This window comes from Tachypleus tridentatus, chromosome 12 (genome assembly GCF_004210375.1).
Source record: "Tachypleus tridentatus isolate NWPU-2018 chromosome 12, ASM421037v1, whole genome shotgun sequence".
NCBI classification, from domain to species: domain Eukaryota; kingdom Metazoa; phylum Arthropoda; class Merostomata; order Xiphosura; family Limulidae; genus Tachypleus; species Tachypleus tridentatus.
The window spans coordinates 1,683,737-1,827,915 of record NC_134836.1 but is presented as its reverse complement, the minus strand read 5'-3'; the positions used below and the strand labels follow the sequence as shown (position 1 = coordinate 1,827,915).

At 33.6% G+C, this 144,179-nt stretch overlaps 2 protein-coding genes across 12 annotated transcripts in view; one reads left to right on the top strand and one right to left on the bottom strand.

The window, feature by feature from the left end:
• LOC143234788 (uncharacterized) overlaps positions 1 to 45,445 on the top strand; it is a 49,805-nt gene extending 4,360 nt beyond the window's left edge. For 2 of the 9 annotated variants that reach the window (XM_076472418.1, XM_076472415.1), the window contains exons 2-7: positions 23,250 to 23,346; positions 24,147 to 24,218; positions 29,953 to 30,200; positions 35,905 to 36,092; positions 37,916 to 38,144; positions 38,553 to 45,445. In XM_076472418.1, coding sequence (XP_076328533.1) covers positions 29,966 to 30,200; positions 35,905 to 36,092; positions 37,916 to 38,144; positions 38,553 to 39,694 — 1,794 coding nt within the window. In that variant the 5' untranslated portion in view covers positions 23,250 to 23,346; positions 24,147 to 24,218; positions 29,953 to 29,965 and the 3' untranslated portion in view covers positions 39,695 to 45,445. Of the gene's footprint in view, positions 1 to 6,155; positions 7,845 to 23,249; positions 23,347 to 24,146; positions 24,219 to 29,952; positions 30,201 to 35,904; positions 36,093 to 37,915; positions 38,145 to 38,552 lie in introns of those variants that run through there. The other 7 variants (XM_076472421.1, XM_076472416.1, XM_076472417.1 and 4 more) reach the window with 6 other exon arrangements.
• Positions 45,446 to 68,678: 23,233 nt separating this feature from the next.
• LOC143234787 (uncharacterized) lies at positions 68,679 to 139,741 on the bottom strand. 3 transcript variants are annotated; one of them, XM_076472411.1, is made up of 14 exons: positions 139,537 to 139,699; positions 123,442 to 123,635; positions 114,533 to 114,715; positions 112,536 to 112,712; positions 105,319 to 105,441; positions 91,383 to 91,511; positions 86,978 to 87,136; positions 84,976 to 85,158; positions 83,997 to 84,152; positions 80,576 to 80,749; positions 74,241 to 74,426; positions 73,281 to 73,451; positions 71,471 to 71,803; positions 68,679 to 68,917 (listed from the first exon to the last, which is right to left on the bottom strand). In XM_076472411.1, the coding sequence occupies exons 2-14, from the start codon at positions 123,620 to 123,622 to the stop codon at positions 68,751 to 68,753; spliced, it is 2,322 nt and encodes a 773-aa protein (XP_076328526.1). In that variant the 5' UTR covers positions 123,623 to 123,635; positions 139,537 to 139,699; the 3' UTR covers positions 68,679 to 68,750. The 3 variants fall into 3 exon arrangements, with proteins under 3 accessions (XP_076328526.1, XP_076328528.1, XP_076328527.1); XM_076472413.1 differs by lacking the exon at positions 114,533 to 114,715 and having other exon boundaries at positions 139,537 to 139,741; XM_076472412.1 differs by lacking the exon at positions 91,383 to 91,511.
• Positions 139,742 to 144,179: the final 4,438 nt, after the last annotated feature.

Below are 144,179 nucleotides of genomic sequence, written 5' to 3'. Positions count from 1 at the left end.
TACTATATCCTTGTCCTTGGTGGATCCTGCCTGCCACATGGTATGGAAGGCTCAAAAACAGGCCTGGGATACTTTCTGTTGATATCCCACACTTTCAAACTGCATCGCTTTCCACTGGGCCCGTGCAGATGCTAGGTGGGTAAGACATCAAAGACAGTAGGAATCTTGGATTAAGTTCACAACTGGCATATCTTCTACCACCAGTTCCAAGGTCATATGCAACAGGGTTTGAAAGGTCAGTGGGCACTACAATTCTGCCCCCCTCTCGATCTTACTCTCTGATGGCCAAGAAGTAGCTGATGTCTGGAGCATTGCCGATACTCTAGGTGAAAGCTTTTGCCAGGTATCCAGCACTTCTGCTTGTTCCTCCACCTTCATGGCTATTAAGACTCGGGCAGAGCGTTCACCTCTTTCCTTTCAAACTGACTATAATCGTCCCTTTACACTGGTGGAACTGAAACTGGCCCTTCATCGGTCTGGTAGCACATCTGTTGGACCAGATATGTACACTATGACATGCTATGGCATCTATCTTCTGCTTTTGATATTCTTCTCATTGTTTTTAACCAGATCTGGCAGGAGAATGTTTTTCCTAATGCCTGGCACCAGGCTATTATCTTACATTTCTCTAAGCCTGGGAAAGATCCCAAGATTCCTTCAAACTGCTGTCCAATTGCTTTGACGAGCTCTCTCTGTAAGACCTGTTTGGTTCCTTGTATCAAACAACCTCCTCTCGCCCACCAAGTGTGGGTTCCGATGACAGCACTCTACCATGGACCACCTAATTAGACTTGAAACATCAATCAGAGAAGCCTTTCTCAAACGACAACATATTGTATCAATATTCTTTGACATAACATGGAGGTATGGCATTTTGCGAAACCTCCATATATATTGGTTACGTGGCCATTTGTCCATTTTTATTAAAAAATTTTTAACGGACAGGAGATTCTAAGTTTGTGTGGGTTCGACACTTTCCCGTTCTTTCCTTCAGGAACTTGGGGTCCCTCAGGGCTGTGTTTTGAGTGTCACACTTTTCAGTATAAAGATTAATGCCATCACTGAACAACTCCCTCTCACTGTTGCAAACGGGCTCTATGTCAATGACTTTTACATCTCATGTCTGTCGTCGAACATGAGATATATTGAATAGCAACTACAAACTGCCCTCGATTGTGTACTGAAGTGGACCATGGCAAACGGCTTTAACTTCTTTCTCTCTAAAACCGTTTGAATGCACTTTTGCTGCCAATGGAGTATTCACCCTGATCCTGAACTCCGTATCGGTGAAGTTTCGCTGCCAGTGGTACCTGAGACCAAGTTCTTGGGGCTTATCTTTGACTGTAAGCTGACCTTTATACCACACTTAAAGCAGCTACGGGTCAAATGCACAAGAGCACTGAACATCCTACGTGTTCTCTCAACCACCAGTTGGGGAACGGACCGATGTTCTATGTTAAAGATATATCGTACTCTTATTTGATCGAAACTCGAGTATGGATCGCTGGTCTAATGCTCCGCCAGACCTTCACCCGTAAAGATGCTGGACCCCATTCATCATCACGGACTTTGACTTTGCACTGGGGCTTTCCGCACCTCCCCAGTTCAGAGCTTATATGTAGAATCTCGTGAATCTTTTTCACACCTTCAAAGTTTGTAACTGTCTTTACAATATGCTTCGAAGCTTTGTTCCTTACCAAAGCATCCCACCTGGGGATGTGTTTTTCTTCCTTGGTGAGCCATACTTTTTCAGAACAGACAATCTGCCATTGCTCCTTTTGGCCTTCGTGTCTGGGGGCAATTGGATGGATTGGGTCTGTCCTTGGATAACATTGCAGAATCTACTGGTCAGCTTATCCCATCATGGCTTCTTACAGTCCCCAAATGTGACTTTTTTTTAAGTCATCTGAGAAAGGCAGATACTCCTGATTGGAAGTACCGTCTTTTATTTACCGAACGTCTTTTGAACCATCTTTCCATTCCAATTTATACGGATGGTTCCAAATCAGGTGACTCTGTGGGCTCTGCCATGGTTTGTTGCTGTTTGGTGGTTGCTCGCAGAATACCCTCTACTGCTTCTGTGTTTACTGCTGAACTGTATGCCATTTCTCTTGCCCTGAATCATATTGAAGCTAAGCAGTACTCCAACTGCACTATTTATACTGACTTGCTTAGTTCTCTACTGGCCCTGGAATCGCTTCACATTGTTTCACACCCTGTTTTCTCTGATATTCAAAACTGACTAGCTCATTTCTCATTAAAGTCTACTTTTATCCAGTTTTTTTGGATACCAGGCCATGTTGGTATTTGCGGGAACGAGCTTGCAGACATGGCAGTTGAATCTAACTGCCCTGGCACTTTCACTGTTGTGCCTATTCCATACAGGACTATGGTCCTGTATTCAAGGATCGGCTTCGTCCCAGCTGGCAGTCGACTTGGAGTGAGCAACGCGAAAACAAGCTTTTCCAAATAAAACCCTATATTGGACTTTGGCCATCTAGCATCCGTAAGGTTCGGAAGGAGGAAGTTGTTCTAACTAGACTACGCATTGGTCACAGTTTTTTAACTCATCGTTTTCTTTTATCCAGAACTGATGCACCAATGTGTAGTTTGTGTAACACTCAAATCACTATCAGCCAAATTTTATTTTATTGCCATCGTTATGACTCTCAAAGACGGCAATATTTTAAACATGTTCTGTCCTGATGTTTGTCCATAACATTAGACAGTGTTATTGGTGATGGTGACACTGTCCACCTTGATGACGTTTTCAGTTTTTTAATGGCCATTAATCTTTTTAATGTCATTTAAGTGTTTTATATTTATTCATTACACCTGTTTAATTGTGGTTCTCTTTTAAGAGCCACTATCTCTGTAGTTCGAATTGAAATTGGAAAATGGCCATAACATTAAATAACTCAACACCAAGACTGAAAAGGCCAACTTCAGGTGACTAATGCTGCTGTTTGATCTGTCTGTTTGAACTACCCGTTAGTCATCCTGGCAAGTTATTATTACAATTTTGCTGCATGTCTTTTAAAACTTTTATTACTTTACATTTTGATACTGGCCATAATGACACATAACCCGGAACCAGGACTGGAAAGGCTAACTTCAGGTGACTGACGGTGGTTCTTGTACTTACCTGTTTGTCTTCCTGGCAGGTTATGATAATTACCATTATGCTACAAAAAGTCTTTTACAACTTCTATTACTGTAGTTTCTCTCTTAAAATTGTAGACTGGATGTTAACATTGGTTTTATGCCATTTATGTTTTTAATTGCTGTTTTGTTTTACCTTCATTTTCTTTGATGAATTTTATACATTTACTTTACTTTTACCTTTTTACTGGACATTTGGCAAATTATTATTACAGTTTTGCTACATCTTTTAAAACCTTTATTACTTTTCCTTTTGATAATGGCTGTAATGACACATCACCTTTAACCAGGACCGGAAAGGCCAACTTCAGGTGACTTACGTTGGTTATTGTACTTACCTGTTTGTCTTCCTGGCAGGTTATGATAATTACCATTATGCTAAAGAAAGTCTTTTACAACTTCTCTTATTCTGGTTTCTCTCTTAACATTGTAGACTAGATGTCAACATTGGTTTTATGCTTTTTATGTTTTTCAATGCTGTTTTGTTTTATCTACATTTCTTTTTATGAATTTTACTACATTTACTTTATTTTTACCTTTTTATCGGACGTTTGGCGCAGATAGCCTAGCTGCTTTGTGCCATAAAACTCAACCAACCATTGGCTTCCTCTTGTCCTCTTTTGCTATTTGGCAAAACTACACATTTAAAATCTGGTACAGTAAGCTACAAGAACTGGATGTCTTATAAAAAAAAAAAGAGTAATCCATTATTATTCACATACAATACCTCATACATTTAGAAGTGTTTCCAATTCCAGACTCAGCTGGGGGCTAGCCTTCTTTTCTTCTGCTTCAAGATATGAAAAGGTGTTTCTTCTCTTCCAGCATGCACAGTTCTGTCTCTCTTGGGAGTGTAGGTATCCTTGGAATCAATCCTTCATTCCTTTAGGTTGGGAACATGTGAAGGCCCTTTAGTGGTTGTTACAGGACCATTGGAACATTTGTACATGTGTTGGATTGTCTGGACAAATTGATTTCAGTAACTGAATTTCAGTTGGTGGTTGAACAGGAACAAACCAACTGTAGGTGTCCCTCTGTCACCTTCATAGCTATAGATGCATCTTTTCACAGATGCTTCTCTTCAGGGCTAGGATGCTTGTATAGCCAATAGGGAATTCAAGGAACTGTATATTGCAGAGGAAGCTTCTTTCTGAACCAACTCTTACAACTTTTAGCAGTTTAATGTGCTTTGATTAAGGGTCTAAAACTGTTGTTCCATTTGGATGATTTGACAGTAGTTATCCATTTTGTTTTAAGGAAAGGGGCACTCCATATGTTTTTTGTTTTCAGGCAGTGGATCTTCTTCTTTGGAAACACAAACATCAGATTGTTTTCTTTTCATGTTCCAGGGGTAATGAACATAGTGACCAACCAGTTATCTTGTCCTAAAAGGGTTCTTGCTATGGAATGAATATTTTGTCTTCAAGTGTTTCATTGGATATGCTTTTTTCTTGGCATTTCATAGATTGGGCTTTTGCCACACATTGTACTGCTCATATCCTATCATTTTGGCTTTAGGCATAGAGGCACTCAGTGAGGATTGGATGAGCCTTCATATCTGATTCATCTATTCAAGGTTCTGACACTGATTCTTTCCATGTTTAGTCTTATTGTTATGGTAGTACCATATAGGTATGATTAGTCCTGATTTCCACTCTCTCAGTACTTTTAGGAGTGTCTACCTCTTCCCCATCTTTCCTGGCTGTCTCTCTTGTGCCAGCTTCGATTAGGTGTTTTTCATTCAGCATTTAGTGTATTCAATTTCATACCTGGTGTTTATGCAGTTCATCGCCTAACATTGGGGATTGACATCTTAAATGGCTTTCTAATTAACAAATTTCATTAAATGTTCTTCTTTATCAAAGGAAATGGTTTATCATTTTCAGTAACATGTCTCTCAGTTTTTAACAAAGGTTTGCTACCTTCATCTTTTGCCCTGTATAAGACAGTTTTATCAGCTCCTTTTCATTTTTCAGTATAAAGTTTTGACTCTGTTTTTTTTTTTCATTATTTTTCAAATCATTTTGGGTTATTTGCCCTTGTTTCTCATTTCAGGTTCCTAATTAAGATACAAAGTGTTTGGAAAGTCACTGTGCAGTTTTGTAATCATATTTTATTCAGTCTATTTCAAGCCAGCAACTGATAGCAGTGTTTAGAAACAAAATAAGAAGGATCCAGGCCTGTATTGATGCCAACGGGGGTCACTTTCAACATTTTTTATAATTGTCATTCATATTTACCTCCTGTATTCTATATTGAAACATATCTGTTAATAAATATATAAGTGCACAGTGACTTTTTGAACACCCTGTATAATGGTGGTTCTTGCATTATCATGTTCACCTTTTGAACCTTCAGGGCAATATTCACTGTTTTATCTTTCACTTAAAGCATGTTTTTGTTTGTTATTGGCTAGCAGAGTCAAAGTTCAGTTGTGTTTGCACTCCATCTTCACAGGATACTGTACTATTCCAGCTAGGAGTTCTTGCATTCAGTCGAGGTCTTTCTACTTAAAATTGCACCAGCTGAGGAAAGGGAAAAGATTTTTACTCCCATTCGTCTTCACTCCATTCCCATTTATGCAGCCATTTGATCCAGATAATCTTTTATGCCACCCTGTTCAGGCTGTCTGATGTGATGTGGCATGCACAGAAGAATTTTGTTAACTTTGCTAAGTAGAAATCATCGTTTTGTTCTAATAACTTATTCTTGTCTTTCATTGAAAGAGCAGAGAATACTTTAGATCTCATCTCATACTGATGTCCCTGGCAGCTCAGTTGTATCACTTTCTGGAAGAAATTGTACAAGCTGGTACGTGGACCACACCTAATGCCTTTATATTGCACTGTTTACATGATTTAGACAGTCTCCTCCTCAGATGTGTTTGGAATAACCCTCGCAGATTTTCAACACACCCTAGCTTGATTGTAACACAGGTAACTTCATTTCTTTCCTATTCAGGGACCTTTTTATAATTCTAATTTGAATCCCACTCTGTGATGAGTGTTGCTTGGTTTGGTATGCTTTTCAAATCTTCATCAGCTACCAGTAAGCTAATAGCTAAATTCCAGGTACCAACGAGCTCTGTTAAGATGGGGTTTTTCATGAGACTGCCTTGGCACTTTCTGGATAGTGAATGATTGTTCCATATCAAATATTACATACAATACTGGGCTGCCATTGATGGACTATAATGAGTAAAGCATAAAGGGACTTTTCTCATCCTTGCTAACTCCTAGGTTTGTTTTTGAGAATAGGGAATGGAATTCACCTTTTGCACTGTCTCTAGAGCATCATTCCTCAGGACCCTCCCTCCTCAAAATGCAAGTTTCTCCCCTTTTTCTTTGTGGAGCAAGGAAGTCCTTACTACTCTCGGTTTTCAGTCACTAGATTGGTGGATAGAGGTTCATTCCTCCTGAGTGATGTTTTGTACTTTATTCCACTCAAGAAGAGGACAAAGCTGGTCACTCACAGGTTTAATAGGGAGCCAGTTCAGAGATGACACTTCACTATTTAGTTGTGTGAGCTTTGTTCTTTTTTTTTTTTTGTCATTCTCTTTCCATAATCATAGAAGAGGGTTCTTAACTCCTTGTATTTCTACATGTTTTGTGTCACTTCTGTGAGCCATTTTTTTCACTTTGTTTATTCTGTATCCTCCTCATAATTCTGGGGGCAATAGGTGTTGCCTTGCTTACTAGGTTAAGGAATTAGGATTTCTGTTTGTAATCCCAGACCAAATGATCTCTATTTATTCAGGTTGAGTGAGGTGTGAATTAGCTCCATAATTCTGAGTTTGGTTTGGTGCTTCTTTAGTGTGGAGGGGAAGATCTTCTGTTTGGATTTTACTTGCTTTCCCTTTGTAATTCCAGTGGCTTGAAACAAACATTCTGAATTTTTCAAGGTGGGTGTCCGGTCATATAATTCCTAAGTACAGTTTGTTGCATTTTGTGTCTCTTCAAGTTGGAGTGATGATTTGTCAACTTAGTGTTGCTTGCCTTATCTTCATAATTTTGGTGGCTCAACATACAACATCCTGTAACTTTCAGATTGTGTTTCTAGCATATCATATGTTTTATATAGTTATATTATGTTGTGGTTTTTGTGCCCTATCACTGCACCTTGAATCTAGTTTTGTGTCCACAGCTCTTTAATTCCAACAATAAGACATAGAACCTCATGTGTGGTTGAGGCCTGGACAAATCTTATGGTAATGAACAAAGTTGATTCTATTGCTGGTTGGCATTTGCTACCCATGTTTAGATTTTACTTTTATCTTGGCAAATAGCATACCTGTTCCAGAAATAGTGTGGACCTCCAGTAATGTTTTATTTTATCTCAATTTTGCACACATATTTTTCTGTGCAGATGCTTTCTGTTTGGATCTAGCTATCACCTGCTCTTCCACCTGATTAGTGTGGAATTCTTGCTTAGGTTGGAGTAAAAGTATCTGAAGCTTACATTTTCCTATACCAAAAATTTATTTCTGATAATATTTACCCCTTCTCACTCTAATATGATAGCTGGTGTTCAGATCTAATAATCTTGCCAGTCCAAGAAAGTGAATAAGAAAGAAAATAGGGAGCTGGCATATGGATTGAGTAAAGCAAACACATTAATGTAGGTGGAAAGAGTCAAAAGATAAAATCATTAGGAGCAATATATGGAGCAGTATAAAAACTGGAGTAAGTGAGTTAGAATTCATACCATTGCTTAGACAAGCAAAGATGAAAATCTTTTGTTGGGATAGTGGTAAAGTGGGAGGAGAAATAAATATTATCAAAAATTCATTTTTGGTATAAGAAAATGTAAAAATATTTCTTTAACTTTTTACGTCATTTGTTTTAAGCAATTGTGTACATTCTAAACCAGTGAAAGGTGCAAGTGTAAAATCTGAAAGGTGGAGGATATAAGGCCAAAGTGAAATATTTTTGTCTCTTTTTATGTTTGAGAACATACAAGATATTATCTCATGTCTTCTTTAATTGGGGAATCTGTTGAGATACTTGAAAAAAGTTTAAGAAGCTTAAATTGAAATCTGTATTGGACTATTTATAGAATTGTAAGAGGTATAGTGGTTTGGTTTAGAAAATCACAAAAGATCTTATCAAGTACAGTTGGTTGATAATGTCAAAACCGACAGTAATGACTTTCTAAATGTGTTGAAAATAAACTCTTATAATAGGGAGTAGGCCCTTAACTCTCTCACTACAAACTTACTTCTGTAGATCAACCTCATAACTATTTTGCGCTTATTATAGTTTTCATACTATAACTTTTAATATAGTATGCAATTTTCATGACATTTTTGCATATTACCAGTAAACATTTCAAGGCTTTCATGCACAAAATATCGGATGCTTAAATTAAGATTTTATAATTAAAGCTTTGCTCATGTATTCTTTTTTTTCAAATGTTGGCTATGCAATGTGAAAAGTAATTTTGATTTTAAGATTAAAAACATTTTTATGCATCAGAAAATTGTCAAATTTCATTTTTGAAATCTCTAACCTCCAACTAACTTTTTTCTCTTTTATGAAAAACTTCATATCTTATCTGTAAATTTCTCCATTTTATGTATGAATTTGGTTGATTTGACTACCCTCAACCATCATTAAATGTTAGTAAATAGATATAAATTACACTTTTTTTAAATTTTAGAATGACTGTGGATTGTAACAGGACACCACAAATGTTTATTCTAAATAGCTTAAATCTTGTAACATTATATCTGTTATATTTATTTTAGTGAGCTTTCAGGTGTGTTTTGACTAGCATTACAGAAGCTACAATCACATAGTTTAAGTGTGAATGATGTTACTGTATCCATTAGCATAAAATGAATATTTTACAAGTACAACTTTCTTAACTTTGTACTAGTGTTTTATAAAATAGTTACATTTTATATGTATACATATTACTGCTTACAAATAAATTCTTAAATTTCAGTTTTTAAGACACAGAACATTAAATTAAAAACAAATATATATAGAAAACAATGATCTATATCAGGAGTGGCCAAACTTGCATAACTTAAGAGCCACATGTGATAAACTTCACGTTTGAGAGACGCAAGTCATGAACAAATATTACACACACATTTGTATTGTTACATTCACATTTTATTACATAAATGTTATGTAAATATTAAGAAATACATGTACGTAATATTTATTCATGTATGTAGTTTTAAAAATTTTAATTTGTATTAATTTCAATAATACCAAAGTACTCATATATATACCAAATGTTTTTAAAATCCTGGATGATTATTGTTTTAACTATATTGAGCATATTTAATACAGTAACAAACTTCAAAAATAGCTAAGAAAAAATGCAAATTTGCATTTCATTAACATTAAATGAGACTGTCAGCAATAAAAATAAAAGGGGTAAAAACATATTTTTAATTATATTAATTTGTATTAGTAAATATCTGGTCTAAACATGAAGGAAAATTTCTAAAACATTAAAATTAGAGATATTTTAATTAGATACCACTTCAAAAATTTTTAGTCTTATCATAATATTTTTCTGACACAAACAGACATTGATACAATTATCAGGCTATTTACTGCTAGTAGAGGTTTTATGAGTTTCCAGCTGGGTTGTGAGTTGAAATTACGGCTAATACATTGCCAAAGCTGTAGGAACTAGTTTCGTCAGGTGTTGATTTGTAAGGATTGCACGATGCTTTGACTTCAAACTTCATTACAGAGTACTTTGTGCTGAAAACTGAGATGAGTTGCACACTGGTTTTCTTTGTTTTAGGTTATTTTATTTCTGGAACTTAATTCCAAACTCAATTGTAAAATGGGATTCATGGATCATGTTTAGACCCAGGTCCTCCTGTAGTTCTATTCCATTTCCACAGCAGATGATTCTGTAACTAGAGGTTCAAGAATTGGACAACCATCATTGATCATATCAACCATGAATGGATTTACAAGAAAAGGCTTCAGCTTCTGCAAGTCCTCAAACCTCTCTAGGAAATTGTTAAGCAGTCCTTACTGAAAGTTGAAAATTGTCTGAGCAAGATCAGAAACAACCTTATCCTTCCCCTGGAGTGCCAGGTTGAAAGTTTGTAGATGATTCATTATATCAGTAAGGAACATTAGATCTTGCATCCATTTTAATTTCTCAGTTTAGGATAGAATCTTTTCTTCAAGAAAAGTAATAATAGGCTTCAACAAATCCATAAACCTATTTAAGACATCATTGGGTTTATCTTCAATAAAAGTTTTTAAGCATATGAAATTGACAATTTTGAGAACAAATTTCATAACATCTTCATATTTGAAGTATTTGACTGGCAGGTGTTTACAATGAATAATGCAATGGACAGGGAGAAACTCTGAAAAGCTGGGATCACTTTTCATAAGTGCAATTAACCCTGCATTTTTCCCCACCATTGCAGATGCTCCATCTGTTGCAACACTGACAAGTTTATCCAGTGGAATATCAGCATTTGTTAAGGCTCTGTCAAGCACATTTTTAATGTCAACACCATGAGTTGTTTCTTTTAGTGCCAGTAATATTAACATCGCTTTTTTCTCCACAGTTACATCTGAGGAAATGTAACAAACAAATATTGCCAGTTGTGGGTTGTCTTGTATGTCTATAGATTCATCAAGGGCTAAGCTGAATGCAAGGGAATTCTTTAAATCATTTTGCATTTTGCCTGCAACATCAGCATCGATCTGGGAGATACTTCTCTCTGTCATGTGGTGTACTATTAGTTGCTGAAGTTTTGTATCATTTGGATCTAACACTGGAACAACTTCAGCTGTATTCTTCTTAACAAATTCACCATCAGAATATGGGCATTTAGCATGAGCAATAGTCCATGATATAACTAAACTAGCTTCAATTGTTGTATCAACTTCCTTACTGAAAGTTGTGAGCAGTGTCTGATGGCTATTTTGTGATGATTTAAACACAGTTAGCTTGATTTTCTGTAATTCTGATTTAGGTGGATAATGAGACAAAGTTTTTGTGATTTGTTTATTGGTGGTGTTTCAAGTTACTGGCTTTGTAATGACTGAGTAACACATCACAGATAAGACAAAGATTTACCTCCTTTAACAATGAGTGCAAAATTTTCCTCCCACTCTAGCTTAAAATTTCTGTTTTCACCTTCATACTTTTGCTTTTTACAATTTGATGGTCTCATCTTCCTTCACAAAATTTTCACAGACATTTCTAAAAATTCAAGTGAAAAAGAAGCAATAAGCTCCAACACATGCAACTCAACCAAACTCTACAGCACCCACTATCACACAAACACTCTGCTAATTTCACTGCCTGCATCACAGCCACATACATCACAGTCATGCCCACTAAAACTAATGTTGTCAGCACCAGTTTGTATGATTACTGATTCTCCAGCATAATTCTTCTGCAATCCTTGCTGATTCAAAATTTTTTTAATTGCTGACTCAAATCTGGAATTAAAATTAAGATTTAAATTTTGAAGTATATTTACTCACCATGAATATTAAACTTGCATTTTAATCCAGTGGTCTTTCAGTTTATACCCAGTAAATAATTATGAAGCTTAAATTTTTTATTTCCCTTTTTATATTAATTGTCATGAAAAAGGAGCTCAGCCAACATATTTCCATGAGCCGCACATTATATGTCAAAGAGCTGCAGTTTGGCCACCACTGATCTATGCTTGTAATTATTATAAAGTTCTTACTCATTTGTCATACCTTGCACGTAAAAGACGTAAAACAAAATAATTTTTTTTAGGTTTTATATATGCATTGTGAAACAACAAATAATTATAAATTACTGAATCAATAACACAAAATTCCACTGTAATATACTAGACTTATTAACTAGGCTGTATTTGGGTCTGTTAAAATTATATTTTTATTACTGAGGGGTGTTTTGTAGTAATTATTTATTAACTTTATATAAAAGTTGTTTGAAAATGTCATGAAGTAATATATTTATTTTCATCAAGCAAATTTTAGTATAGCAGTTGTGAAAAATTTTAGAAAGAAACCTAAGAAACTTATTTTAATATTTTTAGCTTGTTTAGTGTTTTGTACTGCTTTGCATGTGGGAAAATTTTCATGTACAACACTTTGGGATTAATAAAGTAACTTAAACCTAAATTATTATACTTGATGAAAAGGTTTCTACAGGTTTTTAATTTTAAGTCAGTTTTATTAATTTGTAATATTTATTTAGTGTGCTTCCTAAAGAAGTTTAAAAGTTCAAAGTCTGTAAACAGTGCACTTATTAGTGTTTTAGAATCTTTTACCTTATCCTGAAGAGTAACTATTTTTGCTAAGAACCTATTACTCTTACAGATTATATTTTCCATTTCTTGATTTTAAAGTGTATCCCTTGTTTTCTTCTGCTTAATTTTGTAATAGTCTTGATTGCTACCCTTACTTGATGATATATCAAGTGGTTTGATAAATTACTAACAAAACACAGTGTTTAGAAATATTTATAAAGAAAGTTTAAATATGATTGGATAGAGCAAGAATTATACTTTTCAAATCATAATAAAGTAAATATAGTGGTTTGAATAGTAGTTGTGGTTTTATATGAAACTTTGTAATCGAAGTTAAAAGTGTTTTATGTTAAATATGTTTGAAAGCTATAGAAATTTTCTTAAATAAGAAAACAAAATTTAATTGCAACAAGAGACTTACTGGGCCCATCTAGCTTGCCTTTACCATTTGAATAGCTATCAGGTCTTCCCTTATACTCCTTTTAAAGGTATTGCATTTACCAAATATGAAGACAAACCATCCCATTTGCCAAACACTTTTATTTGAATATTTCTCCTACCATTCTTATCACTAAGTACAAAAATAATGGTGCATTTATAGTCATTGTCTTTGGTCTTAAAGACCTCAGTAATATCTCTAATTTTCCTTCTAAGCTGTGGTTAGGTTTAGTGAATATGGTAGGTAATAGCAAAATAGTCTGAGTACTTGTATTATTATTTACTGAATATTATTTGTATATTTATTATAGTCAAATAACACATACAAAGACGTTGGCAGACTGGCTACATAGTGATTTACAAGTGCAGTTTTTATAACTGGAATAAAAATATTACACATGAATGATAGCAATACAAATTTTTTATTCGATTGTCAGTTTAATTTTCACAGGTCAGCGAGGAATTAGTGTATATTTAAAAAACAAAATGTCAACCGTATAATTCCCATCATTTGCAAAATAGGAAATGTTTTTGTTATTATTGAAAACATGTTAGAAATTTCTGACATTTTAAATTGCATATTTAGCCATCTCCTGTGAGAATAATGGATTAGTTCATTTTATTCAGCTATCTCATTAAAGTAATTAGATGAATTTAATGGAACAGTGAGATTTGCTGTTAATTGATTAGCAGATTCAACTAATTGCTTTTGTTCTACACCAGTACCTTTAAAAAAATATACAAAAATTTTCATCAGATTATTTTAAAAAAAGACATCTAAAATAGTAAAATCATAACATTATACATTTTCCAAGTAACCTGAACCTTTGATGATATGAGCTGTAGGAGGTAGTAACTTTGTAAAATGAAATCTGTAAATCAGGTTTACATGACAGATTTTAGTTTTGTTTCTCAATTCTCTCCTGAGAATATTGTTTTCATTTTTATAATCTGTAGTTATCCTAGAATGAAAAAGTCATAATTTATATTATGGGTTTCTCATAATCATGAATTGAATCTTTACTGTTTAAGGTGTTTTTTGTCTAAACATTCTCTTCAGTTTTTTTGAAATTTCTTGCAACCCTTATTATGAACACACACACACAAAATAGACATGGTTTGAGAGTTCCGGATTTTAATCACATTTTGTTTAAAATAAATGTTTTGTGAATTAAATTAATACAGTATTAAAGTAACTAAACAAGGAATTACCAATATTTTCAGTTCTCCAATACACATTAGAACTGAAAATTGGAAATTAGGTTTGTAATGTTACCCCCTACTTCTTTCATGGTACTTTCTAAAACAGTGTATAGTTGCACAGCCAGATTTAGGGAAAAATTTGGGAGATATATTAAAAAAAAAAAAGAGTTCTTGTTTTTCTTCCTCTTTTTACAACTCTACCATTAGAGAGCAATATACTTTATATTGTCTAAGTAAACATGTTTTATATAGAAGATGGAAGAGTTTAAAATCAGCCTACGTTTGGCTATATTAAATATTGCTACTAGGACTTGTAATTGATTTGCATAATCTCATTGTTAGTTTTATAAACTTTGTTTCAGCACCATTTGCTATTAATGGTGTCCTTGTTAGTGTTGTCAATAATTCAAACCTGAGCAATTCATTCAAACATTTCTGGGTTAACTCGCAAACTTTCATCATTTGCATGTGAAATATTTGGTTCACATAATTGGACTTGCAACATTAACCCCTTTCCAGAAGGGTCACAAGTCGAAGGCCATGTCATCATGTTTGTTGACTTGCATTCAAACTTTTATTGAACTACTATTTTGTGAATTTACCTTTGAAGTTTGGTTTCAATCTGTAGATTATAATTCACATTTTTCATATTTTACCTTATTTAGATTTTTAATATGTTAATTTGTAAATATCAAACACATCTAAACATTGATTTTTGTGTCATGGTATGTTTAATGCAGCATTGGTTCAAATTAGATGTTTGTGATGTAAAAATAGTCTTTAGTTTTGTATGAATTGGGAACTCAAATTACTGATACTGACATGCTAGAAAATAAAATTAAACCTTTTTTTTTTCTGTTTGCTGAGCTATCACTATATGTAGTGAATCAGTGGCCCCTACTCACCTCTTTCCATTTCTGAAAGCAGTCCCTTATGTATGCTTACTTCCATATATGATATGTGAATAATCAATCAGAAGCACAAAATGCCCTCTTAATGATTTTCAGCCATTTGAAATATAACTTTATCCCCTTTCTTTCATGACAAACTTTTGAACTGTTGAGTCCAGTATTTTCATAATTTCATTTTTTTAACATACAAATATAGGTTATTTAATAAACTTGATAAATTATAAAGGAATTTTATGGTGTCAATGAAGAAACTCATAATTTTTTTCATTACTGAAATTTATATATATAAATTTGTAAAGAGTAAAGATCAGTTTTATAATAATTGATACAATAACATCAGTGCATGTGCACAGCATCATTGTAACGTCTGTACTTTTATTCAGGCACTATTGAAAGGTCAGTATAATAAAAATAATAAATCTGTATAATTGTATAATGATGTGAGATTTTAAGCTATTTAGTCCAGACATTTATGCTTTCATTTTTATAATTTGTAGTCATCCAAGAATGAAAAAGGCATAATTTATATTCATTTCCTAATTTTATCCCCTCAGTGTGGATTCCTGTACATGGTGAGGGGACCTCTCAGAGAAAGTGCTGTTCTTTCAGTTTACCTTCACTGGGACCTAAACATCCACCTACGTGTTTGCTGTGTGTGGTGACTCGTAAAGGGGAGGAGAGGATCCTGGTATTTAAGGGGTCCACTCCTAACACACCACTTTGGCCTTGAATTCCTGTACACAGGCAGCCTTGGAGTGGGCATCCAGGTTCAATTGGTTGGTCCAATAAGACTAGAGTCAACCAAGAACTGGTGTTGGACATTCTCAACAGGTGTTGTGGACATGTCTGATGCTGGTGTTTGGGTATATTGCTCACGAAATATTGGCATTGCTGCAGTGTCCTTGTTTGGCACTGTTGTGCATCTCTCTGTAGGGCTTCATTGTGGGTGGGGTCAGTGGGCACTGAAATATAGCTTTTTTGTTATGGATACCCCTCTTTCTGACAAAATAAATCAAAATGAAAAAGTTGAAAGAAAAAAAAAGCAGATCATTGGAAAATGACCATGCATGGACAACTGTTGTACAGTCAATATTACAGCCAAATTATATACCTTGACTTCTGATTATCTATTCCTTATCTGAGAAATCCTTGGGACACGTTTCCATTTTTCATTCAAAAGGGATTAGAGGGAATTGCTGGCTCCCCGAAGTCAGTAAAGAAGTTGCACTCTGGAGACATTTTGGTGGAAACATCTTCACCACAACACAACAAACTCTTCATGAAATAAAAGGCCATTGGGGTTACTCCCCATACAACTTTGGATTCTTCCACAAGAATTATAGTTGAAAGTGATTTAAAGAACATTCCAGAGTTGGAAATCCTTGCTGCTTTCTCCAGCCATGGCATCACTGTGGTACACAAAATCTTCACTTGTAAAAAGAGAATTATGGACCCTACAAATGTTTTGATATTAACATTTACATCATCACATCCTCCTGCCACAGTCAAAGCATGTTATCTGCACTGAAAGGTCTGGCCTTACATTCCTAACCCTTTCAGATGTTTCCAGTGTCAGTGGTATGGTTGTTCAAAAACATCATGTTGTGGTTCTTTGACATGTGCTCATTGTGGTGGTAAAGACCATGACACTTATGAGTGCAACCTGGAACCACACTGTGTTAACTGTAGTGGCCCACACCCCTTTTACTCTATTTCTTGCCCTAAATGAGCAGAAGAGAAAGAGGTGCAATGTTTGAAGACTGTTAATAATATCACCTACCCAGAGGCTCTGACATTATTTTTCTTAACTCCATCTCGGACATATGCTGTTGCACTACATTCCACAACCACAGTGAGTGTGAAGACAGATCTTTCAATGCCTCCAACAGTTCTCCTCGGTGTGGATTCTTATATATGGTGAGGGGGACCTCCCAGGGAAGGTTCTGCTTTTTAGTTTACCTCCTTTGGGATCTAAACATCCACCCATATGTTTGCCATGTGTGGCGACCAGTGAAGTGGAGGAGAGGATACTGGTGGTTGAGGGGTCCAAACCTAATGCACCATTTTGGCCTTGAATTCCTCTAGATGGGTGGCCTTGGGTTGGCCCCTTGGGTCATTTGGCTGGTCCACTCAGGCTAGGGTCACCCAAGTACCAGTGTTGGATGTTCTCAACAGTTGTTGTGGACATTATGTCTGATGCTGGTGTTTGGGTATAGTGCTCATGAAACCCTAGCGTTGGTGCAATGTCCTTGTTTGACATTGTAGTACGTCCTCTCATAGGGCTTCATGGTGGGTGGGGTCAGTGGGTACTGAAATTTCTCTCTCTTTATTATAGATACTCCAATTAAAAATCTTAATAAAATAGTGAAAAAACAGTCAAAAGGTAAATGACTATGTCTTGAAGATTCTGAGCAGCAATCCTCACCATCTGTACCACCTCATTTTATTATATTGCACTCATTTTCATATAAACCTTTTGGATAAATGTCTCCCTTTTTCATTCAGAAGGGACTAGGGGGGACTTGCTAGCTCTCCAAAGTCAGTAAAGAAGCTTCAATCTGGTGTCATATTGGTGGAAACATCCACATCTCAACACAGTGAACTCTTCTTGCATTCAAAGGCAATTGGGGATGTACCTATTGAGGTTATACCTCATGCTACTTTGAATTCATCACAAGGAGTTATTGTTGAGAGGGATTTGAAGAACATCCCATAGTCGGAGATTCTTGCTGGTTTCTCCTCACAAGGAGTTTCTGCAGTGAGGCGTATCTCCACTTGCAAAGATGGAATTGTGGTGCCAACCAATGTCCTCATTCTCACATTTACGTCACTACATCTGCCTGCCACTATCACAGCAGGTTATCTTAACTGCAGAGTATGGCCATATATTGCAAACCCTCTCCGATGTTTCCAGTGTTAGTGGTTCAGTCACTCAAAGACGTCATGTTGTGGTTCCTTGACATGTGCTCGTTGCAGTGGCAAGGACCATGATGCCTATGAGTGTGAAACTGACACTCATTGCATCAATTGCAATGGCTTTCACTCATCCCACTTTCTTTCTTGCTCTAAATGGTTGAAAGGAAAGAGGTGCAGTGATTGAAAAACGATTCATAACATTACCTATCCTGAAGCTCAAAAAATTGCTGTTCACCACCTCATCTTGGACGTATGCTGCTGCACTTTGTCCCACAACTACTGTGTAAGTGCAGACAGATCTCTCTGTGCATTCTAAAGAAATTTTCTCCAGAGAAATGAAAAGTCTTTTGACCTACATGGTTACGAAATGGTGGAAGCTGGATCAAGCAAACTGGCCCTCTTTCACTGCTCTAACAGAACTTGATCCTGCCATCATCTGTAAGCCATCAATAGATGACTGTGTGGCAACAGTAACTGACTGTATTATACAAGCTGCTCAATGTATTCCTAAAACCTTAACATGTTTTCCACTATATCCTTTGTCTATGGGGGAATCCTGTCTGCCACGTGGCATGAATGGCTCAAAAACGAGCCTGGGATATTTTCTGTAGATATCCCACACTCTTGAACCTGATCACTTTCCAGCGGGCCCATGCACATGCTTGATGGGTAAAACATCAAAGCCAGAAGTTCACAACCAGCATATCTTCTACCACCAGTTCCAAAGTCATATGGGATAAGATTGGAAAGGTCAGTGGGCAATATAACTCTGTCCCCCTCTCAATCTTGCTCTCTAATGGTCAGGAAGTAGCTGATACCTGGAGCATTGCCAATACTCTAGGTGAAAGTTTTTTCTGGGTAACTAGCACTTCTGTTTCTTCTTCCACTTTTTTAGTCATCAAGACTCAGGCAAAGCAGTCACCTCTTTCCTTTTGAGATGATTGTCTCTATGACTATAATGATCCCTTTACACTGGTGGAACTCAAACTGGCCCTTCATTGGTCTGGCTGTCCATATGATTATTACAGTTACACTACAGAAAGTCCTTTACAACTTGAATTACTGGTTTTTCTCTTGACGTTGAGACTAAATGTAAACATTGGTTTTATGCTATTTATGTTTTTTTTTTAAACTTTGTTTTGTTTTACTTTAATTTTCTTTTAATTTTTTACTGGACGTTTGGCACAGATAGCCTAGCTGCTTTGTGCCATACAACACTAAACCAGTCAACTAACCAGCCTCCAATAGAGTTTGCAAAACATCTTATGATTCTTGTGCCCTGCATAATTAAAAAAGTTGATGCATCTGTGTCTACTTCCATCTCTGTCCTTACCACTCCTTCCAGTTACTGCCGAGTTTCACTTCTTTCAGGCTCAAGTGTTTCTTTGGGTTCAATCTCCTCTGCAGCCCTGAGATGTAAATTGACCATTCATTCATGCCCTCAGTCATTGGAATCCTTGTCCAGAGACAGAAAGCTGCCTACTCGACTCAGGGCAGGATCCACAGAGGTTGATCTTTATCCAATAAAGAAAAAAACATGTTTGCAAATGGAAGAGCTCCCTGCCACATTCTTCTCCACATCAATAACTATGGCCTTTCAGAGGTATCCTACATTTTGAGACTACATTGCATTTCAGCAGGCCAGGAGGAATCTGGGATTAAATACACCTCTAGCATTTTGTCTACCACCATTTCCAAATTCATATTGGACAAAATTCGAAAGGTTAGTGGCTAGTATACTTCTGCCCCCTTTCAATCTTGTTCTCTGATGGCCAGGAAGTTGCTGATAGCATTGCCAGTACTCTTGGCAAAAGCTTTTCTCATGCATCTAGCACTTCTGCTTCATCCTCCATCTTCCTAGCCATCTACATATGGGCAGGACGATCACCTCTTTCCCTTTGGGCTGATTGTCTCTATGACTGTAATCATCTCCTTTTACTGGTGTTGCGCCACCCCTCTTCTGCCTCTCTTACTATTCTTTTAGTTGTTTTTAACCGGATTTGGCAGGAGAATGTTTCTCCCTATGCTTGGTGCCATGCTATTGTACTCCCTTTTCCTAAACCTGGGAAGGATCCCAAGATTCCTTTGAACCACCATCCAGTTGCTTTAATAAGCTGTCTCTGTAAGATCTAAGAGAGGATGGTTAATGCACATCTTGTTGAGTTCCTTGAATCGAACAACCTCCTCTTACCCATTCAGTATAGGTTCTGAAGAAAATGCTCTACCATGGACCACCTGATTTGACTTGAAACATCAATCAGGGAAGCCTTTCACAAGTGACATCATGTTGTTTCTGTATTTTTGACCTTGAAAAAGTTTATGATAGAACTTGGAGATATGGTATCTTGCGAGACTTCCACTCATATGGGTTATGTGGCAATTTACCGATTTTTATTAAACATTTTCTAATGAACTGGTGATTCCAGATCCTTGTGGGTTTGACACTTCCACACAGGAAGTTGGAGACCCTTAGGGCTCTGTCTTGAGTGTCACACTTTTCATTATAAAGATTAAATCCATCAATGAGCAACTACCCCTTAGAGTTGCAAAGGGTCTCTTCTTCAATGACTTCCACATCTCGTGTCATTTGTCAAATATGATGTATATTGAGTGGCAGCCAATGACTGCCCTCAGTCATTTACTGAAGTGGACCACGGCAAATGGTTTCAACCTTTCTCTCTCTCTAAAACCATTTGCATGCACTTGTGCTACCAGTGGGTTATTCACCATAATCCTGATTGGTGAAGTTGTGCTTCCCATGGTCCTGATATAATGTTTTTGGGGCTTGTCTTTGACTGTAAGCATACCTTTATTTCACACATCAAGCAGCTACTTGTCAAGTGTACATGGGCACTAAACATCCTCTGTGTCCTCTCTCCCACCTCTTGAAGAGCGGATCAGTGTTCCATGTTACAAATCTATCGTGCCCTTATTTGATCAAAACTAGACTAGGGGTCTCTGGTATATGGCCTTGGAAATATTGGACCCTGTTCAACATCAGGAGCTACAGCTCTACACAGTCCAGAGTGTGTATACCTTCTATACCTTTGTCGTTTGCAACCATCTTTAATGTATGCTTCTAAACTTCGATCTTTTCCACAGCATACCACATGGGGTTGTGTTTTCTTTACTCGGTGGGCCACACTTTTTGATAATAGATGGTCTGCCACTGTTCCTTTTAGCCTTCATATCCAGGTGTAGTTGGATGAATTGGGTCTATCTTTGGATGACATAATATCCACAGATCAGCCCATCCTACCATGCTTAATTACTTTTCCTTTCTTTGAATCATCTAAAGACAACAGACACTCCTGATTGGAAGTTTATTTGTCAAACATTTTGCAAACCATCCTTCCATTCCCATTTATACAGATGGTTCCAACTCGGATGACTCTCTGGGCTCTGCCGTTGTTTCCTGTGATTTGGTTGTTGCACACAGAATCCCCTCTACAGTTTCTGTGTTTACTGCCAAATTGTATGCCATTTCTCTTGCTCTGGATCACATAGATGCTATGCAGTACACAAACTGTACTGTTTATACCGATTCACTTTGCTCTCTGTTAGAATCTTCATGTTATTTCTCACTCTACTCTTGCCGATCTTCAAAACTGACTCATCCATTTCTCTTTAACATCTATTTCTATTCAGTTCTTCCGGATAATGGGCAATGTTAGGATTTGCAGGAATGGGCTTGCTGACGCCACAGCTAAGTCTGTCTGTTCTGGTGTTATCACTGCTGTGCCTGGTCTTGTATTCAAGGCATGGCTCTGTGCCAGTTGGCAGTCTACTTGGAGTGAGCAATGTGAAAGCAAGCTTTTCCAATTAAAACTCACTATTGGACTTTGGCTGTCTTGCTTCCTTAAAGATCAGAAAGAGGAAGTTATCCTAACTAGACTACTCATTGGTCACAGTTTTTTAACTCATCATTTTCTTTTATCTGGGACTGATGTACCAGTGTGTTGTCTGTGTGACACTTGGGTGACAATAAGCCACGTTTTACTGTCTTGCCATTGTTACGACTCTCAACAGTGACACCATTTTAAACATGTTTTGTCCCAAGGTGTATCCATAACGTCTGACAGTATTATTGGCAATGGTGACACTGTCTACCTTACATGTTTTCAGTTTTTTAAAGGTCATTGACCTTTTTAACACTATTTAGTTTTTAATTTATAACTTAGACCTTTTTTTGATATGATTCCTTTTTGAAGTACAACTACTTTGATGTGAAATTAGAAAATGGCTGTAACATCAAATAAGTAGAAACCAGGATTTGAAAAGCAGACTTCAGGTGACTAATGCTGTTTGAACTACCTGTTAGTTAATAATTAAAATTTTTCTACAAGTCTTTTAAAACTTGTATTACTTTACTTTCTGAAAATGCCCATAACATCAAATAACTCGAAACCAGGACTGAAAAGGCTAACTTCAGGTGACTAACTCTGATTTTTTAACTTACCCAGTAGCCATACTGGCGAGTTATGATAATTAAAATTATGCTACAGAATGTCCTTTAAAACTGGTATTACTGTAGTTTCTCTCTTACTGCTATACACTAGATATAAAAATAAGATTGAATGCTTTTTAATTTTTAAATTCAAAAATAAAACTTTTTTGTTTTACTTTGATTCCTTTTTACGAATTTTACTTTACTTTTAACTTTTTGTTGGATGTTTGTCACAGATAGCATAGTTGCTTTGTGCCATGAAATGCCAAACCAACCAACAAACCTAATTTTATATGGTAGTTACAAAATTGGTTAAATCAACTGAATCCATACACAGATTCACTTATGGAAATAACATAAAATGAAAAGTTTTTTCTTAAGAAACATTTGATAAAAATATCTGGTTGTTGTAATGATTTTACAGGTGAAATTTGAAAATTTTCTGATGTATGAAAGTATTTTTTATTTTAAAATTACTTTGCATATTGCCTATGCAACATACAAAGATATAAATGGCATAAGAAAAACATTGCTTAACAAATCTTAGTATTTAATAAAAGAAAAATGTATTTTGCATATGAAAGCCTTATATTGTTTATTGATAATCTACCAGATTTCATGGACATATGCTCACAAATTTTTAAATGATATCATGAAAATTATAAAAGCATGAAAGGTTTATGAGTGTCCCAGCTGAATATGTTAAGCCCCTTTAGTGTTGATTTACTGGCATTATGATTTTGAAAATTGTTTATGAGCAGTTGTTCACTGAAGTTAATGATAAAAATTCTACAAACTACAGATGTTTTTATCAACATTCCTTGTAATTTGACAGTGATTAACATTGGTCTACTGGCTTCTAATGCTTTACTAGTTTTCAGCATTTAAACTGTGACTTTTAATATAAGGTAGTTATTTACAGTGGGATACTGGTGATTGTTAATCCAGGTGCTTATGGACTTGAGCCACAGATACACCAAGTTCGATCCAACTCGAGAAATCTTTTAACAACTGCTAAAGTGAGTTTTGATGTATGAGAATTACTTAAAAAGAAAATATGATTCAGAAGATTTATAATCTAAATAGGAAATATAAATGTTTAATATATTCTTTCTCTAGTGGGTAGGTTATTTTGTCATTTGTATTTATTGATCTAAAAGTTATGCAACTATATTTCTTAAATATTTAAACTTTTATCTCCCCAAGGTAAATTTTACTCATAAAATTGAGAATTACCATAGTTTGTCTTTCTTAAAAATCTTGTAGACTATAAAGAAAACTTTTAGAGGCCCTAAGTCAGCTTTGGCAGTTTCTCCGACTACAACTGTAACCTGATCATTTCTTACTTACTAGAACTTGTAATATTTTTGTCTCTCTCTCTATACTATAAAATTAAACTTTCACATCCTTCTCTTCAAAAGGAGCATTGATTTTTTTTTTTTTCTTAAGCTATCACCTGTGAATTTCTGAATAGAAAACTCAACTAATCTCCTTTAGCAATACCAAATGAACAGCTTCACCTAAATACCCTGTATATTTATGCCTAACTTCAGGGTTTGCAAATGCCAGGCACCTAGAAATTGCATTGTGGTGTCTGGTATTTTCAGAAGTAAATATTATTTTTAGTTCCCACATCTGTTTTTTATTTTGTAAATCCTCACTCAGCAGCCTCTTTCCTTTGATCAGTAATTAAGTTGTGTGCTTATCCATGTTACCTACTAAATGTATAATGGACACAATGAACAATGCTTTACTTTAGTGGTGTGTACATGCTTGTTATACATTTCTTTCTCATAACTTCTTTATTCTTCCAACCTAGGTTCAGTCTCTGGGACCAACCTCATAACCCTTTTGTGCTTGTTATAGTTTTCCTGCTCTAACTTTTAATACAGTAAGTGTATTTTCACAAAATGTGGCAGACTTTTAGTACAAATTACCAGCTTTTTGTATGCAAAAAATAAGATTTTTTAATAAAATATTTTTACTAATGATTTTTCTTTGAATATAGATAGTATTTTCTTCATCTAAAAGGACTCAGGTTTTATTTGTGTAATCTCCTAAATAAATTTCAAAGTTTTATATTTTATATTATTTTCTCTTAACCTGACCACACAAAAAAAATCAGTCTAAATTACTTTTTTTCTTTCAGGAATGACTTCATATTGTAATATGAACTACATTATTTCAATTATAAGTAGCTTAAAACCCATAACAGTATACATCTATTTATACTTAAACTGTATTGTTTTATTGCTTTTTTGAACTAGTTTAACAACCAATTTCACCATTATAAGTTGTAAATCATGTAAGGAATGTGCTGTTCATGTTTGACTATAGAATTATGATGTTGCCCATGGCATGCTTACATAAATACGTTGTGAAAATCTATTACTATTATTTATCTTGCTTCATCTAACTTTAACCTAAACAGTTTCTTATGTTTACTTTTTAATTTAATTTTATATTATTCTCAGTGAGACTTGAGCCTACTTTTTATTGTAATAGAAGTAGTACACAAAATAATTATTTAATTAGATAATGCAACAAAGAATGTATAAAAATAATAATAATATTTACAAATCAGACAATGTCCCATAACTATCACAACGTTTCTGGCTTTCTTCCAAGAAAGCAATAAGAACACCTACAAATTCATCCAAGCTACTTAATATATTTCTCAGGGTATCATGCTTGCATTTAAAGAAAAAAGTAACAATTTTCCTTGTAATAATTGGCTTTCTGTTGATTACAAATAATATAGTATTAAAGATATTAACAAATCATGAAAGATAGGATGTGACAGGTGAGAGTGGCAAGAGGGTCTGAATTTTTATTTGACAACTCTGTAACCAAACATGGTTGAAAGCTATGAAAATTTTGATTCAACTGAGTGCATAATTTACATTAAATCTCATACTTATTGGAGGGGTTGTGAATAAATTAAGAGAAGAGGAAATGCTTGGAAAAAATGTCACATTTCTCACAGTATGCAAAATTTGGGATTTTTTATAAACGTTTCCTTGTAAAATTAAGAACTTAAAACTTATATGCTATTAAAAATATTGATTATTAGCTATAATTTTATGTGATACTAATTGGCATAATCATTTTACAAAAGAAGGTGTTATACTTTGTATGACATAAATGTGCATGAAATTGTTATCAATGCTTGTTTATTTGTAAAATATAATTTATACTATTCAGTGGTGGAATATGATTTTTTTTTGGTAGCCATTAAAACATTAAACCCTGAAAGCTGAAAAATTCCTCTGTCTCCTGGATGCAAAGCAAATTTGTTGAGCTCTGCCTTACTTAGGTAAACAGAGTTAAGTCCTTAAAAATCAACTTGCCAAATTGTTACATAAGTACTACACACAAATCCAATTGAGAATTATCTTTGAATTAGCTTATCAAATTAAAACCTTTTATCTTTATAAAATACTTCATTCTGACTGTACTTCATTTGGGAATCATTTATTCCTTTATGTGGTTACAAAGCTACCTACATTGGTAAATTCAAACATCATTTCACTGTATGTATCCATGAAAACCATCCACACAAACATACAAACTACTAGACACAAAATCTCCTCAATTGACTAAAGTTTTAGCTACAAACCATACAAACATGGAATTGCTCATTAAATAAATTTTAATAAATAAACAAGATCTCCCCAGTTTGAAGAATAGCTCAATTTTTGTCGAGCATATTCTAATTAATTTTCCCCCCTTAGTTATATATATACAAATTCCTTTAATGTGGGTCTGTATTCTTTTCACGTTTCACTCACCTGCTTTTACACTCCCCCACTATACTTTTAGGTGTTTACTGTAATACATAAGCTTTTGTTTAAAATTCCAGTGGTTAATTGTAGTTTTACTTATTGTGTTTATTGTATTTGCTGAAGGTGGAAAGTGTCTATCATGAAACATTCAATAAATATGTTGTCACTTCTGTGGTAGTATTGTTCATCATTAGGCTGTGTTTCCCCCCCACATGAATCTGGTTGTATTTTTGTTTAAATATTTCTACCTTGTATATGTATTATGATTGTCTTTAGAAATCTAATGGTCAATTGAGGGTTAATAAAAAGAAAATTTTCAGATTTTTATATTTATAAAAATAACTTACCAGTGTATGGATGTCCTACAAAGATTGTCCCCTGCTGGGACAGCAGTAAGTCTACAGATTTATACCACTTAAATCAGGGGTTTGATTTTTCTTGGTGTACACAGCAGATACAATGTGGCTTTGCTGTAAGCAAAACACACAAAACACCCACAGAAAATTATAATTGGTGTGTTAAAGCAAAACCATAATACTGTTCATGATTATTTAACAACCTAATTTACATATACATAATATAAATTAGTAACATTATTTCTGTGTAGGGACATCTTATGTTGGCACTCTGTTAAAAATAGTATTTGATAATGGTAATGGACTTAGTCTTACTCAGTTAATTTACTTTTTTGCTCTATATGTGTTGCAGCCAAAGAATTTATGTTTTTTCTGATATCTCTCCTTTGCCCACAAAATAGATTTTCTTGATTTGTCCTACCCTCTTTTTGGTGCAAATTTTCAACACTTGCCACCAGCCATCAACCTTCCACTTATGCACAAATAGGAGCAGGACACAACTCCTGTTGTAACCAGTGTCCTATTTACATTTACACCTATTAATTGCTTCTTGACTGGCAGTAGTGCTGTACAGAAGTTTTCATTTTTGGTCAGGGATTTTTAGCATTTTTCTTTAAACCACAGATTTAGTTTTTCATTACTATTCATTTAAATTTTCTTATTTTGTAAGTATGAAAGGTTGCTTTTCCCACTTTCTTGCTTTTTTCATGGGCGTTTTAGGCTCGTGTATTGTGGATTCCAGTCTGTGGCATGTGGTGCCTGACCAGATATACTCTCTCTCCACACACATGTACGCACGCACGTTACTAAGCTGGAATATACTTAGAGCAGAAACCTGTACAAGCTAGAAATATCAAACATTTTGCAGCATTATATTACAATTTCTCTTATAAAATGGTGAACCTGCAAAACACAGATGGAAAACTATCTATAACACAACTCATCTATCAACAAATAGGTATAGAACCTGAGTAGGGTGGAAAAAATGTTTTTTGATTAAATATTAATTTCTTATTTAATTAATAATTTGATTAAATGTTAATAAATCCTCAGACACTTTGTTACAGTAAGTATTGGTTAAATATATTCTGTTCCTTTTCTACCATTATTATTCCAAAGGTTGCTATTTGAAAGAACAATTAACTGTACATTTGGTCACATTTGCTGATGGGAAAACTAGAGAAACCATGGGTAATAGGTAAAAGTGAAAATCTGTGCTGTTTCAAAAATTTAAGGAAGAATTAACTTCCTGTGGAATGGAAAGCAAATAATAACATGTGGATGACAAATGTTATTTTTGAGGAATTTTTGAACAAGTTAAACAAAAGAATGGAACAAGAGAATAGGAATATTTTACTTTTCCTAGATAATACAACTTGTCACCCAAAAGTTCAACTTTCATATGTTCATTTTTAGTCTTTCTACCTTCATGTACAACACCAGTTCTACAGGATAATGGAATTATACAGTGTTTAAAATTGAAATACAGAAAATTGATGCTTTGGCATGTTATTGTAAACATGGATGACTGCAAGAGAGCATATGAAATGACAATGAAAACTGACTTGACATGTTAGATGCAATTGCATTTTTAAGTCATTTAGTCAAATGTGTAAAAGATGAATGCATAATAAAGTGCTTTTGAAACTTTGGATTTATTCGTAATAATGGCGGAGATTGTGAAGTTTTTTTGTTGTGATAGTTCCAGTGAAATCCAAACTCTGATTGAGAAGATTGATGCAGATGACTCTGTGAATGCAGAAAGTTTTGTGAATGTTGACAAGAATGTTTTAACAGAAACTGATGAAATTGATTTAAAATCTATAATAGAATTGCAAGATGGTAACTGTGAGAGATTCACAAAATGAACAAAGTGGAAAAGATAGTGAGGAAATATAAATTCGTACTTAATCACAAGTGTTAAGTTATATTAATGCTATCAAATTGTATGTAAAAATGAAGGGAGAATATGAACTTCATGAAAAGGCCGTAGAATTGGCGTTCTTTTTTAACCACATGAGAAGGCCCATTTAAAAAAATAAACAGTTGAAATTGGACACTTTCTTCTAATACATTTAAGATTTTGTGTACTTACGTATATCTTGAATGTCTATTTTTGTTCTTATTCTAATAAATATAGCATAAAGAGTATAATAACTTAATTCACAAACATCTTACTTCTCTTGAGTCAGGCAAGTATAATATTCCACTCAAAAATTATATATAATTAAAAAAATGCATGTTCACTCTCTAAGCCGGAAAACTTGCTTAAGCTAGAAATTTTATTCGGTCCCATGCGATTCTACCTTAGATAGGTTTTACTGTATGTGTGTGTGCATTTTTTTTAATCCTCATAACTCATCCTGTGACCATGCTCCTTGTCATGTTGTAGCCATTCCTACCTTGGACCTGATGTATAATTCCAGATGCCACCAGGTATTGGTTATGTGTGTCTGTTCTATTGCCATTTGTGCCTAAAAAATTGTGTGGATGCATCAGAAGCAAAAGAGTAGAAATAAAGATATGGGTAAAGGTGTACCTATGTCTCTGACTGGCCATGGGGATGCTCTGAACATCTTTCAAGAAACAACATGATTCTTATTTTCATGGGGATGATTATGCTGTTAGCAGTTAATCAGCATTAACTCTGTTGCAAATAATTATACCAATGTTGGAAATTCAACAATTTCTATGGAGGCCTTTTTCATGTAATCTACTTCTAACAGGCAAGAAGAGCCCATGACTGCGTTATCAACCTTTATTGATCGACATATTTATGCTGTTAATTTCAAATTCTCTGTTACTGTGTATCTGGCTTATCTTTTCTTCTTTTTTTTTAATGCTCATAGGGTTGCTTAACAATGAAATATCCCTTCCATTTTCATCTTAATGATTAAAAACATTTCATTAATTATTTCATGTTTACTGAATGTTGAGGGAGTATCAAAAAAGATTGTATCTTATGACAATTCATATTCCTCAAATCTCACTCCAGTTACATTAACATACTCTCTCGCATAAATGAACTTTTTTGTTTACAAAAGTATTTCAAATACTTTGAAATGAGTTTCAGATTATATATCACCATGACTTCTGTTGGGTGATGTCTTTAGTGTCAAGGTCATGGTACAAAAGTATTTCAACTACTTTGAAATGAGTTTCAGATTATATTTCACCATGACTTCTGTTGGGTGATGTCTTTAGTGTCAAGGTCATAGTACTCTTTAAAGTTTGAAATTTTATTTTCTTCACATTGCTTTCTCTTCAGCATCAAGGCTTAAAAGCTGAAGATCAGCTATTTAAAAATAAATTTGGCTGTAAGATAAAATTACTTAAACATTCAGTTGTTTCATTGAGCATTATATATCATTCTAATTGTCAAATATTATAATAATTTCAGAATATAAATACATGATTGATTGCAAACCTGCCAATCTTTATTTTTTTAAATGTCATTTAAATTTTCATTTATTAATATTTGTAGGCATTGGAGAGAAATGAGACCAACTAATACAAATGCTTCTAGTAACGAAGCCATTCAGAATCAAGGAAATTTGAATTCAGTTCCAGTTGAACTGCAAACAAGATCTAGAGAATTAGGATTATGCTTTTCTCTACCATTTTTACCAAGATCATTTCTATCATCTGATCCTGTCTTGGGAGAGTCATACTGTGACTGTTACAAAGAGAAAGACCACAATGTAGAATGTACTTGTGGAGAAGATGATACAGGTAAGTTAATAGATATGTTGACTGAAGGATTTTTCACAAAATGAAAAATCGTGTATATTTCCTCTCACAAGTTAAAGCAGTGAAACAAGTCTGATGGCCAATCCCACTATTTATCTGTAAAAGAGTAGCCCAATAGTTGGTGGTGATGATTAGCTGCTTTCCTTCTAGTCTTGCACTGCTAATTTAGGGATGGCTAGAGCAGATAGCCCTTGAGTAGCTTTGCGCGAAATTCAAAACAAACCAAACCAGTTTATTCAACTTTAAAATGCTTCACAGAGAGTGATATTTCTGTGAAATTACTAAACATATATTAAAACTTAACTTGGTAGACATTTTATGTTATAAAAAATTTTTATAACTTTGACTTAATTATTATTTTTAAAATTTCAGGATTTCTTTTGAAACATTCTTTTTATGTGAACAAAACAGTACAACTTGGTTTTGGGAATCTTTTCCTAACTCAGTGATGTACTTTAATGAAACAGCTTTTCTGTTTTTGTCCAGAATTATTCATTTCACATTCAAGTAACTTGAATGTCTTTGATATTCATAAAAATATTGTATTTTTTGCCAATTTCAAAAGAAATGTATTTGGAAAAACAGGTACAAAAAATTAACATATCTGTTGTGAACCCAAAAGTCGAGTCTCAAATTATCTGAGTGCACCTTATTTGAACTGTTTCATCACTAAGCCTTATTTTATTTGTTTAAAGAATTCTAAGTAGTTAATAATCTGTGAAAATAAATATGGCACTTTAATATACATACGATATTACATTGAAGTTTAATATAATAGTAAGACTACCACATGTTGTGCACACAAAAAAAACAATTTGCTTGTAATTTCTCTGGAAAAGGTTTAAAGGACATTTATAACAAATCAGTTATATGGCATCACATCTTGTACAGTCTCCATTTTCATCTCATTACATTCTGTGCATACAGAGCTTCAGTGATATTTCTTAGGCATGGTTATTATAAGACAAACACTTAAAAATATTGTGTAACACACACCCTCAGATTATGGGTTAATTCTGTAAGTTGTTAAGCACAAAGCTTCATAATTGGCTGTGCTGTATCTGTATCGAAACCTGGATTTTAGCATTATAAGCTTTCAGATTTGCCACTGGGAGGCAAATACAGTTAAAAGAAATAAACTCATCTTCTATAATGGCTACTGTGTCCAAAAAAATGTGTAATACACTTTGGAATAATGTCTGGGGACCATAAGCAGATTGACAGAAAAAAAAGCTTAAGTACTCTTTTTACAATTCAAACATATACAGTTGTAAAACAAAATGTTCTTTTCAAAATTTATTGATCAACTTAATTCCTCAACCACTGTATTGTATATTAAATGCATTATTGTTGTATTTTTATTGCAAAAAGAGCTAAGCATGTTTATAGTTATTGTTATTAAATTAATGAATGTAATTATGCACCAAAATCACACAGATCAGTTATTCCTAAACTGGGGTTCACGAGATAGTGTCAAAAGGGTCTTAGTAAAAGAGGAAATGTACTCTTTAAACTTCTCTGAAATTGAAAAATTGAAGAAAGCAATGAGTAAAGGTGCTCAAACAAGGTTTCTAAAATCTGCAAGATAACGTTTGTGATCCCTGTTACGGGTGACTAGTACATGTATCTGAGCCAATAGGGTTTAAACTAAGATACAAACTGCAGATTCTAAATTGTAGTGTACACTTTATTGTGAAAGGTTGGATCCATACTGTAGTTAGGATATATCATCTCTTTGCAAGCTTTGCTTCACTATGAAGTTAAAACAATAGAACTTGAACAAGTAGAAGTGATATGGATACCTTGACCCACATCAAAAACTATCATTCTTAAGGTACCATTGGTTGTGTGAAAGTAGTTGTGTTGATATAACAGGAAAAACAATGAAAAAAATAAGTTATGCAAACAGACCTCTGAGAATGAAAATAAGCTCACTTTCATCCTGAATAATGGTCAAGCACCTGTAGGAATATTGTAATGAAAACTAAGATGTGCAGAATATTGGTATATGTTGTGCATTACTTGAATTATGGTTGATATCACATGATTTGTTAAATCTTTACATGAGAAAATATACAGTAAGTAAATTTAATGTATTAAATAATGACTGTATATGTACATACCAAATATCTAACCAGTCATAAGTTCAAATTTATTGAAGTATTAAACATGTTTTCAGCCATCAGTAACAACTGAGGCCTGCAAATGCAAAATGAGACATTGTATAGTCGATTGCATTAGTGCCCTTATGTTTTATCATAAACCAGCGATGCATTTCAATTTCACAGTATACCATTTACTTGAAAAACTGTACATTTGATTAAGAAAGCACATTTTTGTATTTAGATAGCCATATGAGCTTAGAACTAAGTAATTACAAATCTTTTGGATTCATCTTATTGCATTTTTCTCAAGTCTTCCTGCTGCAAAGTTGTGTTATTCTGATATCATATCTTACCTTCTTGACTTATACTGCCCTCCATATGCACACATTTTTACTCACCAGTAGCCTTGATACTCTCACCTGCCTTCATGAAGGAAGTTGACTATGTTTTATACAGTCTTCTCTTTCTCCTGATGATTGTCCTCTCATACCATTTTCAGATATGCCTAAATATGAGGATGAGGTTTTGGGCAGTTCATTTGGTTCTTCTGCCTGTGCCTCACTGTTATGATTTGTTTCGAGAGAGGTGCTTGGGCCTACTTTTCTCTTTTGTCAGTTTTATCATTCAGGCAATATGTTATAATTTTACCTTGTTTCCAATTTCCTCCATTTCCTCATCTGCCTTACTCAGTGATGGGCTTGCTGGTGGGTCAATATCTAGTTTTCCTTGTTGGCGAGCAGACATTGTTTCCCTCCTCCCTCATGGATCCTGTTTTTGTTTGTCTTGGAATTCTTCCAAGCCTTGAGACCTTTCTCTTATTTCCCTTATGAGATCGATTTGCCTACTTCATAACTTGACTTATTCTTCCCTTTTACTGGATGTTTATCATATTTTTCATGTCTTTTCACATAAAATCTGTTATCTTACCATGTCCCAGGCTGCTCATTTCCATCTTCTATTGGAAGTATGCCACTGGTACCAGTATATTGACCACTTCACATACCTTCATTGATAATTATCTTCACCAACTGGCTGTTTCATGTTCTACAGGTTATTGTTTTCCCTCACTATTTTGTGCTCCTGAATTTCTTTTTGAGTGAGAAAGTGATTCTCTTTTTCTTCTTATTTGCATGGGCCCTTTTTTTCCATATTAGGATTCAGTTTTGTGACAAGTGTTACCTGACCAGATATATTTATTCTTTCATCTACATTGCATGAGCTGTGTGTCTAATATGCAGACTGGACAGCACACTCCCAATGTTGACTAGTGATGCACCCCTGCTTTGCTGTCCACCTTTGTACTGCCCTCTGAATGTCACTTCTTGACAGGTATGGTGATTATTATGTTGGATGTGTGCAGAAGATGATGTGGATTTTTGGTATGAAGGCTTATCTTCCCTACAAATTCCTATATCCAAGGTGATAGATCGGGGACTTTCTTTCTACTGTGGGCTGGATGTCTTTATTACAGTTTGCCTGGTGTCTGTTGAGGTCGATCTTCCACTTATGTGATGATGTGCTTTAGACATTCTGCACCTGTGGTCCCTTAAGTTTATATATGTGACTGGGTATCCTCCTCCTACTAAAAAACTGGATGATGCATTCCCAGTGCTTCCTTGTGAAGGACTGAAGATGCATCCCCACTTTGCTGTCCTACTGTTCCCTGGGCTAATTTCCAAGAGTATATCATAAAGATTGTGTTGGATGTACTCACATAATGATGTGTGATAAGGGAAGAGGGTCCTGCTGTGATACTGTCCTTCTAATGACACATTTTCATGTGGACAAAAATTATATCTGGTTCAGAAGTAATGCAGTCTCCCATGGAAGTGTTGCTTTCAATTTATGCACACAACTCATGGTCTTTCTTTGGGAACTTAATGTAGGATTTTAATTATTTGTGAGAGAAAGTAAGATATCATATCAGAAGATAACATTTCCTTATGCTGAAAATGTATTTCTGATAGGTATTTACCTTCTCTTGCATTTCACACCTGACTTCCTTCCAGTGTAAGTTTTGTACATACTGTATGGAACAGAAGGCACTAGTGATGATAGGAATTGTATCCCACTCCCATTGGTGGACCCTTTGAGGTGCGTTCCTCTTTGTGGTGAGGGGACCTCCCAGACAAGGTTTTGTACTTTCAGTTAACCTTATCTTGGATCTGAACGTCCATCCACGCTTGCCTTGAATTCCTGTAGACAGGTAGCCCCTGAGGGTCAATAAGCTGATCCTGTTGGGGTAGGGTCAACTGAGTACCAGTGTTGGATGTTCTTAATGGGTTTGTGGACATTGTGTTTGTTGCTGATGTTTCGGTATAATGCTCACAAAACCCTGGTATTGCTGCAGTGTCCTTGTTCAGCATTGTAATGTATCCCCTGTCTCCATTGGACAGCCCATCCCACCATGACTTATTACCATCCCCACCTGTGACCTTTTGTTGATTCACCTGAAGAAGATGGCTACTTTCTCTAAGAAGTATCATCTTTTATTTGCCAAACATCTTTTGAAACATTCTTTTCTCATTTCTACAGATGGTTCAAAATCAGGTCACTCAGTGGGCTCTGCCATGTTTTGTTATGATTTAGTGGTTGTTCACAGGATCCTCTCTGCAGTTTCTATCTTCACTTTTGAGTTGTATGCTACTTTTCTTGCTCTGCATCATGTAGAAGCTATGCAGTACTCAAATTGTACTATTTATACAAATTCTCTTTGCTTTCTACTGGCTCTGGAATCACTTCACATTAGTTCTCACTCTGTTCTCATCGATATTCAAAACAGACTAGCCCATTTTTCTTTATCTTCCATTTCTATCCAGTACCTTTTAATTCAATAGGTTTATGTGTAATAACAATAACAGTTCTTATTTTAAAACATACCATTTCACACGAATAATTGTTTTTTTATAGTGTCCAGGTTTGTTCCAGTGCTAATTTCACAAACATACAATTTAGACCTGATAAGCTTAATGCCAGAGCAGTGTATAAATAAATGACCAAAAAAAGTATACAATTTTTGGAACTGAATACTTTAGCATATGGAGACAGTTTTTTAATATTTCTAACCACATTTTGTAGACTGAATTTTTGAAAGAGTTTCTGGATACATATCCTGTACTTTTTAACATTTCCATATAATTTTTAAAAATGTTTTTAAAAAATAATTTTCATAAATAGTATGCTTTGAAGGTTAATTAGTACTTTTAATTTGTAACTGTCAGGATAATTTTATTTTTACTTTATGTTGTGTTTTCCTTAACTTCTGTATTTTGCTTTGTTCATAACATACATTTTATGTTCTGTCATTTGGAGCAGTAGGATTATTTTTGAGAGGATGAAGTGTTTCATACAACTGTCGTATTCAGTTAAGATCAATGTTTTACACCTGAAGAAAAATGTTCAAAAGTATATGCTAAATTTTTTAATGAATATTATATATTTATGCTCATCTTAATTTTTAAGACAATGCACTTCATAATACTGGCTATATTTCTAACATTGAGTTGAGTTTCATATTTTGATAAGATTTGAAACTATTATATTTTGTGTATGTTATTCATAAAATGTGTTTGATATTGCAGATTTTGACTGGGTTTGGGACCATAATCAACGGTCAGTCAACACTAATCTTCAAAATGGGAACAGAGAAGTTAGGTTTCATAGTGAATACAGTTGTGGAACAGCAGCAGTTAGAGGGAATCAAGCAATGGCATCTAATCAGCACTACTGGGAGATCAAAATGACTTCTCCTGTGTATGGAACAGATATGGTTTGTTGAAATGATTAAATCTCTATATGAAAAGATATTTTAAAAAATTCTTTCAATTGACAAAGCTCGGCTATTTCAGAAGCCTCATTTGATTAGAAATCATTATGAAGAAAGAATGAACAAGACTAATTAACATGAAAATAACATAGTATATTGTTAACTGGTGACAGCTTGTTTTAAGAGGGCAAAACGTTTGCAATTAAAGGAAAAAGTGTTTAAAATATACAAATCTATGTATGTTTTTACATTTTAAAAAACTATGAAAACTGTTCATTATTATCACTCTTTGGCTCTTAAAGATGTAAGCTGTAAAACTACCATCTTAAGCAGATGTATTAAATGTGTAAAAAGTAACTTGTATATTAATCATGTAAATTTTATATTACAGAATAGCCAGAAGTTTTATTTAAATTATTGTTTAAAGTAGAATTAAGTAAAATTTTAAAATTACATGCTCTATGTGTGAAAATTGATATACTTATCCAATTTTTAAATAAAAAATCTGCAAATTTTTGTTGGAGAGTAAATAATATTTTGTAGTGAATTAGCTGCTATAGAAATGGCATGTCTTTACCAAATAAGTTTACATCAGTAAAACAACAAATATGTAAGGATGGAATACGTTATAAAACTCCAATGTTTTAACATATTAAACCAAAGTAAAGAATTTTCTTTAATGTACTTTTGTATCCAGGAAAATTAGTCAGGCTGAATTGTACTGTTGCAATGTAGGAAAGCAGTATATTAATATAAGGTTATTTGTCAGTATTTTAAAAGTATTGGAAAAGGATCTTATTTTTCCCAGTAGTTTTTTTTTTTAAATCAATACATTTGTATTGCTGCTTTTTGATAGAACGTTTAATACTTCATACACTAAAAAAGTGTACATGAAAAGTTCAGTGCTGTGAACAAAACCCTATGTAGAGAAGCAGCATTAATTCACAACAGCATTGTGCAAATATGAGTTACTGCTCATCAGCTGGCCTGTAAGTGAAATTGAGTGAGTTGCAGAAGACACAGAAGTAAATAAAAATAATTTTAAAAATGAGAATCCTAAAATGTTTTTGGTGAAACAAAACAAAAAATGCAAAGTGTATGGACACTGCTAAACCTTTCTGAAATATAACTTGAGCATTGTTTCCATAAAGTTGCTCTGGCTTCTGTAGTGGGCTGTGTGTTGAGAAAGTATGAAATAGACTTATAACTTTCACAAACAAAATCTTTGTTAAAAATATTTAATTAAAATGTATACATTTTTTGTGTACAAAAATGCAGTCTTTGCTAAAAAGTCTACCAATTGTTGTGAAGATACACAGACCAGCATCAAAAGCTGGTATAAATACTTAGTGTGCAAATATGTATACAAAGTTGTGTATTTTATACTGAACATCTGAACATGTCTGAAAAGGGTTAAGGCACAGAAAGTCAGTGTGAGTTTTTTTTTTTCTTATGGAAATAAATAAAACCATATAACAATGAAGTTTAATAAAGCATACTATAAAAACAACAATTTGAACCAAGTTTTGTGTATTGCATTATTAGAACAAAATAAATTAAAAATTAAGTGGTAATTAAGTCCAAGCAAATACCTCAAATAAACATGTCTCAAAATTATTTCATGTGAATACTGGCTAATTAAATTTTTCTGCACTCTTTCCTTCCAGAAATAAGTTGACTTTTTAAAATAAGAAAGAAAATTACAAATGCCTTTATTTCACAGTTTCTTGAGCCCGTGCCGTAGTAGTTTGTGGTTAAAATTGTAAGTACAGTTATTATTTAAAATAAGTTTCATCTGCTTATGACAGAATATTTTTTCAATTTAGATGGTGGGTGTAGGAACAGAAACTATTGACCTAGATCGGCATCACTACACTTTCTGCAGCTTGTTGGGTTCTGACTGTGATTCATGGGGACTGTCGTACACAGGTTTGTTCCACCATCAGGGAGAAGCTCAATGCTATGCACCCCGGTTTGGTCAAGGAAGCATTATTGGAGTTCATCTTGATATGTGGAATGGTACTTTGTCATTCTATAAAAATCGACAACCATTGGGTAAGATCACACTTGTCTTATTTTTAATACTACCAGGTGTTCATTAAAGGAAGCAGCAATCTAGTAAACTTAAATGTTTCACTTTAATAGTAAAAATTTATAGCAGATTATAGCCATTTCGAAAATGTGCATATTTGTTCCTGGATATGAAGTGTTCGTATACAAATAAAAAAAAATCACAACTTTTAGGCAAATTTACACTTGGTTTGTTTACCAGGATACATGAAGTCATTTGCTAAATTTCCTTCAGATAGTAAAACTTACTAAAAAGGTAGTATTAGAAGAATAGTTATATAAACATCATGTAATTAAATCTTGCAAATTGTGCTATTAATTTCTTTTTACTAAATTTTTATGATTGAAATTAGCTCTTTCGTATCTTCTAAAGTTGAACTTGTGTTTTTCCAGGTGTGGCTTGCAGTGGTTTGAAAGGTAAAACTTTATTTCCAATGGTTTCTTCCACAGCTGCACGAAGTGGGATGAAAGTTATTCGAACTCGCTCTTTTAACACTTCTCTCCAATACTTGTGCTGTGTAGCATTAAGAAAAATTGTCCCATCAGAGTTAGGAGTTTTAGATGTTTTGGCTTTGCCTCCAGGACTGAGTGGTTTTCTGGAAAACAATTTGGATTGGCTTTTGGGTGCTGCTACGACTTCCCAACTTTGCTGTAGTGCCAATGTTAACAGTAATAATAAAACATCTAGCTGTGATTCACATGATGAAAATGGTGAAAAACTGCTAAACAAGATTCAGCCTCGACTCTATCATGGCTGTTGTCATACTAAAGGTAGCACTGTGACAAATTCTCAAGAAACTTCATGTTGGACTTCAAAGTGTTATACTTCTTCAGCTGGAATGCGCAGTTATAATGCAAAGATATCCTCATCTTGTAATTGCTCTAAAAAAGCTGTGAAGAATAAATTGAAACCTGGCTTTTTTATTCCAAATAAGATTAATATTTCGAGCATTGCAGATAAAACTTTTCCTGAGAAATTAGAAATAAACAAGTGTCCTTCTGATAGTGAACATTCCCAACTATCCACTTTTGTTGAAAGCAAATCTAGCAAGCAAAACCAGGTAAAAAACTGCTCAGAACAGGAGGAGTATTATACTGATGATGAACTACCAGAAATTAAAACCTCTCCATTTACACAAGTTTCTCTGAAAAGAAGAAATGCAGTTTTTTGTAACCAAGAAAGTAACAAACTTAAAGTTCATTGTTGCATTAATCCTCTTCATTATGTAGCTGATCCAGGACCAAGTTCAAGTGGCTTGTCTTATAAAGAGAACTCATGTATTTCTGACCCTGGACCTGCAATACTTCCTTCAGTTCAAAATCCAGATATTTCTCCATTAATCCTTAAAGCAGTGGCATGTTCTTGTAACAGTACTTTTTCTCTGCCTTTTAAAAATTCCATTTCTGATTGTGAAACTTCTTTTCATTCAAAAAAACGAAAGTTTGAGGTACAAGAAGAAAAAACTGATGATAATTCTGAGATTTCAGACTTTGAATCTTCACCTACTACAAAAAAAGCTAAATTAATGGATTAAATTAAAATCTAATAAAATACAGTGAACTGAATGGGTAAAATATGTTCATTAATGCTGTAATTAAGTTTTGAAATTCCATTTTTGAAACTGTTTTATTCTGATGCCAATTGTCAAAGGTAGTTACAGAGGTAATTAGGATATTTCCTTGCATGAATGAAAAATAAAATTTCTTGATGTAAACATCTTACATAGATCAGAATTGAAGGATTTGTTATTATCTTTTACTGAATAAATTTGTATTATCAGATACTTCAGATTTAATTAGAAATATGTTCTAAAATATGTCAGCATTATGTTTATAAAATTTTGAAAAGTCAAAAACTACAAAAAATTGCCCAAATAGGAGATAAATGTATTAATGGTTTTTTTTTCATTGAAAAAATTGTTTTTCTTATCTCTACAGTAATTTTTATCATTTCATTGCATATCTGTTGCACATTTTCTGAGACTGTTGGGAATATGATAATTATATTTTCATTGATTACACAACTAATTACAGTTGCTGAATTTTATACTGGTAGGAAATCAGTAATTTTTCAGGAAAGATGCTTTCTGTGGCTAATCATTCTAGTTATATTTTTTAAAAGAATAAGTGCTGCTTTTATGTAAGCCTACTTATCCTGAATTTCTGAGATGCTGTTTTTGGTTTCTCTCTCCCCATTTTAAAGGTTGATCATAAAAATAAAGCACATTCACAGACTGTACAGTACAGTATCAAAATCAAACTTTGAAACTGGTTGACAATTGGTTGATGAAATCCAACAAATAAAGATAAAAATGTGGAAATTTTCTTAATATTTGAGTATTGTTAAGTTAAAAAGTATACATTTTTATGAATACTTAGATTAGAAATGCCTAAGTGGACCAGGTGATTCATCCTGTTTGCTGTACAATTTTATTTGAACCACCAACTGGCATATTGACTGTGTAAGCACTGGTAATGTTCAATCAAGATTTTTTTATTGTAGTATCATATGAAAAAATATTTTAAACTCAAGCAAAGTTTTACTGAAAGAGTAAATTTCACATTATTTAATGGTTTGTGTGAAATATATTAATAACTTGTGTGAAACAGTAAGAAATTTGGTTTTACTAGTTTTATGGTGATTGTGAATTCTATAATGCATATTTATTTATAAGTTTTGTTAATTTGCAAAAAATTCATAGGCTATAGATTTGATATTATAGTAGAAAGCCTCACTAGAGGCATAACCGCATACAAATAATCATGCAGCAGCTCTTCAACAACAGGATGCAACACTAATCATTTCATAACCAGTGCTCTCTTCACATTTGTACTTATTAATCACTTCTTGATTGGCAGTAGTAATGCTCAGATGTACTGATTTTTGTTTATAGACTTTTCATTTTACTACGTATTTAAATTTTGGTATTGGGACAATTTGTTTTTTTTTTCAAACTTTTCCTACTTCTTCAAGGGCTTTTCACTAGTATATTGTGGGTCTTACTCTATGGCATGTGGTGTACAATTTCAGCTGCCACCAGGTGTTGGTTGTGTCTCCCTTTATCTGTTATCCATGGCTAAACTCTCAGGTTTGGGTTATACACACTGTTGAGATGGGGTGTTCCATAGGACTGCTAGTAGCTCTCTTTAGTTTTTTTTGCTTAATAAATATTTTTGTCCAGGACAAGTACACTTTGAACTAACAAGAGTAAAGCAGACAGATTCCTGCTTCCATCTGATACACCATGGTGTTAAGATTCATCCCACCACTGACTTGACATACAATTTTAGGTATTTCCAAGTTTTAGTTGATTGACTCTGTTCATGGAATAGCTCTGCTTTTCAAAATAGGGTATTGCATTCAGCTATTTCATTGTGTCCTGTGATGCAGTCCTCCAGACTTTCTGACATATTTTTTTTCTTTTCTTCTAGTGGAGTATGGGAGTCTGTACCACTTACTAGTTTTTAGCCACTGTGGGTGGTGCACTATGGAGGCCTGTCCTCCTGAGTGGTGAATTATATCACTCAGATGAGAGAATGGCAGTGGTATTCTCTAGGTGTTAGTGGGCTATCAAACTTTCTATAGAAGACCTGATGTACAATTCCAGATGCTGTGAAGTTTTGATTTTAGCATAATGCTGTTTTTCTGTGTGTGTGCATATATCAGATTTTTTTTTCTTTTACTTTGGCACTCCTCCTTCCTACATCCTCTGGATGTGCATTCATGTTGGGTCTGGTTTTGATTGGAGGGGGCCTGGCCATGATTAGTGTCATGTATGGATGGCTTCCACTCTGGACCATGTATAAGTCCAGATATCACCAGGTGTTGGTTAAAGCACTCTTCTCTGTCACTAATATATACTATTTATCTGTTATTGCAGTTTGACACTCAGCTGAGACATTCCTTATCATTGCCCATATGTACATTCCTAGTGGGTCTGGTGTTAATTGGAGATAATCCAGCTAAGTAAGTCCTAATGTATGCTAGTCAGTATTCTGCTACCACAGAATGGATGACAAATGCCCACTACTGCCAGGTTTTGTACTGGAGTTGCACCCTGGGCTTTTAGTCTCTTTTCCTACTGTCTGCTAGATATTGGTTCTCTGCAGATCTGGTGTTAGTTGTAGCTGGTTGTATATATGTGTATTGCTATATAATCTCCTCCTGCTGTGGACTGAAAGTACCATGCTCTTTGCTGTCAGGTTTTGGACCAGAGATGTCATCCTGCTAGAACTTTCCACTTTTTTACCATCTGCAAGATGTCTGTTTCTGGTGGATCTGATGTTTGAAATGCACACAATCAGATCTGATGTCCCATTACAGATTCAGCCATATGTTGGATAATTTCGACCTACTCCTATGGTTTGTCATGCCCTAGTCTCTTAACATCCAGGAGTCCCATTCATTAGTCATTACATATTCTGGAATTCCTTCATGTTTTTCCATCTTTTATGTTCATGGCACAGTCATAAAAGTGCAAAGAGTACACCTGGATCAGATGTGGTGCAGTCTCCTGCTGAGTTATGATGTTTTCTCATTTTGGTTCCACACCTCATATTATTTCAGTATAGGATTTTAGTTACTTTGTGAGTGTAACTAGGAAGTTACATCTAGGAAGTTAGAGTTTTCTTACACTAAACATTTATTTTAGAAAGATACTTACCTCCCTCACATTTCTTACCCAGCCTTTCCACTGATGATATATGGTGTAGGTCTTCTCACAAATCTCAAAGTGACTAAAGAGTATAGGTGTAAAGAGGGCACTGGTTATGATAGGAGTTTTATTGCTTTCCTGTTGATGGGTAGCTACTACATGATAATATGCAGAAGTGGAAAATGGAAGGTTAATGGCATGCATTGAAAATTTGTGCCAATACAAGACAATGCTAGTTAAAAAAAAAAATTTTGTGAGAGGAGGTAAGTATCTGTCTGAAATACATTTTTAGTATAGAAAATGCTAACTTTCCAAGTGCAGTCCACAAAAACAAATTTATTGCCTGTCAAAGCTATTTAAACAGACTTTATGGTTCTCAACTGCCTCAAAGGAACCCAGTCATAATATAGACTTTCATGTATTAGTAAAGTCTTACAAGGAGAGTATTATGTAATGTGAAATTAGTGGTCAAATAACCAAAAAAAAATATTTTCTTTTTCTTAATGACATACCTGAAATGTTTTGCCTTCAATACAATTATTTAGATGTGCTTAAATTGTGTGATTTCATGAGAAATGATATTAGTAGTGTTAAAATTCCATTTAGTGTATAGTACCAAGTACTGTCTTTATCTGAGGTACTTTAGTGAGTTTTCTTTATTTTTTAACTGTTTTAATATCATAGGTCTGTTCATGAACACAGTAACATCACTTGTCTATTATTCAAACCTTTTAGTTTATATGAATAACTTGAATATTAATTAAGATATTTACTTTTTGTCTGTTCTTATTATGTGCTGTTTAACTGATACATTATATGCTTTCATAATTACTTAATTACTTTTCAGTATTAAAAAGATAAGTTTGTGGCATTTGTACTCCATCATTACTTAAATGAATTGTACGCTTATGCTTCTAAAGTAAACGACAAAACTTAGACATGTTCAAGTATGATGTTTATAAGTTCCTCACTAGTGTCACTATAATACTTATCATTGTAGATCTAATATGTAAAACATCAAGTAAATAACTCTTTGTCATGACAGACATAATATTACTTGTGTTTCTATATGCATGGCCAGACTGTGAATCTTAGGGTTCGTTTTTTATTGCAGCAAAATAGCACTCAGCCCTTTGAGCTGGTGGCCTGTATTTATGACAGTAACAGTCAAATTCCACTATTTGATTAACGTAGTCCAGGAATTGGCATGAGTACTAGTGACTGGCTTTCCTTTCTTATCATCAGCAAGTCAAATCTAGTGAAAATAGCTCTTGTGCAGCTTTGTACATGACACAAACCAAAGCTCTCCTAAATAAAAAGTGTTCTTATATCTTTCTGTTAGAGAAAAGAAATTCTCATTTCTCACTGTATGTCTGTTAATTTTAAAAGCAAATTAAAATAAAGTTTTATTAAAAATCTTTAGTGTAAAAAATGTATATACCTAAAAAAAACAACACAGTACTGGTTAGTTCTGGCCAATAAACAAGATATTAGTATTCAGTATAACAGAAACTGAAATGAAAATAAAAAATGTATCCATTCTCTCAGAGGGGGTCTTTTTTTTTTCCCTCCCAAAGAAAAGATAACAGCTTACACTTCTAAGACCATCATTCAATTTCTCTCTTCAGATTCATGTGATATCACATATAAAATACATGCTCTTATATCTAAAAGTGTTTCCTGCAATTTAAACTGTGTGCATTATAATAGTGACAATCAATCTCTTAGTTTGGTGGTATGGCAATGCTGGCTGCATTCCCTCTGGTTAGTAGAAAATTAGTAGCTTTGCTGTAAGTGTATTTTATTTTTGAGGAAATTAAGAATGAAGTACTCAGAATTATCTTTCATTTGTTAAGAAAAATTATTCTTAGCATGTAGCATTTGCCTCTATTAATTTAGAATTTTTTTTCATTTGTTCAGTTTCAGCTATTCTATTTTGAGTTTCTTGTGTCTTTGTATACTTAGATTAGTTAAATATGCTGTGTGTGTGTGTAACGTTTTGTTTGTTGCACTTTCTCTTTTAAGAATATATCTACGGTTATTTATGTGCTATGTATTAAATATGATTAGATTGCTTTAGAAACAATTGCATCTAATAGTATAAAAGAAAGTGTACTGAAAATTGTAATACCATTAATCAAGATTACCTATTATATCAGTACATTTTAACACTTCTATATTATCTAGAGTATTAGAGATGTGAAGTAGTTATATTTTCAGTTTATCATTATAAATAATCGTGACGTGGTAGTTTTCTAAACATGATGCTGAACAATAAAAATCTGTGTGTATATTTTTATGAACTTGAATACCACTTGTTACATTAAGGTCCTGATTTTGATGTCATATAGTCAGGCTAGAAGCAATACCACAAATGTGTAGGATAAATATAGTTGTAAAGTCTTGCATACTTCACTGTTAGTAACTTAAATCTTCATCTACAATTTTATTATAATTAATAGTGGTATGTTAGATGGATATATGCTTGCTAATTGTTAGTAAAAGTTCTTATAGTTTAAATAATGGTGAATTTTGATCAAATTTCAGAAAAGTGGCATTTCATACTTCAACAAAATGTATAGAAGCTGGTAACATAAAGTAGCTATAAATAAATAAATTCTTTTTAACATACTTCAATATCAATGTTCTGTTGAATATGTTCATGTTTTCATGCACAATATTTTAGGTGGATATCTTACACTGCATCTTCATATTATAATTATCTTTTAGCATATTTTAACAAAAAATATATTCACCTTAGATTGTCAAATTAAAATTTGTTTTTGTGTGTGTTAGAAATAATTGAATTTGAAATATTATTCTGTTAAAAGTATCCTTTTGACTTACTCCATTAATATCCATATATTTATCCAAGAAGCTCACTGTCATAAAACCTTCAAAGTTTAGTAGGTGTCAAAACACATGTTAAATAGAGCACGACTGGATGTGGCAACATGTACTGTAATGAAATGGTGAAGCTCCAAAATTTTAATATAATGTACTCAACTTCTGCATAGGTTCAATCTAGTTTTAAGGCTTACCTTTGACAGGCAGATATATCTTGTTTTTCCTTAGGGAAACCCATTAATGCCAAGTGTAAGGCCTAGTACAGTCAGTAGTTAACATACTGGACTGTGGACCTGAGATTCCATGGTCCCTAAAAAATGAAAAACATTGTTTTGTTTTGTTTTTAATTTTGCACAAAGTTACACGAGGGCTATCTGCACTAACCATTTGGCAGTGTAAGACTAGAAAGAAGGCAGCTTGTCATCGCCACCCACTACCAACATTTGGGCTACTCTTTCACCAAGAAATAGTGAGATCGACCGTCACATTATGATGCACTCACGTTTAAAGGGCAACCTTGTTTGGTGTGAGAGGGGATTGTAATAGTAATGTTCAAATTCCACCATTTAATTAGAGTAACTAGTAATTAAGAGTGAGATGTGTTGATTGACTAGCAACTTTCCTTGTAATCTGTCACTTCAAAATTATAAGGGAGTTTTTAAAGATACTGAGATAGCACTTGTGTAAATATATATGGTAATTATTACAAAAGTACATAATAATTATTGCATAAATAGGTGATAACTAATACATGATTACACAATAACTGTCATGTACTTTTGTAATAATATTCAACTGCAGCAATTTCAGAACTTAGGCATAAAGCAAAATAAAACTGTATAACTTTCTTAATACTTTCTATAATAAAGAAGCTAGTTTCAACACTTTATGCCTTTTCTGGTCCTTATAGTCTTCTGAGATGATAGTGCACACAGTGTATTTGATACCTAATTGTGAAATTCACTCAAGGACATATAGAGTGAAAAACAGTTTCATTTCAATTGACCCTCAGAGATGTTTTAGTTCAGTATATAAAAGGCTTTACTTTTTACAATCACTAACATAAACCCACAGTTTCAAACTTGTTTCTATTAGCTTTGATATCCTCAACTTCAACAGGATTTAACATACATTTTACACATAAAACCACTTCCCCATTTTTAGTACTCGTAGCTATATTAAACAGCCTGAAACCTTCTATCTCATAGAAACTCCAATCATCAAAATTGTAAACATTTAACTTTAAGTTTCAGTTGTTCCCTTTACATCAAAATCCACTTTTCTGTCTAGTACTCTTACATTGTCAATTGTATTTTTTACACTTCTAGCATAACAATAGATCATATCTTTAAAATAAAAGTGCCTTTGTTTCATGTTCATACACCACACTTTTCTCTAAATTATATTTTTAATCATTCTGACCCTCACCACTGTTTAAATGTAAATGTTCCCTTACCAGGTACTTCACTGTTTCTTCTTTAATCTGTCTTCAAAAATATTATCTTACCTGTTCTATGAGTTTATTGCCCAGGAAAAGGACTTTTCAATCAATTTTTCATAATATTCCACTGTTATGGGAAGAATGTACTAATTTAGAATAAGTATTGTTCTCTAGATATAAAACTAGATCCAATGTGATCATCTCAGGGCAGGGAGAGCAGTGGAAACTCAATTACATCACTTTCTGGACATCTAGAGTTCTTTCATGAGAGATCCTTCAGTATTCCATGTTTTGCTTAAAAGACTGATCATTCAATTTACACCACTCTGTCAGCCAGAGAAGGAGAAAGGCCCATCTCACCTTTATAACTGTTCCAGTGCTCATTGTTTGTTATGTCCTGTGAGGGCCCTTAAGTGTTATCTGGCTCATACTAACTCATTTTGAGGTACTAGGAACAGTTTGTCCATTCAATGGGATCCTTCAATTTCTCATGATTTAAATTCCATTACTCTCACAAGGTGGCTTTGATTTACATGCCCTACAGTAGATCATCTTTACAGGAAAGGTATCGTTTGTGTCGTATATCTCACCCCTTCGGTGTGGATTCCTGTGCGTGGTGAGGGGACCTCCCAGGGAAGGTTCTGTTCTTTCAGTTTACCTCCTCTGGGATCTGAACATCCCAGTGTTTGTTGTGCTCGGTAACCCGTGAAGAGGAGGAAAGGATCACTTTGGCCTTGAATTCTTATGGACGTGCAGCCTTGGGGTGTTGCCGACTGACCCAAGGGGGAACCCTAGTCCAAGCCCAAATGGACTAGGGTTAACCAAGTACCAGTGTTGTGGACATTGTATCTGATGCTCACAAAACCCTGTCATTGCTGCAGTATCCTCGTTTGACATTGTAGTGTGTCACCTCCTAGGGCTCCATGGTGGTTGGGGTCAGTGGGCACCGAAATATTCCTTTTTCTTATTATTTTCAATCACATCAACTCTATACATCCCAACATTAACTTCACATGTAAACAGGAAAAAAGCAATCACATATATTTCTTAACCTCAAATTTACAAGAACCAATACACCATTTAAAACATAAATCCACTGAAAAATCACCCATACTGGACTATACATTCCTTGGGATTCAGCACATGAAACAAAACAAAAACTCAATATACTAAGAAACCAAATAAACACTGCCATAAAACTATGCTCACCAGATAAAGTTAATGATGAATTAGACAAAATAAAACAATACTTCATCAACATCAATAAGTTTCCTTCAAAAACCATAGAAAACATTATATGTACACACCTAGATGAAAAGCAAAATCAACAAACAAAAGTAAATATACCCCATGATTTAAAAAAATCACAAAACCATATATGGCTGCATTCTATATATTCCCGACATTAGCAGAAAAATAACCAACATTTGGCAAAACCTAGCAACAAAATATGACATCCCAGTTAATTCAAAATTTATTCAAAAACCAGGTACAAAACTAAGGTCTATACTGTGTAAAAACTACACTGACAAACACCACACCAACATTATTTATAAAATACAATGTGAAAACTGACATGACTTCTATGTTGGAGAAACAAGTAGAAAAAATGGAAACCAGATTCAAAGAACACAAAAAGTCACCTTCACACGTTTTCCAACACTACAAATCAAATAATCATAAAAAACACCAAAGTACTAAATAAAGAAACAAATGTAAAATTAAAGAAGCCTTACCTATAAGACAACTCAAGCCCAAAATAAACCAATGCAAAGGAACACCTTTATACCTATAGTAATAAATATAATCAAACATCTAAGCATGCCCTCTACATTCCTACACTCAATTACCCAACCCCCTTCAAACATGTGGTCAGCTATCGGTCAGTTACCTCTTTCTCTCTTTGTGAACCTGACGATGACCGAAGAAAGTCGAAATGTTTGCTCCTCTAACTAAAAAAAAACTTCTCAACCCATACCAGCCATTTTTACATATATAATTGGGGATATACCTATTGAGGTTACACCTCATGCTACTTTGAATTCATCACGAAGAGTTATTGTTGAGAGGGATTTGAAGAACATCCCTGAGCCAGAGATTCTCGCTGGTTTCTCCACCCAAGGAGTTTCTGCAGTGAGGCATATCTCCATTTGTGAAGGTGGAATTACAATGCTGACCAGTGTCCTCATTCTGACATTTACATCACCATGTCCACCTACCACCAAGAAGGCAGGTTATCTTAATTGCAGGGTATGACCATACATTCCAAACCCTCTCCGATGTTTCCAGTGTCAGCGGATCTGTCTCTCAAAGACGTTATGACATGGTTCTTTGACATGTGCTTGTTGCAATGGCAAGGACCATGATGCCTATGAGTATGAAATAGACCCTCATTGCATCAACTGCAATGGCTCTCACCTGTCCTTCTTTCTTTCTTGCCTTAAATCGTTGGAATTAAAAGAGGTGCAACATTTGAAAATGATTCATAACATCACTTTCCCTGAGGCTGTCCACCCCATCATCTTGGAAGTATGCTGCAGCACTTCGATCCACTACTACAGTGGAAGTGCAAATGGATCTCTCTTGTCTCCAAAAAGAATCATTCTCAGAACAAATGAAAAGTCTTTTGACCTCCAGGGTTAAAAAAAGTTGATGAATCAACTTCAACACACCTCTGTCCCTTACATACATCCCAAAAAATCCCAAGATCCACTTCCTTTGGTTCTGGGTACAGACATTTCCTTGGATACACCTTCTCCCACACCAAGGTACAAAACAATCATTCGTTCACGTCCTCAGTCACTGGAATCCTCTTCCAACAGCAAAGACCAGCCCAATCAACCTAGGGCAGGATCCATGGAAGTCAACAGACCTCCCTTGAATAAAGACAGTAAAGAAAAAAGACTTGGTTGTAAACAGAAGGGTTCTCCACCCAATTTGCCTACATGTAAATAAAAATGGCTACCTTGATACAATGGAACTGATGAAGTTTACATTCTAATCTGGATGACATACAAACACTTATTGCTTCTTACCATCCTGTATGTCTTTCCTTACAGGAAACATCTCTGAAACCTGCCAATAGTCACCTTTCAGCAGATTTTTTTGTACAGAAATTATAGGCTGTGTGATGAACGAGTGCATGGAGGGGGTGGCACTGTTGGTTGATCAGCATGTGCCCACCCTGTCTTTGCCACTTGACACACCCTTGAAGGCTGTAGCCATCCTTGTTTCCTTGGGTTTTACCATCATTGTTTGTTCTGTCGACTGGAGAGACCTTGATCCTTGCATTGAACAATTGCCGTCTTCCTTTTTAATCCTGGGGGACTTTAATGGACATCATCCCCTCTGGGAAAGTGCTGATTTGATGGGAGAGATCACTCCATAGAGCTGTTTGCAACTCTCTGTACTATATGCTTTGAAACTTCGTTCCTTACCAAAGCATCCCACCTGGGGTTGTGTTTTCAATCCTCGGTGGGCCATACTTTTTCAGAACAGATAATCTGCCATTGCTCCTCTTGGCCTTCATATCCAGACACAGTTGGATGAATTGGGTCTGTCCTTGGATAACATTGCTGTATCCACTGGTCAGCCCATCCCACCATGGCTTCTTACAGTCCCCATGTGATGTATCTTTAAGTTATCTGAGAAAAGCAGACACTCCTGATTGGTAATACTATCTATTATTTGCTGATAACATCTTTTGAACCATCCTTCCACTCCTATTTATACAGAGGTTTCAAAATCAGGTAACTGTGTAGGCTCTGCCATAGTTTGTTGTGGTTGTGCACAGAATCCCCTCTATAGTTTGTGTTCACTGCTGAGCTATACACCATTTATCTTGCCCTGGATCACATAGAAGCTAAGCTGCACTATTTATACTGATTCGCTTAGTTCTCTACTGGCCCTGGAATCGCTTCACATTAGTTTTCATCTGTTCTTGCCAATATTCAAAACCAACTGGCCCAATTCTCTTTAACATCTACTTCTATCCGGTTTTTCTGGATACTAGGCCATGTTGGTATTTGTAGGAATGAGCTCGCCGACACTGCAGCTAAATCTCTCTGCTCTGGCACTATTACTGCTGTGCCTATTCCATACATGGACTATGGTCCTGTATTCAAGACTCAGCTCTGTTTCAGCTGGCAGTCGACTTGGAGTGAGCAACGTGAAAACAAGCTTTTCCAAATAAAATCCTATATTGGACTTTGGCTGTCTTGTTTTCATAAGGATCGGAAAGAGGAAGTTGTTCTAACTTGACTATGCATTGGTCCAAATTTTTTAATTAGTTGTTTTCTTTTACCTTGAACTGATGCACCAATGTGTTGTCTGTGTAACACTCAAGTCACAATAAGCCATGTTTTACTTTCTTGCCATTGTTATGACTCTCAATGACTGCACCATTTTAAACATGTTATGTCCCAAGGTTTATCCATAACGTTAGACAGTGTTATTGGTGATGGTGACACTGTCCACCTTGGAAATGTATTTAGTTTTTCAAAGGCCATTAATCTTTTTAATGCCATTTAAGTGTTTTAATTGATACATTAGACCTTTTTTAATGTGATTCCCTTTTAAAAATCAAAGTCCATCTAGATTGGTTTGAAATTAGAAAATGGCTGTAACGTTAAATAAGTCGAAACAAGGACTGGAATGGCCAACTTCAGGTGAGTAATGCTGCTGTTTGAACTACCTGTTAGTCATCCTGGCAAGTTATTATTAAAATTTTGCAACAAGTCTTTTTACAAGTTTTATTACTTTACTTTTTGAAAATGGCCATAATGTCAAATAACTCGGAACCAGAACTGGAAAGATCAACTTCAGATGACTGACGGTGGTTTTTGTACTTACCTGTTAATCTTCCTGGCAAGTTACGATAATTACAGTTATGCTACAGAAAGTCCTTTACAACTTGTATTACTGTAGTTTTTCTCTTAATGCTGCAGACTAGATGTAGACATTGGTTTTATGCTATTTATGTTTTTTTTTAACTTTGTTTTGTTTTACCTTAACTTCCTTTTATGAGTTTTTACTAAATTTACTTTAGTTTCAAGTTTTTACAGGATGTTTGGTGCAGATAGCCTAGCTGCTTTGTGCCATAAAACACCAAATCAACCAACCCACCATATCTCACCAGATTTATCATATCTTTATCTCATTAGCTGCCCAGTTGAATTGCCTTCTGAAAAATATTATGTGGGCTACTTCTGATACTTCCTGTCTCATTACTTACATGACCTGGTAATTTCATCTTCTGAGGGTTTTTGACTACCCATGTAACTAATTTGATCATATTTATTAGACTTTAGCAACAGATGAGTGTTTTTCTCAATCATATTCTCTTTTAATTTCAGGGTACCTTATTTTTCCTTGGATCCCACTCTGTGCTAAGTATTGTCCAGGCAGGTGCACTTCCTCTTCCCAAGCAACCACTTTCACTTTATTTACTACAAATTGCAACAGGCTCTGTCAAAATGGGGTGTTCTATAAGACCCATCTACATGCCTACTTGTTGGTATTACCTTATTATTGCCTGTCACTCATTGATAATTATGAGTAAAGTTAAAGGGAAACCTGCCCATCTTCAGATTGAATAAATTGGGATTGGTTTGCTTTTAAAAATGTATGAAACTTGGTTCACTTATTGCACAATTTCTAGACTACTGTTCTTCAGAACTCTCCAGTGCATTTTACCTCCCCATACGCTAGTAGTGGAGTTCAGGGATCCTTACTGTCCCTAGTTTTTAGTTGCTGGGTTGGCTGACAGAGGCAAGAGGCTTTTCCTCCAGAGTATGATCCTTCACTCTTGGGGAAGAGGGCAAAGTTGGGGACCTTCTTACTAGGGTTCCTGGATGTTTTTTCCAAATGTCAGAAGGAGTGACAACAACCTTTGCAAGAGTCTATTTGTAAATCTCATGGCCCCTCTTTTTGATCATTGTTGGTTTTATATATTGTTTATGGAAGGTGGTTCACTATCTCCTCATAATTCCAAACATGAAGTGTTCCCATCCCATAAAAAGTCATGGTAGGCAACAATACAAAATGTCTCATTTGAAATACTATAGTTCACAACATTGTCCCTTCCTGGACTGTGAGGTCTGCTGAACAATTCTAATGTATAAAACACAGTATACTTAACTCTGTAACTAAAGTAAAATTGGTTTTTATAATTAAAACAAACTACAACTTTAATAAAAATAAATGTTTCAGAGCTTGATTCTCTTTTATTTGCTATGTTTTATCTGAACTACCACTGTCATAAGAAGCTAGATATGTTATATTGAGAGAGAATATATCTTGACAGATACAGATACATTGTAACTTGCATAATTAGCTAACCTATTATGCTCCTAAATTTACAAAATATATTTCCAAAAATTAATTTTCATAATATCTGAACTGAACTCTATTTAAACTAATATTACAGTTTTTCATGATTCCCAAAATTTGTTTGTTCTTGTGACCCATCTGACTGACCAATTAAACATTATACCAAATGACAATGAACATTGCACACCATATGTTCACCCACAACTGATGTATTTACTTTATTGTCTATAACATTTTTATGTCTTAAATGTCTGACTTCTGTAAACTAAACCACAGTTATATAGAATGTTAGATACAAGTGTTCTTCATGAGAAGCAACAAAATTGGGTATTTGGACCCTCTCCACCATGGGGATTTGAACTCCATATTTTAGTATTACTGTTGATATACAAAAGGATCAGCCATAATATGCTCTTCCTCTAAGTATTGTACACAATCATGAAAATTGTAACTTATAACAAGGATAAAATATTACACTATAGATAATGTAATTTGTTTAAATACATTTGTATGGGAATACTCAGAGACAAGAAAAGGATATTCTCATGATACCCAAGTGGATATTCTGATACACTTTGATACCTATTATTGCAATTATTGTAAAACTATAGTAGTAAATTGTCCTATCCACAGTTTTTCATTTTATAATTCATGCTTATGGCACCAAGTTAGATGGCATTTTGTTCTTAACTATCACTTGCTATTTTGTCATTCAGGGAAGTTTTTTTAAATAAATGGTTAAGGGGATTCCCTACCTTCATTTTTGGAGATATTCTGGAAGTAATCTTGACAGAATTCTTAGGTTTTACAGCATGTTGATGTACTTCTGGTACAGTCTTCATTGAAGTTACAGTTGACTGTTGTACCATTGATGTAATTCCAAAAATGATAAAGTTTACCTTTATATTTTGATCAGCTATTTTTTGTATTATGCTTTGATTCATTTCAGATCAGCAGTGGCATATTTAGCTAGAGGATGCTCAGTCTCAGGGCCCATTAATAATTTTGTTCTGTGTAAAATTACATGAGATATAGAGCCTGCAATAAATTATTAGCCCCCTGGAGTCGCACAATCTTAAATCTGCCACTGCAAATTTGTTTTCATTACTTTTCATGCCTATATTTGTTGTTACTTAAAATCCAACCTCTAGTGGTGTAACTATCATATACTGCATGATGATTCACTGGTCATAGACTGTAAAGCTATGTGAAGCTTATCTAACTTCACATACATGTTTCTACAAATGAGTACCCAGTATGCACTCTTCCTTCATGATAATTACTCATGTTGTTACAAATTATAATTTATTTCAGATGAGTCTCTGATTTATTATGTTACATATGATTAGGTACTACTATACCAAATAACTGGAAATTTGAATTTGAGCTTAGTAGTTAATTAAATATTAATATGTAATAAATTTATGGTATTTGCCAACAAGATTGATACACACAATTTTCTTTTTAAACACCAATATATTTTAACACACAAACACAAAACTATACAATTTATAATAATGATTATTAGTAATAGTTATTACAGATGATAGTTTATATACAAACTTATAAACAATAATTAGTTATATCTAGACTGGAACTGAATCTTTTACCAATACAGAGAGCAAATTAATTTTTGTTGATATGCCTGTACACTCTTTCTGACTAAGCTTGAAGCACCCATAAGTTTCACAGGCAACAATATCTAATGTCCTCATTGAAATACTAATGTCCGAAGTTAATTCACTGAATTTAAAAAGTTTGTAATGTTCAAAATCAATAAAATTTCCTGCTCAGATATCTGTAGTTTTACAATTAATAAGTGATCACAATTATAGCCTCTGAAGCTTATGGTATACTGACTGTATCTGATGAATTATAGTCCTCTTCTGTTTCTCATGTAATCGCTTTTTATATGAATTGCATGAGACTCTTAGAACTTTCACCAAAGTTTGAACACACTAGCATTTTCATAAATCAACCAAATTTGTTTTATTTGTAGAATCTTCTACAAATTTAAATAACATGCATGACTTGCACAATACACAACCATCAATATAGGTCGCATGCAAAAAAACAAACTATACTGAGACAATTTTTGATGGTGAGAAACCCACTTGAAATAAAATGTATCTCAGAACGGCTGGTATGCAGTTCTCTGCTTATCAATAAGTGTTAATACCCATACCAGCTGTTCTGAGATATATTTTTACTGAGACAAGTGCAAGCACCAAAATCAATGTATAATGGTAAATCCATTACATGTGTGTAGAAGCTTCCTACAATGAGGGTGATGTCAGTCTTTCTTCTTCATAAGACATTACGGCCAGCTATGTTTAACATTAATCCATTATCTTTATACATCTCTAGAGGCAATATCCAACCATTCAGTATCAGATTGAGTCAAACAATTGTAGTTATATAACCACTGTCAATAAACCTCCCATCAAAATCATATTGACTAGTTTATTTAAGTAATGCATCCATTTACTTCTGTTGAGGCTTATGGGGTATTCTCATTTTGAATATACTTATCTCCTTAGTTTAATGTTAACAAATGTTTCATTACAATCTCAAATGTAATATTCATGTTTTCCACATATATAGCAGTTTTATTCTCTCATTCTTTTGTTCAAAGTAATGACATTTGTCTGCATGTCCAAGCGATGTGCTGTTTCTATTTGCAACTGAAATATTTGTTGTGTGGTTTACTTTTCCATCTCAGTAAAACTTTATCTAATAATTGTTTCAGCTGATATTTTTAATTTATTTGAACTGATAAGTACATAATTCTTGGGTTTGAACTTAAGTTTTTATATACAACTACAGATGATTGAAATTCAGTTGCAAACTGGAGAGCTTTTTTTAATAATAAACACTATTTTGCTTTAGTGTAATTTGTATGATCTCATCCACTACAGCATTTATGGACTGATCACAGACCAAATAATAAATATTTTCACATCTGAGTTCGAAAATCGGACAAGCCTTTTGACATGAGCTACAAGCCTGGTCAAGGTCTCTTCTTTCCCCTATATTCTGCTCCTGAACATTGCTTTGGGAACATTCTTCTAATGTTTCACTCAAACTTAGATGGAAGGTTGCTTAGAATTGTTAAAGCTATTCCTTTTAAATGAATAATTTATTGTTCACTATTTCTTCCATAAACTTTTAAAGTTGTTTTGAACCAAGCCTTATATCTTTCCATCATGGTCATATAAAACTTGATTAGGCAATGTAAAATTCTGTAATTGAAGTTGTTATATAGGTGGAGTACTGCAGGTAGGTTCTGCTATTATGGATAGTACAATAGTAGTGATAATACACATATATTAGATGCTTCTTTTGCACCAGTTTCCACAGTTTTCAGATTGAAATATTGTCAACTGTAGAGAGAGAAAGGCATCGCTGATTTGGTCTTTGTATTTACCAGTTCATTTGTCAAAAGGTTTATTGTATTACTGATGTTCTTTTCCACTTCCTTGAATTTGCTGTTATAATTTTTCTACACTTCATGTATACTTTATTGTATTGCTCAGTATTGTTGTTACAATTGTTCTGAACATTTCAAATAGCTTCTTCAGTAAAATTTACTGTTATCTCAATTTTTCTTTGAAAGCTTATTTCTTTTAATTTCTCTATTAAGTTCCTCTCACCTTCTTTTTCATCATATTTTACTATTTTCTCTGCTTATTCTAGAACAGTGGTTCCAAATCATTTTCCATTGAAAGACCAGTTAGTTCCAATTTTGCAACTTCACAGACAACTTTGAATAATATTGGCATGTAGAAGTACTTTTGAATTACATTATAAAATATTTCAATTGGTATATTCTAAAATATTTTAATAAATGTTTTGTAGAATGACTGGAATAGTCATGTGTACTGGCACCAGTCTATGGACTAGTCATAGGAGACCAGTTTTCTTAATCATCTTTTAATATTTTGTCTCTTTCTGCTTGTTATTTTTTGCATTTTTTCACCATTTACAGCAAATTTTCAATTTTATTTCAAGAATAGTTCCTATTGAATTTGGTTAATTTCACCAGAAAACCTCTTCTCTTTGTGCCAGTGCTGTAACTGTTTCTATTATAATAATAATTTATTATTATCATTCAGTAAAAATAATTCAAAAAAGAAAGTATTTATTTCTTCATCTGAAAGTTCTGTAAACTTTAAACTATAAACAGTTTCACAAAGAATTGATATCTTAATGATGAGCCTGATTTACAAATAAAACTAAACAATCAGTTATTAAGTTTCCTGTCATACCTACAGCACAGTGACCAGCAACATAGAAATAGACTAGTTACCTTATTGACCAGCATATTCTCTGGTGTTTTTGTATTATTGCAATATTTTTCCCCCAAGTCTTGTGCAAGTTAGAAAAATTATGTCAAAAATCCCTTTAACAAACAATATAAAACATTTGAATTAAAACATAGTTCATGGCATTTTAATTAATTCCAAGTACCATAGCTTAAAAATAAACAACATTGTTAATATATGTCATTATACATTTTATTGAGGGTATACTTCTATTTGGTGACAAGTAAAATCAAACATTAATCACAGAAAAAAATCATATTCAGCAATCATGCTATTTTTCTAGTATGCATCTAATTGATCACTGGTAATAATTTCCTTCATTAATTAGAACTCTTCCTGAGTTCTGTGAAACACAGAATTAATGTTGTTGAAAATAACATAATAAAATGTCAAATATCTCCCCTTTTTAAACACTGTGGACTCTATCACTTGGCATGAATTTGAATAATATCTACTGTTGGTTCTCTTCCCATCATTTTATTTAAAATGGGTGCAATTAGCACAGCCCACAAGTTGGTGATGGGTGTTGTTAAGTAGCTACCATCCCCTCTAGACTGTCTGTCACTTTAAAATTAGGAAAGTTAGTAAAAATAGTTTTGTGTAAAAATTTAACAACAGCAAGAATCTTCAGTCTGATCCTCAAGATTAACAGATCACCCAGTTCTCGTATTCTAAGAATTATAATCTTTTATTGTAAGTTTCCACTCCAGTTATCTTAAAAATTTCAGCTTATCAGTTTTATATTGACATATCAAATAAATCACATACGAAAATGATAAAATTTCCAGTATAGCCTTGCCAAAAACAATTTTAGCTGCCACCACAGAAAGTTTAGGGTGGTGCTATTCAGATAACACTGGATGCATCTACATCTGTTACTCAACTATTTTAATGTTATCAAATAGTTTCATACCAAAAAAATCAAGAGTCCAGTAGAGATTAGTAGTTTAACTTAAGTAGTTTTGCAAAAAATATTTGAAAATAAATTGTAACCCAGTTTGATACTTAACAGCAGAATCCCTTCCAGTTTTTTAATACCCTTCTACACTTTGTTTATTTTAGTCATCAACCTGATCATACCAATACCGTCATTAACACTGTGCCATTCTTTCACCCAGATGGACACTAACAAATAGCTAGTTTAGGTAGGCAAAGTTTAAAATTTACTAAAAAAGGTTTGAGTCCTTCCATACATTTACTTTTTATAGAAACATATATACTTCCAAAAATTCAATTAAAATATGGCATATAGGTTTCCAAGCAATACTAATTTTTTGTCAAATCATAATGTACTGCACCAGCAAATTTTACTAATTGATATAAAACTTTCGATCATTTTAGATTTACTTTCAGTTTCCATATCAACAGCTAAATATTTTAAGGTACACCAAGCAGCATCAGTGCTGTTACGTTATTGTAAATTATCGCTGTTTAATTTTGTCATTTCTAAAATTACATGCTGCATTCAGTACAAATTTCTTGACCTAGTAGGATGATGCAACACAGCAACTGACCCAGTAAACACACTGCTGGCCAAAATTTTAAGGACAATGAACATAAAGAAAAAATATGCATTTTGCTTTGTTAGGCTCAACCACTTGTTTGAGTAGAGCTTTGAAAGATGAAAATAAGAAAAGGGAAAATAAAAATAAAAACCTTTTTTAGCATTTAATAGGGAAAATGTGAACATATGAAATTAGCCTGAATACTAGCTGGTCAAAAGTTTAAGACCATATCAAAAAGAAATTCTAAATAGGGTAGGGTCTCAGTAGTGAGTTGCTTGGTCGTCATTGCAAATAACTGCAAACATTCTCTTTGGCATAGTTGATATAAGTGTTTGCAGAAGGCTGGCTGGAATGTTATTTGAAGTGGTGAAGATGGCTTCACAAAGATCATGCACTGTTTGGAATTGACGTCCATTTCTATAGACTTCCCTTGCCATCCACCCCCAAAACATTTTCAACAGGGTTCAGTTCAGGCAAACACACTGGATGGTCCAAAAGAATCATGTTATTTGCCATGAAAAAGTCCTTTGTTCTGTGGGCATTGTGGATTGCAGCATTGTCCTGCTGAAAGATCCAGTCATTTCCACACAAATGAGGGCCTTCAGTCAATAAGGATGCCCTTTTTAACATGCCAATGTAGCCAGCTGCTGTTTGACACCCCTGTATAACCTGAAGTTCCATTGTTCCATGGAAGGAGAAAGCACCCCAGATCATGATGGAACCTCCTCCACTGTGTCGTATAGAAAATGTCTCCAGTGGGATATCCTTATTGTGCCAGTAATGTTGGAAGCCATCTGGATCATCCAGGTTAAAGTGTTTCTCATCAAAGAACAAAACCTTCGTCCACTTTTCTACGTCCCATGTTTGGTGCTTCTGAGCAAAGTTTAACCGAACTGTTTCCCTTTTCTCATTTTCATCTTTCGAAGCTCTACTCAAATAAGTGGTTGAGTCTAACAAAGCAAAATGCATATTTTTTCTTTATGTTCATTGGCCTTAAGATTTTGGCCAGCATTGTATGTGTGTATGAATATAAGACCAAATATAATATTTTTAAGTAATACATTAATAAATTAACATAACAAAGCAGAGAAAGCAACAGTTACCGAGAGAGTATGGAGTAAAATGCTTATGAGATTTAAACGTTAATTTTCTAGTGATGTGGTTTTATATACTTCAAATGGAGCAGTTCCTAAAACATACATGGTAAAATGCAGACACTTAGTATTATTTAAGTCTTAAAGTTGTTAACAGGTCTGTCCCCCACCTTTCCACTTCCTCTGTATATGAAACAGACTATAAATCTAACATTTGTATACTTTTGCTGGATTTTGGAAGTTAGTCTTTATGTTTGTGTGGTGTTACTAAATTGTTTTTACAATCTCTAGATAGCAGTAGTTAAATAAAAAATGTGAAATTTAGTTTATTTCTATGTTATGATGGCAAAAGTAACTTTGTCATAATTTCTTGTTTACCTATTAGATTCTCATTTTGTCTACGTGTGTACGAGTATGAAGTATGACCTGGATAGATGATTATTACAAAAAAGACCACTTGTGTCATGATCATATTTATAATTTCACTTAAATTCATGTAGTCTGAAAGCATACCTGGTTTGGTATGTGTGGATAGCAAGATTAATGCTGGTGTCATTTCCTATGGACATCAGACTAACCATGCAGTAGATAAATAATACTTGATGTTAAAGTGGACATGTGAATAAATTTGTATAGGTCACTGGTTAGGCCACACTTGGAATATTACTGACTATGTAGATGTTGCTGTTTTACAAAAGGATTTAGATCACTTAGTTGGTTGGATAAAAAAATGGCAGATGAGTTTTAATTATGGTAATTACATGTGGGGTATCATGTAACTACCATAGAAGTAGCCTGTTTTGGTTGCTATTGGTAAGTCAGAGGTATTCTGATGCTGTTAGTATTATGCATGATGATATGTTATGTTGAGATGTGTGTGTTTGGTGTTGTGTACATTTATGAACATTAACTAATATAATATAATATTATATGAACTAGTATAATATAAATGAACTACACAGAGAACACAACTATAAAGCAATGTATAAATGAGGTAAGAATATATGAAGTAAACTGTGATTACCTATTTGTGAATCATTATTGAAGGATATGATGCAGCTAATATTTTCACTGATGCTGGTGAAAAATATTTTCAATTTTTGTAGTGTAATATTTGACAGGTAATGAATTTTTATTGAAGAAATAAGCTTATGCTACATCATGAGGAGAAATTCAGGATATTTTTATTTAGATTATTTGTAGAAAATGAAATCTGCACACAGTTGCTTGTGTCATTCCAGTGATAAATTTAGTGAACCGAGTAGTTAATTCAGTTGGGATTTAATTGTCTCCATCATGGAGATTGAAATATTCTAAAAGCATGCAGGTTCAACCAAACAGTTTATTAACATTTGTTTCAATACGAACTACTTTTAAAACATGATACTGTACTACTAAGCATGAATGTGGCACAAAGTATTTCTTTGAAATTGCCCCAACCTGTATCTCAATAATATACAACCAACAAATCTAACATGTAGAGCAGAGCACAAGTGTATACACATTTGATACATAACCAACCATATCTTAATTAAATGAATTAATCTTTTTAAAATGTTTTTTGTATTACTGGGATTTCTGATTGAACCTGAATTATTTATTTGTTAAAGGACTGTGTTGTCTGTCATATTTATATGTGGCATCACATGTTTCACAGGAGGGATTGAGATAATTTTTCAACTGTTTCATGACCAATGTGAACATGTTATTTGTTTCATTGGATTTTAAAGTTTAAGGTTAGGAATGAGTTGGGCAGCTTGAAGGGGGGGAAGTGGGTACTATCAAAACATTTGCTGTTTTGTCTTTTTATTAGTTTACTGAGGTGAACATGTCAGACTCACTTAGAATTTTCAAAATCATTTGTACATGCACATTTCTAACTGTGTTTTGACAATAAGACCTTGGTTAGGGAATGTGGCTAAATTCTTTTCACACCAGCTACCTGTTCATCTCTGTCTTTCTCCTTCAGACAAAGTTTAGTGTTTTTCCACTTCCAGATCAAATGATGCTTTTGGGATGTCTCCTACCTTATTTTTCTTTTGTAATTACCATTAGCACTATGGGTAGTGGATAAGCACTAATTGGGATTGTATTGTATAATCTTGTATATAATGCTTACTCTTTTAGTTTGGAGCCAGCTTTAACCAAATGTGCATGAGGTTGTTCCATTGGACTGACCTCATATTGAAGAATGAATAACTGTAATTCTGAATTTACTATTTGTACCTACATAAAAATGTTGCAAGCTTTAAGTAAATATATAAAACTTGTAAGTTTGTTTTATACAAATATTAGATGCTTTAAAGCATTTGTTCTTAGAATATGTCTGAATCAACATTGCCAGTCTGATTCAGATTCTGATACGTCAGAGTGCAAATTGATGTTCATGTTAAGGCTAAAAATACTTTTGTTCATTGTACATCTGCATAACCTCTAGGATTTCCAAAATGTATATCTATAGTGTTTGTTTTTTCTTCAGTATTCCTATATATTATATTTGATATTTATTATCCTTTACTAAGAATTGTCTGTGAATCAGCAATGTAGGGTTAATTGAATAGTTGATAACTTTTACATCACATATATAATGCTATTTTGAATAGCATTCTATTAAAAGATTATGGCATGCATTCTTTTATTCCTACCCATGCCCACAAGGTTAAGAACAATTAACAAGCACACAAATAAGCTACAAGCCTTAACCTAGTTAACAGATGTCTATTGATCCTGTGCATCCCTCACTTTCTTGTTAATAATAAAGTTTACTTTTAACTTAGACACAATTAAAAAAAAACAAAACAGAAGTGGTATCTTTCATCAGACTTAGAGAATTCAGTTAAGAGTTTCTCAAGTTATCACTTTGTTTGAGAATAACACATTAATTTTTACCATGAGAGATTGCCAAAAAATAAGATTAAGCTTAATTCACAACAGGGTGATCATGTTATTGTAGAATAGCTAAATACAGGTAATGTATCCTGAAATGTTAAACAAATTACTTGAACATAGCTGAATAAAGATATATTAATCATAAGTATTTTGAATAAGCTAAAGGTTAAATAATATCTTAATTTTTGTTTAGTGTTTAAGTTAATCTCTTCTCAAATTCAAATAGTTTTTCCAAAAACGTAAACTTCAAGTTTCATATAATGACGTACTGTATTGGCCATCTTGTAAATAAATTGTTTGGTAGAGTGTAAGCTTTGAAGATAAACTGATAAAAAAAAATCTCGAAAAAAAATTTATTTACCAATCTTATGACACTGGAACAGTTATCCCAGTAGAGATTTTGTGAGATGTCTACTTTAGGAACAAAGTATTTAAAAAATTGAGAAACTAACCCAATCTTCCATTTTGACTTAACTAAGAATTAACTAACTCAACATAAACAATATGAACCATATTGGAATAGGTCTGTCTGTTAATACAGTGCAAGATTGCTCATCTCTTTCTACTTACACCTGGGCTACAGTTTCTAAGAAAAAAAAACTACTCCTGCCAAAAGTTGAATTCAAAGATTTTTAATTAGGTTTGACTTTCTCTGGTATGGCATTATCAACTTCACTACTGGATTTTAAAGTATGCCTCCCCCCTTAGTCTACAAATTCCACAGTAACCAACAGTTTCAGTCTCCACTTTTTCAGACCCATTCTGGAATGTGCTTATAACAAACACAAAAAAATGCAACACTCAAAAATCTGTTTTATTATATTATTTTGCAAACCCACAAATTCAAATCTTCTTTATACCTAAAAAAAATTAATAGCTAACTCAAAAATACATACAAGCAACAACGTGAAGATAAAACCTTTTTCCTAGAATTAGATTGACAGTTAAGAAGTCAATATGGAAGCACCCGTTAATTAGTCATCTCAGTCTAGTCTGTTTGTACCTAAAAGATCATCTGATTACCTTTACTGCTAACAGTCAGATTCCTATTCAAAACAGCTTAGGATTCCATTATTTGAATATAAACCTGACATTTGGTTAAACATTTAAATTTCATGGTGTACATGCATTAACCATGCATTTAGTTTAAAAGAGAAGAATCACTTTATGTGCATTAAATAACAATGTAACACTAAAGAAGGAATAAAGAAAACCATGTACTTTTACCTGACCAAAGTTATCAAACTGTGAAATTCCTACATGTACTAATTGTTGAAATCCTTATTCAAACTTAGTATACCATTATATTAATTAAGGTAGTAGTTTAAATGTTTAGTATCTACGTGCTTACTTTACAGCATTAACTGACTTAATTCTAAGCTGTTAAACTAATGAAATTTTCATCTAACTTAATTGTAGTATTTTGAAATCATTATTTACATTACATGTCATAGTTATTTTTAAATGAGTTAAATTTACCAAACAGTGGTTACTTGACCTGCCAGAAATCTTAGTTGTTTAAATCCTTCCTAGAGTTAAGGTGACAGTACATTTTTTGAATGAATTGTCTCAACTAGACTTTATTATTAAAAACACTATTTGAGTATATTTACAATTTTACCAGGCATAACTATTTTAAAATCTTGAAATATTAATTTGCATTTGATTTTTCATACAGTTTCAACAGAACTAGGTCAATTCTATATATTTGAAATTCTTATGTACAACTAAATTTACCATTTTACCTAAAATGATATAGAACAATTAACTTAGTGCAGGTATGTTCAACCTGTAGTGGGTGCAGGCTAGCAAGAGGGTGGAGCTCTAGCCTTCAGACTGAGCCAGATTTGCATATGTATTAAATCACAAAATACTTCATACATTTTAAGCTTTGGGTGCATTATAAGAGTGACAATCAAACTTTAAGAGGAGACAATGGGAGGTTGGGTGTTGCTGACTAGCTGCTCCTCCCTTTAGTCAGTAGCTCAAATTCAAGGACAGCAGCTGTCTTTAAAGCTTTGCCATAGATACAAAATGGAAATACCTTATCTGTGTTCATTACTTTTTCTTTCTTTTTTTTGAGAAGGGTCACTGAGGGATCTCAATTGAAAGATGAATTACAGTTTTTTATTCTTTTAACTTGAAAATAAATTGTGTGTATAAATTAGATGGTTGCAACTTTTATGAGATGATGAAAGGGGATCCCAGTTATAAAAGATCTGGTTTGTTCTACCATAAAAAAATTAATAACCTGATTCACTCCTCATCTGAAATTATTTCACCACAATACTTAAAGAGTCAACCTTGTTACCCACTTATCAGTCTGAAAAAGTAATAAATATACATGCTGTAATTTATTCTGACTCAGTCTAAATAAACCTTCACAGGTAACAGTAACATCAACATTTAACCTTTAAGTTATATACGGTTACAATAAATTAAATGACAATCATTCATGACTTATTCTATTCCTTAAGATTTTAGTCTCAAACAGCCATCTTAAAAGTACAAGTTCAGTAAACATGTTGCCAGAACTTAGTGAACATCACACTTACTACGCATTCATTACCCATATAGTACTAAGTTCCAAGCTATGTTATGGTACACAGTCATTTTCCAAAAATATGATAGAGCAACTCCACCACAATAGAGTTATGGCTTCAGTAGTATGACAGCTCTTTCCAAGAAAGGATATTCATATAGCAAGATTTTTAAATACTACAGAGTCAAAGAACCAAACATATTGAAGAACAGAATTTTCATTGTGTTCTCTAACAAAGTGGATAACCTTCAAAATAACAGCCTTACTCACAAAGAGAAAGTTATGGTTACAAAATAGTCTTCTTATCCAAAAATGCAATCGCAATGAAGCCTATCAAAATAATGATTTCATATTGACAAAGGCACATGAGCTTCCAGCCAAAGTTTGAAATGATCAGTTGTTTCACTGAGAAATTTGGCTGCAAAAATTGAAATAACACCAATCCATTCAACCATATACTCTCTTCAACTCTAGTTTCTTTGATGTGCTTAAACTTGGTTTTAGAAGACAATGTTCATTCCACAGTCTGTCAGTGTGTATAGTCTCATTGTGTTTTTCAGTCCAAGGACTTGCAGTAGTCCATCATAACCATCTTGTCAGTTTGTGGGATTTCACAAAAATAAAAACTGATAGAATAGTCCAACGTAAATTATGTTTTTCCTTGTTTTTGCATCTTATTGGTCTGCAACAGTTTACGGAGTAAGACAGCCAGTCTTTGATATTGAAAAAAACTGAGAAACACTGGTCTAAGTAAACCTTACCACCTTTATTGAAAGGATTTTAGAATGGAAATTGCATTGTGAAGTAATAATCAAGGACATAAAATGAGCATGACTGATTGTGGAGGAAGAAGTTTCAAGAACAACACCGAACATAGAGTATCATTCTTATACAATTAACAACTGCATCAAATATCTTGAAAGCTTATGGAACACAAGAATACTGCAGGGTTATTCTTACGAGATGCTATAGTATGCCATGAAGCAAAGGATTAAAGATTTTATTATATTTTATAGTGCTTTATGTACACCCTTGTGCAACTTAATTGAAACAAATGGTCAATTTACAATATCTTCAGTATGGTGGCCAGTGTAGGCTTGCTGGACCCGTTGATTTCCTTTAATAGTCATTTTTTCACACAGACGGCATCATTAGCTGTGTTTTGCAGTACGGTCAATCTATTTTTGGGATATATGACGAAATTTTAAGGAATATTACATCATTCAAAATTGCGTTAGATGGGCAAGGAGACCAGTCAAAACAACTTCTTACCAACTCAATGAAGAAAAAACGGTATCAATGGTGTCTGAAGTACAAGAACTGGATGCAAGAACAATGGAGGAAGGTGTTATTCAGTGACGAGACTCATTTCTTCATACAGGGTCAAAGAAGTCTGCATGTTCGCAGATCTCCAGATGAGAAACTTCGAGAATCTCAGATCAATCAGTTTGTAAAACATCCCTTGAAAAAGATGTTTTGGGGCTTTTTCAGTTACTATGGCATCAGAGGCTTACATATCATAGAAGGTATGATGCAAGGACCATAGTACATCGAAGTTTTGCAGAGGAGAGTTGTTCCAGAATTGAAAAAGAGATTTCTAGATGGATCTGGCATTTTTCAGCAACATCTGGCTCTGTGCCACACATTGAAACTTGTGAAGAATTTTATGACTACAATGCAAATAAAGGTGCTGGAATGGCCTGGCCTGGAAACTCTCTGGACTTAAATCCTATTGTAAATATTTGGGCAATTTGTAAAGAAAGACTTTGGGGAAAAGACTGTACTACAAAAGATAAGCTAATTGAGGCCATAAAATAGGTGTGGTACCGCAATCCAAAAATTAGTAAAGATTGCAGTCAACTTGTGGACTCGATGCCAAAGCAGATTAATGATTTTTTGAAAAATAAAGGCAGTCATATCATGTATTAATTTGTGGGTAATTTTTGGATTCTCAAAATAAAACACAAAAAATTGAAAAAATCATAATTTTCTGTCTTGTTTCAATTAATTTGCACAAGGGTGTAACTTGTAACTAACTATAATTTGTTGTACATTAACACCTTATTTGTTTTAGGCATTAAGTAACCTCACTTCAAAAAAATGTTACCAACCCAAAGAAAACGTTTAGTAACACTGTTAAGCTAGTCGTTGTTATTTATATTTCAACTAGTTTTTGCATCTTGGAGACTTACCCACAAAGCCAATAATCTTTCAGAGTTCTCATTCCATGTTCCAATTCCTTAGACTTTAAGGAGCATCACTATAAACTCCAAGTTGAATATGTTTAATTCTAAGAAACTTCTCCAGACAAAAATATTTTAAAAAAAAATCTGATTGGTCTTTTAGCTTAAATTAGATGGTCAAAAGTAAACAAATCATCATCAATTAAATCTCATTGAAAAATCCAAGTATATAAAGATCAGATAATAAAGTTACATTTATAAAACTATTTTAACTATATGCAATAACCTTTCATGACATCTTTCTTTTGTTTTATAGCTAGTGTTGTAGGAAGAAATAGTAATACACACATTTACTAAATATAAAAATATACGTATAAAGATTTATGACTTTATAATCATCACTGAGTATGTATGTCACTCAGTAGGTCTGTACATTTTCAAACAATTCTATATGTTTAAAGTCTGGTGTAATACTATATATAATAACAAGTATTTTTAAAATGATTACTGGAAGTGTTCATTTATTTTTGTATTAATTTATTAAACAAGAATAAATGTGCACTTTAAAACTTTTCTTTGTGTAAAACAAGCATGCATCTATCTCATAACAGAAATATGATTAGTTTGTGTTTTCAGAGATAAGTTTTTGTCACCCAACTAACTTCAAAGATAATGGAAACATATGAAGCTATATCTCACATCAATACATTTGTCTTTTCAAAAGTCTGAACCAAAATTTATTTAAAACTCCCAACCTGAGGGACTCCTCTCAGTAACTCCTTAAACAAATCCCATTTCTCCTTCAAGCCCTGAATGAGAAAGATAAGATTTTACATGTTGGGGTAACGGAAGCTCTGCAATAAAATGTTCAATCTTACAACTGTGAATGATATGGAGATGCTGTCTGATCTTTACTCTGCACAATTCTTGAAGTCTGCTTATGTTGTCTGAAAATATAAAACAGAACTTCTACATTAACAGCTTACAAAATACCAAGTTTACTTGCACTCAAAGAAATTTTATAACAGAAATCCTGTTGGAAACAAGGTGTCATTTATTAAGATCATAACAGAACATTTAACTCAGTATGAGTTCAGTGGTTAAATTGTTACTTTTAATTCATTTATGAATGGGAAACATGATAATGCATCACATCATGACTACAAGTAATTTGAAAAAAATTACTCAGCTGGAATAAAAAAAAAGCATATTATAACCACTATGGATTTCAATTGACCAAACCTTCACTTATGTTTTTCTACAAAAAGCCATTTTTTGTTCATACTCAAAAATCTGAATATCATTTCAAAAAAACTCTTAGCACACACACCACCAAATCATAATTAACCAAATCTCTGATATACCAAGAGAACTGCAGTTAATCCCAATGATGCTGGACATCAGAAAACTAAACTTTAACTGCAACCACACTGGATTTCAGCTGACTAAACCTTCACTGTATATAAACTTAGTGGATCACAGCTGACTGCAATTTGCTGTAACTAGAGTGAATCTCAGTTCAATAAACCCTCTTCCATAGTTAGACTGGTCTTCAATTATAACTTTAAGAAAGTTATGTATCTCAAGTTAATTATGTTACAAGTTACGAAGAATTACAATTCCAGAGTTTCATCAAATATAAAATCTTTTGATTTACCCAGCCTCACTTTTAAGCTTAAACTTAAGCATGGTATGATAATTTTTGACTTGCTTTTGTATATATTTTTACATATTTGCCCCCCCCCCTTTTTTTCTGTGTATTGTAAAGAAAATAATACCTGAAATTAATTATACAAGCTAAAAATTAAGCACTGCTTGAGCTGTCTAATATATACAACCAGACATTTTACTGTAGAATATTTTTTTAAATTTTAAAACCTGTAAAGCTTTATAAACAGTATGAAGCTCATTACAATTATAATCTTCCCACTATCTTAAAAATGAAAATCTGTTGCTTACACAAACAGAGAGAGCTCCATTACTGATCCAAATCATTCCTTTATACCTAAATTAAACTGTACTTACTTTATTAAAACTTAAACAGAGATACTGAAAATACAGTTTTTCTCTAATAATTAAATGATCATAAAACAGTGATATAAACATACTGACACTTTTGATTTAGTACCCTAACAGCTACCAGATCAGAGGTCTAATCACAAAATAACGAGAAGGACACGTACACATCTTTAGTTCAATGAAGCCCTTACACTGCTTTAGCTGACCAACTGCTATATCCACCATCAATTTTACTATATATAATTTTATTTTAAAAACTATAATGTTTTACATTATGAGCACAATGATGATCTTCACACCATCTTGGTTCTGAAAGCTCATCATTAAATTTCACATAAAACTTACCTGAAATATAACTACAACCTGTTTATTTTGTAAATCATAAAGTATTAAAACACATACACACACACAAACAGTCTTTACTTTAAAGATTAACCCATATTTTTCATAAGTAAATCATTAGATACTGAAGTGGACATATGAATGAATTTTATTTTTAAAGGATGACAATTCTAGCTTACAAGCACATTAAATATTAAAAAGGAGGCATATATGTAAGCTTTGTTTCAGAAGGACAAAATTTTACCACAAACACATCCCCATTTCAAATCTAGTTCCCATGTAACTTGTTAAATAGTGGCATAATAATATTTATCAAATGCCAAGATGAACAAATGTATAGTTTGATCAAAGATTATAACTTCTACAGCTATAAAGATGCACAAGTGAAACATTATAGTATCTCATAAATTACTTCCTGCAAAAACTATTTCCTAAGTCTGGCTCACTAATGATTAGTAAAAGTGGTAATTATCCTAAAATAGTAGCTCTAACAGGTTTTTTGTTATAACAAACACTGATACACTGTATTATGCATTATTTAAGTTTGGTTAGATACAATGTAATTTTGAAGTAACGACACAAAGCCTGATCAAATTATTTATTCAAACAAAGCATTTTTGCAAGTTTTTGCAATTTAATTTTTAGATTTTTTAAAATTAAATATTGAAGGAAATGGTTATACTTTTCAAGTTTTAAAACATAAAATTCACCATAATAAATTGATATAAGAATTTCAACATTAGTCATAACAGAAACTTTCTAATGTTTTACAAAGGCCCTTTAATGATAAATTTTGAAATAATTGCTTGTAATTTGTCCCTATCTAGTTTCTTTAGTCTCACATTATAAATCCATGACTTAATTCTTAAATAAAACTTATAACCTTGAAAGTAAGGGAAAATGTCCAAGTTTTGTGTAATTAGCATCATAAATTTAATAATATGTACATAAGACTTACATTAATTACTTCATAAGTTTAATATTGTATGTATATGTGCCTTACACTATGTCAGATTTATTGTTATCTTAGCCCCCATGGTTTGGTATAGAATTACTAAATGTGTGAAACCTTTTGTTGAGAATTACAACCCTTTAAAATACAAAAGAGTACAGTTTTCTTAAATAATATAAGAACCTACCAAATGGTTTAATCAGCAAACTTTCCAGCTCAGGGCTCTCCATGCAACTGTTTAACACTTTAACCACCAGGTGTTTTACAAGGTAGTACATCTCTCTTGTAATACCAGAAAACTTTAGACACTTTTCAAGCAAGGCCACCGCATTATTAAAAATCCAGTTGGTTGAACATTCATTTACAAAACACAAGAAAACAGATGGATCTATCCCCCATAAGAGTAACTGATCCACCATTTCCAAACTCTCCTCGATGTGACATGAAATCATGCTGGAAGTTAATTTAGCTCCATGATCCAACAGCAAGTTCAGTAATTCATTATTTCTACTTCTTATGGCTGGAAGAAATGAATATGGTGAAACCTATCAATATTCATACCTATTTTGAAATATAAGTATGATAATTTGAATGTGTGTGTGAAAATACATATGCAAGTTCTTAAAGAACTTCTAACCTTCAAGCAAGTTCCTTTAAACAGGCTATATATTTTGATCATCTACAGTTGGTTACTGTATAAAGTCAATGCTAATTTTGAAAAACAAAATGATATCCAGGCATTAACATGCTATTAAAATTCTTGTTACCCAGGCAATATTGTTAACTGCTTGTAAAATCATCCTATATAGCCAAAATATTAATTTCTTAACATCCTTCACTAAAGAAGTAAGGAATCTTATGTCTGTTTTACATTTGTTACTAATGGTTACCTTAAATCTTGTAGCAGAATGGGTACTAGAAAGTAACGCCTATTTTAAATTCATCACTGATAACTACTTAAATAAAAAAAATATCTGTGGCAGGATGGATTGGATAGATAATTTTTTTTAAAAATCTTTTAATACTATTACTTACAAATCTCTTACAGTAAGTACTAGAAGACAATATTTACTTAAATTAATACACACAAAATAAATAATGGATAGCAATGATTACCTTAATATCTCTGTATGAGAATGTAATGAAACATAATGATGAATTTTACACTCATCAAAATATCCCTATAAAAAATGGCTTTGATATATTTTACTGTTGTGGCAAGAAATTGGGTAACCCTCTTAAAGTTTTTCACACTAAAGTTAAAAGAATCTGATAACTGTCTAGTGGTCTGTTCCCATACTTCTTAAATATTGATGCCAAAAGTCAGTTTCTTTAATGACAGATATTAAGACAGTTATAAAGTTCTAGTACCTCTTTATTTAATGACATGAACAGTCCATTGCTCTTCTTTACCTGTTTGAAAACAGATATTAAAGTATTTTTAAGCTATATCCACTTGCACCCTTTAATAATGGATGTTAAATCCATCATAAGTTTACTCAGAAATTAAGACAGTTATCAATTTCCATTACCATTTTGTAACAAGTGTTAAGGCATTACTAGCTATATTTACCTTATGATGATAATTAATACAATGTGAGTAAACTTCTTATATGTATTCTGTACCATATTTTATGATAATAAATCAACCACCTTTTACTAATAAATTTTGAAGCACTTACCTGTCTCTTTTACTTCCTTGGCAACAACTGAATATTAAATTACTACCAGTTTCTCTTACCTGTGTGTTACAGGTATGAACTTTTATTACCTTCCTAATAAACATGTTATAACAACCATTGGTTCTTCTTAACCTGTGACACACATGCGAATGCACTCAGCAGCTTCTAATGAATAAAAGAATAATTTATTGTAACTAACGTGATTCTACTTTTAAATTATGTAATGAAAGCTGCAAACTTTAACAACTGTAATTTAAGAAAGAACTCCTGATTGGTTAGAAGTACTTCTTATATTAAAATTTCAGTACACTTTACCCGAGTCAAATAACAAGTTCGCTTCAAGGTTGGGATCTGCACCATTTTGTAATAACAAGGCAGCAACTTCTTTTGCCTGTTCTGGATTCTCTAAACTATGGCTGCAGGCTCTAATCATAGCAGTGTCGTATCTTCTAACACCCTGTGTGTTAATACTGGCTGCTCTGGTAGCTGATATTATATCACAAATCTTCAGTAAATTAATTTTTCACTAAAATCACACACATTAAAATGTTATGAAATAGTCAATGTTGTTATCTACACTTTGAATAAATCAGCACACTACCATTAATCTTTTTCCAGCTGAACTATATCAGACACTTGCTATTATACAACCTCTAGTTAAGTAATTTCAGCTTTTAAATTAGAAATCATTACATTTAATATTGACAAACTAGTTCAATAACAATACAAAAGTAGCATCCAATTTAAAATACTATATTTGTTTATTCAAGCTGTATAAGAACATGAAAAGGAATGTCTTTGATATGATTAACATAAAACTGTCACAAGAATAGCATATTATTTGGAAGTCAAAGTCATCATTTGGAAAATTTACAAATGTGCAGTTACTGAATATTTTCATGCATAGAGCACCATTTTTATGGAACTTCTATTGTTAAAATTATCAGTTAACCAGGCAATAAATTAATTATAATTAAGTACAAAAAATAAATAGTAACATGGATTCTCTAATAAATTATCATTAATTTTGAAGAAATTTCTAAATTGCCAAGTTACTTAACAGTTTTCAAATAGTATATTAAACCTGTGATTAACACACTTTGTTTTGGTGCTGTAAATAATTTTACATATATAAAAAAGGATGACACTTTATAATTTTACTTATCTCAAGGTTTGTTATATTTTTTTACTTTTACACAAAAAAAACAATTATTGGATTATAAACTTCAGCTTAAAACAATGAGCACTTTATCTTAAAAAAAGCTATAGACTTACCTGGGTCAACAATACTAAATAACAATATCTGTAAACATTCAATATCTAGATTCTGTGAAGCAATAATAAGAGGGGTGGTAAGTTCAAAGCCAGTAGACAAATCACTCTGAGCACCAGAAGAAACAAGAGCGTAGACTGCTTCTTTAGCTTCTTCGACATACCTGCTGTCACACCGACGTTCAAGAGCTGCAAGTGTATCCATTCAGTTATAGCATCAGAAAATACCCACTGTACCATTATGTACACTTCAATTTGTACACTTTTACAATAAAAACAAATACTCATACACCATTTTCATTTGCAAATGAAAACAACTTAGTGACTAGAAATAATCACAAGATGTTGCATCATACACCTATATTAATGCCATTTATTAATCCCTCCTAACTAATTTAGTGTTATGAGCCCCCTAGTTTACTGGGGAATATGGATTAATAATTAAACATCTTACATACACTGCCCTATAACCAAATACATCACATTCTGATATCAAAGAACAGAATCAGAAGATTAAGTATTGATTGTGTAGAATAACTATAACCTAATTAAATTAATGGTGAAAAGTTAAATATGAAAAGGCAGGAATAATAAGTGAGGTAACACAAAATCTTTACAATAAAGATGAGATGAAGACCATATTATGAACAATCTTGCACATAATGACACATATATATTTTAAACATAAAATATTCAAGCCATAAACAAAAACACATTAATATGATTTTTTTAATTAAAAAAAAATTTAATATGCTGCACATTTTTTAAAAAAGGGATTCTAGGACACAAGCTACAATGTGGGATTATAAAATGTATCCTAGGTTTTGGAGGTGACTGAAGAAGTAGGACTTGCATTGTGGTGGAGATACATCATCTATCAGTCTTAACCTCCAATTTGGTAGACTCACATAAGAAAATTAGAAATTAGGAGAGCGAGATGTGGGTGATAAACCCCACGTCTTACATCTATATCACCATTCACTGTCTGCAGAGAGTGAAGGGTGATATAGAATAAGAAAGAGAAAAAAATAAACACAAAAAGATGAAAAATAATAAATAAATAAATAATAAAAAAATTGAAAACAATGTACTACCATTTGGAGGTAAGATAAAACTTACCTCTTGAAGTTAGCATTTCTGCCCCCAATATGGCAGAGGCACTAATTAACATAGCATTAGCAAAGTGATAGTTTACTGTGACTGTCGTGTTTCTATATGTAGTTTAAGGTGTACATCTACATAAAGTAGTGCCAGGTTCTTACATGACCTCATTTTAACTAAAGTCTTTTTGTAATTTTTTTATAGAATTTCTCTGATTTTATTCTTTTTGTATTTATTGCAGAATAATTTAATAATTTTATCTAAAATTTTTTATTAAATTCATCAGCTATTAATTTTCCTATCAGTATATAAACTTCATATAAAATATTGTAATCTATTACAAATTTTACAATATCTGAATATGCTTATCTTTTACTTTTTCTTATTCTAACTTGGGAGAGCAGTTACTTTCTCACAACTCTCTGCAGGTAGTGAAAAGTGATACAGATGTGGGACATTGTGGGCTTGAGCATCCACATCTCCCTCTCCTAATTTCTAATTTTCTAATGTGAGACTAGCAAATTGGAGATTAAGACTGTTAGATAGTGTATCCCCACTGGAATGTGGGTGGGTACTACTACCATAGTCACCTCCACCACCTTGGATACATTTTATAATCCTATGTTGTAGCTCGTACCCTGGGATCCCCTTTTTTTTTTAAATATGTGCAGCATATTTAAAAAATTTCATACTAATGTGTTTTGTTTTATGGCTTGAATATTTTATGGTTATAATATAATTATCCAGAAGTTGGGATTTGCTGGTTTTAACACAGTCCTTCCTCGTGATTTTCTTTATTCATTTAACTTCATTCAGATAAAATTATTTAATTTCACTAAAATATATGCATATATGCAACACTTTCAATATGTTATTATCTCGAGATAATAGTGAGTCTATCATCAACCATTTAACAATAACTCAAAAAGAGTTTGTCTAGATTTCAGTGTGTACCAAGAGATTACACAAAGTAAAAAAGTAAAGTGATAAAACAAAAACCGATTTATCTTTAAGGCATACTTATATCATGTCATCCCATAAGTAATGACTGAAAATTTAATATAGAAACTGCATCACCATTTCTGTCTTTTTAGAAGACTTTAATGACTAAAATATGTAGTAGGATGTGTATATAAATGTTCAGACAAGTAAAAGCAACTAACTCAACTCCACTTTTTCAGATCATTAATAAAATAAACCCTTATGAAGATGGATGTGTCTGACAAGCACATTAGGCATATAATGCTTCATGAGTTTAAAAAAAGCAATAGTGCAGCAAAAACTACATGAAAGATTTAAGGTGTTTATGGTGCAGAGTCTCTCGATGAAAAGAAATGTCAAAGGTGATTTCAGAAGTTCAGATCAAATGACTAAAGTTTAAGTGATGCACCACGTTCAGGTTGTCCTGTTGAGTTTAATAATTACTTCCTGCTGTCTGCATTTGATGTAGCTTGTGCTGTAACAGTTAAAGAACTAGCACAAAAGCTTAATTTAACTCATTCAACAGTTCACCATCATCTGCAACAGTTTAAAAAGGTGTCAAAACTTGGAAAATGGGTCCCCCATGGTTTGACAGAAGCCAACCTTAGAGCAAGAATGGACATTCGCACTTCTCTGCATTCTGATGAACGTAATTCACCTTTTCTTGGACAGGTTAATGACTGGAGATGAAAAAATTGATATTTTATAAAAATGTTAAGCACCACAGACAATGGCTTAGTGCAGGTAAACTGGTTAAAGCACAGCCCAAAATGGACCTTAATTCTAGGAAAATCTTGTTAAGCATTTGGTGAGATATTGTTGGTGTGATCCACTTTGAGTTCCTGACACTCAATGTAACAATTACATCAGACTTCTATTGTCAACAGTCAGAGCATATGAATATTGCACAGAAAGAAAAGAGGCCTGCTTTGATCAATTGTAAAGGTGTTGTATTACATCAGGATAATGCATGAACCAAACAGCAAGGACCACATCTGAAAAGATTGAAGAGCTAGACTGGGAAAACTTCCCAATCTTTCTTATTCTCCAGACCTTACCCCATCTGATTACCAACTATTCTGAAGTTTACAGAACTATCTTGATGGAAAAGAATTTTATAGAAGTGGTAAACAAAAGCTTGTGAATCATTGGCAGAAAGTAATTAATAATAATAGAATATACATTATTGATTAAATAACATTAAAAGCATTTGAAATCCTTTCTCTTTTTCTGAACCTAAAATCAGACATTACTTAAAGATCACCTGATATATTCTCATTGACACAAGCTAAGAAACAAAGGTTTCTTTGATAGTGACACACAAAAACATGCCAGTTTCAACTATAAACTTAGTTGTTAAACATTCACAACAAGATATCAATAATATGTACTTGTTTTTGGACTATTAATAATAAAAGTAAAAATTCAAGTGTCACACATGAAGAATACATGCACAGTAAGTAAATAATATATCATACTCAGAAAACACAGAAGCACTCAATTCTGTATCTTAAAAGATCTTAAAATATAACAAGTTTAAAGTATGGGTCAGAAGAGGCATTTTGTGAGTATTAACAAGATTGAATTACTAAAAACTATTTATTTTTAAAAAATGACATTACAACAAAAGTCAGGTCTTAGAGGAAATGAGGATGTATCAAAAGAAGGAAAAATGTAAATATAAAACTATTAATGTAGATAAAATTACATTGGTCCAAATTGGAAACTATAAAAATTATATTCTCCCCAAAGTCACAACATGTAATGATATATACAATGCTGGCCAAAATCTTAAGGCCAATGAACATAAAGAAAAAATATTTTGCATTGTTAGATTCAACCACTCATTTGAGTAGAGCTTCAAAAGATTAAAATAAGAAAAGAAAGAATAAAAATAAAAAACTTTTTTAGCATTTAATAAGGAAAATGTGAACACTATGAAATGAGGCTTAATAGTAAATACTCAAAAGTTTAAGACCATACTGAAACGAAGTGTTAATTGGGAAACATGTAACGAAATTTAGTCATTTGTGTTCAAGCATTAGTGTTGTCAACATCTCCCACTGACATTTCCTGTGTTACATTGGGTAAAAACATGGCAAAGGCTAAAAAGTTGACAGAGTTTGAACGTGGCAGAATTGTCGAGTTGCAAAAGCAAGGTCTCTCTCAATGTGCCATCGCTGGTGAAATTGGGCGTAGTAAAACTGCTGTTGCAAATTTCTTAAAAGACCTTGAGGAATATAGAACGAGAATTTCAAGTGGTTGGCCCAAGAAAATTTCACCGGCATTGAGCAGCAGCATCTGACGGGTTGTCCGGCGATCGTCGAACCAGATTAAGGCCCTTATGGACGCAGAATACAGCTCAAGAACAATAAGACGGTATCTACGAGAGAAAGTTTTTAAAAACAGTAAATGTCTTCAAAGACCATGCTTCCTTCCAAACCAGAAAGCACCAAACATGGAACGTAGAAAAGTGGACAAAGGTTTTGTTCTCTGATGAGAAAAATATTTATCCTGGATGGTCCAAATGGCTTCCAATGTTACTGGCACAATAAGGATATCCCACTGGAGACATTTTCTATACGACACAGAGGAGGAGGTTCCATCATGATCTGGGATGCTTTCTCCTTCCATGGAACAATGGAACTTCAGGTTATAAAGGGGTGTCAAACAGCAGCTGGCTACATTGGCATGTTGAAAAGGGCATCCTTATTGACTGAAGGCCCTCATTTGTGTGGAAATGACTGGATCTTTCAGCAGGACAACGCTGCAATCCACAATGCCTGCAGGACAAAGGACTTTTTCATGGCAAATAATGTGATTATTTTGGACCATCCAGCATTTTCATCCAAACTGACCCCCATTGAAAATGTTTGGGCATGGATGCCAAGGGAAGTCTATAGAAATGGACATCAATTCCAAACAGTGCATAATCTTCGTGAAGCCATCTTCGCCACTTTGAATAACATTCCAGCCAGCCTTCTGCAAACACTTATATCAACTATGCCAAAGAGAATGTTTGCAGTTATTCGTAATAACGGCTGTGCAACTCACTACTGAGACCTCTTGTTGGGCATTTCCTACCTTGTTTAGGACTTCTTTTTGGTATGGTCTTAAACTTTTGACCAGCTAGTATTTAGGCTCATTTCATAGTGTTCACATTTTCCATATTAAATGCTAAAAGAGTTTTTTATTTTTATTTTCCCTTTTCTTATTTTCATCTTTCAAAGCTCTACTCAAATAAGTGGTTGAGTTTAACAATGCAAAATGCATATTTTTTCTTTATGTTCCAATGAATTGGCTTTAAGATTTTGGTCAGCAGTGTATACGTGAAAAAAAAGAAAAGAAAATGCTGATGATGATAAATGGATATTTGATTAAATAGGAATGATGAAAGCTAGCATACGTAATAATTCTGTACTGAAAATTCAAATAATTTGAATGCACAAAACACACAAGTTTGGAATATACTAGATCCATGCTAACAGATGAAAGATAACAGTTATAAGCTCCATGATGGTTAGACTAGCAATTTAACTGGTTTGGCATAAAATACATCAAGTTGTAGATATTTCTCTAGTAAAAAGGAACCATTGGATTGAAGAATATTTCATCATGGTTAAGATGACATTTTGTTGAATAGTTTCATTAGGACTATTTTTGGTTTCTATCTAAATACTGTGATTAGTTCTTTATCAGAGCACAAGTGCACAGAGTTTAAAACATCATCTCCAAAACTAAACAGAGTACAGGAGAAACCCACAAGATATTAGGTAGTATGTTAACTCACTGTCTTAACCTGTAGCATTTTGTAACAAACATAAAAAAAGAATAGTTCCATTTACACAAACCTACTTCAGGGAAGTAGAGCAAGAAACAGAACAAAATTCGCTCTGTTAGGTACACCTGAAGATACATTCATCTGTTGCCAGAGAAAAAAATCATTTGCAAAGGAAATATTCACTGAAAACAAACAGTTACAATATATCTATAACATTAGTACAGATACAGCTAGCTACTCACTACCTCTAAACAAAACAAAAAAAGACTTCCATGTGGAGAAAATCTGTAATATTTATAAATAACTACTAAAACAATTATTTTCTATAAAGTATATATAAAAATGTAGTACTAGAAATTATAATAACATCTATCATGTCTAATCAAAAGCCAAGATGCAGTTCTTACATATTAAACCTTCTAATAATTCATCAGTTATGTAATTACCTTTACTTCAATGAAATAGTTCTACCAACCTTCTTTTAAAGGAGTGTTTATGCTTGAACACTTTGCTTCATCTTGTATATTTGGATCAGCTCCATGCTTCAGTAACAATTTGATGATATCAACAGCACCTTTCACTTGCCCAAGCATTATCCTGCAAGCCAGAAGAAGAGGACTTGTTCCTTTCCACACCTTACTCTTCTCACCTGAAAATACAAATTGGATAAACATAAAGCATGATAGGCTTTGTTATTCTCCAATTCTTTCAATAAAAACAATATATACAATTGTTTGTAGGGTCAAAAAATATATTAACCCTGATATTATAAAATACTGAAAAATTTGTTTTTGTCTGTTACAACACTTAGAGGAAAGAGCAGACCAACAAATTTAGTTGAAATCACTAAATTTATATTTAAAATGCACAGAAGTAATTATGGGATTAATTATTATATAGATGATGTTTTTATTTGACTTGCATTTTATTAGAATCCCTGTAACCAGTGAAATAATGGATCTAATAGCAGTTTGGTGCACAACTAATTTGGGGAAATGTGTTTCAGAGACCATCGATATTTCCAGAGTTAACATTTTCATGGAAAAACTATTGAAATAAAAAACTAAAGAAAACATGAGAAAAAGTTGTATGTAATATTGTATAAATTTTTCTCAAATCACCACAGTAATACAATACCTCACACTGTACAAGACAAACCACTTCACAAAACTAGTTAATAATGAATCATACTTATGAACTTCACAAAATTAGTTCATTACAAATTTTAATGATAAACATCACACTACTAGTTTATGATGAATTGTAATGATAAACATGACACCACCAATTCATGATGAATTTTATTCATAAACTCCATACTACTATTTAATAACAAATGACATATTTAACACCACTAGTTAATTGCAAATCATACTAATCAATTTCAAACCACTAGATAATAATCAATTATATTCATCAATTGGATGATAGAACTGACTGTTACAAAGTTTAAATATTGAAAGTAAAATGATTACCCCTGGAATTGAACAAGAAACTAAAGACTTTGGTTAACAGTAGGACCCAAAAGCTGGGTCCTTTTTTCCCCCACTACTTCTATCATTAGTTAACTGCCAACATCATGGGACTGTGCTGAGGAGGTCTGTCTTACAAAGACATTCAGATGCAGGAATGTCCACTTAGTTTTTATATCTATACAAAACTCATTTTATCAGAAATGTAGGTTTTAAGTACATTACACAAGTAAGCCATTTTGTCTCGTAGGAGACATTAAAAGCCCTAAAAAGCTTTAAGTCTACCGAAGTGCCAAAGTATTAAAGCTATATGCAGGCTGTCTCACTCACAGTTAATCCACAAAAACCTATATCAACTTACTAGTAAACACAGAAATAAAACAAAAGGGAAGCGACAAGATAAATCATGGCTGGAGTGTGAACAGAGATTACATCAAATACAGCATACATAGAGCATAAACTACAAAAATACTGTGGTAAAAAGGTATGCAATTAATGCATACCTGGTATCAAACTACTAAAAACATGTTGTGCAGGTAAAAATGTAAATGGATGTGCCCAGTTGTCACAAAACAAAATATCAAATAGATCATAACATACTGCATACAATAATACTCTCATTTCCAACCAGTATAAAGTAGAGTGTACTTTAAATATAAATCAATATTCTGTGGTACAGTGCAATGAATTTATGATATCATATACATAAACTATTGCAAATGCAGGGTTTCATTTACCGTTCACTAGCTTGCAGCTAACTTGGCTGAATCCTTCTAATTTTCTATAAAACAAAATGGTTTGTGAATAAGAAGACTGCAATGGCTTAAATCATGAGAGAACCAAGCAATAAAGAGACTTTCCTTAACTATGTACATGCATTTATTTTAAGTAGAATAGAAAAATAGGGGAATAACGAGATAATTCCAGAAATAGCAGCTTTTTAGGTTTTGTTCATACTTCTGTAACTATACATCAGGTACACAGTGAAGCATAATCCAATCAAAAACACCTTAGGTGTGAATAAAAACATAAGCCAAAAAAGATAGTGTACAACTTAAAGGAATGAAATCAAAACTGGCAGCCAAACTGGTAGCTACAATTATAGTTTTAATAAGAATTTTACAGAACATATTCATTTATTAGTTAGCCATGCCACATTTTTTTATTGTTCAACTTGGGGTGTGATGGTGGGTAAAACAAAAATATGCAACCAATAATTCACATCATGTAAGAAAGTGACTTCCAATAGTAACCAACATTTTCCTTATAACCCTATTATTTGGAATAATAATATATATGGTGGTAGATTTTCCTCACTAAAACAGTGTTAATACCATCTTCTATAGTCTATAGTTATGCCATGGAAATTAGATTAACAATTTCTTGTCATCATATGCATGTACTTGGTACAACTGTATCAAGCATCAATATTTAAACTAATTGCTTAATCTCAGATCACACAATACTAAATGCTCTTTAACATTTTTGCAATGGGCTCAGTATAATAAACAAGTTCATCTATACACTTGCACACATTAAGTAGTTGCACTATAACTTTTGACATAACATGCCTATCTTCATAAACTTTGGAAGACTTTTAGTAAAGATTACACATATTATGTAGACAAAAATCAGATTTTAAAAATATTTTTACTAAAGATTTCTTTGTGAAAATAGAGTCTGTTTCATTACTAGTCCAAGTGCAAAGTGATTTCATATTATAATTAAAAAATATCTCTTCTTCACCCCAAAAATTTCAAATATTATTTGTTTAATCTCTAAAATCTCCTAAATACATTTCAAATGTTTGTTTTCAGTAAGACGTTATATATTTTATGTTACTTTCTATACCCTAACTATGTCAGGTCTGCCAACCTCATAACCATAATAAAAAAAAGGAAATAAATATAAATTATGCTTTTTATTATGCTAGAATGACTACATATCATAATATGAAAATACAAATTATTTACTCTAAGTGGCTTAAATCTCATAACACTACATATTTACACATGTGCAAAGGTATAGATAAACATGTGTATATTATACCGAGCCCACAGAAAAAGGGTTAATGATTTAGCTTAAATCCTTGGAAAGCACTTACCTGATCAAATGTGAAACATCTATTAATCTATCACAGTTAATTTACCTGACACTCAGATCCAAAGGGGAAGCTACTGCCAGTGACCTTTGAAGATACACTCATGCAAAATCTTACAAGTTAGTTTAGGTACCTGATTTGAGCTAATAAGATGACCTCAGTTAAATGCTGCTAATTATTAGAAATTACTACTGACAACAGATAGAAATAATCCAATATTCTGAACTACTGGATGAACTTTATAGGCTGAGAGACAATTTAGTCATTTATAAATGTGAAGTGCTTGCACACAGATATCAAGAGTACTGAATAAAGCACTTTACATGGTTTTGTTGTAGAAATATTAGGGTCTGCTCCACACTTCAAAAGAAACTCCATCATCTCAAGAACAACATCGGCAATTTTATTGCTTATCATCACTAAGTGTAAGGAGGTTAATCCTATTGTTGTTGTGGTGTTGACAACAGAAACAAGTTTTTCTGTAAACAAAGATATAAAAAGTCACAATTAAAACATAAACAAAGTAAAAAATATTATTAAACAGGTATAAAATACATCCACAATAACAAGTCTTATTTCTATACACTTTTTTATGTGAAATCACCATTTAATTTTATAAACAAACTGGTATTTAGATACTCTTCTATTGTTTTCTTGACAAACCAAATTTTGACTACATATTCACAGTTTTAGAGCTTTAAAATGATATCACTAATAAAATTACATTTGGTAGAGTTTAAAAACTTGCCACACTATGAACAACCAATCATGAGCTTAACCAACACCTAACAACTGTTTTAAAGCTGATACATTACAACTCAAGTCCATTATTGTATTTAGGTTTAACAGTGTTTAAAACATTCTTCTTTTTATTACATATAGTCTTTGAAAATGATTTCATAGCTAGTACGCTATTATAAACACTCAATATCAAATATCTTGGTTTTATTAAGTTTTAAAGACATTAATCTATAACTTACATTACACAATGATTGTATACAGTTTTTAACTGCTTCCAAACTATATTACTAATTCTTGATGATGAGAAACTCACTTGAAATAAAAATGATTTCAGAATGGATGGTATGGGTATTAACACTTTTACTGATAAGAAGAGAACAACATTTTGACCTACCTAGGTATTCTTCATCAACCTGAAGATGACCTAGGAAGGTGAAAACATTGTTCTCAGCTTATCAATAAAAGTGTTAATACCCATACCAGCTGTTCTGAAATACATTATGATCCATATTTATAAATGACTTTCATCAATAGTTTTACAATCTGTTGCTGGTTACAAACCTTTATTGTTGATTGTCTTTAATAGCAGTTTCAGAGTTTCTATGTTGCTACCCATTGCAGCATACATCAGGGGAGATAAGCCATGCTTACTCTCTTTCACATCTATTTTAGCTCCTGCATCCAACAAAAAACGCATTACTTCTAAGTTTTCACTGTCTGAACGGTTGGTCTGCCACTTGATGACTAAAACATAAGAATATAAAATTTCAAAAGTGTTACCCTACTTTTATATTAAATAATTAATAAATGGCTCTAATGTGAGTCTGAGAATTCTAATAAAATAAATACTTCTCAGCAGTATTACAATACTAGTGTAATAAGGAACTAAAACAAACAGTAGTTTTCCACACTGGACTGTGGTTTTTGATAACTCAGATAAAGGCAATACCTTTTACAGTGTCATTTTGCTAGAAATAACTTAATGCAAATTGCTAAATATTAGAATTTCAACCTGATTCTTTTGGTTTTCTCATGTGACTCATTACACAGAAGTATACATTCTACAAGTGGAATATAATAATTCTTTAGTCTAAAACACCAAGTTCTTAAGTTATGATTTTCCTGAGACATTAAAACAGAAAATTTGTCTTAAAAAATAAGGATTATAATAACATTTACAAAGTTTCAATATCTCAACACTCTCTCTTTTACCAGGACCCTCTTTCTTTCAAGTTATCTAGTAACTCTTTGCATAATCACTGTTTCTAACTGTGTTAACAGGCTTACTCGAATAGCCTTATGTTTATTTTTCTCTCTCTCTCTCAAAGCTTTTAAGATAGAACCTATGAAAACAAAAAAAAACTTTTTTGACTGACAGTCACTCTCTTAATGTTCATATCATTCTCTACCTCAAAATTAATGTCATTCAAGTATAATTACAGGCAAAATATGCAACAAATATTTACCCAAATAAATCAAATAATGCTAGTACAAAAAGATAAGAAGCCACTCTACAACAAATCTCATTTTCTAGACTGATATTTTAAAAAAGAAAGTATGTGGATTAGATCACAACATTCATGCACATGTAAACTTCATCCAAAAAAGTATGCATAGAAAAATATATGTTGATAATAAAATACCATAAAAATGGCCCAAATCTAGCTTAGAATAGAAATCTCTTGAATTGGTCAAGCAGTCATTACATTAATGAATTTATTAAATAAATTCTAAATAGAAGTTTAATGTCTTATGAAACAAAAATCTAATTTTTTTTTCCAGTTCATAATGAACACATATATAATGTTATGAAAATATAACAGACTTGTCTTTTAGCCAATTAAAGACAAGATTATCATCTACAAAGAACAATATTTCACGTAAAACAGGAAGCAACATAGTTCAGCCTTTCGAATGATGTAGGTCTTTGCATATATATACATTTAATACACATTTTTTGAGGCAAACAATTTTATGTTAATATTGTTATAGCAATTTTAAAAAGTTGTGATTCCTGCAGAAAAAATTTATACTAATAAAAATATATCTCTCTACTTAAATTATATAAATCTCATCTATTACTAAAAATATTAATATCATTTCAGTAAAAGCACATTTCTAGAGCTCTTGTTTGTTTCTGGATTTAAAGAGCCCTTGTAACCTTAAACGAATATGTTGATCTATTACCAAGAAAATTCCAAAACTTTTAATTCAATATCATGAAAAAAGGCAACAACTTACCTTTTATTAAGAGATCTAATTTTCCTAAAAGAAGCATATTTAAAAACAATTCATACATTTAGATACGTTTAGAGAATGAACAAATGAAAAATGTTTCTATTTTTTAATCACTTCAATCACACGTATGTGTGATGATCAACAGTATAAATAAAGTCTGGAACTGACTTAATAATGCAAAATAGCAATCAGGCTGTCAATAAACTTTATCAAACAATATTTTAAACACTGTATTCTGTGTATTATTTTTTCTGGATGGCCAGCTTGAATAAAATAAGAAGTGGACTATATAAACTAATACCTTATAAAATAACAGAAAAGTTACCTTCCATCAAAGGAGATCTGCCCCATTCATCAGTAACATCTGGGTCAGCTCCCTTTTGCAAAATAAAATTTATTGCTTGTGTAGCTTTTTTCCCAGTTAATGTTCGACACATTAGAAGAAGAGGAGATGTGTTCCCATCAACATGCACATTGATCATATCTGTTAATTAAAAAAAAAGCCATTTCAGGTATTTATCACTATTTATAGATATTTTTGTTTAGTTTTATGTTTTATAAACAAGACTTTTCTGTATTATTTTCAATCCTTGCAACATCTGATACCGTAATTGTTTAGTATTATATATCATAATGACTCATTCATGGCAGCATTAAATGAACCAAAGTTCTATCCACAAGAAGTCTTTAAAGGCACTAACAACTTTGAGTAAGGAAATGTATAAACACATTAATACCACTACAGAAATTATCAGAAAGAAGCACACATTACAGTTTTAACAGACTTTGTACATTCCATAAAATCTTATAATGTAGCATTTAAATTATTTTTGAATACCAAACTATATACACCATATAAATATGGATTTATTGGTTGTGCTAGAAAAATCTATGATAAAGAAATTCTCAATTTTAGTAGGTAAGGTTCTGAAATAGATCAAAAAACACTTAAACACATACTATAATATTATGAAAGAAAGAACCATTATTAATCTTTTCATTATCATCAGTAACGACATTGAATACAGAGAGAAATATTTGAAGCTTTGTGAATAAAATGATAACTTCTGACTCTAACAATGTTTACATCAGTCTTCATATTAAGTCCTTTATTAACAATTATAAGATCTTTAAAAAGTCTGGTAAGTTGATACTTTGTGTTAGTAAACATATGTTTATATCACAATGTCACTCATAAAAATTATCAATTCTGAGAGTGCAAAAGTAAGGCCGATTGCATAACAATATGTTAATTACACTATAAATGCCATATACAGTGTCAAGTGAGAACTTTCACCCAGAATAAACAAATTCTTAAAAGTTATATATTTGTTACTTGACAAAACTTGTGTAATTTAGCAAAAATGTCTTCCACTGAATAGAAGAGATATCATAAGGGTGTATTTTTAGTCCACAAGTTCTAGAATTGTAGTTATTCAAATTTAAATTATCAGAAATAACAAACCTTAGTATCACAAATGACTATAACAAAGCCTTTCAACAGGAGTCATTGATCAAATTCTTTTATCAAATCACCAGAGTTAAGCAAATTTATCTATCAGAATTCACCGTGAAAATAGCTGTTTTACTAAGAACAAAACACACTATCTGAATTTATATATTCACGATGTTAATCAAATACTTAACTTCAAAGTTATAAACTTTTAATTTCTAAATACATATACTCCAAACAAAACTTTTGTATTACAATAATTGCTACAGACAGCTTAGACACATTTGACAATAGAAGATCTTGTTGTCAGAACTTATAAACTCAATCTCATTTCTCACAAACGAAATTTCTCCAACAGTATTTTGAGCCCCACACACATTCAGTTTTGTGGAAGACTCAACAACTCCACTGAATAAATATTATGGGCTTAAAAATTATACAAAATACCATGAATTTTTAAAACTTTCACATTTGCACTTTAATATCTTAGAAAATGATTGATGTAATAATGGATCTTTGGTAATGATGACCACCATTAGTTTTACCTCTTACTATTGTTAATGCAAGCTGTATAACAGTTCCATATAAATAACATCACATCAAGTCATTAGTTAAATTACATTAGTTTTTGCTAACTACTATTATATTTACTGTTGTTTTTCACATATGTTTTTAAGTCTTATTATTAATGTGGAATTTTTGAAACCTTATTTACTGTTTAGCTACGAGTTAGGATTTACCTTTATCTATTACTTCCTGTTGCCCACTCTTTGCATGTTGTAGATAAGCAGGGGTTAGTTAAATTTGGATCAGTTGAATTAAAACAAAGTTCACAGTACATTCAATGTTAACATTTTCCTTTATAATTTTTCTGATAGATTTTTCTGCACACATTTTAGCCATCTTCCCCTCACATCTGTCTAGAGATTTGCATGCCATTTGCCTTTAGACAACTCCCATCTAATTTCACAAATTTAACATGAATTAAACTACTGCAAATTATATCATCATGCTACAAAAGCCATTCACAAATAGGGGGAAAACACATACCCATGCACAACAACTCATATGCACTGGAAGTGGGGAGAATGGGAAGTAATGTGTAAAGCAGTGAATATTTATCAGAAATACATTTTCAGGTAAGGAAAATATTAAGTTCTATATAAACAATACCTTACCTCTCACATACTTTAGCTAAAATTCTACTCTAAAGAGATGGATAAGCCAGTGAATTTTTATATAGATGAGATCCTTTACAGAAAACACCTAAAAGAAGTCCAAGGAGTGTAATACCAGGTGGAAGGAGCTCCAGAGGGGTACATCAGTGGAAGACCACATCTGGTCTCATCCAGGGTATATTCTTCATCAAGAAGGTAAGAGAGAAAGAGGTAAAAGAGACCCATGTTTTTACATGGACAGGCAGAATACGAATAATACCATCCAAGTACTTACACACAAGTCATCAGAGAGTATGTACAATGTGGTTGGGGCATGTTCAGACCATAAGTTGTATCCTCACCTCAACTCTACTGCCAAACTCTACAAGACATCCTCCAGCTGTGGGAGGAGGGATGAGTATTCATGCCATAGAGATTTGGATATAGAATACAACAGTTACAGGGGTAGAGTACAATACATATATAGTATGGTTATATATAAAAAGTGCTCACCTTGTGTGCGTGATAATAATTGACAAAAAAAGAATGATAAATTATTCTGACAGATTGGAAACTGAAAATTCAGGAAGACCTTAATCTGGAATATGGAGGTGATAAAAAGAGACATCTAGACAAGGAGAAGGAGTAAGATACAAGAGCAAAAAGAGGAGAAAAAAACTTGGGAAGGTAATGAGAAAAGAAGTCATATAATAGCAGAATAAATTACCAGGAGAAATAAACATATCTGGATAAAGAATGGGAGCCATAAAAATAAGAAATACACAGGAATAAGTAAGAAGTACAGTAAAGAGGAATAAAACCCAATGAGTCTTGACAGCAAGGGGAAAAAAGTACAGAGGGATAGAGTAGAAGTGGAACACATTAAAACATAGAAGGGAGTAAATGTCTACAAAAGCACAAAAGAGTGTTTTAGGTAAAAAATGGGGTTAGAAGAGGGAATACAGAACAAGAAAGAAAAATGAGCAAAAAATGTAAAAATGGAATTAGAAAGTGAAATAGAAGGTAAGGAGCACAATCCCAATGTTAGACAGAAAGATATAAATGACAGGGAATCAAGAAAAGAAAATGAAATGAAGTCTACAAATCAGAACAAAATGAGTCATGAACATGAGGGGAAAGAGGCATTTGGCAGAAGAATGGAGTTATCACAGAAAGAGAACAGCATAAATCTTGATAACAAACAGGGAAAAAAGATAAATCCCAAGAATCATGAGTGACAAAGTGAAAAAATGAAAACTAATGAAGATCACAAGTAAAAAATTAAGAAAAAGGAACATACCTGGAAAGGAAATCCAAAAAGAGATTAAAAAGTTAAGATCATTTCATGAATGGTAATGTTCTACCTAACCAAATCAGATGAAGTTCTTAGTCCAATAGATCATTCTGAACTGTTGAGATAAACATTTGGCCATAAGAACTGGAGTAGAAAGCTCATTAAGCACGAGATAATCTCCAACATGTTGAGCAATGGCTACAATGAACTTGACAATTTATGTGTTTCCAAGAGCCTCAACAAAAATAAGGCTTATATGTGAATAACTTTACCCACTCTGGACCATATGCAATCACCATCCTTTGAGAATTCACAATAAAATTAAGTTTTTGAAAGAAAAGTAAATGAGTATGCAAATCTCAATGAATTAAATGTAGACAAGAAAGTCTCTAAGATAGATGCAAGAGGTAGATAGATAATATGTGTGAGGAGATAAGGTATGATCTTTGAAATGTTATTTTTCCCTTTATTGCATGTAACTTGGTTATATTTTAATTAAAGTACAAATATTCTTGTTATTTATTGTACAATTCTGTTTTCATTTAAATGGTTCTCTATTATACTGCATCTTCACATACAATAGGTTTTTACTGTACTACTATCCTGTTATCCAACTTAAATTGTAATGTGTGTCACAGTAATTTATCTCAGATGTTAGACGACTCTAAGTTCACACTGTTCTTTAATGGACATTCATTGATCACAAGATGTTATAAAGAATTGTAAAGCTGTTCTGGGAACATGAAATCTATGATAACACATGAAACAAGCTACTAGCACTTACGTGTTCTGCAAGTAAGATACACACACACCGACATAAACAAACCTGTTGCTGTAGGTATGGGTCTTGCATAGAACTCACGCAAACAAGAAACACATGGAATATGATGGAAATAGCTGAGCAGATGATGAATAAGGATATTTGAATACTTTTTGAAAGAAGAGAATAAAGAACCTGGAAAAGAAAATAATGCTAATTTTAATCTAAAGCTAAAGTTCAGCTCTATATTCAGGATGCCACAAGAGCAGCAGAAACCACTAATCAAATATACAATTTCAATATCAAAATTAACATAGCTAATTACTAGATTTTTATGATTTTACTTATAGACTTAAAATATTAAGCACTTGTTTTAAATTTCATACAAGTTTTTAAACTACTATACTCATAAATTCCAAAGCTTTCTATGTAAGTCTATAAAATTAGCTACAAAAATATTTCAGTCTATGCAAATAATTAAATGTCTGGGTGAGTATGTGTGTGTACATATATGTTCATGCATACTTCTACACAGGTAAACTAAAAAACTATCTCCCATCCTATCATTAGTTTTTGTTTGTTTTGGTGTGTTCATAAATATGATGCATTCATGTGTGTATCTTGGAATTATGTATTTTTCTGCACAGAAACCATATTTCTATATTTTGAAACAATGACCTTAACTTTTTAACTCCAAAATCAAAAAATTTCTTACACAGTCCCAATGAACGTGACCTGTGAAATTTGATTAAAAACTGTCATTTTGAACTATAGTTATCATACATAATGCCAAATTTCGAGTATCACAAAAATGCTGCAATCCTTGAACTTCTCTGTTTCTTTATCTTATTTGTTACTTTCTTTTATCAATTCTAATTTAAAGCTATACAAAAAAATATTTAAATAAAAGAAACCTGAATTAAATATATATATTTCAAAATGTACAAACCTAAAGTACAATCCTTACACATATTTTATAAGTTGAAATAAAATTACCTTATCAAATATACTTTCCCTTCTTTTCTTCTTTATCTCCGGCATGGTCAAACGTGTTAAGGAGTGTGACTCATAATCTGAGGGTCGCGGATTCACATCCCCGTCACGCCAAACATACCCGCCCTCCCAGCCATGGGGGCATTATAATGTGATGGTCAATCCCACTATTCAGTGGTAAAATAGCAGCCCAAGAGTTGGCAGTGGGTGGTGATGACTAGCTGCCTTCCCTCTAGTCTTACACTGCTAAATTAGGGACGACTAGCACAGATAGCCCTCGAGTAGCTTTGTGCGAAATTCAAAAACAACAACAACAATCTTCTTTACCTTTTTCTTTTGGTTAAAACTTTATTCTCATTATACTTTCTCCCATTACTACATAAAAGCAGTTTATTTCCATAATCTTTAATAACCATACACAAAATATATCTTTTACTTTGCTGTTGTATTTTTGTGATTCCTAGTCATAGCCCTTAACATTCCACAATCCTAACTAACCTTTTAGTAAATTTATGTTAGTACTGCTCTCTTACCCTATCTATTTAAAGTGGTATCAAAAATTTATGAAATATTTTTCAGAAATTAATCTTTTATGTTCCCAAAATGTGAAAATACAAAAATATGATTCTTTCAAAATTTTGCATTTGCTCATAATGCATTGATCAAATTGTTTGATTACATATATATGACAAGCATATATACATGATTTTCCATTGTTGTTTTTGTAGTTTGAATATAACTGAAATTACAAACCACAATCCTTTTTTTCACAACAGAAAATACCTTTCTAAGAAAACTTTATTTATATGGATTATGGACATAAACTTTTAGGTTGTTGTATTGATAAAATTTATCAATTTTCTTTTATTTACTATTTGTTTTAGCTGTGTATTAACAAATCAATTACTAATATTAATATTTGGATAATATGTTTTTTGTAGTGGCTTAATCTTCTCTATGTTGATTCCTTTCTCTCTCTATTTAAATGTTTTTATTAAAAAAAGTTAATTATTAGTAATGTCCAAAATTCACAGTATAACTCATTCTGAATAATGATGATGACCTAAAAACTATTTTAGCTCTAGTAATCTATTAACTCTTATTTCTTCTTGGAACTAAATAATATAATCTAGTTGCAAGATTTCCTAGAAAATTTAATTTTACATTTTAAACAATTACTTTAAAAAAACCTACATACGGATATGAGTTTGTGGGTTTAAAAAAAATACCAATTACAATAATTTCCAAACAAAACACCAGGATATCTAGACAAGACAAAGCATGCTTATTCATAGGAGTACTAAGGTGGGGGTGCTAAGAGCAGCCATCCCTAGCTTGCAATGTGCATGAGCATTCAGATAAATTTTCTGTTTTCATTCAGAAAAAATTATAAGCATAAAAATGATGATTTGGGCAATTTTTACCTCCATTCAGAAAAAAATGATAGCAGAAATTTCTTAAGCATAACCTCACTTGGCCAATGATTGCATAGCTTTCCATCTCTGAAAACTCCCCAATATGCCTATATACTTATTTAAAGTCCAAACAAATGTATTAATATTTTGAGTATCCTTCCATATCACAAAAGAATCATCTAGAAGTCTTATCTCTAACTTTTTCAAACAAACTACAAAATTATCTTCAAAAATAATAAGGTAATATGTTAAATAATTGCACTTTAAAAACTAAAGTGATATTAGCATAAGTTGGGATGACTTTTGTACCAATTACACAGAAATTTGATAGAAAATCTGTTTCCCATAAATAAAAAAAAATAATTCTTTAAGACCAGATCTAATGTTTAGAAGACGAAACTGTTATTAACCTGGGGTGAATTATACTGATCTTGAAAAAATTCCACAGCTTGATATACATGATCATTTTCAATGCTTGGTTACAGATATACCATATCTCTAAAGAAATAAAATTCTGAATCACTTATATTATTTTTGGCAATTTTCAACAAATTTGAAATAATTTCTAGCAACATTTGGAATATGTGGAAAGAATACTTGAATATTATGTCCAAAAGGTCACTTAAAAGTTCAATATTTTTTTATTCCTTCTTACAATCAGCCTTCCTAAATACCTTGAGATTTTCTAATATGAAGGTGTTCATTGTTGTTCACAATAATATTTCATTAATCTGTTTTGACATATGGATCTGTGGGAATGCATATAAATATCCTATTATGGTTACTAAATCAAAATATTTTTTTTTATTATTATTATTATTATTAATCTCACCTTACGTCATTAAGCAAAGTTCATTAACTTTTCTTTAATGGAATTCACACACCTCAATTTATTTAAAACCTCCTGTTCTTTGATAAACCCTTGCATCACTTACATTTTCATAACCCATCTCATTATAAAACTGTTGGATTGTAATTACCCATATTTTATTCTTTTCTTAAAAAATCCTATTAGAATCTCTTAAATTTTTCAAATGATTTCCATTCCTTTAAAGTTAAATTATCTTTCTGCTGTTTTTCAATACCAGAATATAGTTCAATTATTTCACAAACTGTAATCCACAATTTATCCTTCTATAAAACCAAATTCTGGTTTTAGGATTTTTTTACTTTAAACATAATACAAAAACCACGAAGATGCAAATGAAAGCAGAACTTCAACTGCTTTCGAACTGATTGCAGTATATGAATTTTTAATGGAGATCCAAAACTCATGCAAGCACTTTTTGGGAAACAATGATTGATAAAATTTGTCGTTTCATAAATCAATGAGCTGTTCTTCCTTCTCAGTTGAAGGATTTGTTGTCTTTCCATCTTTTATAAATCAAACAAAAGCCAGAACTTGAGCTTTTCCACTAACGTCAGTAGATTCATCAACTTCAAGAGACCATAGCAGAAACAATTCATCTTCAGGCGCTTCTAAGTGATTGCAAACTTGATCCTTCAAATCCGACGACAAGTCTACAATTCTGCGCAAAATTGTGTCATTGGACAGTGGAACTTGCTTAACCTTTTTGGCAGCATCCGTTCCAAGCATAGTTTCAACGATAATTGCTAATGCTGGCGCAATGACTGATTCAGCCTCCGTATGCTCTTTCTTGCATTTTGCCTACAATTGGGCAACCTTATAACTTGCAATCAATCCTTTTTCAGGCAGCTTCAAGTGGTTCACAAGCTTCCTTGATTGTTCATGTTGTTGAGCCTCAAGATTCTCGAAGTATTCTTTTGGTTTATCCTTTACAGCTGAATGTTTTGTTTCCAAGTGTCTCTTCAGTTTGCTAGGAACAAGCGCCTCGTTCGATAAAGCTGCATTGCAGAGTAGGCAGAATGGTAATTGAGAATGTTCCGATTCCAAAGCGATAAAACCATATTCGATGTATTCGTTTTTGTACTTTCATTTGATCCCTTGCTTTTGATTCAACACATTCTCCTTTGCAGCACCAGACTTACTTAAATATCCTTCCATGGATAAATGATAAAACTAATTCATACACGATAAACACGAAGTTCTGCAGTTGATATAAAATTCCTACCTACAGCATAGTAGCTGTAGATTACCACAGAATGAGAACGTGTTCCAGAAAGCAGTTTGATTGTTTGATGCATCATTTATGACGTATGAAGAGCTTGTTGCACCACAATTAAACTAACAGTCGATCGGTTGCAGTCAAGAATGAAATTTAAGTATGAACTTCTCAGTGCTTGAGTTCAATGAAAACCATCGAATGTTTTGGAAGGTTTCAGAGTGTTTCTATAGTAGCTTTTATTAACTGATGTGTTCAACTTGCTTGTAAAATCCCAAGAAAGTTGAATGTGTTTCAAAAACACCGTGGCACACCTGCCTATCATTCGTGACACACCAGTGTGCTGCAGCACACAGGTTGAGAATCATTGCAATAAACACTTTGCACATTACCTAAAAACAAGTCTACAGTTCCAGATGCATCTCATACAGAAATCAATAACCACCAGTGGACACAGAGTTATAGATTTTGATCTGAGGGACTACAAACAGACACGTGTTTCATCACCCAACAAAAATGTTGAGAAGATAGTAGAAAAAGCTCATTTTATACAATTTGATCAAGAGCGTTTAAAATGCTAGAAAATAATTAAGATCCCTACAGAAGATTCCATCAACAGTCTACACAATTTTTCAAAGAAACATTCTACAAGAAATAAGGTAAAGATACAGAAATCTCTAAAAGAAAAGTTCTCTAATTATAAAATGATATTTGATAGAGAAAAAGAATGCTGAAACTAGTGGAATAATTTAATTAGTGCAGTACAATTTCATCAACTACTCACAACCAGTAATTACATCAGTTAGCATCTCATAAACTAACCAATTAACCCCATTGCTAGGGGTCATAGGTCAAAGGTCATGTCATCACATTTGTTGACTTGCATTCAAAATTTATTGAACTACTATTTTACAAACTTGTTAATAAGTTTGTAATTGAATTTTAGATTATAATTGAAATCTTAAAATTATATACGAGTTAATTTCTTAATTTAAAAGTAAATATTAAAATAATACATATAAAGATAGATTTTGGACTTTAAAATTAGATGTTTGTGATGTCAAAATAGTAAATCTGTAGTTTCGTACAAATTAGGAACTCAAATTACTAATATTATCAACTAGAATATAAAATACAAACCTCATATTTTTTTATTTTTGGCAAGATATGGCTTATGTACTTAATCAAATACAGTGGCCCTATTCACCTCTTTCATTTTTAGAAATGGTTCATTATATAAACTTACTTCAATATATGACATGTGAATAACCAATCAACAGTTTTGAATGCCCCCAAGAGTGGTTTTCTCAGCCATTTTAATCTATGAAAAGGCTTCCACATTCTTTCGATCCACAATTTCAAGATGGTAAGTTGTGTCTTTAGTCTGCTTGAAGTTCCATATTTTTTAAAATCTAAATATATCTTAGTAACTAAGATACTAAGCTTAATAAATTATTGTGGAATTCTATGGTATTAGTGTAGTTATCTATGATTTTTTTGGATATTCAACTGTATGTATATATAAAACTTAAAAAACATTTTGTTTGATATCCTCTGTGTGTGAAAGTTTAAAAGGTTATATCCAGCAGCAACCGAGTATAAAGGTTGTAGTGAGAACAGATAATTGTTTGTTTTACTTCTTGATTTATGTAATGTACAATAACTGAAATGTGACTGTATATTACAAAATACTAGTCCATAAAACACAGTCAAGACAGGAAAGACTAAAGGTCAGTTTTATAGGATACGTACCGAGTGCACATGCACAACATCAGTGTAAAGTTATGTAATGTATTAGGCATGACCGGTAGGTCAATATAATAAAAAAAAAACAATAAATATGTAAATATATAGTGTTATAAGACTTAAGCTACTTAGAATAAACATTCACAGAGATGCCAACTATTTCAAATGACTGAGCGTAATGATTGTAGACAGAGCCCTTTATCATTTGCAGCTACTAGGCCTGACTAATGTCTCTAAGCTGTTTATTATTATAACTATTATTATTTATTACTGCTATAGATTGCTCATTTATGACTGTGTTTTGTGTATTTAATAAATATAACTAAAAAAATTTTAAAATTCTTTTTCATATTCTGAATTCTTACTCATAAATGTTGTTATCTGCATCGTTTTTGTCTTTGACTCAGCCTTTTGTTGGTGAGATGCCGATTTTGTATGTCTGGAACAATCGTTTATCCCACCATGCGCCACAGAAAAAAGATGGCGTAACTATGGATTCCCCCACGTACCCAGTATGGAGAAGCACCACACTCAAACTACTGGTAGACATCGGAGATACAAATATTTTTTATTATTTCAAGCACAAACATGATTATCGCTAGTAGCCATTTGGACTATGCCTTTTATTTATTATCAAAATTTATTTGTATCTCACTAGAAATTTTCTTTTCATCCCTTTCAAGCCCTGGGGAAACAATTTATCACTTTATTGTATAGGCCTATATAACAGATAATAATTTGGGAGTTGCAACAAGTCGTAACATTTGTCTGTATGAGCATATAGTCGTGATGTATACACCAAAATCGTAATGATTACGCTCAAATCATAATGGTTGGCATCTCTGCATTCATATATTCATTTTATAATATGTACTCATTCTAGCATGCAAAAATCATAATTTATATTTATTTCCTAATTTTTTGTGATGGTTGAGAAGTTGATCAAGTGACAGACTCCAAACAGTTAGAGTATAGAAAATAATATGAAGTTTTACTGTAAACAAATATTTGGAATGTATTCAGAAGGTTTTAGAGATTGAACAAATAATATTTGAGATTTTTGGGACAAATAATAGTTTTATTTTTATCATTATATGAATTCACTTTGCACTCAGTCTATTAACAAAAAAACTCTATTTTCACAAAGAAATCTTTAGAAAAAATATTTCATTAAAAATCTGATTTTTTGCATATAAATTACTTGTAATCTTTACTAAATGTCCACCAAATTTTGTGAAGATACACATGCTGTATCAAAATTTATAGTGTAAATACTTAAAATGCAAGTATATAGACAAACTCATGTATATTATACCAAGCCTGTACCAAAAGGGTTAATTGAAATTGAGATAAATCAATTAATATCACAAAAATAATCAACTAATCAAAATTAGGGTTTTAATTATTTAATGTTTATGATTATTCCAAATTGCCAAGTATTTGAAATATTCCAATTGTGTTTGATATTAAGCACAAAGCTACATAATGAGTAAGGGAAGATGCTTCATAATTTTAGGATTTCAAGTTTGGTCCCCATTGTCACTAAATTTATTCTTTATCTTTGTTACTGCAAAGCTACTAAGGCCACTTTCACAAAGATTGAACTGCTGACTAAAAAGAAAGCAACAGGCTGATTGGATCCACCACTAACTCTCTGGCTACTTAAGTATCAAATAAAGTATACATTTATTGTTGTTCTACATAATGTTATGTTCCTAATTTATAACTGTATTATTTAATTTTGTATAAATAGAATCTGGAGGAGGGGCTTAAAGGATTCAAGCTCCAATCCATTTTTGCTCCAAAAATTAATAACTGTTTTCTTTAATGTTGTATATGCAGCATGAATCCAGTGGAAAGGTTCTGAGAAAGTGAATTCACACACTTCTTTTTTTAAATTGAATTATTATATTATCTAATTCTACATTGGAAAAAACATCTATGGGAGGAGACATTACCCCATACCTCCCATTTAACTTTTCTTTTTCTATAAATTAATAACTGTACAGGCAGGCATAGATCTAGGAGGTCCAAAACTCCTACATTTTTTTCAGAAATGAATAATGAAACAGCTATGTAGTACCAAAAAGAAATATTAAATGTCATTGTTTGATTGGTCTATTAAATACCAGAAAAAACGTTTTCAGTTTTTCTGAAGTCAACACAGCTTTAGTCTATAGCAATTTAGTTATCACCTCACCTAAAACTTATTATTTCTAAAAGAATACATTAATATGAATATCAATAATGTTGCAATGGTAATTTTCACATCTTAGCTCCAGTCACTAACAAGGTGCAAGTGCCCTAGACTTTAAAAATTAATTTTTATCAAAGTTAGTATTGCTTAAAATATCTGTAGCTCTTATAACATATACTTACTACAAAATTAGTTTTTCATTGTCTGCAAATTATACTTGTTGCAAGAAAGATATTTTCATACTGTTGAGGTCCAAAATAAGTAAAAATGCAAGTGCTATGACATACAGTAATGATTCTAAATGAACTGAAAACAGACCTCCTGTTTACAAATGATAAAATGCAAATTTACGTGTAGATTCCATAATTTGTTTTTCTAAATGTAATTATAACTATTAAATTTACGTTACAAAATTTGAAATGTCTGTTTTAATATCAATCACACTGCTAGAAAAAAAAGATATAAACTTTGAAATAATTGTTATTATAATCTAACTGAGCTATGCATAATAATTTTTAAAATGTCTAACTGATTATAAAAGCTACAAATAGATTTCAGTTATAAACAAAAGAACAACTGTAATAAAATCTATCAGTAATGCTTAAAGAGGTCTAGTTGAGCCCTCCCAGCCAACAACATCCTTGATTATTCAATTCTCAGTAACAGTTTCTCAAAATATAAATCTCTAACAATGCATGTTTATCATGATTTTAAAAAAGGAAAACTTGTATAACTTTCAATACAATATTTACCACTTTTCACAAGATCAGTTAGAATCCTACACTGAGTAGGAGATCCAGTGCAATTGAACAATAAAAACACCCCAAGAGTCCAAAGGATACTCCAACCATGACAAAAAGATATCCAGAGATTAGAGCAGGGGAACTGCACCACTTCTGAGTCAAGTATACTTTTCCTTATACGTAGAAATTTGTAAAACACAAGGGCAAAAATTTTGAGATGTACAGCAGCCTGGGTGAGTTGGACCATACTTAGTAAGTCAACTACATCTCAAACCTCCTCTACAGAGTAACAACAGAGGATAAGGATCATACTGCCTTCATCTTTGACCCAAGAATTGGAGATTAGATCCACACTAATTGCTGGATACAACACAAGGATCAATGCCCTACAGCAATGTGGGACTGGCCCTCTTACATCAAGAGAATTGATTCAACTTGTGTGAGGACTTATGTTGATTGGTTCACTCAAATTCAATACCTCAACTCTTTGGAACTGATTCCTTACAAAGATAAAATGAGAACTCCAAATCAAAAGGGAAGGAGTGGGACTGCATGTCTGATGGATCAACTCCAGGTAGTATGGAATATGTAAACGAAGATCAAGTCAACCTTAAGGTGACAGATCTACTCCTTCTTAGTGTGTATAGGTTAAGAAGGCCACAACATTTAGGAAGATGATGGATCATCTCTTTTGATAGTGTAAATAGTAATAGGAGATCACATCAACCAGAAAGGTGACAGATCAACTCCTCTGCTTGCATATACAGGGTCACAATGGAAGATGTAAATATAAAACTGCTGAAAAGGAATATAGTTCCATGTGGTAAAAAACAAAAATTCTTCCACAAAAAGAAGTGTAGAAGAGAAAACCAAACTTCAGCTAGTTACCAGAAGAATTCATACTTTGAGATTCTGATTTTGAAGAGTACCCATTGTGAAAAGGCATAGTAAGATGTATCCAATCCAGTCAACAGTACAACCTTAGAAAGCAGGTCACATGATTTTTCCTACTGCATTAATATTTTTTAAACAGTGATGCCGGCCGAGTTCTGAACACATTTCTCACTTCATTAACCATGCACAATTTAAAGCATGCACAATAGAAGCTTTATATTAGACGTGGCAGTGTAATTTTCATAAATTCCACAAAGTATTTGCTAAATCTTTTAATACTTGATCTTAGAAATAAAGTTAATGCAAAGTAGATTTTGCTGGTAGTGAAACCACTATTCTAGAGAAAACAAAGCTGATATCAAAGAGAGGAATTTTGATCTTCATAAATATATGGACGATAACTACAAATCTCTTTTCAGTACAACAAAACAGAAACAAATGATATAACAAATACAGATTTTGTGGATAATTCTTTAATAAGGGAAATCCATCTTTTTTTTTTCTTTCTTTCCATTTGGTCTCTTTGAAATAAGTTATGGTTTGAAAAACAATAATCAACTGAATGGGTTGAATGAATGCTTTTCCATAACTTATAAATAATTAAGTGGCAAGCTGGTGTTGGAGATATATGATATATAACTGAGGTGAAACACAACTGAAAGAAATATTGTATAACACCAAAGGCTTTTCCAATTTCATTAAAAGTATCATTAATAGAATGTGAAACCATTTCCAAACCAATGATAAAGTTATTCAAACACATCCATCATCCACAACTCAAACATACAAGTGCTGTACATAGATTCTAGCTCACTAAAATCAAACAGTACAAACACCAAGATTGATATTAATCCTTTCACTATGGGTCACAGGTCAAAGGCCACATCATTGCATTTGTTCACTTGCATTCAAAATTTTATTAAACAACTATTTTATGAATTGATGTCAAGTGTGGAATAAAATTGCAGATTATAATTCAAACTTTGATATTATATGAGTTAATTTCTCAATTTAAAAGTAAATATGAAAATAACACATCCAAATACATATTTTATGAGTCATGTGGTATGTTTAATGCAACAGTTTAAAATTAGATTTTTTGATGTCAAAAAACTAATTTTATAATTTCATTCAATTTAGAAACTCAAATTACTAATATTGAGAAGCTAGAATATAAAATAAGAATCTCATATCTTTTTATTTTGCTGAGATATAGCTCATGTACTGAATAAAACACAGTAGCACCATTCACTTCTTTCCATTTTTGGAAATAGTCCCTTATATAAGCTTTCTTCAACATATAGCATATGAAAAAGCAACCAACAACTTAGAATGTTCCACCAGTAGTCTTCTCAGTCTTTTTAATATGTGAAATGTCTATCACTCTTTTAAACCAAGATTTCAAGTTGGCAAGTTGTGTCTTTAGTCTACTCGAAATTTTATATTTTTTTAAACCGAAATACAATGTACTTTCTAAAATTAATAAATTATAGTGGAATTCTATGGTATCAATATGATTATTTATTATTTGTTTGGTTATTCAACTGCATATACAAAACCTAAAAAATTTCTTTGATATTCTCTATATGCAAAACTTAAAAATGCTTAGCAACCTATGTCCAGCAGAAACTGAGTACAAAGGTCATAGTGAGAAGAGATAATTATTTGCTTTATTTTTTATTTATTGCTCTATATTTTAAGAAAAACAAGTTTAATAATTTATTTCTAAATAGTAACAATCTATATACATTATAGGTCAGGTTTATATTACTGGATATCTAACGAGTGCATCTGCACAACATCAATAGCAAGTTACATAATGTTAGGCAGGCATGACTGGGAGGTCAATATAATAAAAATATAATAAACATATATGTAAATGTATAATGTTAGTAGACTTAAGCTACTTAGACTAAACATTTGTACTTTCGTGTTATAATATGTAGTAATTCCAGCATGATAAAAGCATAATTTATATTTATTTCCTTTTCTTTTTTTATGTTTACAAGGTTGATCAAGTGACAGACCCCAAACAGAGTATAGAAAATAACATAAAATATAAAACAAACATTTAAAATGCATTTAGGAGGTTAGATTATTTACTCAAATAATATTTGAGATTTTTAGTAATGAAACAGACTATTTTCACAAAGGTTTAGTAAAAGTATTTCATTAAAAAAATCTGATCTTTGTATACAAAATACATGTAATCTTTACTGAAAGTCTACCAAATTTTGTAAAGATGTCCATGCTGTATCACAAGTTATAATGCAAATACTTAATGTGTGTAAATATGTAAACTTGTATATGTTATACCGAGCCTGTAGCGAAAGGATTAACAGACTCACTTGGAAATCATTTGTACAAGATCCACAATGTCTACTTGTATGCCATACCCTCCCGAGTAAATAATGTTCATAGAATGGTAACCAAAAAAAATCACCTGTTCAGTGAGTAAAAGATGTATAGAACAATCTAATTTATATAAATATGTCACATTTCATTTTTTCCAGGTGAGTGTATATTCATACATAGAGCACCATGAACCACATCCAAGCCCACTTTTTATTACACAAGTGATGTTGGCGGATACCTAATGTAGATAGGAACAAGCATTAAGCACAGGTACATGTACCAACCTGTACATCCTGCAAACTATTACAATTAATCCTATACAAATAAGATGTTTTTTAATGCCATACAGTGGTGCAATTTGCCCTGACATTCAGACTATACATAATACCCATCACCACTGTGCTAAACTGATTAACACATTTCTTGACTGTGTGGAGTAGCCTGAAACTTACCAGAATTCAGCCCCAACTAGCATTTACTGTATGCTTTAGAGAGATAGACTGCATCCCATGTACTGACTCCAGACATTAAAAATACCTTTAAAACAAAGTTCACAAGTGATTAAGCATATACCTAAACATTTTAACATTGACTTTACAAATGCACAAGAAATAAAATTTAATGGCATAAACATGTTAAGCCATCTCTACTAAATATTTATTTACAAGCACTGTTTGAATGACCAAAAACTTGAGCTTCATATCAAGACAGGCCATCAATGTCTAATTTGAAATGGGGTAGTAACAAATATTATTTTTGTGATTTTTGCCTTGTCATAGCTACAATGTTATAAATTCTTATGATCCTTTTATTTTTTTAATTGCAATTGTTAAAGAGATGATAAATACTGGTTCACCATAGTGCAAGTTGACAAATTTTTAGTACATTTTTGTATATATACAGACATTTATGAAAATGAAGTGATATATTTATAAAAGAATAGCTAATTATTAGCCAAAATCATATAAGTGTAATAAATACATACACACATATGTAAACTGCATTTCAACATGTATTTATGTACAAATATGTATAAAACTGTTCAACAAATAAGTGTTTCACATAAACATAAGGAATTAAATGCTAAACAGGTACACTATTCTGTCTAGGCTTATATATAATAATAGTTTTCAAGTGATACGCATTTATGTAAGCATATATATTATTTATTCCCTATTTATGTTAACACGAACAAACACTATTTATTAAAGCTATTTGTGTGCTTATACATAAACTTATGATTCAAATCCTATAACAATGTATAAAACTAACTGTGAAAAACATGTATATGTTTTTAAACAACCACTTAGCTTTCTTTAGTACGTGAACACTTGTGTATATGTACAAAGAAATAAAACATTTATGTGTGTCCAGATACAAATAAAACAGGTAAAAAAGTGTAAATATTTATGAAAAAAACACACACAATGAAGTTATTCCTAAAATAACATGTTCCTTTTCAAAAATGGTGCTAGCCATTCAGTGGAGCTAATCATTTCAATTAAACCATTAAAGGTCTTTACATGTACCATTCACACACACTAAAAGTTAATTCTGTATCAGAACAACACTTACTATCTTGTAACAAATGATCTAATGTTTTTAGATCTCCTGCTCCTGCCTTCAACATGATAAGCCATTCCTTAGGTAGCCTACCAGTTCGACTGAAAATTCTCAGGCACCGTTTTCTTCCAACACCTATTTAAAGTCAATAGAATTTTACATTACAAAGTTTATATTACCAAAAATTCTTCATTATTTTAAAATAATTTAATTAAAAAATATTTCTCTTCAAGAATATAATTACCTGACTATACTTCTGTTTATTATAACTTTCTGATAAATGATCTACAACTGTAATTTATTTTTAACTCAAAAACAAATCAAAACAAAAACAAAATACACAAAAAATACTGCATTAACTGAAAAGATCAAAGGGTACAAATTACAATGTGGGATTATAAAATGTACTCTAGGTTTTGGAGGTGACTGAAGAGGTAGAACCCACATAGTGGTGGGGATACACTATCTATCAGTCTTAACCTCCGTTCGCCAGTCTCACATAAGAAATAAAGAATAGTAATAGATATAGAATAAGAAATTAGAAACAGAAATTAGGAGACTGAGATGGGGGTGCTCAAGCCCACTCACTTTTTTATTCAACTCATTGCATTGGTTGTAATTCAATTTATTACAAGTAAATACTGAAGTAATTATAACTGGGTTACAGTTTAGTTTAGGTATATAATGATGTAGCTGTAGTTCAATTAATTTCTGGTGTGTGTGTATACATATATATATATGTTATTTTAACTCAAAAACAACTTTAAAAAATGCTGATTGCTTGGTTGTTTAGCATTTTATGACACAAAGCAATTAGGCTATCTGCATCAAACAACCAATACAAAAAAATTAAAAGTTATTAAAATTTGTAAAAGGAATCAAGGTTAAACAAAACAAAGTTTAATTTTTCAACTAAAAACTTAAATAGCATTAAATCCAATTTTTAAATCTAGTTTGCAGCTCCAAGAGAGAAAACAAAGTAGTACAAGTTTTAAATGACTTTCTGTAATATAATTTTAATTATTATAATTTGCCAGGATGACTAACAGGTAAGTTCAAACATCAGCATTAGTCACCTTAATGTGGCCTTTCCAATACTGGTTTAAAGTTATTTGATGTCACGGCCATTTTCTAACTTCATATCAAACTAATCATACTTTAATTCATAAAAAGGAATCATGTTAAAAAAACAAAATCTAATTTATGAATTAAAACTTAAACAGCATTAAAAAGGCCAATGGCCTTTAAAAAACTAAAGATTTGTAAGATTGACAGTGTCACCATTTCCAATGACATTGTCCAACATTAGGGATAAACCTTGGGACAAAACATTTCTAAAATGGTACCGTCATTGAAAGTCATAACAACAGCATGCCAGTAAAATGTTGACTATTGTCACCTGAGTGTCTCACAAACCAAACATTTGTGCATCAGTCTCAAATAAAAGAAAATGATGAATTAAAAAACTGTGACCAATGTATAGTCTAGTTAGGACAACTTCCTCTTTCCTATCCTTTGGGAAACAAGAGGGCCAAAGTCCAAAAGAGATTTTTATCTGGAAAAGCTTGTTTTCACATTGCTCACTCCAAGTCAACTGCCAACTGTCATGGAGCCAAGCCTTGAATACAGATCCATAGTCCATGTATGGAACAGGCACAGCAATGACAGCACCACAGCAGACAGACATAGCTTTGGTGTCGTTAGCTCTTTCCCGCTAATACCAACGTGGTCTGGTATCCAGAAAAACTGGATAGATGATCAAGAGAAATGGGCCAGTTAGTTTTGAATATCAGTGAGAACAGGGTGAGAACTAATGTGAATCGATTCCAGGGCCAGTAGAGAACTAAATGAGTCAGTATAAATAGTACAATTCTAGTACTGCTTTGCTTCTATATGAACCAGGGCAAGAGAAATGGCATACAGCTTGGCAGTGAACACAGAAACTGTAGAGGGGATTCTGTGTGCAACCACCAAACCACAACAAACCATGACAGCACCCACAGAATCACCTGATTTTGAACCATCCATGGAAATGGGAATGGAGGGATGGTTCAAAAGGTGTTCAATAAATAAAAACAGAACTTCCAATCAAGAAATTTGCTTTTCTCACAACTTAAAGAAAGGTCACATTTGGGAACTGTAATAAGCCATGGTGGGATAGCTGACCAGTGGATACAGCAATGTTATCCAGGGACAGACCCAATTCATTCAATTGCACCTGGATACAAAAGCCAAAAGGAACAATAGCAAATTGTCTGTTCTGAAAAAGCATGGCCCAATGAGGAAGGAAAACACATCCCTGGGTGGGATGTTGTGGTAAAGATTGAAGTTTTGAAGCATACAGTAAAGACAGTTGCAAATGGCAAAGGTGTAGAGGAGGTTCATGAGACTCTGTGGATAAGCTATGAAATGGGGAAGTGTGGAAAGCCCCTGTGCAGAACCAAAGTCCCTGATGATGAACGGGGTCCAGTATCTTCAATACCAAAGTCCTGGCAGAGCCATCGACCAGGGACCCATAGTTTAGTTTAGATAGAATAAGAGCATAATATATCTTTAGCATAGAACATTGATTTGCTCCCCAAGTGGTTGAAGAGAGAACATGGAGGATGTTCAGTGTTCTTGTACATTTGACTCGTAGCTGCTTGGCAGGTGGTATAAAGGTCAGTTTACAGTCAAAGATAAGCCCCAAGAACTTTGTTTTAGGGACCCCAGGAAGCATAGCTTCACCAAAGTGGAATTCTGGATCAGGGTGAATACCCCATTGGCAGCAAAAGTACATGTCTGTAGCTGCTGCTCAATACATTTCATGTTATGAACTGTATGGTTCAGTGATGTCATTAATCTTCATACTGAAAAGTGTGACACTCAAAACATAGCCCTGAGGGGCTCCAAGTTCATGTAGGCAAGAACAGGAAAATGTGGAACCCACATGAACATGGAAATGCCTGCCCATTAAATAATTATTAATAAAAATAGGCAAATAGACATGTATCCCTTATAAGTGAAAGTCTCACAAAATGCCATACTTCCACATAGTATTATAGGCCTTCTCAAGGTAAAAAAATATTAATACAAAATGTTGTCATCTGAGCAAGGCTTCTCTGACTGATGTTTCAAGTTGAATCTAGTGGTCTATGGTGGAGCGTTGTTGAAACCCACGCTGAGTGAGTAAGAGGAAGTTGTCTGATTTGAGGAACCATACAAGACAAGCATTAACCATCCTCTCTAAGGTCTTACAGATACAGTTTGTCAAGGCAAATGGAAGGTAGTTTGAAGGAAATTTGGGATACTTCCCAGGCTTATAGAAACGTAGGACAATAGCCTTGTGCCATGCAACAGGAAAAACATTCTCCTGCCAGATCTGGGTAAAAATAATCAGAAAAATAGCAAGAGAAGCAGGAGATAGATGATGCAACATCTCGTGGTGTATATCAGCAGATCCAACTAATGCACTGCCAGACCGATGAGGGGCCAGTTTGAGTTGCACTTGTGTAAAGGGGTGATTATAGTCATAGAGACAATCACACCCAAAGGAAAGATGTGATCTCTCTGCCCAAGTCTTGATGGCTAAGAAGGTGGAGGATGAAACAGAAGTTCTAGATACCTGGCAAAAGCTTTCACCAAAAGTACTGGCAAAGCTCTGGGCATCAGCTACTTCCTGGCCAAAAGACAGCAAAAGATCAAAAGAGGGACAGAATTATGCTGTCCACTGACCTTTCAAGTCTTGTCCCATATGACTGGAACTGGTGATAGAAGAGATGCTGGTTGTGAATTTAATCCAAGATTCCTTCTAGCTTTGATGTCTTACCTACTGAGCACGTGCCCACTGTAAAGCAATTTGGTTCGAGAGTATTCCAGGCCTATTTTTGAGCCTTCTGTGCCATGTGGCAGGCAGGATTCCACCAAGGACAAGGATATTGTGGAAAACGTGCCTGTATAATACAGTCAGTCACTGCTACCACACAGTCACTAATCGATGGCTTACACATAATGGCAGGATCAAGTTATGCAAGAGCTGTGAATGAGTGCCATTTGCTTGATCCAGCTTCCACCTGGTCATGCAGATCAGGTGGCATCCAACCCAACTAGTCTCTCTCAAAGTGACAGGAAAATGACCACTGCCTCATGAGTTACTACCAACCCTCCATGAAAGGTGGGAGAATAGTAAAGGGGAGCAAACTGTGGGATCAATAGCACTAAAAGACTATCTAGGTGCATGAAAATAAGTATAAGAACCAGTACTGAAAAGAACAACCTCTTCCATCAATATCAGCATCTCCCTAAAGGGGATTATGTCCATTAAAGTCCCCAGGATTAAAAAGGGAGATGGCAACTGTTCAACAAGAGCATTAAGGTCTGATTGATCATAAGTCTCTTCAGGAAACAGGTAGAGAGAACAAACAGTGATAGTATGACACAAGGAAACATGGACGGCCATGGCCTCCAAGGGTGTGTTAAGTGGCAAAAACAGGGTAGGTGCATGCTAACCAACCATCAGTGCCATCCCTCCATGCACTTGTCCATCACACAGCCTGTCATTTCTATATAAAAAACTGTGAAAGGTTTCAGAAATGTTTCCTGTAAAGAAAGACATAGAGAATGGTAAGAAACAATCAGTGCTTTGATGTCATCCAGATGAGAACGTAAACCTCGACAGTTCCATTGTATCAAAGTGACTATTTTTATTTATGTGTAGGCAAATTGGGTGGAGAGCCCTTCTGTTTTCAGAAACTGTTTCTGCAACTGAGGACATGAATGAATGACTGTTTTGCATCTTGGGGCAGAAGAAGATGTACCTGAGAAAATGCCCATATCTGGAACCAAAGGAAGAGAATCTAGAGTTTTGCTGGAATGAATGGTAGAAAAAGAGATGTTGACATTGATTCATAAACTTTTTTAACCATGAAGGTCAAAAGACTTTTCATAAAGTTTGAGAATGATTCTTTCAGAGGCATGGAGAGATCCATCTGCACTCCCACTGAAGTAGTGGAGAAAAAGTGCAGCAGCATACGTCTGAGATGAAATGGTGGACAGTTTCTTTCGAGCCTCAAAGTAAATAATGTATTGAATAATTTCCAAATTCTGTACCTATTTTTCTTCCAACCACTTTGAGCAAGAACGAAAATAGGATGGGAGTGAGCTGTTACAATTAACACAATGAGAGTCTGTTTCACACTCATAAGTATCGTGGTCCTTGCCACAGCAACAAGCACACATCAAGGAACCAGAACATGATGTCTTCAAGTGACTGAACCGCTAACTCTGGAAACATCTGAGAGTGTTCAAAATATATGGCAGTACCTTGCAATTAAAATAACCTGCCTTTGCTGGTGGCAGGTGGACATAGTGATGTAAATGTCAAAATGAGGACATTGGTCAGCATTATAATTCCTTCTTTGCAAGTGGATATAAGCCTCACAGCAGAAACTCCTTGAGTGGAGAAGCCAGTGAAAATCTCTAACTCAGGTATGTTCTTTATATCCCTTTCAACAATAACTCCTTGTGACAAATTCAAAGTAGCATGGGGAGTAACCTCAATGAATACATCCCCAATTGTCTTCAAATGCAAGAGGAGTTCACTGTGTTTAGCAATAGATGTTTCCACCAATATGTCACCAGAACAAAGCTTTTTGATTGACTTAGGAGAGCCAGCAAGTCCCTCTAGTCCTTTCTGAACAAAAAAGGGAGACATTTGCCATATAGATTTGTCTAGTAAAAAATGTAATATCAGAAAATGAGGTATGGGTATTCAAGAAGTTGAAGACTGCTGTACAGAATCTTCAAGACATGGTCATTTTCCTATGGACTGTTTTTTTCACTATTTTATTAAAATTTCTATTTGGGGGATCCATAATAAAGAAAGAATATTTTGGTATCCACTGACCCCCCCCCAACATGGAGCCCTATGATGGGACACACTATAGTGCCAAATAAGGGCAATGAAGCAATGCCAGGGATTCATGAGCACAATAACCAAACATCAGCATCAGATACAATGTCCACAACACCCATTGAGAACATCCAACACTGGTACTTGGTTGACCATAGCCCAATTGGACCAACCGATTGGCCCTAGGGGAGCCACCTCAAAGCCGCCCATTTACAGGAATTCAAAGCCAAAGTCACACACAGCAAACACACAGGTGGATGTTTAGATCCCAAAGAAGGTTAACTGATAGAACACAACCTTGTCTGGGAGGTCCTCCACCACATACAAGAATCTACACTGAGGGGCAAAAAACATTGCATCAACAGAAAAGATCCCAGGGCACAAGCTACAATGTGGCATTATAAAATGTATCTGTTTAGTTGATGCAGCATTTTTTTTTCTTTAATTTGTTTTTGTTTCAGCTTGTTTTTGAGTTAAAATAAATTATATAATTAGTCAGAGGTTAGTCAGTCCTTTCTTATGATTTTACTTATTAAACTTCATTAAAATATAATTATTTTCACTGAAATATATATAATGATGTCGCTGTAATGCAGCTTATTCCTGGTATAAAATAATGTAGCTATAGTTCAATTTATTCCTGATATAATGGTGTATCTGTAATGCACTTTAGTTTATTTCTGGTATATAATAATGAAGCTTTTCTGCAGTTTATGTCTATTCCTGTCTATATAATGATATTACTAAGAAAAACCTGAAATTACAAAACATACATTTTTCTCAACATAAAATGATTGTACTTCTTGAAGAATTATCAGTTTATACTGCTGAATTATGTCAGATTTATTTTTATGGCAACAAGGTGCCAACCAGAAATAAAATTCAGAGAGAAACTGCTGCACAGTTAGTTGTGGTTTTGGGACACTAAAATTTACATTAATAGTGGGTCTCAGTTTACACAGATGTACGGTTTCTCTAAATAAACAACATAAATCTGATAAAAGTATTGTTCACTTCAATTATTATGTGAACATCTTTGGATGCTCCTTTACTGTTTTGTGAATATTTTAGGAGTTAATGACAATTTTATATATATTTAGAACAAGTACTTAAATTGTCAATCATTCCAGTGTCAATCTTAATACATTCCTGTAATTTCAATACAAAATCTAAGATATGACAGTGATGGTAAAATACAGGCAAAAAATGGTTTGGTGTTAAAATAAATAATGCTCTTCTACAGATGTCTTATACTTACTAATGTGATCTTATACTCTAGTTGCACCAAAATATATTAAACATCTAGTCAATAAACAAAACAAATAATAATACAACTAACACTTTTTATGTATGTGTTGTAGAAGAATATTCAGGCATTCCAGTCTCCCATATTCCAAAGCTATCTTGAGTGCAGTGTTTCCTTTCTTATCAGTGATATTCACCAAAGACCCAGCATTCAAGAGATCAGTAACCACGGAAACTGCAAATTCTTCTATACTTGGCACATTACTTCTGTCTGGAGTAGTTACCAAAAAATGAACATTTATCAATGCTATACTTATCAAATTTTATTTGAAAACTACAGACATAAATGAAACTTCAGGTAATTTTATATTTACATAAATTAAGTCAAAACAATACTGGTCAAATAGAACATCAGCATCTACCTGTGTGTCAAGGTAAACTAGAACAATAGAAAAAAAATAGAATAATATACACATAAACAGTGGATTATATTATTTATATATTACCTGAGAGAATAACATTAACTACTTGATATCTAATGCAATAAAATCTCAATATATTTACAGAAATAAAATACCAAAAAATACAAGCAAGACAGTAAACACACTGCAATCTATAATATAATAAAATTTCACACAAGTGTTACTGACAGGGGCATAGATCCTGGGGGGATAATCCCCCCTTCATTTTAGGTGGGGGGTATGGTGCATACAATCATCACCCCCTACAGTTTGGTCTGTTGAATTGTTTTATTGCATTACAGGCCTACAAATTGTGTGTTTGTGCTTGTGATTCTTGTGTTCTTACCAATCGAATTACATAATTAGGCCTAGATGTAGGCTTTTTCAGTAGCCAAAATCTACATCTTTAATATAGGCGTGCTTCTAAGCTTTTCGATCTAAGTAATCATTCGTAAGTATCAGTAAGTAAGCCTAAGTACACATGCAAGTATTGTGGCAACAAGATTACTCTGTGATTGCATATTTACAGCTCTCAGGTTCACTAAATCAGATATTACCCATTTGCAAATTGAACAATCCACATAAGTGATTGCAAAAATCATCCCCCCTCCCATAGGGTGTAAAAAATTTACACCCTTGGTCGCTGACAACATATGCATGAATTACTGTTCCTTCAGTAGAATAAATGTAAAAGCAGCATAAACTGTTTCATGCCTGAATGAGTGCAGGAAAGTGATACTGGTAATGAGTGGCCCAGGGTTTGAACAGGGAATATGTGAAAGGCCCTGAGAATTAAACAGAAGCTTCAAATCAGAAGTGAAAATGGACACGCAGGACAACTGATAAGACGATTGGAAAAGATAGATAAGAAATGTGGAAAGAAAATAGAAAGATTAGGGAATTTATAGAAGGGTGTTGACAAACAGAAAAAGACTGGAACAATTCTGACTCAGAGCATTCATAGCCAAAACTGCATAATCCTAAACTGGTGGCAAAAAACATTACAAAAAATATTGAAGTTCTCCCAAAATAGGTACAAAAATCACTTAAACACCAGCAGATGTACAGACTAAACAATGAGAAAGGTCACGTACAGCTGAGACAGCCAATTTGCCTTTAAATTCAAAGCTGCTAGGTTATGACAGACTGACAAGCAAATACTGTGATTTTGAGCTTGAAAATATACATAATACATTTTTGTTTTGTTTTCTTATTAATAAACTGTTGCATGTAACTTCAACCAATTCAGATTTAATTATTCTCGTAAAAGAACAACAAATCTACTAAGTCATGAAAATTCCATTACTATATAATATGTTTTAAAAGATATTTCTTATGCAAATCAACAGGCAATATATCAATAATATGTACAAATCTTGTTTTACCACCAGTTTTAGAATATGACTATTCCAAATGTAATTCATGATGTACAAAATACAAGTTATTTCACTTTTTTTTATACAAATTATAGGCAAAATAGATTGCAGTGTGACAAACTGGGCTAAAGAAAGTTTACATTTTAATTTAAATTTCATATTGTATCTTAAGTTAAATCTCATTTTGTTGCTTCTTGGAGTTTAAAAATCATGAACAATACCATAAATAAGTTTTTCTACAGAAAAAAATGTACCTTTTTTCAGAAATTTCATCAATGGAGTTACTCCTGTTTTGGTCTGGATGTTTGGATTTGCTCCATACTTTAAGAGTACTTTCACCATAAAAACAGCTTTCTTACCATTTAAAGTTTTACATGCTATATACAATGAAGTTTTTCTTAAATGCTGGTATATAGGCTGATTTGCAAAAATTGGATCTATAAGAATAAGTAAAACAGGAAAACAATCTTTCACTTAAAATAACCCAGAAGTAATTGATTAGCTTATCTTACATTTTTTATCATTCTTGGATAAAATATTTTGCAGTGTAAATTACAAATGTTTACAAGTAGTACAATTATTGTGCTTTATTCACATTAATATGTTCGTGCAACAGAGTTGGATAAAACCTTTGACAGAGCAAATTACAAATTTTACAACAATATTTCTTTTTTCAGTGCTGGAAATTAGTAATTTTGTAGTCTACCTGGTAATTCTAATTTAAAGTTATTGTACTGATCTGTAAGTTACAATTCCTATTAGTTTGCAAAATGACAGGTAAAAAGCACCATGAAATTTAACATTTTCCTGAACTGAAGATGTATTTTAATAGATACTTACCACCTCCCACAAAATAGTTTTTCTTCATTATTACTGCCCTCTAACAGCAAAATCTTTCAATGACTGCTACTAGCCTTCCAACTCCTACTTCTGCATATCCATATGTAAATAATTATGCAGCAGCTCTCCACCAATAGCAGTACATCACAACTGCTTTTGTAACCAGCACCCTCTCACTCTCTCCACCTTTGCACTTGTTAATCACTTTGAAATTGGTTATAGGACCTACACCAAATATCGTTGGAAGTGCAGAAGCTAGGTGGAAAATGAAATTTCTATCAAAAATATATTTTCAGTTTAGGAAAATATTAACTTCTGATATGATATCTTATTTCCAACCACAAAATAGCCAACACTCCATGATGAAGGGAAGGAGAAAAAAATAAAATAAAAGATCCCCTTTTAGGCAGTGCCCAAAACAAAACAATAAACTGTAGAAGAGAAAAAAATGAAAATATCATACCAAAACAGGAGAATACACCACATCTGATCAAGGTGTACTCTTCTCTCTTTTATGATTATGTTATGAACATATAAGGAAGAAAGCATGAAGGAATTCCATAATATGTATTACCTATTAGTGGAAACCCTAGGTGTGGAGTGGCTAAGGAGTGACAGACTGTAAATGGTAGTTCAATGTCATTCAACAACTGGCAACAACCAAAACCGTACATCATTACACAGTAAGCAAATGATTGACTACTTCTTCATTTCAAAATGGAAATTGGTATAGAAAATAAACTTCAATACTAATATCTGTCTCCACTTGCATGCATTTCCAAGCTGACCAACATCTAATCCACCACGAACCAACATCCAGACGGTAAGAAAGTGGAAAACCTAAACCACTCCAAAACCTGGTGGCACTGGTTATGATTCTTCCAGTCTACTTTAGGAGGAAGATACCCATATCTACAGAAATGGGTATACAAGTGCTGCATCCAGCTCCAACCAGCACAAGATCTGCTGGGAACTGGCATCCAGCAGATGGTAGGAAGAGATATCACAAATCTGGAGTGCATTTCTAGCATGAAACCTGGTAGCATTGGGTACTTGTCATTCATTTCATAACTGGAAAATGAATACTGGTCAAAACATGGTGAGGACATACTTAGCTGTACCATCTTCAACCACAAACAGCATCCAAAGCATGATAAGTAGGAGGAATGTCTTGTCCTGAGAGGAAAATTGTAATATATATCAGGTCATCCAATAAGTAATGTCCAAAAGTTTAATACAGAAGGTGCATCATCATTTCTGTCTTTGTAGAAGGCTTTAATGACTTAAATACAGAGTAGGACATGTATAAAAATGTTCAGACAAATAAAAAAAACTAACCCAACTCCACTTTTACAGATCATTAATCAAATAAACCTTTATAAAGATGGATGTGCCTGAGGAGCACACTAGGCATATAAAGTTCATGAGTTTAGAAAAGGCAACTGAGCAGCTGAAACCACACGGAACATTCAAAGTGTTTATGGTGCAGATTCTCTCCATAAAAGGAAATGTCAAAGGTGATTTCAGAAGTTCAGATCAGATAAATACAGCTTAAGTGATGTGCCACGTTCAGGCCATCCTGTTGAGTTTAATGATGACTTTCTGCTGGCTGCATTTGATGAGGATTGTGCTGTAACTGTTAAATGAATAGCACAAAAGCTTAATTTAACTCATTCAACAGTTCATCGTCATATGCAACAGCTTGGAAAGATGTCAAAACTTGGAAAATGGGTCCCCCATGGTTTGACAGAAGCCAACCATAGAGCAAGAATGGACATTTGCACTTCTCTGTACTCTCATGAATGCAACTCACCTTTTTTGGACAAGTTAGTGACAGAGAATGAAAAATGGATATTTTATAAAAATGTTAAGTGCTTCAGACAATGGTTCAGTGCAGATAAAATGGCTAAAGCACAGCCCAAAATGGACCTCCACCCTAGGAAAATCTTGTTAAGTGTTTGGTGTGATCCACTTTGAGTTACTGCCACTCAATGTAATGATTACATCAGACTTCTATTGCCAACAATTAGAGCATATGAATGTTGCACTAAAAGAAAAGAGGCCTGCTTTGATCAATCGTAAAGGTGTTGTATTACATCAGGATAATGCATGGCCCCACACAGCAAGGACCACATCTGCAAAGACTGAAGAGCTAGACTGGGAAAAACTTCCACATCTTCCTCATTCTCCACACTTTGCTCCATCTGATTTCCAACTATTCTGAAGTTTGCAGAACTATCTTGATGGAAAAGAGCTTGGAACACATGAAGATGTCAAAACTACATTCTCTACATTCTTTTCCTTCAAACCCCAAGAATTTTATAGAAGTGGCATTCAAAAGCTTATGGATCATTGACAGGAAATAGTTAATAATAATGGAACATACATTATTGATTAAATGACATTAAAAGCATTTGAAATCCTTTCTCTTTTTCTGAACCTAGAATTGGACATTACTTAAGGGATGATCTGATATATTTGTTTGTTGTAATCCAATACAAGCTAAAACAAAGATAAGTTAAAAATAAAAAACATAAATTGCTGCACTAATTAAAAAGATCCCAAGGTACAAACTATAAAGTGTGATATAAAATGTAGCCTAGGTTTTGGAGGTGACTGAAGAAACTAGGATCCACACTGTGGTGGGGATACACCATATAACAGTATTAAACTCATATTTGTTAACCTCACATGAAGAAATAAAATGAAGGAATAACAATGGAGTACAGAAATAGAAATTTGGAGAGCGAGATGTGGGTGCTCAAGCCTACAACGTCCCACATCTATATCACCCTTCAATTGCCTGCAGCTAGTTGTGGGAAAGTGACTGATCTTCAAAAGTAAAGAAAAAAAATGTATTACACCATTTGGGGTAAGTAAGTTAAATAAACTTACCTCTTAAAATTAGCATTCTACCTCCCATTATGGTAGCCCAGTAGACAAATTATACTACTATGAAAGGTCCCATCCAGTTATCTAAATTAACTAGTATAGCTACCAACCACCATCAATTTATTAAGGTTACTGCTCTAAACAAGCCTTTTTATTTAGCAAGGTGTACATCCACATAAAGTAGTGCCAAGTTCTTAAATGACTTTATTCTTAATAAAAATAGTTAGTTAGTAGAAATTTTCAATGAAATTTCTCTAATTTTTATTTCTTTATATTTATTTAATATGTTCTTGTGTTTGTTGCAGAATAATTTAATATTTTTTTTTAAATTGTCTTTATTAAATCCATTAACTATTAATTTTTGTATCAGTATTTCAACATTTTATTGTAATTTATTACAAATTTTATAATATCTTAATAATTGTGAAGTTATATGCTTATAACAGAAGGGTATGATACATTACTATTAAAAGAGGGTAAACCATAAATTGAAAAGTCAGAGTATTTCCTTTTATCAAAAATATTTGCCTTGATATCCTTCACAATTATTTTAGTTTCTAAGTCTAAATAATGTATTTCTGTATTAGATATTGAAGTATTTTCAATTTCTAATCCTGCTGGATAAACAGTGTTAATAACAATATTTATTTCAGGATTATTTATACTAATTAAATCATCTGTATATCTAAGTTAAGGTAAAAATACCTGGATTTATGTAGTTTTCAATAAATCTAGTCTCATAATAGTAAAGATATAAATTTGCTATACAAGTAGAATAGTTAGCTCCCATTGTAACTCCTGTTACTTGTTTAAATATCTAGTTACTGAAATATGTATAATTATTGTAAACACAGAAATTTAATATATCTTTTATGTTTTGGGAGCTAAATTTTCTTTCTTCCAGTTTTATAAAAGGGTAACAGAACTGTTCTATTAATAAATTTAAAACAAAAATCTTACAATCTGGCACATCACTTCATCAGTATTACTTTCCCCTAAAAATATATATAGTCATGGCATGGCAGAGCTTTTAAAATAAAACCTGGCAGCATCTGGAATTGTACACCAGGCCCATGGTAGGAAGGGCATCATGAGATCAATACAAGATTCTAACCATGACAGGGCCATCTCCAACCAACACCAGACTCACTGTGAGCAAACATCAGTAAGGATAGTAGGAAGGAGGAATGCCACTGAGGGAAAAAGTAAACTGCCATAGATATATACAGCTTTCAAACTACTGATTACATTAATTGTTAACAGGCAATTAAATCAGCAGTATAACATATTAATGAATTAAACATCACATTACAGTGTCAGTCCAGGTTGTCAACTTACTGTCATAATGGATAATGTATGTGATAATAACACCAAAATTCACTAGGGATATCCCATCTATCAGACATAATCCAAACTATCAATCTAGTCAGCTATCAAGGAAAATCATAAAAATCAAGTAAGTCTACAAAGCTGAGTGCTTACATCAACAACATCTCAGATTCTACTGCCTTTTGCTGTTTGTAGCCAGTTGTGGGAAGGTAGTTACTCTTTAAATTTCATAAAGTAGAAATGAAGCCACCATAATATTTCAACTAAACTCCCATCCTCATTTTACAAAAAAGATATTGAATATGACTATAAAATATTGAACTAAACAGAACTATACACTCAACCTTAAAAGTTAACAGAGTGGGATCAATAATACACAATTAAAAAGACCTCTGTAAATCAAGGAATAACTAAAATATAGTACTTATCAACCTACCAACACCACTGTGTGTAATATAGAAACTGGAGGTAAACTAAAACCCTCTGAGCCTGAAATGGTCACATGATGTAAGTAATGTAAAACAAAGAGTGTAATCCACATAATAGCCCAAATACTGATGGAAATAGTTAGCCACAGACATAGTCACCCTATAAAAGCAACACTCCACACGTGAAATAAAAGAATACACTAGCCTAATTGATTAATTCAACGTGTGAGAGTAATGGAAGAGAGATTCCAGAACACGGAAAAATTCCTTTCCATAAAATAATTGTTATGAAAACCACAGAAAGGATCAGTTTGAGAGAGATACCATCAGAAGATTCAGAATAGACACATGAGGTGGTGAGGTTCCAAACAGTTATAAATTTGTAAAATGGAGGATAATGAAGTAGAGTAAAAAGTGGAATTACTCTCCCTAACAGCAAAAGTTTTGGGCAAAAACAAATGATCAGGGAAGAGGAGATCAGAGAAAATGTAGAATAGCACTGCAAAAGGTGAAAATAAATCACAAAGATCTCAGAATGCCACAAGCCACAGACATAGCTACCCTATAAAGGCAACACTCCACAAGTGAAAGGGAAGAATACAAAGGTATGAGGAATAGGGATTTTAAGGAAAGATAATACAGGGAACATGAAAATAAATGTTCAAATGGAGAATGAGTGAGACTGTGAAAGACAATACTGAAATTCTAATCTGAGAAAGATGCAGGATGGGGAGGATGGGTAAGGGAAAAAAAGAAGAAAATAACAAAGACACAACACAGGAGGTTGGAAGACAAGGGCATCCTCAGTAAATCTGAATATGCAAGATAATGGAACATAACAGCTGGTAAATGAAACAACTGACAATCCCTATCAAAGAACCATAGGGAATGAGAGGAGAAGCCCACATACTCTCAAAACATATAGTCTCTCATGCAGTAGGAAAGGGTTTGTTTGTTGTTTGAATTTTGTGCAAAGCTATATGAGGGCTATCTGAGCTAGCCATACCTAATTTAGCAGTGTAAAACTAGAGGGAAGGCAGCTAGTCATCACCACCCACTGCCAATTCTTGGGTCACTCTTTTACCAACAAATAGTGGGATTGACCATCACATTGTAATGCTCCTATGGCTGAAAGTTGAGTGCCTCAACTGTCTGGTCATGCCAGGCCACTAGGAGAGGGAGAGGCCAACAGACTGCAAATGAGACATTCCATATCCCATAAAGTAAAGGGAGAATACTAGACTCAATTGATAAGGAAATGGAAAAATACACCCTTATGAATCAGATATTGCATGGATGTGAGAAAAGGCTTCTCAACCTTGATGAGCCAACCCACTCTGGCAGCTTCTCAAAAAAGAAACTGAGTATGAACAGCAGATTTGACCCAGTAGGAAGCCAAAAATAACCAGATGTCTATGTAATGATGGACATAAAAGCTTCTGGTATAAAGCTTTCAAGCCAGTAACTTGACTGCTCAACAGAAGGCATAAGGAAAAGAGGCCAGGACAAATGTTGGAGCCCAAACCTAATGAGCACATCCTATGATGATAAAATATGGAAGAAATGCTGGAATGACTGGCAGATGGGAATGTGTAGATAGGCATCCAAAACATCAACTGTTGTCATTCACAACCTCAGAGTGAAAACACACCGAAAGGTTAAGTAATACTCCACTGTAAATTTTGGTACAACAAAGAAACTATTCAGGGTCAATAAATCTATAACCAGGTGCCGATGAGAATAAAACCATTGGTTGAGCTCTTTTGTGGGTAAGTCCCAAATCACATCCTAATGTCAACGAGAAATAGGATCCCTTGAGGGGGGTATCTGTATGAAGAGACAGTGAATAAATCTGTAGGTGCTACAGATTAATTGTAAATAGTATCCACATGTGGCAAAAATGGAAAAGCCTGGCCCCAAGTCACCAAAGCTGTAATCTTATAAAATGCCTGCAAGTAACAACTTGACTGTAAAGGGATGAAGAATAAGAAACGAAGACTGGCAAAGATTTTGAATAAATGGGGAGCTAAGAAGGACAATCAATTATGCAGACCAGCAGACTCAACTTGGGCCTCCAATAAGTTGGGAAGATCCCCAATCCAATTTTACTTGGCAGTCATTTTGGCTTAAAATCTCTCAAGCCCTGAAGGAGCTTGTGAGACAACCAGGAGCACTCAGAAACTTTGGAAGATCCCCAATCACCTCTTTACACATAAAAAAGGTGCCATATATACAAGTTGTGAAAGGAAGTAATGGGTAAACATACTTGAGAAAGAATGGTGTCCCAACCCAGAAGGCCCCAACAGTATATCAGCCAGGTCTTAAGAGCCAAGGTCAGAAATGAAAGACATGCAATTGTAGTAAACGAAAGACAGTAAATATCACCTGAAAACACTTAAGAGACAAGTGAGTTGTCTGAGCAGTCTTATATTATAAATTGAGGATGTGAGAAATTCACTGATGCATTACAGTTTGAATACCATAATGAAATAGCAGATTTGAAACGTTGAGAATCAAGATAAGGGAAGAAATATCTATGAACTGCATAAAAATGATCTTCAGATTTACAAGGGTGACAAAACATTTTCTTGACCAAAGCTGATCCCAAGAATATTGGAAATGAACCCCAACAACAGGTGAGGAGGGAAAAATTGATTAAATATTGACTCACAGATTCTTCCCCAGGGAGGGCACAATAAGAACCATAGAAAACAGGAGATAAGAATAAGGTAGCACAAACCCAATCAATTAATTCCACAAAGAGTGAATAAAGTCTAGGTACATCCCCCAATATCTCCCATGACAGAAAAGCACAATCAGTGGGGTGAAAAGGCAGTTCAAATTCTCATCATCCTTGTCAAACACACCAGGACCAAGCATGACAGGATATTCGTGTTGTGGTGAAGATTGCATGAATGTGAACATTTCTCACACAAATATCATCACATCCCCAATAACTGAGAATTTAAACCAGATGTAGTGGTAAAGTAACTCACAGCACTAGTAATAGTTGTGGTAATCATAACTACCTGAAACTGCAAGTCAATACTCACAATTCTAGTCATAAAAGAAAAAAACTGAAAAATTGGAATAAGCATCTTTACACAACATTAAAACATGAAAAATTATAGAAATATTAAATCTGTAGTATAAAGGAAAAATGACAACAAACTTGCAAGCAAAAACTGCCAACTGAGGAGTAATTAAGGAGTGCAGACAACAGGGGATGTTTTATGCTCCTACTGTTGGAAAAATGCTGCATAATCACTTACATGTGGGAGGTGGAAGGCTAGAGGCAAAAATTGAAAATTTGCACTAACAGAGAGCAGTAATAATTAGAAAAGCTATTTTGTCAGCAAGGGTAAAATATCACATTGGAAAAACCTGATAAAAGTTTTAAACCACTAACATATAATTTTGTTATGGTTAACAGTCTGAGTTTCCATGATAAGTATTGTGATATTACATTAATTTGTTCCTTAAATTATTGTTCACGTAAATACTTCACAAAAAAATCATAGCATCATAATGAAACTATGTATATGTTTTTCTGTACAACATTTTATGAACTGCTGTTAGTATGCAGTATGTATGTAAAATATTTCCTCATGTTTTTTTAAAATTATTTAAACTGGAAATGCATTAAATTTTGCTTTACAGTTTTATTCTCATACCATATTTAAAAATTTTCTCAACAGTTTCAACATCTCCTTTTTCAATGTATCTACAAAGTCCAGTGTGCCATCCACATGCACGATCCACCTGTAGATCAACATCTTCAATTATTTGTTGCCATATTCTTTGAACTTTCCAAAATTGTTGCCGTGAGTCATCATTTTCAACTGCTTCAGTCATTGTTGGTTTACCCCTGTCCATAAACAGTTAATAAACATGTTAATAATTAAGTAAAAGAATGTTTTAGACAAAGTATTTATGTAGCATTAACTGTAAGCCAGATACAAAATTTTATTTATACAGATTTTTAACTGTCTAATAAGGAACAAGAAAAAAATTGTTTTTTCTTTTTTCTAAGATTGTATACATATGTTTTAATGTACAAATATTCTACTTACAGTTCAATGAACAACAATTGTTAGAGTAATACTTCTTGATTAATTTACACTATTCAAAGCTTACATTTTATTAATTAAATTACTGAACTATTTACATATTTAAAAGCAATCATATGCACTTCTGATAAGTTTAAGTCCAACTCCATTATAATAGCAATAAACAGACAGTAATAGCAATGCAGACTTAATGTTTTAGCCAACATAAATAAATGCCATGGGAATGTATTTTCAAAATAATTTATTTTACAATTTAACACTGAGATCAAGAAGCTAGGACATCAGAGTCATAAGGACTACTTGTTCATCAATAGTCAGCTGTTACGCAGGAAGTTAACAACTTAGAGCACAAGAAATGCAAGATATGATCAAGCCGAGTTTGAATAGAATCCAGAATTAACACAAAAGTCAATACAAAATCCAGGGATTCAAATCATACAAAAATTGAGTGAAGCATGCAAACCTCGTATGAGACCGGACCAAAGTGACAATACTCAGAAAGAGATTTTGTTCTTAACAGTGTACCTTATTCATATACACAACTTTTAAGGAATATTTAAACCATGTTGTGTGTCTGCTTACAAGTGGTGATCAGTGGGTTAAATGTTACCAAACCTGACATGCATCCTTAGAGTCATTGGGGAGTGGTATGAAGGCCTTTGTGTATTTCATGTGCTTAACCATTTCATGTCCATTTATAACCGGACGAATCTATTCAAATACGGGGTTTCACATAATAAAGAGACACCATGATAACTTATTATTTCTCAACTTGAAATAGCTCCTTAATTCCAAACACTTCTGTAATTGTAAAAGAGGTGTTGGGCAATATAGTCATATTTAGGTTCCCATGCAAAACCTATGTGTGGTTGCTAAAAAGACAGAGAGAAAAAAATTCAGTTACCAAGAACTTCATTTGGCTTTAAGAATCACAAAGAAAGGTGAAGTTAATCCTGAATTAGATATCAACGTGATGAAATAAAACTTTTAGCATGCTGGACTGCAGAATGTCCTATACAGAGTACTATAACCGATACATCAAAGAATCAAAAACATTATTAAATGGCTAATTTTATGAGATATAACCCAAAGTTCATTTTAAGGTATTTGGGAACAAATACACAAGACAATATATTAATTTAGCCAGATACTGCTGAGGAGGATGAATTCTCATATAAATGGCTTCTTCCAAAAGATTCAATACATGCCCAACAAATATGAAATAACCTTGATAGAAATAACATGTTCAATTAAAAAAGAATCAGGATCAGTCAGAGCAAGCAGTACAATGGGTGAGAATCAGTGATTACATTCTCTCCTAGCCTAAAGTTTATAGCTTGACACAGATGTAAGACTTTCTACAACATTAAAGTATGTGAAACATCAAGGTAATAAATATCAAAACATATTTTGCTTGAAGTAAGCAATAAAAGAAAATATGTTCAAAATTTTGAGGCCAAAATTCTGACTAAATTAAAGTCCCATTTACAACCATGTCTAGGAACTTAAGGGTGATGAAGGCAAAGGGCTCAGTAATAGTTTTTTAACAACAACATAAAATATTGATAGCTTCTGTAATATCTGAATGTAACAAATAAGCAGACCTGTAACCAGATCCGAGAGAAAATAAGTCATGAATAATAAATATGCATAAGCAGACCCTGCTCTGACTTTTCATTTCTTTTCTTTTTTTACTATCATTTTGGTCACCTTAAGTTTCTTTGTGTCAAAAGTTTTATATACATAAAAACTTAATTATGAAATTTTCCTTTCTTCAAAGATGAATTTCACTTCTAAACAATGTGCTTAATCATTTTTAAAATCCTTTTTTGCCCATTCAAAAAAACTTTACCTTTAGTAAGAAACAGCTATAATGTCACTTTAAATATTGCTTGCTGGAGTTAGAACTTGACTTTCATGTAACAGCAGAACAAATAAAGTAGTTGGAATAGTAGTTTACAATGTTGTGGGAAAATTGACAGTTTGAATTCATGTAAGTGCTAACTAAAGCCATTCAGTGGACTCTTTGAAGAAAAGTTACAGAGCTGGGAAGTATTTATAGTTTCTTTAGTCATTTTATATGTTTGGACAAAGTGATTACATGTTAAATTATATCTGTTTGAAAGTTACAGAAATTTTCAACCAAAAAATTAGCACACAAGTTTAGTTAGGTTTACAAGTACAGTAAATAATGGAAAGTTATTCTGATGATTCAAATCTTTATTTGTTGAATATTATTTTAACATATTCAAACAGCATACATACATATATATAATATTATTAATACAATTATCAGTGACAGTAAAACATGTTTTCATTATCTGCTTATACTTTTTTTTATCTATGTGGAATTATTCCATATTTTATAAACAAAAAAGATAGCAACCAAGTTTTCATCTGTCTTTATTTTATAGCAGATGTTTTCACCAATATTTTTTAGTAAAATGTGCAAATGGCAAATACCAGCATAAACACTGCATTAGGAAAGAAACAAGTACAGAAAATTTGGAGAAAAATTAACATCACTTAATATCACTCTGAAAAAATAGACATTTGGGACTGCAATAGACAGTGTTTCAAAAGTAGCAATGGATCTGGTTCCCTGTGACAAAGTCAACATAAATGGGAAAACTGTGTTGATCTGTGCAAAGTGGAGCAAGAACCAAAACCAAACACATCAAGCAAATGATCTTGGCAAAAACTCATGGAATAGAGTATAAAGTTTTGGGTAAGTATACAGGAAGAGGTTCTCTCAAGATTGACTCATACCTGCTGACAAAGAACTTGGATATGGGACTGTGGACCAACAGAGTACAAGATGGCATGTGATATAGAAAAGCCATCGAGTGTCAAGTGACCAGCCATTCTAATAGACAACATACCCACTGAAAAGAACACCAAAAACAATGAGTGGAGGTTCCTATCCATGGAAAGAAGCCAATAAGAAACAGTCTGCCAAACTGTTCATCAGACATGGACAGAAACAGGCATGAAGATAAATATAATAAGAATGAACTCAATAAAAATTAGAAATTCAGCCAAGCAAAGTCCACAAGAATGAGTACCACACTCACTAATATGGTAAAACTGTCGGCTGGACCGACACAGAATTGGTGTAGAAAGGTCAAAACTTGAGACAAACAGGTTTTACAGCCCCTAGTTCAAACATATTTATGCAAGAAGTTGCTTTTAAAGAATAGTCTAGGAACCAAAATGATCTATAGGATGATAAATAAAACAAGATCAAGCTGTCATTTGCTCTTGACTAAACCAGAGCTGGAGAAACCCATGACTGATGGAAGAAATAATTTTGCTGCCTGACAACAAATCTGAGTACAAATGTTACTGAGAAGCAAGTTCTCACTGGAAGTGTCATAAGAAATCATGGCCCAAGAAAATAACTTGTCTCCAATACAAAAAGAGGTTCTTTGGTAATAGATGTGAAAAACAGAAGCAAATGAACACAAACTTCCAAGGTTTACAATGCCCTAAGAGATGGCTGAAGAATTTCTTGATCCAAAATTCAAAATGTCCAAAATACTGAATTGATAACAAATGAGATTTGGAGTTGTAGATGATCTAATCAAGAGATGCTGTCTGCTATGGAGTCAGCTAAGTATAAGTGTAAGATATGCAGACAAAATGATCAAAATCAGCCATTCATTGATGAAAAAGTTAAAGCTGACATTGAGTGAAAATAAAATATCAACAAATTATTTGACTATCCTGAAATAAAATGTTATAAAAAAATAACAGGATAGTGTATCAATATGGATATAAAGATGAATATCCTATATGCCAATATTATCATCTCTCCACTAACAGGAGGAGAGCAACATCATAGATCACTTTGTGTAAACCAGAGGCTTATTCCTGAGTAAAATATGGAGGCAGGGTGAGAGGTTCTGAGGAGAAGTGTTCAGGACATTAACATGATTTCCTTGAAAAGAATATTGCCCACTGTAAATAATCCTGAGACTGGGTTTTGGTGGAAGCTGGTAGTTTGTACTGGTCGAAAGAGAATAGAAAAATAACAAAAGACAGAAAAAAAAAAAGAGAAGAAAAAAACAATAATAATAATACTTTAACTTAATTCTATTTTGTGGATCTTATTGAACATGAATTCTCTTATCTACTTTCCTGAAGCTTCCTGGCATTCAGATGTTCTTCAAAAGGAGTTATCTTATTCCACTTCAGTGTCAACTAGAGATATTCTGATATTAACCATTGTTACCACAACTGCACATCAGGTGGCTGGTTCTATCTCACATTAATTTTCTAGGGACCAGGACTTACAATATCCTAATTCTATAGTTTTTGCCCATGTCTTAAAATGATTTTGACCAGTTTTTACCACAGCTCACCTTTCCTTCTGGTTCTTCTTTCCAAGTTGAGGATCAGATAACCACATTTTTGTCCTTCTCCAATTTAATAACTCAGGTATATGACATTCTTTCTCTTGGTTCAGTTGTTTCTGTTGATTCACTGTTCACACAGATTTTTTGTCTCATTTTTATATTGAATCTCAGTTACCATATCCTCCTCAAACTCAAAACACCTCTGTAGCATACTGTTTGGAATTATTCATCTCTTCTAGAGCTCCAATCCATTTAATCTCTTCTTTTCTCCCACTTTGACTATTTTTCACCGTCAATCAGCTCATCTTCATCTTTTAATTACATGATCAATTTCTTAGCTATCATCCTCTTTACCCATTATTTCTGAGACTTTTCACTGCACCTCTATTGTATCTGGGATTTGCTTGGCTAGAATGCCTTACTTTCTGAAGTTAGACTGCATCAGTTTTATTTGGAAACTTCGTTTGGCACCATTCCCTTAATACCTTTTTTGGGGGATTCCAATTTCTTTAGATACTAGAAATGCTCTGGTTTCTTATCTTGGTTCAGGAGAATCTAACTGATTTCTTGTCCCTATGAGCCTCATAGAGATCTTCCTATCTTGTTTTTAAGTGATATGGCCTCTTCCTGGCATCCATCTTTCATACAGACACAGCTTTAAGGAGTTCATGGATCACTTGTTTATGCAGTCAGTCTTTGGCTCCATTCCTGTGAGAATTGAGCTTTTGCACTTTGTAAACCTATGTATTACCTCAAGAAAGAGGAAAAAGCAAAAAAGACCCAAGTGTTGCAGAAATGAGCAAAACTTTTGTATGACCAACCAAACATCCACACACACGTTATCAGAGAGCCAAGAAGTGTAGTGTGGTTAGGGTGCTATCAGAATATACAGCTTGTATCTGACCTTTATTAAACTGGACCAACAAAAATTGGGGTGACAATCCTGTCTTTCTGCAGGTGGCAGGCACATTAGCTATATGAGGGTGACTTGCACTAAAGAGGCAGTTTCACCACCATTCTACTTCCCACTGTATTGTGCTGTACAAAATTAGTGAATAACTCTCTGAGGTTCATAACCCCAGCAGTTAGCAACAGATAGAAGGGGGGGGGTATACATGTTGGGGAGATCTAAAGAAGTAGCCACATCCCCAAAAGACACATGTTGGAAAGTTATTTTACTACAGACAGAACAATGAATAACTGTGAATTCCTATTTCTAAAAACTAGCAAGCATAAGTCAAAGAAGTGGATAGTCACTTTTCTGATACAAGCTGTCTTTCATTATGGTACATGGGAGGTACAAGTTAGATTACGCAATTGAGTAATTTTAATACTGTAAAAATACCTCTAATAAAAACCATGTTAAAAAGTGTTCAGAAAAAAACAACAGTTAATTGCACTGAAAGACAGCTGATGGAGATAAAACAAAAAGTTGTTTTTAATGGTGTCCAGTTAAATTAGGCACTTGTTACTATGTATATGGTGTTCCCCCATGATCAGTACTTAAACCATTTTTATAATGCATGTTAATGTCATTGATGAAGGTATACGTAATACATTTGGAAAGTTTGCTGATGATATTAAACTGTTAAGTGTTTCTAATTGTATTTTTGATATTGAGGTACTACACAATGACTTTGATTAGTTGCTAGGTTTGAAAAATATATATGGCAAATGATTTTTAATTATATTAAAGCCAGGGTGATGCATTTGGGCTCCTAGAGTCATTTTTAAAATAGAAGAGGTTCATGACAAAGTAGTAGATAACCCACTAAAATCATTAAGGCAGTACTCTATTAAGTTAACATAATTGTAATATGTATTTACAGAGATACATATTACAGGTCAATATAAGTAATGATCTCTATAAACAAATTCATGGTCAGATCTCATTTGAAATACTGCATGTAGTTTCAGTTGTTGACTGATTGATTGATTTAATGTTTTATGGCACAAAGCAGCTAGACTATCTGTGCCAAACGTTCAGTAAAAAGGTCAAAATTTAAATGTAGTAAAATACATAAAAGGGAATGAAGGTAAAACAAAACATCATTGAAAAACAGAAAAAGTATAAAATCAATGTTAACACCTAGTCTACAATGTTAGGAGGGAAAGCAGAGTAAGAGAAGTTGTGTAAGGACTTTCTCTAGCAAAAGGGTAATGATCATAACCCGCCAGGAAGACTAACAGATAAGTACAAGAACCACCGTCAGTCACCTGAAGTTGGCCTTTCTAGTCCTGATTCCTGTTATGTTGTCATAACAGCCATTATCAAAAGATAAAATAAGAAAAGTGTTAAAAGACATATTGCAAAATCGTAATAAAAATTAGCCAAACTCCCTGTAAAAAGGTAAAAGTAAAGTAAATGTAGTAAAATTTGTAAAAGGAAACAAAGGTATAAACAAAACATAAAATGGCATAAAACCAATGTTGACATCCAGTCTACAAAGTTGTAAAGGACTTCCTGTAGCAGAATGGTAATGATCATAACCTGCCAGAAAGACTAACAGGTAAGTAAAAGAACCACCCTCAGTCACCTAAAGTTGGTCTTTCCAGTCCTGGTTCCGTGTTATGTGTCATTATGGCCAGTACTAAAAGGTAAAATAATAAAAGTGTTAAATGACATGCAGCAAAAGTGTAATAACAACTCGTCAGGATGACTAACGGGTAGTTCAAACGAATCGTTCAAATAGCAGCATTAGTCACCTGAAGTTGGCCTTTCCAGTCCTGGTGTCGAGTTATTTAATGTTCTGGACATTTTCCAATGTCAAATTGAACTAAAGAGATTGAGACTGAAAAGGGAACCACAATTAAAAAGGTGTAGTGAATAAATAAGAAACATTTAAATGAGGTTAAAAAGATTAATGGCCATTAAAAAACTAAAAACTTTATCAAGGTGAACAGTGTCACCATCACCAATAACACTGTCCAATGTCACAGACAAACCTTGGGACAGAACATGTTTAAAATAGCGCCGTCTTTCAGAGTCATAATGATGGCAGGAAAATAAAATGTGGCTTACAGTGATTTGAGTGTTACACAAACTACACACTGGTGCATCAGTTCCAGATAAAAGAAAACGATGAGTTAAAAAACTGACCAATGCGTAGTCTAGTTAGAACAACTTCCTCCTTCCGAACCTTATGGAAGCTACACAGCCAAAGCCCAATATAGGGTTTTATTTGAAAAAGCTTGTTGTCACGTTGCTCACTCCAAATGGACTGCCAGCTGGCATGGAGCCGAGCCTTGAATACAGGACCATAGTCCATGTACGGATAGATATAGCTGCAATGTCTGCAAGCACATTCCCGCCAATACCAACATGGCCTGGTATCCAGAAAAACTGGATAGAAGTAGATGTTAATGAGAAATGGGCCAGTTGGTTTTGAATATCAGCGAGAACAGGGTGTGAGCCAACGTGTAGCGATTCCAGGGCCAGTAGAGAATTAAGCGAGTCAGTATAAATAGTGCAATTGGAGTACTGCTCAGCTTCAATATGATCCAGGGCAAGAGATATGGCATAGAGGTCAGCAGTGAACACAGAAGCTGTAGAGGGGATTCTACGTGCAACCACCGAACCGCAGCAAACCATGGCAGAGCCCACTGAATTACCTGATTTGAACCATCTGTATAAATTGGAACGGAATGATTGTTTGAAAGATGTTCATTAAATAAAAGCCAGTACTTCCAATCTGGAGTATCTGCCTTTTTCAGATGACTATAAGAAAGGTCACATTTGGGGGCTGTAATTAGCCATGGTGGGATGGGCTGACCCGTAGAATCTGCAATGTTATCCAAGGACAGACCCAATTCATCCAATTGCCCCTGGATGCGAAAGCCAAAAGGAGCAATAGCAGATCACCTGTTTTGAAAAAGTAAGGCCCACTGAGGAAGGAAAACACATCTCCAAGTGGGTAAGGAGCAAAGTTTCGAAGAATACAGTAATTACAGTTGCAAACGGCGAAGGTGCAGAGAAGGTTCATGAGATTCCACATATAAGCTCTGAACTGGGGAGGTGCAGAAAGTCCCAGTGCAGAGTCGAAGTCCTTGATGATGAATGGGGTCCAGCATCTTTCAGGCCGAGGGTCTGGCAGAGCCACAGACCATTGATCCATAGTCGAGTTTTGAACGAATAAGAGCACGATATATCTTTAACATAGAACATTGATCTGCTCCCTAACTGGCAGTAGAGAGGACATGGAGGATATTCAGCACTCTTGTTCATTTGACCCGTAGCTGCTTTAAGTGTGGCATAAAGGTCAGCTTACGGTCAAAGATAAGCCCCAAGAACTTGGTCTCAGGGACCACTGGCAGTGAAACTTCACCGATACGGAGTTCAGGATCAGGGTGGATACCCCGTTGGCGGTAAAAGTGCATGCAAACAGTTTTAGAGAGAGAAAAATTAAACCCGTTTGCCATAGTCCACTTCAGTACATGATCGAGGGCAGTTTGTAGTTGCTGCTCAATATATCTCATGTTCAACGATTGACACGAGATGTGAATGTCGTCAACATAGAGCCCGTTTGCAACAGTGAGAGGGAGTTGTTCAGTGATGGCATTTATCTTTATACTGAAAAGTGTGACACTCAAAACACAGCCCTGAGGGACCCCAAGTTACTGTACAAAAGAACAGGAAAGTGTCGAACCTACACGAACTTGGAATCTATCATCCATTAAAACCTTTTTAAAAAACATAGGTAAATGGCCACATACCCCATATATATATGGAGGTTTCCCAAAATGCCATACCTCCATGTTGTGTCATAAGCCTTCTCAGTGTCAAAGAATATTGAAACAAGATGTTGGCATTTGAGAAAGGCTTCTCTGATTGATGTTTCAAGGCAAATTAGGTGGTCTATGGTTGAATGCTGTCGTCGGAACCCACACTGGATGGGCGAGAGGAGGTTGTTTGATTCAAGGAACCAAATAAGACGAGCATTAACCATCCTCTCTAAGGTCTTACAAAGACAGCTCGTCAAAGTAATTGGACGGTAGTGTGAAGGAATCATGGGATCTTTCCCAGGTTCAGAGAAAGGTAAGATAATAGCCTGGTGCCAGGCATCAGGAAAAACATTCTCCTGCCAGATCCGGTTAAAAACAAGTAGAAGAATATCAAGAGAAGCAGGAGAGAGATAGTGTAGCATGTCATAGTGTACATCATCAGGTCCAACAGATGTACTGCCAGACCGATGAAGGGCCATTTTCAGTTCCACCAGTGTAAAGGGACAATTACTGTCAAAAAGACAGTCAGTTCAAAAGGAAAGAAGTGAACACTCTGCCTGAGTCTTGATGGCCAAGAAGGTGGAGGAACAAGCAGAAGTGTTAGATACCCAGCAAAAGCTTTCACTTAGAGTATCGGCAATGCTCTGGACATCAGCTACCTCTTGGCCATCAGAGAGCAAGATGGAGAGGGGGACAGAATTATAGTGCCCACTGACCTTCCAAATTCTGTCCCATATGACCTTGGAACTGGTGGTAGAAGATATGCTAGTTGTGAACTTAATCCAAGATTCCTTCTGGCTTTGAAGTCTTACCCACCTAGCATGTGCACGGGCCCGTTTGAAAGCGATGCAGTTCGAAAGTGTGGGATATCTACGGAAAGTATCCCAGGCCCGTTTTTGAGCCTTCCGTGCCAAGTGGCAAGCAGGATTCCACCACGGACGAGGATATCGTGGAAAACGTGTTGAAGTTTTAGAAATACTTTAGGAAGCTTGTATAATACAGTCAGTTACTGCTGCCACACAGTTGTCTATTGATGGCTGATTCACAATGGCAGGATCAAGTTCTGCGAGAGCAGTGAAAGTGGACCAGTCTGCCTGGTCCAGCTTCCACCGGGGTATGCGGGTAGAGTGGCATCAACCATAGCCAGTCTCTCTCAAAAGTATAGGAAAATGATCACTGCCTATTGGATTATTGTCAACCGTCCATGAAAAATGGGAAAATAATGAAGGGGAGCAAACCGAGAGATCAATAGCGGTAAAAGACTGACTAGGTGAGTGAAAATAAGTGGAAGAACCAGTATTGAAAAAAGAAAGATTGTGATCAGAGAGCATTTGCTCTACAGAACAACCCCTCCTATCAATAACAGCACTTCCCCAGAGGGGATGATGTCCATTAAAGTCCCCCAGGATTAGAAAGGGAGACAGCAACTGTTTGTTGAGAGCATCAAGGTCTGATTGATCATATGTCTCTCCAGGGGACAGGTAGAGAGAACAAATAGTGATGGTATGACCCAAGGAAACATGAATGGCTACGGCCTCCAAGGGTGTGTTGAGTGACAAAGACAGGGTGGACACATGCTGATCAACCAATAGTGCCACCCCTCCATGTACTCGTCCATCACACAGCCTGTCATTTCTGTACAGAGAAAAGTCCCGAATGGTGACTGTATCAGCAGGTTTTAGAAATGTTTCTTGTAAGGAAAGACATACAGGATGGTAGGAAGCAATCAGTGTTTTGATATCATCCAGATTAGAACGTAAACCTCGACAGTTCCATTGTATCAAGGTGGCCATTTTGAATGACGGGTAGGCGAAGTGGCTGGAGAACCCTTCTGTTTACGACCACGTCTTTTTTCCTTACTGTCCTTAGTCGGAGGAGGTCTATCGACCTCCATGGATCCTGCCCTGGGTCGATTGGGCAGCTTTTTGTTGTTGGAAGGGGATTCCAGTGACTGAGGATGCGAACGAATAATTGTTTTGTTCTCTTGTGGTGGGAGAAAAAGATGTATCAGAAGAAATGCCTGTATTTGAAACCGAAGAATGTGGATCTTGAGATTTGTTGGATTGTATGGGAGGAACAATGATGGGTGAAGTCGATTCATCAACCTTTTTAACCATGGAGGTCATAAAGCTTTTCATTTGTTTTGAAAACGATTCTCTTGGAGGTACAGAGAGATCTGTCTGCACTCCCACTGTAGTTGTGGAACGAAGTGCAGCAGCATATGTCCAAGATGGAGTGGTGGACAGCAATTTCCGAGCCTCAGGATAACTAATGTTATGGGTCGTTTTCAAACGCTGCACCTCTTTTTCCTCCAACCATTTTGGGCAAGAACGAAAGTAAGAAGGGTGGGAACCATTGCAGTTGACACAATGTGGGTCTGTGTGACACTCATAGGCATCGTGGTCCTTGCCACCACAACGAGCACATGTCAGGGAACCACAACAGGACGTCTTTGAATGGCCGAACCTCTGACATTGGAAACATCAAAGAGGGTTTGGAATGCACGGCCATACCCTGCAAATTAGATAACCTGCCTTGATGGTGGTAGGTGCACGTGGTGATGTAAATGTCAAAATGAGGATATTTGTTGGCAGTGTAATTCCATCTTTGCAAGTGGAGATACGCGTCACTGCAGAAACACCTTGAGTGGAGAGACCAGCGAAAATATCTGACTCTGGGACGTTCTTCAAGTCCCTCTCAACAATACCTCCTTGTGATGAATTCAAGGTAGCATGAGGGGTAACCTCAATAGGTGCATCCCCAATTGCCTTTAAATTCAAGAGAAGTTGACTGTGTTGGGATGTAGATGTTTCAACCAATGTATCCAGATCGAAGCTTCTGTACTGACTTTGGAGAGCCAGCAAGTCCCTCTTGTCCCTTCTGAATAAAAAAGGGGGACAGGTGTTACAGATGTTGAAGATTGCTGCTCAGAGTCTTCAAGATGTGGTCGTTTACCTATTGACTGTTTTTTCACTATTTTATTTAAATTTTTTGTTGGAGAATCCATAGGAAGAAAGGAAAATTTCAGTACCAACTGACCTCATCCACCATGGAGCCCTACGAGGGGACGCACTACAATGCCATGCAAGGACATTGCAGCAGCGCCAAGGTTTCATGAGCACTATACCCAAACACCAGCATCAGACACAATGTCCATAACACCCGTTGAGAACTTCCAACACTGGTACTTGATTGACTCTAGACCAAGTGGACCAGCCGACTGACCCAAGGGGAGCCACCCAAAGGCCGCCCGTCTACAGGAATTCAAGGCCAAAGTGATGTGTTAGGGTTGGACCCCTCAACCACCAGGATCCTCTCCTCCCCTTCACGGATCGCCACACACGGCAAACACGTGGGTGGATGTTTATATTCCAGAGGAGGTAAACTGAAAGAACAGAACCTTCCCTGGGAGGTCCCCTCACCACGAACAGGAATCCACGCCGAGGGGTGTAGTTTTAGCCTCATTATCTTAGAAAGGATATGGACTTTTAATTAGAGAGGAATCAATATAAAGATATTAAAATGATACAGGAGATGGAATGGTTACCTCATGGAAATAAGTTGACATCTTATATATTTGAAAACAAATAAAAATAGAAAAATGTGGTACATCTAAATTGAAATTTGATAATCAGATTTTAGGTAATTGATGAAAGTTCATTCTATGTGTTTTTTTGTTTTTTACAAAATGTTTATTTTGAACTTTGGAATATGACATAGTTCTAGAGAAACTGATTAAAGATGGCTGTCCAAAATGCTTCTTAAAGTGAACTACAAGATAAATAAAAAATTGAGAATTTAAAAATATGCAAATAGGTATTGTAAAAAAAACTTAACTTTATACATTGTAAATATAATAAACAGTAGCTGGCTGACATGGCTCGTGATGATTTCCTACAGTTATGAACTATTTCATCACATTAGATCAAGATGTAAAAATGTTAAGATGCTGTTGGTGATTATCATGGAGATTTGTTTGAAAATATAGTGAGATTTTAACTCTACACATAATGCACAACAGTAGGCAAATACATACTTAGACTAAGATGCAACCCCTAATAAGCACATGTAAAATTCTACCAGTTAAAAAGAAACAAAAAACATGTCTAAACAATTGCTTTAAATAAACCTTCATTTCATTGACTTTTTTCATTTTTCTACTGATTTTCTTTTACTCCTGTACTTTAAGTTATACAGGGATTTGATCCCAAAAAGACACAGCATGTATAGCATATGAAACAGAGTATCTACATGTAACAGCCATCTTATGTTCATCTATTATTGGCTTGTAATTCTTGTTCCACCAAGTATTTAAGCTTTCTAAAGGAAAACCAGAAGAAAGCCAATTTCAAGAGGTAATGGTAACATTTGTACATAAGAATTATAATGTTGTCTAACTTATGAAAAATACAGAAGAAATAAACTTTTCAATACTTTTATGACCTTCCAATACCTTATACAGTAGGTTTAGTTATAATATACCAAGACATCTTTGTTGTAGGCTGAGAAGAGAAAAATAAGTAGAAGAATTACAAATAGGCCATTCTGATTAAATTTCCATTTTCATTTAAGTCTAACATACTTGTGTGTGTGCATTTTTATATGTGTACAGCCTTAGAAATCAGTAGTACACATTTAAAGTGTTCTTTGAACTTAATCTTTACTACTAGGGTTTTGTGAAGTTCCTTGTGATTCTTACTATGATTATGGTTCATAATACAACAGACATTGGTTATTTTTGTTGGTTTTTGTATAAGTACAGCAGAAAAATTGCTAGAGACTACAGTAGAAGTACCACTATAAAATGACTGCTTTCAAGAACCAATTACATTTTATATTTACTTCAATATTTGTTAACAAAGACATGAACTTGACTAAGTTTTGTAATGACATCAAATACTGAACTGTCTATCAACAATATTAAACAGCAATTTGATTGACTTGTGAACTCACTCTTACTAACATAATTACAATATGACTGCTTATTTTGTATCATTTCAAACAAGTTCTGAAAATATGCTTTAATCCATTAAAACATATATTTTTAAACTGCCATATTCGTGAATAGGTGAAAATACCATATTCAAATATGTTTTGATACCCCAGTAAGGTAATTAGTTTGCTTTCAAACTTTTTACTTACAACTAAGGAGCAATTTATCCATATGCAAACACTCAGTATGTTGATAACTCAATTTGAATATTCATACACATTATCATCAAAAACATACATTAAAAATGTTTATACAACAATCTTCCCTAATACCCATAAATTCTTCAAATATCTATTAATAGTTACATTTAAAGGAACACTAAATGTAGTTAAATGCTTAAGTTTTACAAATATAATCCACATTTATAGTATCCTCATATGCATACTTCTAAATATTGCTTTTCTTCCGTACAGTAATATATTAAAGGAAAATAAAAATCAAATAGTTAAATCATTCTATTTTTTGTGATATAGTTTTACAACATTGCTTATGCATGTACCTATATTATTGGCTTTTTAATCAATAAATGCTTTCACAGCAAATATGTCCAGTTTTTTTGCTGAATGGTTCATTTCTTTCATCCCTTCCAATATAAGATTTTATATGCAATATAACTGAGTTCATTTTTCCATGACATATACTCTACTTTCCATTTTTTAACACTTCTTAATAGTTTATTTAATAATTAGAAATTTATCATCTTTGTATGCTTATTCACTAATTTTATTGAAATTAGTATTGTTCCAATTTTACTTAATAATCATTGTCCAATATGGCTACCACATTCTTTTTCTGTAGGATACTAAATTGATTCTAACCTTTTCATTAATATTCCTATATCATGCTCAACAACAACAGAAAAGCTTCCAGTTTTTCATAACTTATGTTCTGATTATAACAGAAAATCATGTGTTAACACCAATGTCTGCTAATGCTTCAGATATGGAATTGTTAATAGCCATTCACTAATGCACTTTTATTTCCCAAAATTTTCAAAAACACTACTGGCATTATCAATTTCAAATATATAAATTCCATAGAGCAGCACATTATATTTCACTTGCAAAAACAGTTAAGCATATATTTTAAAGCAAACTTATTGTCATTTGTTGTTTTTTCTTATTTTTACTTAATATATCTTCTACATTTAATAAATTTCATACATGTTCAATATTTTATCTGTCTTTCATATTAGGTCATTATGAATGCACTACATTTAAGTCCATATGCTCTGCAATAACCAAACTGTTTAACTCCAGTAGAAATGTTTATAAATTATAAGCTTTTATTAGCCTTGTTATTGAATATGACTTTAAAGGCATTAATGTGATAGATTTCCTTTCTGCATGAACACAAGTGGACTAAGAATAAATAATAAATGTTTATAGCCTAGTAATTGTAGTATTGGTGGTAGTTTCGACCTCTTAGTCATAAAAGTATTACAAAACACAAGCGTCAACTCAGTGTCTTTAAATAACATTTACCAATACTGAAGAAACTGAGCAAGATAAAGAAGCACAGCATACATTTAGAATATTATGATACGTCATATAATAACACTTACAATGTAACACTATCATCTATTTATTTATTCACTAATTTAACTATTAAACAATGACCTCCTACTTTTGAAGTTTATTTCGGGCATTTTAATTTTACTATCTCCCCCAAAGTTCTCATCAGCAACAGTTCAAACATGAGGCCATAGTACTTCAGCATAAGTTTTACAAATTACTTAATTACACCATAGACGTCGCTTCACCATTTCGTAATCGTAAACATGTAAACCTTATTACAAGGTTGTTGTTTTTTTTCCATTTAGTAAGGCAAAGAGTGACGTTTACCAGAAATAACTTTTCTTTTTTTACTGTTCTATCAACATCGTCCCGCCCCGCTATTACTACTTGGCTCTGTGTCTAACATTAGTAAGCATTAAAGTATCTCAAGACGGCTGGTATGGATATTAATTTTTTTATTAAAATGAAGTAGAGAACAATTTTCGACCTTCTTCGGTCATCTTCTTTTATTTTAATAAACGTTTTAATACTCACACAAGCGGTCTTGAGATACATTTTTTACTTCAAATGGGTTTCTGGTCATCATGAATACTTTAGTAAGCATTAGCGTGTCGTACCTGTTTACCTCGAGCTACGCTCTCTTGGCCTGGCATGACCAGGTGGTTAAGGCACTCGACTCGTAATCCAAGGGTCGCGGGTTCGGATCCCCGTTCCACCAAACATGCTCGCCCTTACAGCTGTGGGGACGTTATAATGTTACAGTCAGTCCCACTATTCTTTGGTAAAAGAGTAGCCCAAGAGTTGGCGGTGGGTGGTGATGACGAGCTGCCTTCTCTCTAGTCTTACACTGCTAAATTAAGGACGGCTAGCGCAGATAGCCTTCGTGTAGCTTTTTGCGAATTTAAAAAACAAAACAAAATACAAAAGACAAAAGTTATGCTCTCAAAGACAATTAATTTTGCGTATACTGACTATGTGTTTTCAAAGGACAAAGAATCAGAGGCGGTACATAAAGTAAACCTATAGTTCTTAAGTGGTCCTGGCATGGCCAAGCATGTTAAGGCGTGCGACTCGTAATCTGAGAGTCGCGGGTTCGCATCGCCGTCGCGCCAAACATGCTCGCCCTTTCAGCCGGGGGGGGGGGTTATAATGTAACGGTCAATCCCACTATTTGTTGATAAAAGAGTAGCCCAAAAGTTGGCGGTGGGTGGTGATGACTAACTGCCTTCCCTCTAGTCTTACACTGCTTAATTAGGGACGGCTAGCACAGATAGCCTTCGAGTAGCTTTGTGCGAAGTATTGTCACTAACAATACTGGTTAAAAGGTTTAATACAAATGCAATAGATTTATTATTACAGTTTTATTATCAAAAAACACCTTAGGTGCGGAAAAAGGTGCTGCCAAAAAGAAAAAAGTATGAACTCTTTTGGCGACAATGGATTTTAGATGTAGACTTGTGAAGATCAGATTCATTTGACTGCTTCCTCCACAACACATTGCCCCCCGCTAGTACAGCGGTATGTCTCCGGATTTACAACGCTAAAATCAGGGGTTCGATTCCCCTCGGTGGGCTGAGCAGATAGCCCTTTGTGGCTTTGCTATACGGAAAAAAAACAAACACAACGCATTATGAATGGTTTTTTAATTATTACTGCAAGAGTATCAGATACTAGCTAGTGAACGCACTTATTCTGACCCCTTTCAAGGCAATGTATATGTAGATAAGTATGATAATACTTATGTGTTAAGTACAATTTTGCTTCATTTGTTTGTACAAAGTTCTACACTTCGCGAACCGTTTAGTATGCATTTTTTCATCAATTTTAAGTTTTTCTACCAGATCATATATACCGATTCCTAATATTGTTACAGAAAATTAAAATTGTCATCGATTTTATATATATAAGAAAAGTACGTTGAGCTATCTTTATTACGTATGCAATAACCAACAAGTTCGCACAGCAAGTCATTCGTGTGCCAATTTTTCGCGAATTAATTTTGCGAACTATATGTAAGTTTTCCTATAGCAAAGGCACATATAGCTATCTACTGTATCCGCGGAGGGGAATCGAACCCCTGATCTTAACGTTTTAAATTCAAAGTCTTACCACTGTTTCACCAGCAGACTAGCGAAGCATGTAAGAGTTACTCGGTTAATGTTTCTATGTTTGCATTATTGTGCATGAATTTTTAGACTGTTTATCATGGTGTGCTGTTGCAAGTAATGAGTTTTGTGCTGTTTCCAGTTCAGTTTCAATTTGTTTTAGGTGCTGTGTTAATCCATGCAAGTGATGCATTATCGTTCATTGGGCGTATATATGTTTTGTAAATTTTTATTATGTTTTCACCTGTTGTTCAACTGTTTGAACCTGTTGTAACTCTTTCATAATTCATGCGTTACCAAACTTAAGTTTTTGATACTGTTTAATTGGTTAATCCACGTTAATTTAGAATCATACGTTAGTTCTAAGATGTTATAGTCTGAAGAAATAATCCGTCCATGAAGAGTTCTGGTGGGTCTTTTTTGTGTTTTGTTAATTTTGCAAAAACTACAAATGAATTATTTGGAACATTAATTTTAATACGATATTATTGGCAGTATTCGACTATTCCATTTAACTAAGATTGTATTTTTTTATTTCTAAATATATAGTGGGAGCACTTTTACTGACTACCACATCGTCTGCGAAAGGATTGAGCGTGCTACTTTAAAAATGAGATCAAAATTGGCGGCATCAATATAGATTTTACGGAAAATATTCATTCATTAGTTACCTTGGCTGCGTGTTTTGTTTTACTCACCATCATGTTCCAAGTTGGACAATAGAAAAACAAAAACAAAACTGGCTTACTAATGAATGATTAGTTACTGAAAAATTCATATCAATGTTATAAGTATAGCTACCAGTTTGCTACAGTGAGAGATTGAATACACTCCCTATAGGTAAATGGTCGCTGTCTGAATCTTCTCGTACGTTGTTTATTAAAGTTGGTGAACACATACACAGGTCTAGTATACCGCTTCAGTGATATGCTAGACCTGTGTAGAGCAAAGTCAACCGAAACACACTAGAAAATTTAACTATAGAAAAGCAAATTGAAAGAAATATGGGTGATATTAACAGAATTTCTCCATCATTAACCCATCACAACAGCCACTAGCAGCCTGAATATAGACAGATACTGTTCAGTTGGTAAGTATTTTAATCTCCCAGAAGTGATATTAATGTGTTCTATGAGCATTTATGGTTCTGCAACAAGAAAGTGTGCTTTTGCTATAGGCCTGGCATGGCCGAGCGCGTAAGGCGTGCGACTCGTAATCCGAGGGTCGCGGGTTCGCGCCCGCGTCGCGCTAAACATGCTCGCCCTCCCAGCCGTGGGGGTGTATAATGTGACGGTCAATCCCACTATTCGTTGGTAAAAGAGTAGCCCAAGAGTTGGCGGTGGGTGGTGATGACTAGCTGCCTTCCCTCTAGTCTTACACTGCTGAATTAGGGACGGCTAGCACAGATAGCCCTTGAGTAGCTTTGTGCGAAATTCCAAAACAAACAAACAAACAAACAAGCTTTTGCTATAGATGTCGCCTATAATAGTACGTTGTTGTTTAGTAGTGTAGTGTATGGTTTGCTTTGTGACAAGCAATATATATCTGCTATTGTAACTGTTTGATTATTCTTTAACAGTATATCTATTGCAATTTTTAAGGTAAATGTGCTTGTTCATAGATAATTGTTTGTTGTTGTTTTTTGTATAGCAGTAGTACGCCCGTTTTTGAGGATTCCTTGTTTGATTTTTCTATTCTTTCTACTTGGTATCCTGTCATTTTGAAAGAATGGTAATTATAGAGCATTCTTTTAGTGATAAAAAGATATTTGTCGATGTTTTTGTAGCAATGTGTTCGGTCTTATGCCACTTGAAAACAAGGTCGTCTTGGACACCTATATGTAATACAGTGAGAGTATTCATTGTGGTATGATGAAATAAAAACCCTATAACCTGAGCGCTTAAATGTTAGATGATGTTAGTTAGAAATGTATGTATTACGTATGGTATTAAATATTGTAGGTGAATTTTGACGAGATTGATAACCAATGTTATAATGTCCGTGTTCTTATTTGGTTTGCTATATTCTTGAAACAAGTCGGTGGTTATGTTTGCAATTACTGTTGCTAATTTTCTGTTACTTTCCTTGTTAGAATTAGTACTTTGTCTGCTGGGCTTGTTCGTTGGTTGCTGGTGTTCTGCTCGGGTGTGTAGTTATGTTTGTTTATTTTGTGTTTCTTGCTCTGTTACAACTAGGTATGTTCTTTCTGTTGTATTTGCATTAGTTTTCTGTGTTGGTGTTGTTAGTACTAGTGAAGTATTTTGTTTGGTAGTGGGATTTGTTTTTAGTTTTCGTTCTGTTATTGTCATGTTTGTACCGCTTATATTGTTTATTATGTCATGTATCCTTTATTCTGTGACTTTATATTTCTAGCATTCTTTGTAATTGGCAGTATGTTCCTCTTTACAGCTTCATCATTTAGTTTTTCATAAATTCTGAGGTATTCAAATGATCCATGATTTTCACAACATCCAACACATCATATGGCAGGTCTACAGGCAGCCAGCTACATGCCCATATCTTCGATAGTTAAAACACTGCATTACTACAACTGTTGGTGCTTTAGCTTCTTCCACTGTGTATTAAGACATTTTGGATGTATTTTTGTATATTTTCCATACTTTCTGTATTTACTTTGATTAAATTT

Coding starts and splice junctions, on each gene's coding strand:
- LOC143234787 (XM_076472411.1), bottom strand. CDS start 123,622: ATGACTGAAGCAGTTGAAAATGATGACTCACGGCAACAATTTTGGAAA. Junction 105,442..112,535: donor ACAACACATACATAAAAAGT/GTTAGTTGTATT, acceptor GACTTTAAATAG/GTGTTGGAAGAAAACGGTGC. Junction 84,153..84,975: donor AAAGACAATCAACAATAAAG/GTTTGTAACCAG, acceptor CTTTGTTTACAG/AAAAACTTGTTTCTGTTGTC.